Source organism: Anticarsia gemmatalis, chromosome 18 (assembly GCF_050436995.1).
Source record: "Anticarsia gemmatalis isolate Benzon Research Colony breed Stoneville strain chromosome 18, ilAntGemm2 primary, whole genome shotgun sequence".
NCBI classification, from domain to species: Eukaryota; Metazoa; Arthropoda; class Insecta; order Lepidoptera; family Erebidae; genus Anticarsia; species Anticarsia gemmatalis.
This window is the reverse complement of record NC_134762.1, coordinates 9182519-9289368: the sequence shown is the minus strand read 5'-3', so window position 1 is coordinate 9289368 and position 106850 is coordinate 9182519. Positions and strand designations below refer to the sequence as shown.

Here is a 106850-nt window from a genome sequence, read left to right as displayed (position 1 = left end):
TCATTTGTAGCACCTTGATTATTTCCGGCATCTTCTTCACACAATAAATTGTCCTGAGCCATTGTACTGTCATGGGTAACATCGGATGTATCTGTTATAGCGGTTGTACTATCGTCTGCTAGGCTTGGTGTAGCAATTGTCGCACTATCATGGGTGTCAGCTGGCGTCACAATTTTTTTTAAGAACAACAATTGACGATGATAGTCGTAGCCTCTAGGACATGTCGCCGACGATCCTGATTTTTTTTATTTCTTTTTCTCATTAACACTCCTCATCCAGCTGTCCCTAATATTAGTCCACTTCTTTACGATCCATTTAGCTGAAAAATATAATTAAATTTACTTAATAAATAATAAATTTACTTCCAGATATATGGTTTCTGGGTGTTCATACAAGGATTTACATTACGCCTACCGAGTCGGAGTGTCTACGATCAGTAACATTATTAAGGAAGTAACGAATGCTGTTTGGAACAACTTGCATGGAGAGTTTATGACATTACCCAACACTATATCTGACTGGGAATATATCGCCAATGGATTTAATACTAGAGCGAACTTTCCCCATTGCACTGGTGCAGTGGACGGTAAGCATATTAGAGTAAAAAAGCCAAACAACAGTGGTTCCATGTTTATGAATTACAAAGATTTCTTTTCCATCGTATTATTAGCAGTGGTTGATTCATATTATAAATTTACATTCATTTGTGCGCCTCCCCGCCCACCCCTCCCTCCCGCTTGTGCAACACGACGACGCCGACGGGGACGGTGTATTCGGTTTCAAGATCCGGCAAATAACCGAATCTACTCCTGCGTGTATCGTATGAACGCGTGTATTGAATGCGCTATATACCACTACACCGGATCTGATATTTTGCAGTATTGCCGGTTCGGTTTGTAGTCGCAAAATCGGATGTCAATTTCAGCAAGATTCGTTTTTTTTGTCGTGTCTTGGAACCGAATGCATGTGTGAACTCTTTCATTGAAATACTGTTACCACTAAACCGAATCCTGCAAAAAACGATGGTGAAAAATTATATAATGAAAGTCAAATTAGGACCAGAAATGTAATAGAAAGGACATTTGGAGCTTGGAAGAGGCGCTTTCCTGCATTATCTATGAAAATTAGGACAGATATAAAGCTAGTGCAGCCCATGATTGTAGCAATTGCTGTACTTCATAATATCTGCAAAAAAATGAATGATCCCATGCCACCAATGATGCTAAATATTACTGTCGAAAGTTACACATCTGATGCAGAGGAAGTTTTGTATACAGTGGCAGGGAATGATGATTGTAATAGGTCTCATTTGATAAATAATTATTTCAGCAGGCTTCACTAATAAACCTGTAATGCTAGCCATATTATGAACATTAAATAAAGAAACAGAATTAAATAAAAGAACAAAATTTCAAAAACTGTTTTTAACTATTTATTAATCTGTGGTTTTAGTTCGTTTTCACTAATTTTAGTTTAGTTTGTTCATCCGAGAATCGACGCCATTAACTACTATTTTTTACTCAAATTAAATATAGCCTATGTACAGCAGGGATAATTTAGGAGTCAAATGGTAAAATAATTTTTCAAATCGGTCCAGTAGTTTCGGAGCCCTTCAAACAAACAAACAAAAAATCAGATCTTTCCTCTTTATTGTTAGTGTCGACGAATAAAATCTATTACATTATTCCGCGCTTCTTTTTAAAATGGCTATTTCTAATTTTAGTTTTTCCAATTGTAACTGGTGCCGCTCCTCATTATGGCGCAGCATTTGGTCGTGGAGTTCTTGGGCATGACTGATCGACTCATTGATTTTTTTTAATTCCAGTTCCTGTAGGCTGTCAACAATAGCAATTTTTTTTTCACGCCACAACTGCTTGACTTGGTTGCTGTTGTCTGCAATTTTTTCTTTCTTAGCTCTACCTGTAAATAAGTTTTATGAGATTATCTCGCTGATTTTTATTTCAACAAATCACTACATTTCAGTAGTTACTAATTATGTATTACGTCTTAGTGGTGATGATACTGGTCTTTTGAGGGAACTAATTGGTGTGCTTGTATCAAATTCCCACTTCTCCTTTGCAGCTCTCTCATCAACCTCAATAATAGTTATTTCATCAACAGAAATCTGCAAATAAAAGTGAATGAATATAACATAAATTCAATCTTTGTAGAGCTTTGCCTCTGTCAATTTGGGTGCCTATTTAAGAATAAGTATCTTAGACCAATAAGCTTGAACTTCGGATTCATCCAGCAAGAACTAAAATGTTAACAACTGATTGGAGAAAATAATAAGACCATGATGCTGATTTAAATTTAAAAACTATGTAATATACATACTTTTTCAGAAAGGGGAGTCTCCTCGGTGATATATTCATCAACCACTTGTGCTATGGTTTCTTCGTTCAGCTTTTTTATAGGCTTTAAAATATAAAATGATAAAATTAAGCACCCAATGTTTTCTTATTTGAAAGGCATAAGGCATTAATTAATTAAGAGCTTACCAATACTGTTGTTTGGTTCAATGTGTCATCATCATAGACAGCATCATTCCCATCAATTGATGTTCGCACAATTGATCTCAACCAGTCTTTAGCGTCTTCTGATCCTGGCAGTGGTGGTGGCAGAGGTCCTCCTCCAGTGCGACGCATTTCTTGGCGCTCTTTACTGGCTCCCTGATGATTAAGAATATACATTGGGAGTTCTATCCAAAACTGTACTAAGCACATTAATTTCAATGGTAAAAAAAGCAATTTAATTAAGTAATTAATTATTTACCTTCTTTGCAATACGCTTCAAATTCTCAAATTTATATTTAAGTTGTTTTATGGTCCGAAAATTGTCTCCAAGAGCATTAAATTCTTGCTCAATTAAATTCCATGCACTTTCTTTTTGTTTTGTGCTGATTCCATCCGTCTTTTTGCAAAATAATATATGTTTATATTTGCTCAAAAGGCATTGCAATCTGTCCATTTCCTCTTTGGTGAAATTTGCACTTCTCTCCCTGAAAATAAATAAAGTATTGAATTATACTTACTTATATATTCAGTGTAATTATTAAGTTCAATAAATAACATATTAATGGATTATGTTAAACCATTCAATAAGTAAGTACTTCTCAAAAGATAATGTAAATATAAACACACGAGAATGATGTACAACAAACCCAACTTTTAAGCAGTGATAATGATAATTTATTAATTGCGAATGTAGCATTAGCTGGTTGTACGAATTAATATTCATAGTACCTAGTAAGTAACTACCATGGATTAGAGTTTTTCATAGGTCCTTGGCAACTATGAACATTTATTAGGAGCAAAACCAAATCCTAAAATAGCACGAGGAGTAATATTACCATAATCATGGGTTTACTTACTTTGTTTGTATGGTCGCAAGCAAGTTTTTATCCATACTATGTATTTTCTGCATTCTGCAGGAACAATTAATTAAAATTGAATAAATTTAAATGATTAATTCAATAACCAAAAATTCAGCGATTCACCACAATCCGCGCGAAAACAACTGTGACTGTCAAGTGACAATGACATTGACGGCTTTTTTTAAGTATTGCCATATTAAAAACCTTTCCCAGGCTCGGATCCGAGGACAATTGGACCTCATTCGACTTGCAGCCCCGTTAACTTTAACTACGCGCCGTTTAATGCTGATGCAACGCAGCATCCAGTTACTGCTAAAATTAATGTTATTGTAAATGTTAAATTAGACAGTAATCTTAACTTTAAATGATTTGATGCAACCGAGCCTAAGTAACGCTGCATATTAGTGAGAGTGAGGCTGACAGCTGTGTGCGTAATCGTGTCTGTGTGGCGCGCGTAGGTACGTCGACCGTCGCGGCCGGCCGCCGCCGGCGCGGTGTCGTTGGCCGCGCGCGAACAGCTGATAGCGAATTTATACGAAACGAAATAATACTAAAAAAAAAACGCATAAAAAATCGGAAAAATCATGAAAAAAGCGATGAAAATTTTCAACGCCATAAGCACCAGAATCATGTTTAAAATCATTTTTTTTTTCGTTTTCGGTAGCCTGTCTGTTACACCCTGTATATCGAGTCATCTTGCGTCTTTTTTCATTGGCACATGATTTACATCTTAGGTATTTTCCCATGATTGTGGGCATATGGTCTTTTGAATTACCTGGTAATATACGCAAGGGATTTCTCGCGCTTTCCCTATTTCTAATGGGTCTCTCTAAAACATTGCTATTGTGATAACGTTCTATTATTTGTCGAGTTACGCACAACTGAAAGTCAGCAAATTTTAAATTTGGAGTACAGTTTATATTTTTATAACAATAATATGCATTTAAAAGGTGCATATCGAATATATGGAAAAATTGATTTTTGTACCATTTTATGGTTTTTCTTATGCACTGCAGGGATGATAGCAACATGTCGGCAGTGTCAACACTTACCATATTTTTTGAATAATCTAAAACGGCCTTAGGCTTCATTACTGGCAATCCCGTACTTCTACAGGTTCTTGCCGATGGTTTCATGTCATTATCATGTATAGTTGTTAGCATGTATATATATTTCTTGTCCTTCCATTTACAAGCCATAAGGGGACCAGAAAACTGAGTTTCCATTTCATGTAAATTTAGTTTTCTGCTTAAATTAGGCATACGTTTTCTATTTTTTTTACGGTACCGCAAGCATAAATTTGATTATCGTATAAATATTTAAATAATAAGGGGCTTGTGTACCAATTGTCCACATAAAAATGACGATTTGAGCCAAAAAAATATTTCAATAAAGTGGACAACAGCTCCCCCAGCGCCTAAATTCGCTGGATCATTTATGTCTGTACTTGCACCGCAATAAACTATAAAATCTGTAATCACTCCGGAATCAACATCACAAAAAACGAACAATTTAATTCCAAATCGATTTCTTTTTTTTGGCATATATTGTTTTATTGATAAGCGACCCTTGAATGGCACAATGCTTTCATCAATGCATGGGTTGTTCTTCGAAATAAATTATTTTTGTCAACTTTTCATTAAAGGATAACCTTGATGCAAGCCGTTTTTAATAGGCCTAATGCAATCTGATCAAACTAAAAAAGATTCTAATAGGAAAGGCACGTGTCAATTTCCATTATTTTACGCAATATTTGAAAATTCGTAATTAATCACGTTGATACTAATGACACCATATTCTGAGAATGACATTAACTCTGCTTCATAATGACGCAATGTTGCAGAGAATGATCTACAAAGGTTTATTTTTGTGTATTAAACAACAAACACATATTTAATCAGTTAAAAATCGTTTATTTATGACAATTATCTGCAAAAACAATAACATAATTCAAAGAAAATGAAAAGAATTCGTATGTTGCCGTTGAATTACACCATTTTGTGTTACACTGTTACTAAGGGCATAAACTGCGTTACGCGTGTGCACGCACGTGAGCACGTCGCGGGCCACGCTTCTGGTGCACGCACGTGAGCACGTCGCGGGCCACGCTTCTGGTGCACGCACGTGAGCACGTCGCGGGCCACGCTTCTGGTGCACGCACGTGAGCACGTCGCGGGCCACGCTTCTGGTGCACGCACGTGAGCACGTCGCGGGCCACGCTTCTGGTGCACGCACGTGAGCACGTCGCGGGCCACGCTTCTGGTGCACGCACGTGAGCACGTCGCAGGCCACGCTTCTGGTGCACGCACGTGAGCACGTCGCGGGCCACGCTTCTGGTGCACGCACGTGAGCACGTCGCGGGCCACGCTTCTGGTGCACGCACGTGAGCACGTTCGCGTGCTCATGCGCGGGCATCGGCGCGTCAGTTTTCTCAGTACAATTTTGACGTTGGAGGTGTACAGTCGAGTAATTATGGATAAATTAATGTTGTATTATTTATCAAGACGACGGCGACGACGAATTGCCAAAAAAAGACGCCAGCCAGTAAGCCCGTACGTTGAATCTAGGTTACTGTGCGGGGAATTCGTGGTGAAGTTTGGTATATTAAGAGAAAATGAAAGGTTTTTTTTCAAATATTTTAAAGTTTCATTACAAGTCTATGATGAATTATATTCAAAACTGGAGCCCTATTTGAAGACTAACAATCTACGATTGAAATCTACGTCAATCGTATCACCAATGGAACGATTTGCAATGACATTGCGGTAAGTAAAGACATTTCGATATTAATAATCATCTTTATTCATGTAAAAAAAACAGTCATTATTTAACAAAAGTTTAGAACACTCATATTTTTTTGCCAATTTATGTAAGTCACACTACTGTTTAGCCACATCAAGCCAGAAAGAAGAAGAAGTTCTTATTGTTTCGGCAGTGACACCTGAGTATGGCTTAAAATGTTTTCTTGATGTGGTGCACTCTGTTCTTAGGGCCGAAACACATAACCGCACACTTATTAATCATCATATTAATCACAGTTTCTTACATTTATTAACTATATTTTGTTATTTCTAAATTACACAGTTTTATCGTTTTCGTTTTTTTTATCTATACCTACTTATTTACTTATTTTTTTATATAATCACAACAGTCATCACAGTGTCTTGCATAAACGTTACGTTACAATTAGTTTTTGATTATTCATTTGAAATACACTAATAAAATCACAGGTTCAAGTTTAAAATAAAAAAACACAATAACAGTTAAAACAGTACAATAAGTCTAAATGTCTTAATTATAATAATATACCTACCTTACAAAGTATTAATTATAATGACGCATATTGATTGCAAGTTTTTACATACGAATATTTCCCTTATTAATTATTCCCTTCTATTACTAGATCGGGTACTAATATTATTTTAAATTCTTATTTATCATCACAATCATAATCGCAGTTTACTACATAAAAGATTAAATTTAAGAAGAGGATATATGAAGGAGCAATGTTATGAGTAGGTTCAAAAAAAAGGTCCATTAAGTAAAAAAAGGGGTCTATTGATACACTTTTTTATTTGACCCTAAATAGGGTTTAAGATAAAAGTGTCCGAATCGACCCCGTTTCTTTCCTTATGAACATTACACTCAAGGCTTGTAAACTTTTGGCGAATGCCCTTGTATATCATAATAATTGCACATGAAACCAGAAAAATATAAATATAAAATTGCGCTTTTTACTAACTTAAATAGTTCTTCATGCTCTTCTCTTTCTTTTGTTCTTAATAATTAAACAGTCTTAATCAAATCTTCAGTCTTTCTTGTTACCTATTTATTCATTGTTCGTGTCTGATCTTATATTTAAGGATTCTAAATCATTCGTTACCGTATTTTGCGTTAATGAAAGGTCATCAATGGTAATAATAATTTCTTTTTCTGTATCAATTAAAGCTTCTAATAATTTTGTACGAAATAATAATTTTTTAAAGCAACTCAATTTTTTCACAGTTGGTAATAATGACTTAAAAAAATTCAAGTCTTCGTCCATATTATCTGCAGTGTTATTCTTCACGCAATTTAACAACTCTAATTCGAAATCAGTTGGCGATTCGCACTTACGTTTCTTGGAAGATCGTGTTTCTTTGGTAACGCTGGAGCTGGTGCTAGGTACATTAATCAAATCTTCTTCAATAATCGTATTATTTTGTGAAGTTCTCGGTGACGCGTTTTGCTCTACTGACTGATTAAAATCGTCTGCCGATTCTTCTCCTTGAGTATTCGAGTTTGAATCTAAAAATGACAGCATGTCATAGTAAATGTATGTTTTATTTGCCCTGGAACCGGAACCTGATTTAAGTTTTTTTTAGTAGACCTCACTCTTATATAAGTGTCTCTTGCAGTTTTCCACCTTTGCTGCAGCTTTTTCACTGAAACAATAACACAGGTATTTTATTTTATTACAGATATTTAGTTAGTGGACATACCTTCGTCGATATTCATCTGGCGTATCAGACAGGACTAACCACGGTCAGAAAAATAGTAACAGAAGTTTGTCAAATTATAATTGAAAGGTTAAAGGAAGAATGTATACCAAAATTTTCCCGTGCGCTATGGGTAGAGACTGAAAAAGGTTTTTTAACGCGAGCCCAGTTTCCTAACTGCATAGGTGCAATAGACGGAAAACATATACGCATTATAAGACCTCCACATAGTGGTTCCCTCTATTACAACTATAAGCATTACTATTCTATTGTACTGCTTGCAATGTGTAACGCCAACTATGAGTTTACCTATATAAATGCGGGAGTGCAGGGTAAAGAATCTGACTCCGCAATTTTCACACAAAGCCGATTGTACGAACAAATCAACAATGACTTAATAGATATTCCTCCTGCCAAAGCATTGCCCGTAATACACAATGATAAACCAACCAACACTGCTGCAACCGCAGCTTTGCCCTATATTATTGTAGGAGATGAAGTCATGCGGCCATATGCTCGAGCTCTCGATATAAACTACAAAAAAAAAATATTCAATTATAGGTTAACGAGGGCGCGACGTTATATTGAGTGTACATTTGGTATCATGGCTAATAAATTTCGCATACTCCATCGTCCATTGAACGTTGGAAAAGACAAAGCAATTTGTTTTCTTAAAACAATTTGTATTTTGCATAATTTTATAAGATCAAGAAGTCAAATTAATGACTTTCATGATATTGTCATTATACCAGACCATATACGTTCAGTTCGGGGGTTAATTGGAAATACCCACAGAGATTCGTATACATTACGCGATAACTTCGCAGATTATTTCGTTGCAGACGGACAGTCATGGCAAGATCGCAGTATTTATTGAAGATAGTTGGCTTTTTTATAATTTATGTACATTCAATAATTGATTTTTCACGGTTTGTTACCACACATTTTTTATTAACATAGCAGGCATATTTTAATAATATACCTAATGATTTTATTTGTTAAATTCATCGGATGTAACCAAATAACTTAGATTGTTGTAAACTAAAGTTGAGAGATGTCAAAGAAAAACCTACAAAACTACAAAACGCACGCTTATTTTACAAAGTTACTAGCCCAATTCTAAAACCAATATAATAAATATTTTAGTTGATTATTGTTTTATTTATTTACCTACCGATCCACTGTTTCTGCCCTAAAATGATTTTGAACCCTAAATACACCGATAGTGTGAAGTAGTGTGAAGCTCGCAGTCGTGAACATAGGTACTGGTTGTCTCGTGACGCGCAAAATGGCGGCGACCGCGTGGCCGAAAGAAAGAACTTTGGAATTTATCGAGCAATATAAAACCATACCAATATTATGGGACATTGTTCACACGAATTTCACAATGTTCAGAAATACGCAGTATCTCTGCACTAGTTTTGAATATAAGCATGATTTTATATTTACATAGGTAAATTATTGTAAATATTCCGAGTTTTAATTTTATAGTTGGATTAATTGTTGAAAACATTTAATTGACACAAATACAATTGAAATAACTAATTATATATAACTAATTGCATAGATTATTAAAAATAAAAATTTGGCGCAAAGAATAGTTTACCTAACCTACGTTATTATAAAATAAATAAAGAGTGTAGGTACTTACCTTGTATGTTTTTTTCTGCTGCACTCCAGTCATCAAAATTTTGAAACAGTACTGTACAAATGTCTAGCCATGCTTTTGATTTAGCGTCCCGGTCTTTAAATATTTCGCTAGATTGGTCCCATATGGCAGGACGACACTGAACTTCAACAATTACCCTTTCTGTATCAAAATTTGTCATTTTTTGTTATGGGCCGGGCACGCGCGTGCGGTCGGTTCGAGATAGCGCTGTCAACTGAACAAGCACGCGCGTGCACCCGCTAGCGGGCTTCGCGCGTGGACCCGTCCAACGTGATGCGTGATCACGTCGCGTGCATGCGTGCCCCGTTGCACGGAAGTATCACGCGACGGGCTCACGAGCGTGTGCACGCGCATGGGCACGCGCGGGTCGGTTTTGTGTGGACACCCGAGAGGCACGCTTAACGCAGTTTATGCCCTTACTGGGAAATAAATTACCGATTAATAACACTGTGACTTAATGCCACGGCTTTTTAGTTTACCCAAAGTGTTACTTAACAGGAACACAGCGGTCAGTTGAGTTACAGTGTCACTCAAAGGTAAAAACACCGTGGCATTGAGCCCCAGTGTTACTAAGCGATATTTTTTTCCCGGTGGGTAACAGTGTAACACAAAAAGGTGTAACTCAACGGGAACAAACGAAAGATTTATAGAGATTTAACGATAGTTATAGGTAACATACCTATTATTACCTATAACTATCGTTAAACCTCTCTGTCCTTGTATATTACTTAATTATTTTCTGTCAGAATAAAATAACTTAATCAGCTATACTCAGTTTCATAATTATATAATTCTTTGGTAATCATTTAAAAAATCACAGATAAACATTAAAATCTACTATGGATGTGATAATTATTATGCCACTTTCCGATATAGTTAGCTGATTGGTAATCTATGAGTATCCTTTAAAATTATTGACAAATCTGCATCCGCATCCATAATAATAAAAAATATCACGTACATAATACAGTCATCTTAATTCTGATCAAAATTATAGACCGGGAATTATTAAAATTAGCAAAATATTATTTAAGTTGAGTCTTATTAGTAACATCAATTAGAACATTAGAAATAATCTGAATTTTCTTTTGATTTTTTGTTTTTGCCAGGGTCACTACGGGGGAATCAAAATCATCGGACCTATTTGTGACAGGAAAATTATTTATAAAACCTAGATGCTTACCATGGTAGCAAATTTCATCAGCGTCACATAGGAAGCAACTCATATTTCTCATAGTTATTTTAGGTTTGAACATGTCCCAAAGAACTTGGTGCACGGAAAGGGTGCCTCTGAACGGCTTCAACTGCTGAGGAATCAACCTCTCCCTCTGAATTATGTCTTCCTCTGAAACTCGTTTTATTATAATATTTTCTAATCTTGATTCCATGATTTCGAAAAACTGATCAAAATTTCCGACCAAAATTCACCATTTGATCTGCTACTATTTTTATTGTACCACCTACGCCGTCAGGAGCACCCTTTCCGTGGCCAGCTTCAGAATAATTCCAGGTTATTCTGGTTATATTAGGATGCTGGTCCGACAATTGACTGATAATATAAAACATATATTTATTACGATATTGTGATGATGGAGAGTCAGATAAAAAATGAATAGTATTCACGAACGGATTAAGTTCTACGACTTTGTCAAGAACGGGTAGTAAATGTGCCCAAATTGATGCAGCGTCATGTCGTAGGCAGGAACTAAGAGTACACATAGATGTCGGACCCACTTGGCCAGTTATAAAACTGTGAGTGTAAATCACAACTGTATGAAGTGACACTTGTTGCCGACTCCCTCCGAAGTGGAAAGATTGAACTTCTTCAGCAAAGGAGACGGATACGCTTTCATACAATTTTAGGCCTAGATGTAATAAGATGAAATTGGTGTCAATTGATAGCTACTATATTAACAAACAATCACTGAAAATTTTACAGATTTTGGAAATCTGAGAGCTGAGATAAAAGAGAATTAGCAAAAGTGAGGTTACGTAAGACGAAGGTTACACGTTCAATCTGTCATCAATGTGATCCATGATTGAGATCCAGATTGACGGGTAATTGAACGTGTAATAACGCGTAGATTGATGATCCACAATCTATACAATCCTGTAAATCCATTACTTTGTGCGTGATCAAGGTCATGGATCAGATTGATGCCAGATTGAACGTGTAACCACAGTCTTACAATCTATACTTAACATCCGATTTTTTAAGTTCGATTGTAATTTTTTACCCGACTGCCGAATTAGGTTTGTTTGGGCGCCATAGGATTGTGGGGGACCCATATTTTTTCTCTTCTAAACTGATCGTGTGGGGTATCAAAATAAAGAGTTTATGAGGTGATTTCAAAAATAAGGGAACAAAATATGACCAGATGTATCCTTCGACTGCACAGCATAATTTTCTTCTTGTTTACGTCTTTTTAGTTCGCTTAGCAGTCAGGATTTTGATATTTTGAATCATTTTGTTTTATAATTTAGATAGGATGTTTATATTTTGTAGAGTGGGAAGGAGATGATGTTTTAAAATGAAAATACTTTTTTATTACTTAATATTTTTTTATTCATCTTCAATTATAACAAGAACGTCATCTAAGAACTGTGCAGGTGGTACTATATTTTCTTGGTACCTAGCCCAACTTAGGTACCATATTATAGACATAACATGGGCGCAGCAGCCTACAGTTCGTTTGCCTACGATACAGTTACAATAATATTTTAATATTGCTTCCCTACGTCTGCGAGAACTGTCAACTAAAACATAAACAAAATACGTTTTGCGACTTATATGCCTTGACTGAATGCGTCCTCTTAGTAGCCATGAAGTACTTATTTGAAGCCGACAGCTCTCGCAGTAGTTCCCTGTTGACCTCCCTGCACACTTCAATTACATAGCCATCATTGCCCCTTACATGTTCACCGAAATAAGAACGTGCCTGCTTTATTTGATATGTGCCTAGTGATATCAGTATGAGCTCATTATCAGTAAGCTGGGGAAAATCATTAAGATTATCATTGTGTACAGTAATTGTATGAAAATTAGCCCTTCGCCTATTATAATTATTTCTTAAAATAAATTCGGCTAATTCATTTTCTGTATTCATATGAATATTTATTTGTTCTAATATTTCCCCAGCATCTACACGATCAACAACAGGAGGGTGAAAATTGTTTAAGAGAGCAGCAGCCACTTCAAAATCTTTTACAAAACTTTTATAATAATAATATAATTTAAAATCTCTTTTAAATCTGCCGTTTACTACCTCCACAACCCAACGGCATATGGTGACTGCTCTCGATTTATTTGCTTCACTAGTAAAAAGCTGTGTTTCACCCTCCTCTAATGAAGCAGGCACATAAGTCCTATATCCATATTCGTGCAATAAGGGCAATGAATCACGAAAGCCCCTATCCAGTATAAAAGCATCACCTTGACGGAAGTATTCCCGTAATGGCCTTTCGCTTGAAAATTCTTTTTTCATTATATCAGCGTCTGAAGTGGTGGCTGGATAGGGGCCCAGCACATCAATTATATGTCCATCGGTACATACCATTAAAAACGGTTTCATGAGGTTGCGATATTTGTGCATGCTATATGTTCTTTTTTGGTATAAATAATTTGAACTCTTTTCAATGTAGCAATATGTTCCATCAAATATTACAATGGGCCTATCAACTCTCTCAAAGTTACCAAACAATGTTTTTGGTATAGAGAGATTTCTTTCCACAATTTGCTGCCTATTAATATGATGTAAACCTAGGTGTCTAGGTACAAAATACTCATATAGTATATCTCTTACTTGGTGCAACCACTTTTCAAGAGTTCGCCTAGAGACTTTTAATAATGTAGACAACCTCTCATCAGAATCCCCAGTTCTAAGTTTAATTAAATATGCTGCTAAAGCTAGTGACGCTCTGGGTATTTCTAATAACTGAGGGACCTCATTGAACATTTGATGGAACTGTGCTTTATTTAACCCTATCCATGTGTGAACAACATGGTCTTCCATTTCATCTATACTCTCAAAATGAAGTACTCCCGAATATACAACTTCTTTTAAGGACATCATGTCCTGAATGTGTTTAGCTGTAAAAGACTGTACATAATTATTTCTCAAACTGTTGAGAAAATCCCATGCTTCTACAACTAAATGACGGTCGCAAAGACGATTGTTCTGAGGGACATAATATTTATACTGATTGAGCAACATTTTCCTAGTAGAAAGCGGAACTCTGTACCTCTCTGTTCTCCGGCATCCTTCAATAAAGCACCTACTTTCTGTTTCTATAGCTCTCATGTAATCTGGTAATACAATAGTAGGTTCCGGCTGATTTCTTCTAACTTCTTCAAGTGGAGGGTCAGCAGCAATAACTTGTGCCGGTGGCTGTATTTCATATGAAGGGTCAGCAGCAAAAACTTGTGCGGGTGGCTGTATTTCCTCTACTGGAGGGTCAGCAGTAAGAACTTGCACTGGTGGCTGTGTTTCTTCAATTCGGCTTGCTTGCGAAGAAGATGATGGGCGAGAGACCATATGGACAGCAGCTCTGTCTGCAGCCACCCAACAAGTATGGCATATGCGACTAGTTTCTACTATCTGCAACAAATGAACGATACAATGATCATTTAAGAATTTCAAGGATTAATTCGAATTACAACAATAGTAGTTTATGCAACAGCCATATAAAAGAGGTTATTAATATATGAGCGGAGGTTTGTGATAATAGTATCACACAAGTGTTTTAATACCTAATTATATGCTGTTTATCTTCACTCATACATTTGAAATAAAATTAAAGTGTAAAGTTCACAATCTCAAAGGTTGGACTGCAAGAGGTCACTCAATAACTATACTACATTAAAAAGTTATTTTATGATACAGATTTTTTTAAATCAAAGGAGAAGCTTGAATTATAATGGTTATTTTTTTTAATGAAAAAGTATTTATTTATTTATTTATTTTATAGTTTATGTACACACAGATAAATAATAATAAGAAAATACATTATAAATATGAGTACAAAGGTACAGCTAAGTAAGTAAGGTAAGCATGTGTTTATAGATTATGTTTTGAATTCAAAATTGGAACATTACATTGTGAGTGTAGATAAAAGCATTTATAGAACACATTGTAAACTCAGCATCTGATTTAACTTACAGCTTTAGGCATAATCCACTCTTGAATAACATTATAAATTCTCAATTCACGAGGTGAGCCAGTGTGAAGTAAATGGCTGGCTTTAGATGCAAGAGAACGTCAACAGCGAAGACAAACACTACGGTGGCCAAGAAGTCTAGGTCCACCAAGAGGTGATCTTTGAGCCCGTTCCCAGCAAGCTTGTGCCCAATAGTTACTTATGTGGCTTTTAAATGTATACCTATCTATACTTTATTATTCAGCGTGGGAGACAGTGGTGAGCTAATAAACGGAGTGAGTAAGTATTAACAGATTCTGGTGCACGCCAATGTCGAATCACTGCTAATATCATTTCGTCATCCAAAGCTCGACGACCTAGTGTAGAACAGCGACTACTTAGTCGCGATGCCACAATTTGCACAACGATCCATGATGTCAATCAATATCCAATCGGCAGGCCGTTCGTAGAATCCAAAATAACAAGTCCAAGTTCAACGTTTAAGCGGGGTTCTTCGAGTCCGGTATGGCAGCAAGGCAAGGGTCGTACAAGAAGGAAGATAGAAGTCCGTAGGAATGCAGAGGTCCAGGAAAATATCAATAAAAATATGGGAGGAAACGCACTCAGAACGCACACGCACTAGACGATACGAAACGAACGAGTGTATCTCCGTATCTAGCAATTGCTCTGTATCTCCGTATCTAGCAATTATGTAAACCCATCCATTAATTATCTCGTTTTCGGGCAATAATGGAAGAATCGCACTAAGTTCAATTATTCGCACCTCCTTCAAATCTTGTGACGTTCGTGAGGTCATATTCAGGCTTTTTCCTTTTTTAAAAATGGCTTTGTTGTAATGATAATAACAACCTTTTATTATGACTGTTGGAAAGACTTTGATAATGGCATTCATTGCAGCCTTTTCATAATCAAGTTAAAATTTTGTTGGATTCCAATCCGGCAACTGCGACTTAATCATTTGAAACAGAATTAAGTAGCTCTGCATTGTTTTGTTGGTCATTAAAGCATATATCACAGGGGTTATATTTGTGTGGTTTATTTTACTACCAGTATCTACATGAATTGTATACAATTGCACGAATGGAGAAGGGCAGCTTCTGAATGTGCCATCGCCATAAAATTCTTTTGATTCACATGTAATTTGCCTTGCTTCCACCGAGGAAAATACTATTATTCGTGTATTATTAGTTTTATTTGAGTAGTCTGTAGGGATGTGACTTTGAGTCAAAAAAATCGATTATCTAATAATCGATTTTTTTTGTTCAAGATAAATCGATTTGTAAAAAAATCGAATTTCGAGGAAATAATCGATTTTTTATAGATATTTTTAACTTCCCGCTAAGAAAATCGAAGATTTTCAAAAATCGGGAAGTTATTGGTTTTACCCCGTTTTGCAAAAATCGAGTTTTCATCAGATCTCGACGTTTTGAAGTCACAGGAAGCTTCCCTGACAACCCCCGCGATGTTGTCACTATGTCTGTATGTATGTATGTGTGTGTGTGTGTGTGTGTGTGTGTGTGTGTGTGTAAGTATGTGACCCGCTTATAACTTTTGAACGACTCAACCTATCGGAACCTACCCAACGGCGTTCTAAAGAGTTCCCTCAAACTTAGATTTCCTGTGAATTTGAACCGATTTGGACCGATAGATTTTGAGAAATCTCAAAAAAACTACGAAAAAATTTTTTTTAAAACGTGGTTTTTTTGGAATAACTTTTAAACGGCTTCATCGATCGACTCCAAAATCTAATCAGCTCTTAAACTTGAAAAACCACGTCGATCGTCGCATATCCGGTCCAAATAAGTTGATTTGTTCGAGAGATATCGTGAACGAAAGAAAACCGAAAAAAGTGTTTTTTTTACATAACTTCGCCATTTCTAATCGGATCATTTTTGACGATATAGGATAAATATTAGAGCTCGAAAAACCGCGTCGATTGCCGCAAACCGGGTCAAAATCGGTTTATTCGTTCGTGAGTTATCGTTGACGAAAGAAAACCGAAAAAAGTGTTTTTTCGGGATAACTTCGAAATTTCTAGTTCGATCAATTCAAACTTAAAGATTCTTGATAGAGCTTAGAAAACTGCGTCGAATGCCGCCAAGCGCGTGAAAATCGGTTCATCCGTTCAAAAGTTATTGCAGTTAGAAATTTCAAAAAATAGTGTTTTATCACACTTCTATCAGACTTTTGAGCTCGAAGAGCTCAAAAGAATAGAACAGCTATTTTTTTGAGCTCGGAGAGCTCAAAATGACAAGAAAATTATATTTTTGAGCTCAAAGAGCTCAAAAACGTAATAAGGATAATTTTGAGCGCTTGAGTATGGAATTAGCGGGAAGTTGCAGGGATGGCCTTTAGGGTGAACCGTTTTCCAGATTTTTTTTTTATGCGAGAAATACTTATTCAATATATTAGTGAAACGTATGAGCAATTGATTAAAAAAAAAATCATTTTGGATAATATAAGTATAATAAAATAACCAAAAGATTATAAATACAAATTTGAATTGTTTATATACAAATTTTCAGTACTGTTAAATATTTTATTGCAGTAAGTATAATACTGTACAGTAACAGTAAGAAATATAACGACAATTGTTTGGTCACAAAATGAATAAAATACAAAACAAAGTACTCTCTATAATTTAAGTTTAGACAATAAAAAAAAATAATTTGAATGATCATTCATCAGTATCGCTCAAAATTTCACCGAAAAAGATAAAATAACCTGAAGAAGATAAATAATGAATAAAATGACAAACGTTTCAAAATTAAAATACAAAACAAATTGTCCTTTAAACTTTATGTTTAAATAATAGAATAAATTATTATTATAACAAATGTTCAGAATATTATAAAACTAAAAAGACAATAATATTTTTTCTTAAACTTTGAGTTTAAATAGTAAATAAAAAACTAAAATAAGTAATTGCTACAAATATTTAGTATCACTTAACATGTGACTAGAATCAACTAGAATAGAAGTAAAATAAACCGATTAGTTTAAGTAGTAAATATAGTGACAATTGTTGAATATTAACTTAGAAAAGAAAAGAAAACTTTCTTTAAACTTTGAGTTTTAATAATAAAAAAACTAAAATTAGTAATTGCTACAAATGTTTTCTATCACTAAACATTTGACTAGAATCAAAGTGAAATAAACCGATTAGTTTAAGTAGTAAATAAAACGATAATTATCATGGATGAATATTGAAAAAGAAAAGAAAGCTTTCTCCACACTGTAAATTAAAATATATCAAACTTAACTTAAACAAATTATTGCCATAAGTCTTCAGTCAAAGAGTTTAAAAATAATAATTTTGGTAATCGCTTCCCTAAAATACGGTTTCGAGTTTTCCTGACAATATTTCCTGCTTTCGAAAATAACCTTTCAGCTGGTGCAGAAGTGGCCATAACTGAGAGGTGTTTCCGAGCCAAGTCAGTTAACTTGGGGAAAGTTCCCTCAGAACTTCTCCACACATCGAGAGGGTCTGCTTTAAGATTTGATAATGGTGCTGCAATGTATAAGTCTAGTTCAGTATTTTTGCTCATTGACGTATTAGCGGCCATTATTTTTTCATGGTGTACCTGCCATATATCTTGTCCGTCGTTGGTCACTTCTGATGAAGCAGATGATTCAGAATGGGTCACTGCTAGAGTATCACCATTATTGGTACTTATACTTAAACATCGGTTAGTATAATTAATTGTTTTTGACAAAGAAAATGGCTCATCTAAATGAATTTTTTTGAATCTTGGATCCAAAAATGTCGCGACCGAGAAAAGGTGAACTTTTTGGATATTTTCAAATCTTTTATTTAATTCAGTTTGTAGTGAATATTTTAATTGGTCGGCTAAATCGCTGGTTATCGGTATTGCGTCTAACACTGTTCTTAAACACTTGATGATGGGTATGGCTTTGCTAGCTGTCACATATTTTTCAGCGCTCATTTCTTCAGTAACATTGTGAAAAGGCTTTAAAACCTTTCCAATTTCTTTCAGCACAACAATTTCGTTTGCTTGAAGCATTTGGGGTGCATTCGGATGGTTGATTAAAATAGATCCTATTGTGCTGCTCATCAACACAAAACGCTCAATCATGAATAATTGTGAGTTCCACCTTGTAGACACGTCTCCAACCAAATGCTTCAATTTTCCTTCGGCAACACTTTGCTGCATTTGCATTTGTCGCAGTTCTTCAGCACCTACACCACTTTGATGGAACCAAGTTACGATTTTTCGGACTTTATCCAAAAAAAGTTTAACATCAGTGGAATTCACAGAATTTTCAACTACTAGATTCAATGTATGTGCCAAACATCGAATGTGTTTTGCTCGTCCAAAAGTAATTTCAACAGCTTTGACGATGTTACTGCCATTATCTGTAGTAACACTGACAATTTTTTCATGAGACAAACCCCAATCTTCACAAACTTTAAGAATCATCTCCGATAAATATTCTCCTGTATGACTGTCATGCAGCGGTTCACACGCAATATTTATTGATTTCATTTCAAAGTTTTCTATACAGTGTACTGTCACGCCTAAGAAACTTCTTAGCTGCATATCCTTCCATTCATCTATCGTAAGACAGACGTTTTTAACAGACCGTAATTTTTGTTTGATAAGGGCTTTTTTTTCTTCATACTTAGTATCAATAAGATCTGTTATAGTTTTACGACATGGAACCTTGTACAAAGGAGCCACAGTCTTCATTAATTTTTTAAATCCTGTTCCTTCTACCATACTGTAAGGAAGACTGTCCCGGCATATCATTTCTGCGATGCTTTGAGTTATTTGCTTATTTTTATCGCCATCTGTAGCATATGCCGAAATTTTTGAAAAAGCCGCTCCGATACCTGATCTAGCTCGTTTTGGTGTTGAAGATAAAGCCTCACTTTCTGTTGCTGAAGATTGCACTAATGAATTACTATGCCCCAACTGAGTAGCATCATGAATATCAACTTCATGCGAGTTCTGCAGCGTTAAAATAAAAAAAAAAGAAATTATAAATATTTTCATCATTTTATCAAAATTACTATTTACAATAGTTTTGTTTTCTAATAAGTGATATCTGGGAAATTTTTATAACATGAAAATATTATTAACTTAAAAAACAATAATGTATACTAGATTGAGCAATGGAACGTATATTTTTCACGTCAGTCAGTTGGCTTAAGTGTTTGCAATTAAAGCAGACAAAATGTTATTCATTATAAAAATGTAATAACAATTCTGTCATTGGGATAATTAATAATACATATTGCATCAAATGTTAAGTGTTACCTCGTCAGCTTGTAAAACATCAGAATGTTTCCTTTCCATGTGCTGTTTCAAATTTGTAGTATTACTACATGTTTTCAACTCTTTTGGACAGTATTTACATTTCGCTGTAGCATTATCTTTCTTTATTATAAAATACTTTCGCCAGGAGCTTCTGGGTGTTTTTCCAGTGGAAGACATTTTTAAGGTTAATGACAACTATCTTCACTTCACACTTCAAAACTTCAAAGAATTAATAAAAGACTAAAAGACTCAAAAGATCACAACTTATTACATATTTGTACGTAAAGATGGCGCTGATTTCTTATCGACTCGTTAGCGTTCAGTAAGCTTACCCATTATTTCATTTATCGCATAGATGGCATTCTTTGCAAAAATCGATTTAAAATGCTTAATTTGTATAATCGATTTATTAAAAATCGATTTTTACAATTAATAAAATCGATTACAAAAAATCGATTTAAAAAAAAAAAAATCGATTAAAACAAAAATCGATTATTTATTCTCTTCCCTAGTAGTCTGCTAACAAAAAGTTATTATATCTTGGTGGCACTTCGACTTCAAGAGCGTTTTTAAATAACATCTTTGAAACTCCAGCTTCTTTGTTCCGTTGTCTATACAGTGTACTTTTAACGCTAGTAAATATTGGTATGTTGGATACAATATTTATACCGGCATCTTTAAGGTTGCCTATCATGGAATTGAATTTTTGTGGAATGTTAGGAAAGTCCGGTTTGTACAATTCAGTCTTTAATTTATGGATTGATTCATCAATTTCGTTCTTCGCAAAGTCTGGAGCATGGCTATGAGCAGTCTCGTCTAGTATTCGTTGATCCTATAAATAGAAAATAGCAACAATAATAACAGGAGTCAAAGCTGTCGTATTAGTAATATTCGTCATATTGTTTAACCCTGCGTATGATTAAAACAAGTTGTTTTAAAACACGTGTTTATAACAGTTCCAAATAAATCGATTAAGTGTTTATGCCGCGTTTGTGTATGACGCATCTACTACTTACTACTTAGCATACATGTTGAACGTCACTTGTCGCGCGCCTAATGTTGTCTTATAGTGTAAACTCGGCTTTATTAATAATACATTTTGAAACAAGTTTTAAGCAATTTTAAAAGCCTTAAGAAAAATTGTTTTAAGCCGCTTTTAATAATAGCGTATGCTTGGAAGAAATGAAAACGAATAAGTATTTAGGACTTTAAGTAGCTTGAAATAAAACAAATCAATAGTTTTATGAAAATAATGCAAAGCATTCATTCACAAATAAACGTATTGATTAACAAACAAACCATAGGTTTATCAGTAAACTTTATTATATAGGTACTTACTTTTATTCTCAAGATTCCTTTGCAAATGTTTCGTTTTGTGCACGCCCACACTATTAATCCGCTACTATGCTTTCGTCTAGCATAAAATTGATGTCCACTTCGTAGCAAATTGTCCCACCATTCCTTTTAATTAAATTTAATGGCACTTGACCGGACGAACTAGATGCGGTGGGCTCTGACATTGTCGACAACGTGCACTTTGCTTCGTTGCACTGCTCTGACTAATTCATTTTGCGTCCCTCTCCCGACACGTGGCCGCCGCCGCCGGGGCCGCGGGAAGAGGGATGCAAAAGTATTTTAACATTAAATGTGCATGGAAAATAACCGCCATTACACACTCGCGATAACTGATGTTGCCGGCTTATCATAACTTTATTTTGCTATACATAATTTTAATTGTCACAACATACTTATGGTTAATTATATGTATTTGGAAAATTGTTTAAAGTTCAAATTAACAACAACATTAGAACTGATAATTGTTGTAAAATGTGATGATTTACTCTGATATATTATATAAAGCTGATTGTATTTAGGTACCTCCCCCCCCTTATTACGTGGGACTTAAATATAGATGGCGAGATGTGGGTGTAATATTACACCTCTGCCTACCCCTTCGGGGATAGATACAGGCGTGAGTCTATGTATGTATGTATGTATTTAGGTATTGTAATTTTATTCAATTATTTAAGAATAAAACGTTCAAAGGAGAATCACCAGCAATATGACGAATAAATGTTTTTAAAGTAAAAACCGATTTATTTCTTCTTTTCATTAACTACTGTAATATTGTGACTGGTTGGGAAATTACTAATAAGAAGTTCCCATCGAGTAACAGTGTGACTGGTTGGGAAATTAGAAATAAAAAGTTCCCATCGAGTAACAGTGTGACTGGTTGGGATTTTTTTCTTAAAAACATTCCCATCGAGTAACAGTGTGGCATTTGAGGGTGTTACTCGTTGGGAACAAATGCATTTGTCTTCATCTAGGTGTTTCCATGTATAATATTAGCATATATACTTTTACAAAATAAAACAATATTAATAATATTCCATCAAAGCTGGTTAGATTAGTAAGCGGACCCCGGATACAACTAGGAAAACGCTAGGACGATGATGATACTTTTACAAAAAAGTATATATGTATTTCTAGTATGTGATTGTGTAGTACCTATAGTACAAGCTCTGCTTATTGTTGCGGAATATTATATCATAAGATTAAATAAAGACCTAAAGAAACAAATACCTAATTGATTTCAGTCTACTGGATATCTGTAACTCAAAACAACTGTCTTCTTCACATACATATACCTAACATAATAATATGTCTTATTAATATCACATACCTGCTGGTGTTCCAACAAGAGAGCAATATGTTCTTGATTCTGCTGTTCGTCAGCAGGTATCATAGATGACAGGCTATTTCCACACACAGCACACATTAAACCAAAATCATGACCATCATGTTCAGGTGAATTTGGAATTTGAAGGTCTGGTTGTGGGGGTGAACCAGGAAGTCTTGTCCTTCTAGCCCGAAGCCAACATGGAACACAAACTTCATCTTCAGAAGTAAGTTAAAACAAAATTGAGCTATTTAAAAATATATTTCTTTTATTAAACATGTAGGGGGAAGGTGGGCATGAAAGAGCCAGTTTTGGAAACTAACTCGTTTTAATATCTGAAACTCATTAAAACTGCATGGTTTATATTTAAATTAAAAAGGAGATACGCAACAACCCCATACAACAAAGGCTATGTTATGGACAAAAAAACCAAGCTTGGTTTTATGAAGAGACAATAGTCTGCTATCCTCTAGTGTAATTTTTATTCTGCTAACTAGCAGGGTTTGAAAACTATAGGGAATAAAAATTATCAACATTTCTACAACGTTACAATTGCTAAGTGCCATTTTTTTGTATTTACAATATTGGATAGCAGGCTGCTGTTGACCTCTCTGCACACTTCTATCGAAAAGGATCCATTAGCCCTTACATGCTCACCATAATAGGAACGTGCCTGTTTTATTTGGTATGTTCCTAAACAGATAAGTATAAGCTCTGAATAGGTCAGCTGGGGAAAATCATTTACATTATTATTTTCTACATTTATTTGCACAAAACCAGTTCGCCGCCTATTTAAATTACGTCTAATTACAATATCTGCTAATGTGTTTTCAATATGCATTTTATCATTTATTATTTCTAAGATTTCCCCAGCATCATTCCTATCTCTAAGAAGAGGATGAAATGCATTTATTAGGGCAGCAGCAATTGAAAAATCTTAAATAATATTTGTGGATGCAGCGTTATAATATTCTTGCCTGAATATTTTGTAATCTCGTTTAAATCTGCCATTTACCACTTCAACAACCCAACGACAAATTGTTACTGCCCTCGATTGGTTAGCATTTAATGTGCTCAATTGTGTTTCACCCTCTTGTACAGATAATGGCATGTAAGGACGATATCCACCATTTCTTAATAATGGTAATACATCCCTGAAACCCCTATCCAGAATAAAAGCATTTTCTTGAAAATATGATTGTAATTATTGATTTCTAAATTCATTTCTTAACCTTTTCACCGCCACGGACGTTAAGAGACGTAAAATTGAAAATCGCTCACGACGCCATCGACGTGATAGCACGTCAAAAATATCACTTTTTTATAGTTCAAAATAAACATACAACAATACGTTTCAAGTGTTTTCTTTCTCCTGTTATTATTACCTAAACATATTTATTACATTATTACACAAAGACATATAATAATTAGACAGTTGTACCTGAAAAAAAAACAAAGTAAATCATCATGCAAAATGTATAAATTTAGCCCGCAAATCCACGCCACAGACGTGAAGACGCGTCAACTAGTGATGTGCAAGGAAAAGGACTACAATCTAAACACTTTATGCAATATTTCGAAAACAAATTGAAATACTTCACTCCTTTCTGAAAAAAAAATTTTTTGTCTGATATGTTTTAAATTAGATTCAATACAAACCTAAATATGTAATAAAACTACCATATCTAGTGATAAACTCATGACTAAATAAGTGCAAATCGATCATTTTGTGGCAACTCTCGCGCATCTCTATTAGCGGAATCCCTTACAGTGCTTCGTACGCCACTGACGGAATCAGACGGCGCGCTCTGACGTCACCCGCGCTGCTGGACACTCGTAGTGTTGTTGCAATACGTTATTAATAATAGGTACATAAATTCTTGTGTATAATAAATTTTTCGTACACCATCTGCGCCACAAAAATGTCTTCAAGTCAAATGACGACAGAAGAGCTGTTGAGAGTGTTAGAAGGTGTAGAAGATGATGTTATATATATACAGAGCACAAAACATATTTATTTTACCGAGTCATAGAGTTCTTTCAAACTGTGTTTCCATGTTACTCTACATCAAAATAAATTTTATAGACTAGAAAAATATTACGAAAATTTTATTTCTACATTTATTAAAATCGTAAGATACGAGTACGAAACAATTGTGCAAAATTGAGTATTGATTATAATTTAACGTATTCAGATGAATGATTAAACGTAACGATATATTATACTTCACTCCGACTTGCCACACTGGTACATCTCTAATATAAGGCGGCAAAATTTGAAATCGCAGCGCTGACCACGCCAGTGGCGTTTCTTAACGTCAAAAGGTGTCGTCACAACTGGGATTAGTGCTGTGACTTTTTGAATAAAATATTTGAATTAAGTACTTTTTTTATGCAAATTGTTCGTGTATATCATTGTTATTTTTGGGTAATGAGTACTGAGTAGTGTAAAGTTGACACATGGGAGAAATTCAATAAAATTTTGTGGTACTTTTATGCAATTTTTACTCATAATATAAGAACACGTAAAATTAATCGAAGTTTTATCGATATACACTTTTCCCGTGACTATTATTTTGTAGGTATAAACGAAGGAATTTATTGCTTGGCGTGGGGAACACCGATTTTCAATATTACTCTGGCGGTGAAAAGGTTAATATATCAGCATCAGATGTTGTTGCTGGATAGGGGCCAAACACCTCAATAATATACCCATCAGTACTTACAACCAAAAACATTTTCACAAGATTGCGGTATTTATGTAGCGAGTAAGTGCTTTTTTGAAATAAATAATTAGAACTTTTTTGGACATATATATAAGTTCCATCCATGATGGCTATAGCACTTCCACCATTACCAAATAGTCCGTTGGGTATTAAAAGATTATGTTGAGCCACTTGTTCCCTGGTTATATGATTTAAACCCAAGTGCAATGGGACATAATGATCAATCAACATCTCTCTTGCTTGTTTAACGAAGTTTAATTTGGTTCTACTGGATAATTTCATTAAAGTGGCAATACGATCATAGGAATCACCTGTTCTCAGCTTAATTAAATATGCTGCCAGAGACTTAGCTCCGCTGGCTGTGTCACGGAGCCTGGGAACCTCAGTCAAAATTCTATTAAATTCTTCCTTGCTGCGACCCAACCAGTAAAAAAATAAATGATTTGGTATAGAATTTATGTTGCTAAAATCTAATACTTCAGGTATTGACTGTAAAATCTTCATCATATCCTCTATAAAAGATGCAGTAAATGTATTAATTCTTCTGTGTAGATTATTTAAAAAAGACCAGTCGTTATTAATCAAATGCAAAGAGCATATCCTATTATTCAAAGGAATATAGTATTTATATTCCTTTAATAATAGCTGTCTTAAAGCTAGAGGAATGTTTAGTCGTTCTGGGTTCTCACATCTTGCTACAAAGCATTGGCTTTGTGATACACCAGCTCTTGAATACCCCGGCAGAGTTATCATTACAGTCTCTTGTTCAACAGCAACTGGTTCATGTGGCACAGGTGGATCATGTGCTACAGGTGGTTCAGGTGGCTCCAAGGCAACATCTGGTTCCACACTGATTGACCGCCTTTGCACTGGCGGTTGAGCTCTGTTTGCTCTCTGCCAGCATGGATGACAAATAGAGCTTGTTGGGCTTACCTAATTAATAAATGAAATTGATGCATTTATTATATATAATATACTATCTATATCATTGATGGTAACCTAATTCAACTATCTATACACTTACTTGTCGAGGTAAAATCCATGAGGATATGACATCATGAATATGTCTTTCACGGTTGGAACCGTAAGTAAGCGTATGAGATCTGATGCGCAACAAGGATCTTCCACAATTAATACAGACATATCTATGGCCAACGTGGGGGACAATATCTTGACCAGGTCCTGCTAATGGCTGTCTAGCCAATAACCAGCAGGAGTGGCAGATAACGTCTGATTCCGTAACCTGAAATAAATAACATAAAACTTATTACTTAAACATGTAAATAAATAGATAAAATCTTCATTATTAACTGTGCTAACAAAATAAATTAAAACCTACCGGTCGCGGTGCAATCCATTCTCTTATAACAGATAGAATTTCGTTCGAATCCAACGGATGTCTTCTTTCACGGTTCTGTCCTCGACTTAGGGCTATGCCACAGTTTATACACCGTTCATAATCCATTATACACGAGCCAAATTCGTTAATCCGCACTACGTAGCCAAGTTATAATGTAAAGCGTAGATCCAAAGTCCAAGAAAGCCGAAGTCAGGTGGTTAAGCAGTAACAGAAATCCAGAAAAACAGGCACAAATCGTCTACAAGCAAAAAAACAACAACACGAAAGTCGGGAATGATAAATTCTGTTGACAATCGATATCGCGACAGAGGGCAAGTGTTGCAATTTCTTTAAAAAAAAGCTATTTATAGATTCGTGAAATAATTCAAAATATTGATTAAGAGTTATTTTAGTATTTATTTATTATTTATATATTATTTTTGTACTTGAATAACTATTTCAATTACATTTTCTTGCAGATATAGGGTAATTGTACAATTATTTATATACTAACAATACGAAACTGTATGTCTTAACTGACAACACTAAGCTTCTACCGGTTAGCCTTCCGGAATCTATATATAATTTCAGGTGGCTCAAAAACTTTGACAAGTCCTTCAGCCACCTGTCTCCAAAAATCTCGCGCACTACATTGATGGCGAGTGCAAAATATTATATGGGCGTTCATTAGCGTGATATTTAGAAGGCGGCGGAAGACCTTCTTATACCATACAATATTTCGCACTCGCTCTATTGGAAATGCCGATAGGAGTTGATCCTTCCTATCGACACCCCCCATCGCGCGATTGTAATCAAGTACAACGTTAGGCTTGTACTTGAACCGGCCATATTTTTCGGCTCCCCCAACAACACCATCGTGATGTATCGATAGTAACGACACTATGTTTGAATCTCGCCACATCACCATACTTAAGTCTTCGGTGTAACTATGGACGATCTCGCCTTCCCTTAGCTCGTGCTTCTTAATCTTTTTCATCGCTTCAGGGACAAACTCTCTGTTGAGTCGAATAGTCCCGAAGCAGTCTGTCCTCTGTGACTTCAAATAACGAGCTAGCAAAGGCGAGTTATAAAAATTGTCCATGACTAAGGTGTGCCCTAGATTATATGTATAAGGGCTTCACCAGATCATGGACAATTTTGGAGGTGGCGTTGGTGGGTAGTGGTGGCATGTCTATCAGTGCGTCTCTTGGTCCATCAGTCAAGTCTATCTGTCCATCTTTTTATTCTTCAGTCAAATCTATCTGTTCATCTTTTGATTCTTCAGTCAAGTCTATCTGTCCAAGTGTTGGTCCTTCAGTCAAGTCTGTCGGTCTGTCTGTGCGGTCATTCGTCTGTCTGTCCGTCTTTCCAGTATAGATGGAAAATCTCCACAAATAGCCGGTGTCTGATTCGCACAGCTCATACGATTTTACGCCTACTTTGGCAGCTTTGGTGGCAATTTTTTGTGCGAATGACAGGCGACCTTGCCATTTGAGGAGAGATTCATCTATAGCGATCTCCTGTCGCGGAAGATACAGCGAGCGAAATTTTTTTTGCAAGTGATCTATCACTGGCTGTATTTTTCGCAGCTTTTTTTCGTCATTTGTCAAAGTGTGGTTGTCAGTCGGATTACTAAAATGCAAAAGTCGTTTAATTAAAATAAATCTATTGTATCCTCCTGAGTCCGAGAGTATGCTATTTTGGTTTATTGATTTGATTTTTACAACATGATATCTTACCATTATATAGATACAAGAAAAAATAAAATAAAAATTATAGCATGTGGAAAACTAATTTTTCGCGATGTTCTATATTAAAAACACCAGTTTTATACAACTATGATCATGAATTTTTGATGTGCTTAATTTAGGATAGTCGTTTCTAATATGAAATGAAACACCTCATACTTAAACATATATTTATTTGAAATAATCACTCTCTGCTCCGTAATTGAAATATATTTTAAATGTAAACCACTATTGTTTTGGTTGTTAATCACAAAAACGCTAATCTTTACCAAAATCTTTGAATGAAAAACAAAAAATAATCAAAAACTAAATAATAACTTTCTTCATGAACTACCTAATTATATTGTTTTACTTAACTTTAATCAGTCTCACAATTTTACATAATGGAGATCTTAAATTAATAATTAATCTGAATCAGAATTAGCGGTACACCCATGGAATTGAGCAAAACAATTCCTAGAACTACATAAACATAAGTAGACACGACAAAAACGGCACTTAGCTGTTGTTTTCTTATTGCAGCCTTCCTTGCGACATCTCTGCTGCTTCTTTGTAAATTGTGGCATATGTCGTGCATTCGATGTTCTTTTTTGGACAGTTGGCAAGGGATTTATTGCAGTTCGCCTATTTTTTTGCTGGCTTGGTAGATCTAAATGTTCATCACATGATTCCTCTTCAGCTAAGGATGCCGAGTTTTCCTCTATCAATTTAAAGCCCAATTTTAACTTGTACTCACGCAGCTGAGGTATTTTGTGCAAGGGGTCATTCTGAAGCTTACGTTGCTCACGATAAATAATCCAAGAATTCGACACAGCAATGTCAATCATATGAAAAATAAACCTGATAGTCCACTTACGAGTTCGCGCCCGTATCGGGCAAACTGCTATCATTCTGTCTGCCAAATCGACGCCACCCATATTCGCGTTGTACATTTTGATGACTTCTGGGCGTGGAACTTGGATATATCTTTTAGTTATTTTATTCCAACGCTTACATGTATCAACATTTTCGTCAGTGAAACAAGTTGACATTAGTAAAACGGGCTTGTTGTCTAACCATTTTGTTACAGCTATTTTTCCATCTTGCGAAGCAAGAACCTCAGTAGTTCCACGGCTCTGTTTTGAGAACTCATTGTCAGGTGTCATGACGCAGTCGCGAGGTACACGATTCTTCATGATAGTCCCAGAAGCATTAAAACCACGATGGGTTAATTCTTGCATCAACTTCATAGATGTGAAGTAGCGATCAAAGTACAAATAGTGTCCCGGAACTAATGACGTTGTCAGGTACAAAACAGCTGACTCTCCCAAACTGAAACCATCATAATCTGAAAACGTCGTTGCTCCCTCGTATACCTTCACAAATACATCCGTTAGGGTTGGCCAAAACAAATACTTTTAATCCGACGGGATTGGGCTTATTAGGGCAGTACTGCCTAATACCACATTGACCTGAGAATGGTATAATCATTTCGTCTATTGAGAGATGCTCGGACTTTTGTTGAACATGACATCCTTCGCAGATACGGTCAAATAGAGGTGTTACTTTCCAGATTTTGTCGATTGCGCGCTGACTGTCTGGGATATCATTATCGAAAACTACCTTAAACCGGGTTCTTAACAAGAAAAATCTGTCACGGGTCATATTATCTGCCACTATTGGAAGTCGCCAAGCTTTTTCCCAGTACATTTTGATTTTAGGATAGCCAATAGTGGCCATGACCATAGATATACCAAAGAATGTCTTCAATTCTCTCAATGTGAGTCCAAGACTCTTTTGATTCTTCAGCATTTCTGTTTGGTTGGTTGCTGTTACCATTTTCTCTAAAATTGTATCGTCTATATAGTCTTCAAAATATTTAAACATTTCGAAATCATTAAAAACTCTTTGAACATAATTAGGTGAATGTAAGTTGTGTTTAGTTGGGCTAAACACTCCTGTCCAAGTATTACTGGTTTCATTGTTAACTTGTACAATCCTACCTCTTCCCCGTGCTCGCATGAAACGTCTTCCACCTCTGCGTGAAGATTGTCTTACTCTGGATCCTCGAATCAATGAAGATGATGAAAGCGCTGGCGATGAAGGAGGTGGTGTCGATAACTCTAGATCTTCTTCTGAATCAGAGCTATTATTTATTTATTTATTTTATTTATTCAAACTTTATATACAGGGCTGTATAAAGGCGGACTTAATGCCAGGGGCATTTTCTGCCAGTCTACCTTGGGGTGATGCAGAGATTTTTATGAAGGTGTTAAAAAGAGGAAGGAGAGTGAGTTGAGAAAGGGTGTACAAATAAATAATAATAGGTGTAGACAATATGAGGTGTAAATAAATAATAATATAAAGTATATACACACAAAATAAAAAACACAATTATACATACATACATATTAGCTACATATATATAAAAAACATACAGTATATATGTATATATACATATATATATATAATAGGTACATATAAGAATATATATATATATATAAACTAAGATAATTGTGACGATTCTGCAACTTTGTTCAATAAAAGATCTCGTACTTTGCTCTTGAACGTAAGACGGTTAGTGGACATCCTGATTTCAAGAGGGAGCGCATTCCATAACAAGACTGCTTGGACAGGGAACGAAGAATTGACGAACCCAGAAGTGTGGGATGGACAGAGAAGAATAAGATTGCTTGAAGAGCGGAGATTACGATTGTGGTTATCACACAAGTATTGAAAGTAGGGAGTTAGGTAGGCTGGGGGAGTAGGGGAAGTAAGAAAAGAGAAGAGTGTGGTGAGCGCTCGTAAATTACGGCGCTCACGAATAGGTAGCCACCTAAGTTGGGAGCGATAGGTAGATACATGATCATACTTGCGAAGATTGAATATAAATCGAATGCAGTTGTTAAGAAGACGGTCGAGTTTGTTGAGGAGATCTGCATTCAGGTCGAAGTAACACACATCACCATAGTCGATCAGAGGGAATATTAAAGTCTGCACAAGCATGGCTTTGGTCCTAGATGTCAGAAAGTTCTTGAGGCGATATAAAGCCCGCAGTGTGCTAGTCACTCTGCGACAAACATTGGCTATTTGGACTTTCCAGCTCAAAGTAGAATCAATGTTAAGACCTAAATCTCTCACTGAAGACGTCATTTCAATAGTTGAGCCATTAAAGACTATGGGTGGTACATGAAGATGACCTAATCGGCTAATATTGCGGTGGCTGCCTACCACTATAGCCTGACATTTAGCAGGGTTAACGGCCAAGCCAAACTTCTCAGACCAGCACTTGACGTGTTCAAGATCACCATTCACGACGTCTACCGCTGTCGATATAGAGTCCACGGTCTCTTGCGAATAAAGTTGCAAGTCATCAGCGTACAGATGATACGTTCCTCGAAGATTTTGGGTTACCAGATTGATGAAGATTGAAAACAGTAAAGGAGAAAGAATGCCGCCTTGTGGGACGCCAGAATCCAGTTCCCGCCAGCTCGATGAAGATTCACCGAAGCGAACCGATTGCTGGCGCCCTTGAAGATAAGAGGAAAACCAATTCAGCGCACCGGAAGATATGTTAAGATGGGAAAGGATAGAGAGAAGGATATCATGGCTGACGGTATTGAAGGCGTTCGAGAAGTCTACCAAAGCCATAATAGTGACCTTAGTATCCTCCATCCCCGCCCTAATATCGCCAGTCACCTTAAGGAGTGCCGACGTAGTGCTGTGACCTGGCCTGAACCCGGATTGTAGTGGGCTAAGTAAGTTGTTGCTTAACACAAACTGTGTTAATTGTTTGTGCACACAGGCCTCCAGCACTTTGGAGAGAAAAGGTAGAATGGAAATAGGTCGGAAGTGAGCTGGAAGCGACGGATTTGGGATTTTAGGCAACGGTATAATGTGAGCTTTGCGCCACAAAGAAGGATAGGAACCAGAGGTAAGGGAGAAATTTATGATATGGGATATGGCGGGGAGCAGGTGATCCAACACAGTGACAATCATGCGTCGACTGACGTCATCAGCGCCTACTGCATTCGATTTAATGGACAGGATTATCTTTTTAATTTCTTCCGGTGTTACTGGAGAAAAGGAGAAGGATTCAATATTTAGTCTGGGTAATTCCAATATGGATTGGACAGTATCGAACTTGGTTTGGTGATCAAAAGATGTAGTGGACGTAAAGTGACGATTTATATCATCCAAACCAACCGTGCACTGTAAGTTACTGCTGTGACGTTTGCCAATACCGAGGGTCCCGAGAAACCTCCAGATATCGGCAGGGGAAGAAGAGGAAAGATTATTTAGAAAATGCCGGCGTTTAGCGTTACGTACCATCTGATTGCATCGGTTCCTTGCAACTTTAAACTGGTGCCAATTCTCGTCACACCGATCTCTGCGAAACTTGGCAAAGGCCCTATCTCTTCGCCTCATGGCCATTCGAACGCCTTCTGACATCCAGGGCGCAGGAGGACGTTTAAGCCTAACCTTCCTAACTGGCGCGTGGACATCAAACAGCCCAACAACAGCTCTATTGAAAATAGCAATTTTGTCATCAATGCTCGAAGCTGTTGTTAGCTGCTCCCAGTCAAGGTTAGCAGCGTCCATACCTAAATACTCAACATTCATACGCCCGAAACAACGCTTGTACAGAACCTTAGGACGGGTTTTAGGAGGCTTTAGGGAGTAGGACATTAAGATCAGGTCGTGGTGAGAGAAACCGGGAGCTGGGTATTGGCCAGAGGATGAGACAAGGGAGGGAGCAGACGTGAGGATTAAGTCCAGCCAGGTATCTTCACCTTCAGTGTTGTGGTGAGTGGCATGTAGGGGTAGAACGTGAAGGCTGGTGGACTCGACGATCTCAAGCAGTTTACAGGAGCGAGGTGAGCGGAGGGAAAGGAGATCAGTATTGAAATCGCCCATGATGATATGATGTGAGTAACTGGACCCCGTAGATTCCAGCACCGACTCGATGCTGGAGAAATAGTCAACGGAAGGGGGACAATATACGACGCCAAGAAGGACTTTGGCTTCTTTGACACAAACCTCGAGAAAAATAAATTCAGCTGATGCAGAGTAATAAGGACAAGAAGAGTTTAGAATGCGGTAGGTGAAGTCACTTCTAAGATAGATAGCGACGCCACCACCTCTCCTATCTATGCGGTCATTGCGGATTAGAGTGAAACCAGAAAGAGAGTAGGAAGAAGAAGGTAAGTGAGGTTTGAGCCAGGTCTCCGAAATCAGGATGGCATGAACGTCAGCATCAGCGAATGCCTCTTGTAGATCACTATAGTGGCTCGGTATACTTTGCGCATTTAGGTGACATACGTTAAACACATTTTTATTTGTACATAGAAAATTTTGGCGAACAAAATCACCGAGCGTGCCCCTTGTGGAGCTGAAACTATCGTTCAAGGAAGAGCTAAAATCGTCAGCAGATGCAAAAGAAGCTTCATCTTCGCTAGACATAATATTGAAGAAAAAATAAAATTAATAAATATATATTATAATAAAGGAATACCACTAAATAATTAAAAAAAACAAAAAGAGAAAGGAATAAAACGGTGCAAATTGCATCTCTGCACCACCCGCCAGCTAACACACACTAACACAAAATTTATAAGTTAAAAAAAAAATACAGAAACAAAATGAAAAAAAGGGGAAGTTGAACGAAATTAAATGTTAAACATAACGCAACACTAAACATTTCCGAACGAAACTGAAGAAGTCACAGAGTCAGATGTCATCTGTCAGTTTGACAGCTGACAACTCTGCGATCCTGTCAGTGCGCAAGTTAAAATTTAACGAAATGAGTTTAAAAATAATACGGTGTAATGTGAAGGTGAACGTTAAATTGAAATAAATAGTTGACATATAAGAGGGTCGCGTTAACACTATACCGTGCACTGTTACTAGAATCGATGACGTCACAATATAAACAAGAAAACTACTAGATCTTACGCGGTTTCGAACTAGCCGCAGATGATACAGTGTTCGCTGCTGCATGCTTCGGCCGGGAGGAGTTAACAGTGCCCACCTTTGGATGCAGGGTAGTAAGCTTGTTCAGGTCGTCCATGGTGATGACCTTATGACGGCTTCCATCCGATGTTTTGACGACAATTGCACCGTCCTGGGTCCAGCAGTCCTTAATGCCGAAATGCTGCCGAGCGTTAGCAAATATAGTTTGGCGGGTCCTTGTCAGAAACTCTCTAACCGAGATCAACGTCCCCCGCAGCTTCGCCTTCGCTCGCCAAACAGAAGACCGGACCTCCGCATCCGAGAAGCGCACAAGTACAGGACGATGGTGTTTACCTCCAGGGGTGCCAATCCTGTGGCAGACCCCAATAGACGATGCTGTGACAGCGGTCAAGCCCATCTTGCCCTGGAGAATGATGGAGGCCATACCTTCACTGTCAATGTTCTCCGTCTCCGGGATCCCGAGGAAGAGAAGGTCCTTCCTGCGATGTCTGGTCTCGATGGAGTCCACCATCCGTGCACATTCTGCTACTTGTTGCCGGAGCAAGCTGAGGACACCAAACATAAGCTCACGGAAGGTCTGGAACTCCTCAGCCACCTTTGCCACTGTGTCCTTCGCCGCACCCGTCTGCAGTTGAGCCTCCAGTTCAGCCATCCTTTTGTTGAAGGTTTCTTCTAGCTTCGCCTGGGTCAGTTGAATTTCACTAAGCTGAGACATTGTGTAGCAACTTGTGAAAGTGACTTGCAACTTTTCTGTGATTTGTGTTCAGCTGGCAGGTGGTGTTTAGTGAAGCAATATCACTACATATATTATATTATAATAATAATTGTGAGTACTATAACTAAGATATTGAGTCAATAAAATTAAAAATAAACTGATAAATTAATTAAATAAAAATAAAATTAGGAGGAGTGATTTTTTGTGTCCACTTATTTTGACACCTACCCACAAAAAAAAAAATCTATTACACCTATCAGAATCAGAATTTGGTTGAACTTCAGGTGGCTGGTACAGGTCATCATCATCAGAAGCACTAAAATCACCCTCACTTCGGTCTAACTCGTCGAGAATTTGATCTTGATGTAAAACTGAAAGAAAAGAAAGAACCACCTTTAAAAACGAACGTTCTAAAATAAGTACACCCAAAATGACAACAGTACTGTATAGAAACCACATGTACTAAATTAAGGACATTGATCGAATTCTAGTCATGGAGTAGGGTTATTTGAGTAAATCGGTGAAATAATTGTGATTAATTACTGTACAAAAATTAGTAAGCATGTACAAACTCCGAAAAACTAGCATTTTGCAAAAAAATATACGATTCAAATGGATTAACTTACCCCGTTGTCTTGGCGCACGCGTCCCTCGTTGTTGCGACGCCATGTTCGGTTTGACAGAAAGGACTGAGTGGGGAGAAACTTTTTTTTCTTTTAACTAAAAACTACAACGTTTCGTTTCACGAAAAAAACTTGATGCTAAATTGGTGCACTTCGGTAAAATATTTTATTTTTTTGGTTGTCCTAAATTTAGAACTTCAGTACTCAGGAGGGTATGTCATAATGTCAGCAAAGTATTTTAATGTTAGATAGCCATTTTCCCCCCAGTAATTTTTCTCGACAGGATTCGGGAACAAACCCTGCAAGATAAGAATTGCGAGGAACTTGGCTATCTCATCTCTGTCCACATTTTTAAAGTAGTTAAGTCTTGAGTGAGGTGTCAAATGTTTGTCAATCTGTCGCGTCGCGTGTTTGTTTGTCTGTCTTATTATGAGGTCAAAAAGATCGTCGTCGAAAAAATTTGAAAAATATGTCTAGTGGTGTCATATTATCGGTCACTGGGAAGGTCGGTCCTGCATTTCCAGTAAATGGTTCACGTTTTCCCCGGAAAGAGTTATGATCTTGAACCCAATCGAAAGACAAATGGTCAGTCGGAATTAACTCTGTAAGGAGTCGATCTGAATTTTTGTCGTCATTGATCAGCCAGGTATGCAAGTCGTCGTAATCTCGTCAAAGTTATAAGCAGTCGTCATTTGATGTGGTAATATGTGTGTCGGTCCGTCACTTGGTATGTTTGCGACATCCACAATGTCCTCATCTTCGTCCGACTCCATGCTCTCAAGCCACTTTTGTAGGTCAGATTCTGTCTTTTCCGAATAGGAACCTGAAACAAACACCTTGTAAGGTCTCTTTCACGGTTTCAATTATGAAAAATTATTTTTATATGCCTATAATGTAACACCTATTAGTTGTTGAAGCGAGACTACAATATTTATTTACCATCGATATATTCCTCACGCACATATACATACCCATGTTTATATTCATGGCCTTTGCCAGCGGTGCTTTTGCCGGTGGTGCCTTGTCCACTTTCACTGCCGGGGTGATTAACGTTGGATCTAAAATAAATTTGCATTATTAAAATCTGTTTAAATTGTTAAAATCTTTTTACATAAAAGCTTATATTATAGAACTCACCAGTAGGTTTTTGTAACGACGTTTTAGAAATAGGCAAGCAAAGCCAATTTCTCTCATCACTTTCTGAAAAGTAAAGTAAGGTTATGATTTGTTCAATAGATTATTGAAAATTAATAATATTACATTTACTTACTTAATAATCCACTTGTGAAGTCTACCGTGAGTTCACCTACGACCGAGCTTTCGGCAGTGCTTATAGTGCTGACAAATGTAACAGTCATATAATCACAGTACTGATAGAGGTCAAGTAAATCCTTAAGTTACGATATACCTAATCGGAGTAGCACACGAATCTTGCCTCGACAGTACGTGGTCATCAGACTCTAGTTTTGACGCTTTTGCGGCGTCAACTTGCTGCTTGCTGAAAAAAAAAACAAAATTAAGTTTTCGATTATACATAAGTATATTATTTAAATATTATACCGTACCGTACATACCGTAATTCCCAAGGCTGTAGCTTGGGCGCTGGCGGCGTAGTAGGAGTACCAGGAGTCAGTCGGCAATCGACTCGTTCAGGAGATGTTTTTCTAAAATTCGAATGATTTTATAACACGCCATAAATAATATTTGTATGTTGTATATGATTTTGTTGGTATGTTCGGAGTAATCTTCAAAAGTACTGAACCGATTTTAGCAATTCTTTGATTTATATGTAGCTGCATTATCCGCGACTACTAGAAACTGTATAACATCACACTACAGCCAATAGAAGCGGAGCAGCAATGAAAAATGTTGCAAAAACGGTATAATGCCACATAAGGCGTGGACCTGGCTGAAGCCGGGCTTATCATATATTTACTAACTTTTGTCTCTTTCGCGGCGGTGCATCCGGTAGAAGCGATCGCGAAAGTTGTTTCAGTCGCTTCCGTGCGTCGAGCTCTTTTTGTACATCCGGTTCAAGCTTAGACAATATTTTTTTAGTATTTGCTTTTGATTTCCGCATCAATTCAATCTTTTTCATAACTTCTGAAATTAAGAAAACAAAAATGAATAAAAATAAACCTGCGATATTTCAAATATTTTTGTGAAATCATACAATAGGTACCTTGCACTTGGCCCAGGAACTGGTTCTAATTCTAATTCGCTGCTGTAGCTACCCCCCCTTCTATTTTCACCTCCTCTACCTCTTCCTCTCACCACCCTTCCACTTTGAATACTTCCTCTCCCGCCCCTACCTCTTTGGCCACTTCCTCTGCCCCCCCTTTCACCACTTCCCCCACTTGCCAAACCATATGCTTGTTGTCCATTACTACAAATTAAAAATATTATTAATAATAAATAAATAAAATTATAAAATATATAATACATGCTTAAATAAATAAATTAACGGTTAAGTACAGCCAAAGCATTATGAAGTGAGTAATACATGATTAAGACGGAAAAAAATATCGAGTAAGTTAATTTGCCTTTTACCAAATTTTAAAAAGCACAAACACCTAAAAACGGCAAAAAAACATTAAAACCAATCAACTAACACCTATAGTCATAATAAAACGAACAATGCAAACATGAGAAAAAGCGCGTGCTAGGTGCCAGCCCTGAGAGTAAAACTTACTTTGCTCCTTGGAAACGTTTGTTTCCAAAACAATCGTCTGTAAATATATACTCACGGGACGCCAATATTCGTGAAATCCAGAATATCTATTAAATATTTGCACTGTTGCTGGCATTGCTGCAAAATCTTGTGCACTGTTGCTGGCATATTATACCATGGGTATAAATTTAAATACATATTTTTGGTCTCCGAACAGTAAACATGAAATTTAGACGGATCGAGTTCATAGCCTGAAGCTATGGCTGCAAGAATCGTACTGAATCTACGTATGAGTTCTTCGTTCAGCCCAGTAATCTTCGCTGTGGTGGCATAATTATAAAAAAATGCTCGGGCGGTGTTCCCGTCATTGCTTGTGCCAAAACCTGGCTTTACTTTGTCGATGAGAAGACCTATTTCCTTAAACCATTTTTTAATGTCTTCTTTAGTGACTTTGACAACATGTTTGTTGTCAAAGTCTAACTCCTCTAATAGTCTCCTCTAACTTGCCATTGACAATTTTTTAATCTGTAGCTAATGTTAAAAAGACATTCCATTGAGCGAATATACGCGTGCAAACTGGAGATTCCAAATTGGTACATATTTTCGATAGGCTCTCGAACCATTGATACTGAATTCATCTCTTTTGATGTTGCTTTGCAAATGTAGCATGTCTGAGTAGATTTATTTTCAGTTAAAATACTACAAACTTTGCCGTCAATCATTGACAATATCATTTTATGTGTAATCGAAATGGTTACAACTCTAATTTCTACAAAAGTTGGTATCAATTCCTGTATTTGTTTTTCAATTCTTTGACATTCTTCTTTAATCAATGCTTCGCTCTCCTTTTTGTATAAAAATTTAATGATTCTGCAGAATCTTGGTGATGATGGCCGAGGATTTTCCCAGATAATTTTCTGTTCATTAGTTACAAGTCTTATTGGAACTAAAGAAATAATAAACATATATTCGTCTGTGCTATTGGCATTTTCAAACGTTTGCTTATACAAAGTGTGCGTCCACACTGAATGCGCGGTGACTCTTGTAGCGGTTCGACGTATTATCAGGTGTTACAAACTATGGACGAGGATTTGCTATTTTTACTAGACAGTCCGATCCTGAGATGGGAAGTGTTGAACATTAGAGATGGCGTGCACGAAATAAATAAAAACAGAGCAATAACCGGCGAATTCTTTAATTTATATGAAGAATTGAGATTATACCCCACAAAATTCTTTGAGTATACTCGAATGCCCGTGTCAACTTTTGACTAAGTACATACTAAGTAAAATATCACCTAAAATCACCAAAGGAGATACTAACTTTCGCAAAAGTATTAGACCTGAGGAGAAATTATTCATAACTCTGAGGTAAGAATAATACAAGATTTTACTAAATTTGTATTTTTATGTAGATAAGTAGGTAGTAATCAAACAAATAGTTAAGTAAAAAGTTGCAATAATCAAATTAATAATTAGGGTAGTTGCCAGTAGAATAACCTCCATAATTCTCCTCTCTGTCTCGTCTATTATAATTTGGGAAATTTTATTTCGAATGCGTAACTTTTGTAATTCACCAAATTTTTTTCATTTGTGGCACGAGACTCATAAAAAAATGATAATCATCACATTTCTCCGACTGGTCACTACTTGACGCCATTTTCTGTTCAATTAGCAAAATTTTTTTTCTTCCACATTCAATAAGTTCATCTCTATAATCTGACGCCGATTTGTTGCGCTTTGACGCGCTAGTGCGAATGCTGCAAGTTGATGTACCTGGACTCAGCACGTCAGTGATGTTAGATTGCTCAGTTTGACAAGACTCGGTGAGGGATTCCGAATCACTGTCATGTAGATTTCCCGTCATGACTTCAGGTGTTATGTCATCATTTACGAAATGCATAAGTTGAAAGTAAGGCCACGTGCTCTCTATTTCATCGCCACCGTCACCAGAGCGCGGCGTAGGGAATTTCTTTTTTTCTTTTCGAAACTGATCGCACAGGTTCTTCCATTTCTTACGAAGTTGTTTTTCTGTAACAATAACATAATATTTTATTCTATTTTTTTATTTCAGGTTTTTGTCAACAGGAACTGGATTTAGAGCACTGGCTTACAGTTTTCGTATGGGGAAAAGCACCATTGCGTCAGTAGTGCACGAAACATGCCGTGTTTTATGGACTGAGTTAGTTCCTATTCACATGCCGATACCAACAGAACATCGTCTGAAAGCTATTGCAGAAGACTTTGAAGCTACTTGGAATTTCCCACGCTGCATCGGAGCAATTGATGGGAAACATTGCGAAATAAAAAAACCACCTGAATCAGGTTCGGCACATTGGTGCTATAAAAAAAGAAATAGCATTGTCATGCAAGCTGTGCCTTATTAAAAAAATCTTGTCGAAATAATTTAAAGTCCCTTTTTAAGCGACCATTGACTACCTCAACCACCCACCTCCACATTGTAACACATCTTGATTTATTTGCTTGCAGTGTTGTAAGTTGATGTTCACCCTCAGACAAATTCCCAGGCATATGGACTTGATAGCCATATTCTAGAAGTTGTGGTGCCACATCCCTAAACCCTCTATCTAGAATAAACACATCTCCCTCCCAGAAATAGCTCCTCATAGCACCACTACTATCTTGAAATTCTCTGCTCATAATAGTAGCATCATTTACTGTGGCTTTGTAGGGACCAAAACAATCTAGAATATGGCCATCACAACAAACTATCATAAAAGGTTTAACCAAGTTTTGGTGTTTATGTAGGCTGTAAGTGTCTTTTTGAAATAAATAGTTACTACTACTTTGCACTTATACATATGTACCATCACATATAACGATTGCCGGTTTATTGACAGCATCAGCGTTCCCAAAAAGACCCTCTGGAATTAATCTATTTCTAGAGGCAACATCTGCTATAGTCATATGGTTTAAACCTAAATGTAATGGCGTCATGTGTTGGCTCATGCAATCTCGGGCCTTTGACATGTTTTTTTCTAATGTTCTACGTGACATTCCAAATAAACTGCTTAATCGCTGATTGCTATCACCAGTCCTCAATTTCACTAAATAAATACTTAATGCCACACTTGCAGAAGGTACTTCAGTTTCCAGACTTCCCATTTCAGCTAGAAGTTCTTGGAACTGAGTAGCTGTCAGGCCTAGCTAATAATGGCACAGATGTGGTGACATCATATTGATATTGTTGAAGTCCAGTGGTCTCAAACTAACTCTCTCCATCATGTTGAGCATTTGATCCATTTGCACTGCAGTAAAATCTCTGAGATTTGAGTCCAGTTGATCCCAGCTATTGGTTTCCAAATGGTATCTGCAAATCCGTGCTGCAGGTGGGATATAGAACCTATAGCGGCTCAGTAACATTTCTTTGATTGCAAGCGGAATCAATAAACATTCTATATTTTGGCACTCAGAAAATATACAATGTCTAGAGGTCGACAAAGCATGTCTATGTGTTTGTGAAATTATCCAGGTAGGTTCTTGTACTAGAGGCTGTGCAATAACAGCTTGTGGCAGCGGAGGAGGCACTGGCACATGAGGTGCATTCGGCTCATCAATTTCCACATGTCGATTAAAATCTTTTTCAATTTGCCTTTGAACATTTCTCCTTGCAGCAGTCCAACATGCTATGCACACTGAAGTCAGACGAGGGACCTGGAATAAAATATAATATTTGTACTATTTATTTCCAATTTCTACACATAACCTCACCCCTACACTACTCTGGGATGCATTATGTTACATCATAAATGTCAATAACATGGTTACCATTAATTAATGGTAACGAAATATGGTTACAGACTGGATTGGTAGTTCCTGAGATTAATAATTGTGTTCAAAGCAACACAATATATGAAATACTCTTTAACTTCACAATATTATTGTAAATATATCTGAACAGCTTACTAGTACTAAGTTCATTTTACATAAACTAGGTAACATAAATATTTCAAACTATTTGTTTTGTTATTGAATTTGGTTAGTAAGTAGGTACACTAGTACAATATAATATGGTATATTTTTAATAGTATAGTGTATTTCTACGTTTTAGTTTTAGATCATATGCTTTAAATGAGCAAAAACTGGAAAGTACTAAAGACACATAAATTGCTACATAAGTACTTACCGGTGTTGGTGATATCCAGGCACGTAAAACATTCACCATTTGCTCAGTTGCATCTTGCAACGTACGCCGGCGTTGGTAAGACAGCCTCATAGAACAATTAACACACCGTGATCGAATATCATTCATATTGGTTTCGGTTTTGTTCACAAACAAAATACACGGAAAGTCTCTATCTTGAATATTATCGATTTCTTTAGTTACGGAAGAACTCGAAGATCGTTCGACGTAAGTAAGAAACGATAAATATCACAGAAATCACAACGAACGAACTCAAGCGCACGATAACGTAAACGCAGGAAACGTTAGTAAACAAATTATTGTTTTTGATTAGTGTTGTCAATCTCGGTGTTGCCAGTTATTTTTTGTTATAAATCGATAATCGTTTACATAATTATTTTTGACTAAAGGTAGCTAAATGCAAATTGATATCATTTTATTTAATCGATTTAATTGAAAAAATAATATAAATAATAGCTTGAGTAGGTAATCCATCTTGAATAATGTAACTACGGAATCAAATAACTAGACCTACTTATTTAAAATAAGATGTATCCGACCGCCAGTATACTATTGCTGCCGAATAGAATTTTAACAAATCAATAGCCAAACAAGTTGTATTATTTGGACCATAAATGTGTTTGATAGGTGGACCGATGACTTAAAAAAGGTCGCTGGGACTAACTGGGCTCGGAAGGCGGAGGACCGTGTACTGTCGCGCGTATTGGGAGAGGCCCATGTCCAGCTGGACTGCGATAGACTGATTGATTGATTGATGTGTTTGATTAGATTTTAATAATAATAAATATAACGTTCTACGCGGCTGTGCCTGTGCACAATTGCTTTCATAGCTAAACTCACAGTCACCATTAAGTTTGCATCGACCTATATCAATGATAAAGGGCCTTACTTAATATATTAGCAACACTAGAGATTTTTTACCAGTTGTGTTAATATATTATTTTGTGTGTATATTGTAAAATAACCTCAATCAAATGAATCAAGAATCTTAGTAATCTATAATCGATTTGTAATTTCCAAAATAAATCGTTATTTGAAAATGGTAATCGATTTTCTGTAACCGTTTTTTTATTTTTATTTTGGCAACTATGCTAGACTCTGACAGAAGTAAATCTAATTGAAAAATAATTTGAAAACTTATTAATGTAGCTTTCTATACCCGGCGAAGTTATAATTGACTATTAATTGGAAAAATCATTAAAATCAAAATATATTTTTTGATATCAGTTTGATTTCAACGCAAGTTCGTGGTTTCACCATGAACGCCCATACTCCTTTATAAATGTTAACGAATGTCATATTCGTCATTCCAAGAACTTCTTTTAATTGTAAAATCGGACTTAACTCATCAAAATACAGTAATGAGATCATGTATATCGGCAGAAGAACGTTTACTCATCACATTGAGGTAAGAAAACAACCAGTATTATTTATTTAGTATGTATTTATTATTTATTGACCTGTTACAGTTCTAAAAAAATCAAAATAAGTAATAAGTGCACTTAGATTATGAATTAGAGAATAAGGTTTATTTATTAAATATCATCATACATGTCAGATATTATATCGGAGTCATTTGTAACCGATTCATTGCTATCCATATTTAGGAGTGAACTGCCAATTTCGTTTCTTGGCGCTGGAGTACTTGGATATTGAGGCTGAAATTCAGACTAATATCCAGACTGGTATCCATACTGATGTTCATATTGGAATGCACCACTATTTTCATGTAATGCTCTCGATGATTGTCCCATTTTTTTATATTTGCGAATTAAATTTATCACATATCAGCTTTGGCCTCTAACTTGAATTCTTCTGGGATGGCAGAAAAATCTTTGGCTAACGAAACTAAAAACAGCATGTCGGGATTTTCGGATAAAATTGTATTATTATCTTTAGACTGTTTCAGATTTGCTGTCAATGCTTCATACAATTTATCTTGATAGTCTTCATGTTTTGGAGTCTTCTTAGATTTCTTCGGTGAACGTGGCTTTTGAAAATCACAGTGTTGGTTCTGCTCTTGTGCTGCATCATCATTTTGATTTGAGCTCTTTGGACATTGACTTGGAGGTCTTATTTCGCCAAGCGGGTCTAAAAAAGTTAGCAAATTAGAATATATGTAGGGTCTTCTAGGCTTAGCTCCAGATCCACTGAAACATTTATTGTTTGTCGCTTTATTTCTATTATAAGCGTCCTTAATACTCTTCCATTTCTTTTGCAGTTCAATGACTGAAAACAATAATAATGTTAATATTAGGATTTTTTATTATTCATTTCATCAGGTTCATTTTAATTTATTTTAAATAAGTAGTCGTAGGTTAATTTTAATTTAAAATGAAAAGGGCCATGCCCACTTCCCATAGTAACATTGGCCAAGGGTGCCCATGTCCAAAACCATATTTAAATGATGTTATGGCATGTCAACTAATGATTTATCCAGGAATTCAATTTTTTTTTTATTTGTACAACAATGTACAGAAATTTATTACAATAAAACTTAACTATAAGTAACTTTTAAAAACTAAACTAAACTAGAAATAATTTAAAAAAACAAAATAAAAACAAAATATTTACATACTTACAATTATATAAAATGAATGGAATATATATATATATATATATATATATATGTCGACGCATCGTGTTGACTAATTATTCGCAAAGAATAACTAATTAAATAATTCGTATTTATCAAATCAAACTGAACATCAATATAAGCTTTTGGTGTCTTGCCTAAATATTATTATTCATTTATTTGATTTTGTAACTTTAAAATGAAAGTATTTGATGGTTGGATTGTACCCATCAAATACAAACAAATTGTTATTTGTTTTAAGTGCAAAGATTTATTACCTAAACAATATTGTTAATTAATATTAGGATTTATTAGCATCAATCGATGTGTTTTTATCAACCTTTAATGATATCTAGCTAAAACAACATTGAAACGGATTTTATTACCATTGAGGTCTTTATTCAATTGACGCCCTTATTCAATTGACGCCCTTATTAATATTTGATAAAAACACATCCGATTTGGATAATAATTAATAAATTAAATGCAAAAAATTAATGTAAAGGCTTTAAAATTACTAATTAATTAGATTAGAATTTTTGATGTAAAAAGTTTATGGTTTTAACACGTTGTTGTATTTTAAAACATTTTTAATTATACGTGTTCCGCTTATGAAGCACGCCATGTTGCAATTCATTCTTAGCGGTAACGAGGACATGTGAGGACCTGTGCTGTCTGTGCTGTCTGAGAATTCTGAGACTGTAAGTTTTTGCTTGTATAATTACTAAAAGTGTCGATTAGGAGAATAGTTATAATTAAGTAATGTCTGCAAATAAAAGTGGGATGGGTGACGCCAGCGATGCTGACGTCACTCATTCTAATACTGTAAATGGGTTTTCTTCGTCGTTATCAGAAGTGGGATATCCACCCGCTTCTGCCGGACATTCTGTTCAAAGTAATGAAAATGTTTCTGCTTCTGTTAGCGGCGTACCCACGGAATTTTTCTCGCAGATGTTACAGGTTATGAAAGGCATGTCGGATCGTTTTTCTAAACAATCGGATAAAGTTAAAATTAGTGACGTATTTTTGCCATCTTACGATCCGGACGCCAATATAGGAATACGTGAATGGTGCCAACACGTGAGTACAGCCATGGAAAACTACAGCCTGGCTGATTACGACGTTAGGATGAAAGTTGGAAGTTTGCTCAAGGGTCGTGCTAGGCTGTGGGTAGACAATTGGTTAGTCTCGACATCCACGTGGGAAGAATTGTGCAATTTGTTAATAACTACTTTCGAGCCGGAAAATAGGTATTCTAGAGACATTTTTAGATTCCGTGAACACACTTATGACAGTAGTAAAGATATCGCGCAATTTATTTCTCAAGCTTGGGTACTTTGGCGTCGTATCACGAAAGATAAATTAAGTGATGAGGACGCGGTTGAGGCAGTTATTGGATGCATTGGGGATGATCGACTGAGAATCGAGTTATTAAATGCACGTGCGTCATCGGTTCCGGAACTTATTTCGGTAGCATCGTCTATACGCCACATTAAAAGACCAAACCCGAGTCAATCTAATACTCAGTTAGTTATCAACAAACGTCCACGGTTTTCGGAAAAACAATCGTCTTGCCAAGTATGTAAAAGATCGGGGCATGAAACACGTGACTGTCGTTTCTATAAGAAATCTGAGGGCACTCAGCCACGTTCTCTAGAAAACAAACCAGTGACTCCTCAGTCTTTTGGTTCCGAGACAGATAAGCCAATGTGTACATTTTGCTCAAAAGTGGGTCATACATTTGATAAATGTTTTAAACGTGAACGCGCCGTATTATCTAACATAGAATCTATCTAACATAGAACAAATATTAATTTCCTTACAAAGGACTGGTTTCTCAATTAATATTGAGAAAACTGTTTTTTTTTAAAAGATCTGTTGAATATTTAGGCAATATAATCTCTGATGGACAGGTGGGTCCAAGTCCAAAGAAAGTAGAGGCTTTAGTTAAGGCACCAGTGCCAACTACAACTAGACAAGTCAGGCAATTTAATGGCCTGGCCAGTTATTTCCGTCGTTTCATTCCCAACTTTTCCCAAATTATGCTACCACTTTGAGTTAACTAAGAAAGACACTAAGTGGGAATGGAATAATAGACATGACGAGGCCCGCAACAAAATCATCCAATACTTGTGTACTGCCCCTACCCTATCTCTATTTCAGGAAGAAGCACCAATTGAGCTTTACACTGATGCCAGCAGCCTTGGCTATGGAGCTGTACTGGTTCAAGTAATTGAGGGACGCCACCATCCTGTTGCTTATATGAGTCTACGTACTACTGACACAGAAAGCCACTATCACTCATATGAACTGGAAACACTGGCAGTGGTGCGAGCAATCAAACATTTCAAACAGTATTTGTATGGCCGAAAGTTCAAGGTAATCACGGACTGTAATGCTCTCAAAGCATCAAGGCACAAGAAAGACCTTCTACCCAGAGTTCATCGTTGGTGGGCCTTTCTACAAAATTATGATTTTGAGGTAGAATATAGAAAGGGTGAAAGGCTTCAACATGCAGATTTCTTCAGTAGAAATCCCTCCGGTGAGTTCTCCATGAAAATATTAACAACTGATATGAAATGGTGAAGAAGATGTACTAAAAAAGTCCTTCACAGATAATGTACATGGTACATATAAGGTTACAGTAGTCCCGAAAGCATTCCAGTGGAGTCTAATTAATTCATATCACACATCATTACAACATCCAGGATGGGAAAAAACTCTACAGAAAATTAAGCAATCTTACTGGTTTGATAAGATGAGCACAGTGGTAAGGAACTTTGTTGATAATTTTGTCATATGCAGAACCTCTAAAAGCGCATCTGGTGCAGTACAGGCACAACTTCATCCCATCCAAAAGCCCACTGCACCATTTCAAGTGATTCATATGGACATCACAGGCAAACTAGGCAGCAAGGACTCTGAAGGACGTGATGAGTATGTAATTGTAATGAATTTAAAGTATATTGTGACGGTATTGGTATTGATATCCACTCAATAGTGCCAGGAGTTAGCCGAGCAAATGGTCAGGTGAAGCAAGTGATGGGTACATTTAAAAATGCTCTGACCATGATCAAAAATTATGACACAGATAAATGGCAAGTTGCATTAGAAGCACTACAACTTGCATTCAATTGCACTGCTCATCGTGTGACCCGCGCTGCACCCCTCACTCTTCTAACACGACGTGAACATTGTGTTCCACCAGAGCTCCTGAGATTAGTGAATATTGAAAACGAGTCAATGGATTTTGATTTGTTGGAACAACATGTACAGGAGAAGATGGCTACAGCAGCACAATATGAAAAACAACGTTTTGACAAGAATAAAGCCAAGCTCAAACCGTTTCAGAGGGGAGACTATGTTTTAATCAAGAACAACCCACGTAACCAAACTTCTCTTGATTTAAAATACAGTGAACCTTTTGAGATTTACAGAATCCTAGACAATGATCGCTACATGGTCAAACGAGTAACAGGAAGAGGACGACCACGCAAGGTGGCTCATGATCAACTCCGTAGAGCCCCTCAGCCAGGTGATCAGGCAGCCGTGTCGACGGACTCTGACAAGGATGATCTGCAACAACTGGAAACATCTGGTCGGCTTACACCAACACCTGAGCCTCATTTGTTGCAGTCACACATACCTACAGATGGCATACTGGAAGATGCCTAAGTCCCGGTGAGTTCTATCTGTTATTGTGAATGGCTAGTTGATGACTATGTCTATCACCTACAAATAGGAAATAAAATCAGATTAATATTAAACATATTAATCTATTTAACATAACTAACATATTCATAGAATAAATATTTAGCATAGACATTTTATTCATGTCTAATTTATGATAATTATTTACCATGTCTTTCAAATGTAATGTATGAGATGTGGCAGAAACTTAAAAAGTATTACTATTGTTATAACAACTCTTACTTTTATAAAAGTTCATAAAGTAAACTTTAAAAGTGATTGTTACACTTTAAAGTACCATACATGTTTCATGTTTCTTTGAAATCCCGTGTGGACCACGATCATACTAAATGATCTAGACCACACCATCGACCTAGACCTATTTCCTTTAGAGCCTCTGTGGACCACGGTGCACAAGACCACCCAGACCACAGCATCATCACATTGCTCCTGTGTGGACCACGATCATACTAAATGATCTAGACCACACCATCGACCTAGACCTATTTCCTTTAGAGCCTCTGTGGACCACGGTGCACAAGACCACCCAGACCACAGCATCATCACATTGCTCCTGTGTGGACCACGATCATACTAAATGATCTAGACCACACCATCGACCTAGACCTACTTCCTTTAGAGCCTCTGTGGACCACGGTGCACAAGACCACCCAGACCACAGCATCACTCTTATATACTAAAACATAAAGGATGCAGATTTACGTGGAGTAACTGTATTCAAAATAAAATCATAAGCAGTGACATGATGCACTGAGCATATTAACAATAAAACATAAAGGATGCAGATTTACGTGGAGTAACTGTATTCGAATAAATCATAAGCAGTGACATGATGCACTGAGCATATTGACAATTCATTTTGTTATAATTTACTAACATGTTTATGTACCTACATTGAATTATTCATAGCTGATGACTTGGTGAAGTTGATTAGCTAAATATTTGGCAGCATTAAATGTACCAAACCAAATCATTAGTTAGCGTTCCTGTGTATAGGCGCTAGACTAAAATTAATAAACTTAATATTTCAGAATAATTGCCTTGGACTGGTGCAGAGCGCGCACCACCTCGCAGAATGGCCGTGTCGACGCATCGTGTTGACTAATTATTCGCAAAGAATAACTAATTAAATAATTCGTATTTATCAAATCAAACTGAACATCAATATAAGCTTTTGGTGTCTTGCCTAAATATTATTATTCATTTATTTGATTTTGTAACTTTAAAATGAAAGTATTTGATGGTTGGATTGTACCCATCAAATACAAACAAATTGTTATTTGTTTTAAGTGCAAAGATTTATTACCTAAACAATATTGTTAATTAATATTAGGATTTATTAGCATCAATCGATGTGTTTTTATCAACCTTTAATGATATCTAGCTAAAACAACATTGAAACGGATTTTATTACCATTGAGGTCTTTATTCAATTGACGCCCTTATTCAATTGACGCCCTTATTAATATTTGATAAAAACACATCCGATTTGGATAATAATTAATAAATTAAATGCAAAAAATTAATGTAAAGGCTTTAAAATTACTAATTAATTAGATTAGAATTTTTGATGTAAAAAGTTTATGGTTTTAACACGTTGTTGTATTTTAAAACATTTTTAATTATACGTGTTCCGCTTATGAAGCACGCCATGTTGCAATTCATTCTTAGCGGTAACGAGGACATGTGAGGACCTGTGCTGTCTGTGCTGTCTGAGAATTCTGAGACTGTAAGTTTTTGCTTGTATAATTACTAAAAGTGTCGATTAGGAGAATAGTTATAATTAAGTAATGTCTGCAAATAAAAGTGGGATGGGTGACGCCAGCGATGCTGACGTCACTCATTCTAATACTGTAAATGGGTTTTCTTCGTCGTTATATATATATATATATATATATGTATATATATATATATATATATATATATATATATTTATATTATGGAATTCAATTAAATAAAAGATGGGGTTCCTGAGATAAATATTTTTTATTTTTAGCGATGATAATATTTTTATACAGTGTTTTTTACATAATATTATTATGCTGTCACTCCACATCATCATTAGCTTGGTAAACAATTAAAATATCGTCTAAAAACTGAGCAGGAGGAGAAATATTGCTCTGATGCCGTGCCCAGCCCAGATACCATATAACAGTCATGACATGGGCACAGCATCCCACAGTGTGACGGCCAACAACACAATGGCAACAATACTTTTTAATTGCACAAGGACCAGAATCATTGCAATCCAATAATATATACACAAAGTATATCTTTCGACTTATATGCCGGCTTAATATTCTTGCCCTCAGTAAATAGCAGTTCGGACTAAAGTTCCTTCCTTCAGTCAAACTGCTCCTGTGGTCACTGCAGACTTCTATCCGATAACAACCATTGAAGCGGATGTGCTCACCATAATAAGAGCGAGCTTGCTTTAGTTGATAAGTCCCACAGGCAATTAAAATGAGATCATTATAGCGTGATGTGGGAATTCTCTCAGATTTTCACTGTCAACATTAATATTTTGGAAACTTGACCGAATTCTATTTAAATTGTGTTGCATAACATAATCTGAAAGATCATTGTGAGTTTCCATATTGAGGTTTACTCTTTCGAGGATTTGAACTGCATCATCCCTGTCAGATATTTTTGTGTGGAATTTATTTATTAAGGCTGCTGCTATAGCAAAGTCAATCATTAAGTGTCCAGATTAGTGTTGTGAGAAATGAGCTCCGAGTCGAAACTCGAGCTCCGAGTCGAAGGCTACTGAGTCTTCAAAGCTCGAGCTCTAAGGGCTCTTAAGCCTTAAAGGTTCGAACCCTAAAGGCCCGAGTCTTGAAGGCTCAAGAGCCTTAAACGAAGGACTCGAGTCGAAGCTCGAGCTTTATTGATATGCCTGTTAAACTAAAATATTTTTGTTTTAATTTGGTAAGTACGTATAAAAAAAATGAAATAAAAAAATTGAAAAAAAGAAAGCTTTATTATATATCAATGAATGATTACTCGATTTTTAACCATGACGATAAACACATTGATGCCTGAATATTTTTGTTGCTCAGCCTGTTTCTCTTTTTGTTATTAGATTACCCGACTTTGAAAAGGCTTGCTCACTAGGAACGCTTGTCGCTGGTATGGACAAAACTTCAAATGCTATTTGAGCTAAGGTGGACAGAGACAATTCTTTTTGTTTTTTCCACCACATTAAAACATTCGTGTTTTCAGGTTCAATAGGCATATTTATGTATCTATCTACTTCATCTGCGATATTCATAGTCTCCGGTTGCTTATACATAGATGCAAATAAACTTTTTTTTACTGGGTAAACTTCACTAGAGCTACTTTGTTCATTATTATGTGTTGACAAATTGTCTCTTCGCAATTCTTCTATATTTAATTATTTTTATCTTTGAGCTTGTCATAAAGGGTTTTTAAGTTGTTTAATGGTTGAGTGTTGTTCTTTGCTATGAAATAATTATTATTCAGTCGCGGGTCTAATAGAATGGCAAGTTGTGCCAAATCATTGTTTAAAATTTTATGAGTACTCATTCAATTTTCCAATCATGGCTGTTGCACATTTTTTCATTGGTCCATCTTCTTGTATGTTTAGAAGATGCTCTGTTAAAACATCAAGTATAGGCACCACACAGTACAAACTTGGATAATTGTGTTTTGAAAGCATAACAGTGGCTTCATAAAATGGTTGAAGAAAATCTACTAATGCTTCTACCATCTCCCAATTCTCAATAGTATATGGAGAAAACTCTGCGTAATCCAAACACATATAATTAAGCAAGCTTTTCATTTTCAAAGCTCTTTCCAACATCATAAAAGTAGAATTCCACCTGGTGGGCATATCTTTTATCAAGTTCAGATGAGAAATGCTTAAGGACGTACAACTTTCTTCATATAGTTGTTTTTTTTTTGGAGAAAATGTTATAAATTTTACTAATTTTTGAACCGGTACGATGGTTTCTTTGGCTTCTTCCACACCTTTCTTTACTACTAAATTTAATACATGAGCCATACATCTTAAATGGATAATATCCTTGAATTCTTCATTAAACATAGTTAGCAGTTGAAGCGTTTTAATATTTGTTGCATCATTATCTGTTTTAATGGAGATTAATTTACCTTGCAAGCCAAATTCCTGAACAATGCTCTTTACTTTTAAAACAGTTTGCTCGCTTTTGTGAGGAAACGGTATGAGATCAAATTCCAAAGTCATCTCCCCATTATGTTGCGTCTCTTTAAGTTTATTTGTTATGGGAGACCCTTTTTGGTACAAAACATTAAAGTAATTGTCTTCTTTTTGTAAAATTGACAAAAATTGTGCAATATTTCTGGGTTTAGATGGCATTTTTTTATTAATAGTAGAATGCCAACTTTCTAGCATATTGGTCGTACGATGTTGCACATTATAACAACTCCATTTGTCGAAAAAGAATGAATTTTCATTTAACCATGTTTCAACGAAATAATCGTTAAATGTCACTATACTTGGATTTCTTGGACATTGTGACATGATAGACAACCAACCACTTTCTATATTTTGCTTAGGTAAGTGCGCTAAAACACTACAACGTTTTATGTGCTTTCTGGCCAATTTCGATTTGGTTAGGCCTAATTCTTCAGCTTTTTGCCACAAACTTTTCGAAAAGTGAAAGTGACAACCACTTATTTGTGTTTCAGGAAATATGTTTTTAATAGCGGACATTGCTGCCTGTTCAAAATCTAATATAAATAATTTTGGGTAAAATTGCGGGATTTGGCTTTTTATTAGGTTAAATAAGGTCTTGTAAATATTCTTTGTTTTGTTTGGCAACAACGCATATACCGCTGGTATAATGTTGTTATGTATCTCATTGCTTCCTAAATCGACATGCAAGGTGTACAGTTGCCGGAAAGGCCTTAGAGCACATTTAAATGTGCCATCGCATAAAATGGTCAAATTAGGATATGTTAATATTTTTCTACAGTCTTTTTTAGCAAAAACTAAAATTCTGTTTGATTTATAATTATAATCAGCTAATAAAAAATCTTTAAATATTTCAGGAACAACAATTTCACTTGTTGAATTAAAACATACTTTAGTTACATTTAATGCTTTATTTCTTTGTCTATAGAGCATATTTTTAATATTCATAAAATCAGGTATATTTCTAATCAAATTAATTCCACTGTCTTTAAGCTCTGCCACGGTGTCTCTATACGCACTTGGCACAGAAATAGTATAATCCGATTTAATTTTATTAATACACTTTTCAAATTGTATTTCTAATTCGTTACATGTAAAATCAGGCTCACAGTTGTGTTGATCCTCTCTTTTAATGGAGTTATCACTGGAAATAATTAACGTCGCCTTACATGAGGACCTTTTTACACAAATCCAAACGATGGTACCATCTCTATGTTTTCTTTTTTCATTGTATTTGTGCCCCGCGCGAAAAAGCAATCGCTTACCCCTTTGCGATGTTAATATTTGTAATTGAGCCTGATTTTGTGAGCCAGAAGGTCCTGGATGTGATTCGTTTCCTGTAATAAGAAGTCATTTTAATGTAGCAAAATAAAGGTATGTTCGATTTAATAAAAATGACGAGTAATTAAATGTGAATTAAGCATGAAGCCAATACGGGTGTTAACGCAAATGTGGTGTTGCTACTGAACAAATACAACACCATTTTTATATTTTAACTATAATTAGGCGAATAAATAACAAAAAAGGTGTTTATCAATAGATGCTACGTGGAATAGTTAAAAGTTTAATTTTATATTGTTCTTACCTGAATTCATTACGTTTGCTATTTGCTACCCAATTAACAGAATATCAGAAGACTTGCTGCATTATCTGTAAGCAAATATTTCGTAGATTACATTATAGGCATTTTATTTTAGTTAAGATATGCTATCAATTATAGGATATACGTATATTATATAATTATTATTATTGTAATGTTGTTGTAAACACGTTGTTGGTTAGCTTTTTATAAATAAATACATTAAAAACTACCTACAACATATAATATAATGTAAAACATACTGATTTTAAGTTGATACACTGCAGATGCTATTTTAAAATTTACCTATTTCGAATTACATTTTAAGGGAGATGATAGAAAACCATGTTTGATTAGAACCACAAATATTCAATACTCGTATTAAACATTTAAGTATTGTATCACAAATATTTCATTTACACCTGAGTGTATTTTATTTGCTTTATATAATAGATTGTTGGTCTTTAATTTACCGAAATTAAGCACAGTATTGCAGTCCAAAAGAAATAAATTTGAACAGACGCCGTTATATGCAATGGTTACTTCGACAACAAAATGGCGGCAGTCAGTTCAAAATTAATATTGTTTTATGTCAAAAAATATGAGCATGATCAACATTACTATAAAACAGAATAGATACTTAGCTTTAAGGCAATAATGATATAAGTATATAATATTATACATTAAAACAGATCGACTTACCATTATAAAATTCACAAATTTCACTTTACACAGCACGAGCACTCGAGCACTGTGGCAGCTAAATGACACGACTGGCGTGGTATGATCGACGCTAGCGCAGTAAGAACATACATATTTACATGCGAAAATGACCTGAATCTCAATGCACGAGGGCTCCATTTCCGTTATTCACCCCAGTATTGTGTGTTGTCGCAGGGTTGCAAGCACTCAAAATTAAATGCTTGTCTTTTAAAAATAAAATACTAAAAATTTTAATATATATTATAAATAAACAAATAAATAAAGTTTATTTTTTATTATTTTATATTACAATTTTGTGTATATTTTTATCAAATGATAATCTATATATATGTATATAAAATATTAGACAGATGCTTTTCTTATGAGGTATAGGTACTTTGTTAATAACTTAAAATTTTAATTAAGGACAGATAAAAAGATTTTTTTTTTCGAAACAATAGCGTACTCTATAAGATTATATAAGCCAAAATAATTGAAGTTTAGATATAAACTATAATCTGGCATAGCTCAGTTGATTATTACTTCATTTCTTTCCTCCAAAAAAAATTCAAAGTTGCGAAAGAAAGACAAAACTATTTTGCGAGACAGAGAAAACTATTTTAACTAATCAGGATAAAAATGCTACATTTTACAAAACTAAACGGTGATTGTAATGAAACATCTACGATCGTTATGTTAGCACAGCACGCATTTTAATTTGCCTAACAAAATAAATCTTTCCATGATATGCCTTAAACATTTTCTACCCGAATGTACATTTTGTACTCGGTCGAGATGACGAATAAAAAAAATCACAAAAATTTGCCGGGTCGACTCGACCGCATAGTGAATGTTCCTACGGTCGAGATGCACAATGAAATTATAGGTAGATTTAAATCTTCCCAACTCGACCGCGCGGACGAGTTTATTGCGGCCGAGTTGACGAATAAGTCGTTTGTGCACTCCCATACTGTAAGACCACTTTTATGTTTTCGTTTTGTATGATATTCATGTCCTCCATGGAGTAGTATGGTACCATGTCTTCTTTTTATGAATACTAATGAAGGTGACCCGGAAGAACATGACGCAGTTGCACTTTGTTCCGTCATAGCACTTTTCTAGAGTTGCACTGATAAGGTAATAACGACTGAGAATAAACAGCTAGATCAAAGAACGGCGCAAGAGCCAATGTTGCCAACTGACAAAATAAAAAATCACCAATCAAGCTCCGATCTCTTAAAGAAAACTTCTTGCTAGAAGTACTAGTAAATAATAGAACTATTAAGTACCTCTTTGAGATAAATAAGGAACGACTAATAAAAAAAGATATTTATTAGCTCAAAATGTATTACATCGGCTGAAACAGCAGCCCGATTCCTTTTAATATTCTGCGATACCCTTTGTGTTATTTTGTCACTGTGTCTCTTTAGAAAACTTCGGGCAAATTCTAATCCAGGCATGTTATCTTTAAACCTTTTTTCTGTAACACCTAAATTGTCTAAATAGTTTTTTACTAATAACCTCAAGTCATATAGTTCAAGAGGATAGCCCCACTCAGCACATATGTTTATATATTTTATGAATTCCAATTCCGTCTCTTTAGATAGGACTGTCTGGCCACCTTGTGATTTCATATTTTTAATGCTATGTCTGTGAAGGACAGATTTGTCCATATCAAATTTTTTCGCGATGCAACTCAAGGAATCGTTACTTTCCTTGTACTCCCGGACAGCCTGCTCTATTAGTTCTTTGGGGTACCTTCTATACTCCCTGCCACGAGGATCTGGCTTGTAAATTCTCGGCATGGTGGGCGCACCGCAATGTAGCCCTCGCGTACCTATTCAAAATAATTATCAAATATTTAAAAACAATAAATATAAATAATTAACATAACATAATATCACGCCTGTACTCCCAAAACGAGGGTGGTAGATGGAGGTGTTATAAACATCCACATTTCGCCAACTGTGTTTTTATGTCCCAACGTAATAGGGGTCGAGCATATTATCAGACTCCGCGGTGCTACCGGGAATTGCCTGATGGATGAACCCAATAACACTGCCCGACCCGGGGATTGAACCCGAGACCGCGCGTCCGATCCTAACTCAAGCGCAAGCTTATGCCACGACACTAACGAATAAATACCAATATAAATCTAAATAATAATTAACTTCAGCTATTACGGCAAAATATAATCATCATCATCATCATCATCATCGGTAAAATATCCCATTCTATTTTAAAATATAAAAATATTTAATGGCTCTGTAGCCATGCACCTAATAATTTTAAGTTCAACACCTGTGTGTTGCACTTAAAATTATTAGGTAGTAGGTACCTATACAAATATGTACGTGCTTTGACAAACCATGCCACGATTGACAACCCTAAAAATCATGTTTCTATTGACCTCCCACCCGTATCTATTGACCTCTCATCTGTATCTATTCACCTCCAATGGCGTATCTATTGACCCTAAAGGCGTATCTATTAACCCCCTTCCCGTATCTATTCACCTCGAATAAGATCAAAAAAGCTAACATTTTGAATTTGCTAGAAATGAGAATATTAAATAATCAAATACGAACTTACCTTTGTTTTTCTTAAAGATAAGTAATGTATGTATCCAATTACACACACTTACAGGGTATATTAACCGAGAATTTGCTATTTAGCCAAAAGTTCTACACAGCAAATATTGCTTGATTGCACACCTTAACTTTAACCGCTTTTTTTTCTATGACATTTCAACTTGACATAAATTTGTGTGTGCCAAGCATAAAGAAAAAATGTTGCTGTGTAATAAATCATAGAGAAAAATATTCTATATATAAAGCTAGTAACAAATTAGAGTAAGCAATATCAAAGTGCCGGACATTTCTCTATTCACCCCACGATATCTAATCACCCCATTTTACGGTACACTATTTTCACTGGTGGCAACACTAGTTGCTAGATTGATAGAATACACAGGAATATTTTTCCGTTTCGATACTTATTTTTATTAAAAAGATTTTGCCGTCTTCTTTCGGTGAACTAATAATACGAAAACATGTTAAAAAATATAATATAGTTTGTTATAATAATTGTAATGTTGGCCGGTACGTACTTCTCAAAGCCTATAATGGGCAACCCTTTATTTCAAACATAGGTACTTAAAATAATATTTTTTTCGGATCATTCCAATATTCTTTAGACATAGCCTCGGTCATATTTAAATTAATTTCGAAGTCATAACAATTAGCACTATTTAAAAGTCGTTTTGCGTGTAAAAGACCACTAACCGACTGAGTAGACAGCCTATTTCGCTGTTTAGTTTTCATGAGATTAATATGGGAAAAGATGCGTTCAACGTTGGCAGACGAATGAGGCAGTGATAAAATTTGGAAAATGAAAGTAGACAAGAAAGAAAACATTTGAGTGTCATCAGCACGCTTCAGTAAACTTATTTCATCCCAAAACTGTTCTATATCATCAGGAAATGTTTTAATTTTCTGCGTCGGTAGAATTTCCATGTTTACTCTACTACTAGAAATCGTGGAAAAATCAATGCATTTCGGTGGGACAGACCCAAAATCAGTAGAAATACCGAAAAATCGGTAGGTTCGAGACAACTGCTTCGGGGTCAGCCTCCGACCCCCGCTTACTCTGCGCTTTCTTCTTCTTCCGCGCCCCATCTGACTCCTCGGACTCGGGGCGCGGACGTCTCTTCCGCCATAGGCGGCCGCCGCCACTCTCGGATGGGATTATCATTTACAACTTCTAAAATCTAAAATCAACAACTTGCGCGCACTCTTGAACTATTCGCAGTCGAGTCACAGATTACTTAATAGTTACTACGTAACAGATAAATCACTCCAAGGAAAAATGACAATACTAGACTAGACTAGCTAGACGTTGCAAGCCAAAATGAACCAAAGCTTACGAACATAAAGTTGACTTTGCTCTGTAGGTGCGCGCCGCCACGTGCTCAGCGTAGATTGTCAGGGCTGCCTCTTTCGATATATATGTCAGTAGGTATTTGCAGTAAACTTTATAATTGAAAGAAAAAGAATTTCTTCTGTTTAAACATGTTTTATTTTTTAATTATCAAGAAATTATCGATAACTTACAAATGTTTTATTTTGATGTAATGTTTAATAAATTTTTTGCCTTGGCGAAATTCTCGGTTATTAAACTTAATTGTGGAAAATATTCTTAATCGTATAAATAATTTAAGTAGGTATTCTTGTGGGAAACAAGGGCAAGGGGAGTTAAAAGGAATATTTTTTAAAAGATCAAGGAGCTTGCGACCGGGTTTTTGTCTCATGTTAATTTCAAATTTTTTAACAAATGTGATTTCTAGATTTTTTACATAATCGTAAAAGGAATCTGAAGGTACTTTAAAACTGCCATAAAAAGACGATGTTTTGTTGAAAGCTTTAAAATGAATGAACATTCTGGATTCATCTACATTAGGAATATTATTTAATTCTGAGGTGAACATTGGGCAGGTATGCTTCTTACTGCATTTATAAAGTAAGTATCCGGATATGTATACTAAAGCATTTTCAGTAGGCAAGTCGAAACAATAGTCTGTTTCACCATTTAAAGCGACTGCTGAAGGTGCAGTACGACGGCGGGTAGGTTCTGTGGGTGTAGACCTATCAAAAAAATCATTTTGTTTTTGAAGTAGTTCGCAAACGTCTTCTTCACAGTTTGTGTTTGGGGAGTTCTTCAACATATTTGACAGAAACAGTTTTGAAAAAGCTCTCTGAAACTGAATTGCCGTAGGATCGCGGCAGTTTCCCCCCTGCTGTCTCACGGTGCCAAAAAAATTTTCAAGACTATCCTGATTAAGACGTCTTGTAAAAACGTAATTAAATCCTTCTTCTTTCATATCATTGCATAGCATTTTTATGGATTGGATAGTTATTTGTAAATTTTTAAATGTTTTTATCCTGTTTGTATTATCAGCACCTTTTTTTGAATTGATGGCTCTTAAATGTGTGAATGTTGTTATAGCGTCTTCTAACACATCGAGTTGGTATTTTTTTAACGAAAAAGCTCTTTGAAATTTACATGTGGCATTGACTGAACTTGAATTTAAAACATCGAACAAATTGTTCATTTTCTCTACAAATTCTGCCGTTGGTCTTGCTTCTTCAGGTAGACTTTTGAGACGTATAAGGGCGTTCAATGCGGAATAAACGGAGTGACTGAATACCTGTGCGGCATATTTGACCCTCATCTTTTGAAAATTGTTTGGTTTAATGTGAGCTTCAGTGATTCTTGGAATGAGCTTTAAATTTTTTTCTTGCTGTTGTGAAAATAGTTCTTCAATATGTTTCCAAGATATTTTCTTATCATCGTATACAAAATCGTTTGTCAACAGATTGTTTCGAATACATTTTAACAAATGCGGGGCGTCAAAAATGTAGTAAATTTTTTTACCATTTAAGAAAAAGTAAGGCTTTTCCTTCGTTATATTTTTGACCTGTTTGGCATACTTGTCAAAGTTTGATCCTTGATCGGACACAATCGCCTTAACGTCAATCCCTATATTTGAAAGTTTCAAAATGATTTCATCCAGCCAGAGTTCCAATCTTTCGTAATGCTTTGGCGATCCTAGGAATGAATATGCTATAGGTTGCTTCCAGTTGACTATAATGCCTCGGATCATAACCACACAAGCATGAGAAGCTATTTCAGGCGTTACTTCACCATTAATGTTATGGAGACCCAGGGCTGTAGCTAGAGTCGAATTTGAGGTAGGGCAGCATTGGTTACAGGTAGGGCGGAAGTAAAAAAAAGAACAATCGAACAAGATGGTTGAACTTCCAGATTTGGATGTAGAGATCCACGTCTGAATTAGAGTGAGGTAATAATTAATTGTTGGGTGGGGTGATACGAGTAAATAGATACGACTAAAAATACCATTCAGATTATATTAGTTCTGCAAACTTATTATAATAATTAACATAATAATAAAAATACTTAAAACAGCTGAATTCTACGATTCGCCATGTTATTAAAAATGCGAAGAACTTCGTTCAGATCAACTGATTTTGTTCTTTTTTTTTCAAAGGCCAGAAATACCATACCAGCCATTCTCTCGTGACCCATTGACAGCCTTTGAGGCCTATTAATTGCAGTTAAAGTTGAAAACGTAGATTCGCACACTGAAGTGCTACATCCTATGGTCGCCACAGACGCAAAAAGTTCATATGTATCTTTGAACGCCTCTCGTTGCCGGTACAAAACTTGCAATGTATTTTCCATTTTATCCTCTTTACGACTCAAGTAAGCTTTAACCACACTAGCCTCTTCCCTTGACGGAATTTTCAGACCCAAAAAATTGTAAATCAGGTTAAAATTGTAAATTGAACATGACTAATTATTTTAAATATTATTTTTTTCCAAACTTACCCAAATTTTTTAGTGGAACCATTTTATCTACATCCAACTCGTCGAGACTTGCAATCGAATTGATTAGATCATCGTTGTCCGAAAACCTTCTTTGTTCAGCATTCAGCAATTAGTATGTCCAACGTTTCGAAATACTCAGACTTAAATGGCTCATCATTCTCTTCTATATTTTGTTTGGTAGAGGAACAGGAGGGACCATACGTGAAATAGTCATTCATCCGATTTGGTTTTTTTACTTGCCTCTTCGAGGTCTGTGTCTTACTTTCAGATTCGCCGCAGTCGTCGCTTGTTAAAGACTTAGCTTCTTCCAGAATTTGATTATACATCTGATTTGATCTTAATTTTATAATTTCATCTTCGACACACTTTATGATTGTTATGGCGTCTTTCAAACCTGCGCTTCGGGCTTGCAAAGCTGCGTCTGCAGGTTGTAGCATGGATAAGACTTTTTTGGCCACAACCATGGCCATTCGGAATTCCAGATCAAGCATAACTTTTTTAATACCGATACTCTTCGCGACGTCATCACCATTGAATCTGCCATTTTTAATTTCTTTTAAAGTCTGCAAAATCGATGAATAATTATCATATACAACTTTTGTAACTGCCAAATGTCCAGACCAGCGTTGTTCGAGGAGTCGGCCAATTCTTTTTCCACTATATAAGGCAGATATCTTGCCATGATGAAAGAATTCATGTAACATGATGCATTGGTCAAAAAATAAACGGATGAAAGTGATTTCGGAGATAGTTCTGATGACTATTAAGTGCAAGCGATGGTTATAGCAGTGGACGTAAGGAATTTTCCGGCCCAATTTATTTTCTATTCTAGTCGCAACTCCTGAAACTTTCCCACTCATTACACTTGCGCCATCATAGCATTGGCTAAGCATACAAGAGGGGTCAATGTTATTTTCCGTAAGAGTATTTAACGTTAATTCCGTGAAAGTGGCTGCATCAAGGTTTTCAGTAGTCTGCACCATCAGCAATGACTCATTGATGACACCATCCTTAACGTAACGTATTGCTAATGCAATATTTTCGCGGTTATTTTTATCTCTCGTCCCATCTTCCATTAGAGTAAACCATTTCACGTCAGATTCATTAATATCTTTGACAATGGAACTTTGTACTGCTTGAACATTTGCTTGAATTATTTGATTTTGAATTTCAGGTGAACGATATGTTGCGTTTTGTGGTATATGAGTGAGAACCTCGTTCAAATTTGGATCTTTCATACATGTGTATTCAAATAAATTCTGAAACAATCCTTTTTCTTTTTCTTCTTCTAAAATATAATTTCCACGCAAAGCTAACTCATTGACAATTAGAAATTGTATTACTTCAATTATAGATATTACGTAATACCTATATTTTTCTAATAATTTTTGATTTATTAATGTTTGAACACTGCTAGATGTAGATATTCTTTGTAATTTCTCCTGCCACATCGCCATAGCTTGAATATGAGAAATAGATTTTTCATGTTTTGGAAAACCAGTTATAGTATCAGTGGCATTTTTCCAGTTTGTAAATCCTGTGGAAGTGTACGAAGTCTGTTTGCTTCCATGAGGTAAAAATTGCTGGCATGGATAGCAAAAAGCAGCATCTTTCTCGACGGAATACTGCAACCATTTATAACGCTTGAACCAATCGGAAACAAAGGCCCTGTTATGTTGTTTTGGATATGTGTCTAAAACAACTTGTTTTATTGGTTCTCCGATTTGTGCAATATCAGAAGGAATACCATAGCTAACATTACCAACATGTGTTGACCAACCTGTTGCCATGGAACTAGGAGTAGCGATTGAATTTTGTGCTTCCACCTGTTTAGAGAAGTGAGGTTCTTCGTGGTCAATTTTCTCTTCAACTTTTCGTTTTTTTCCAAAGAAATCCCGTATATCCATCGCGAAATCAATGAATTCTCAATTTATAGCAATAAAAATGACAATTGTATCGATTTTTGACTAAAACACTCTTTACCGTACACTTCACATAACCAAACTACAAACAATCAATGTCATCGTGAATAGAGTAATTTAAAAGGGGATTCCCCGTACTATAGATCGCGATATAGCCCATATTGCAATCTATGGTACGGGGAATCCCCTCTCCATCATAGATATTATAATTAAATAGACCCATCGCTTTATGTGATGGCGCTTCAAATGCCATCTATACCTACTCAAAGCAAAGAATTATTATAATATGAAATAAATGTTACAAACTGTGGTATGTTTGGAAAAAAATATAATACATACCGCTACATTTTTTTATCGCAAACTTTGAACAAACAATTTAATTATAATAATTTGTCTTAGTTTTTGGTATTTTTAAGGTAGGGCATTGTGATTTCAAGGTAGGGCATTGCCCCACAATGCCCCCCCATAGCTACGGCCCTGTGGAGACCAATCATTTCGTCTCTTCTAGTGTCATAATGTAAATGTCGTTTGATGACCATTTCATCTATACACAGAGTGCAATATCTGGCTTTTTTGGGCAAAGATTTCATCTTCGCAGACAAAAATTCAAAGGTACGGTCCTCAATCACAGGTGGAATAACCATTTGAAATCTGTGAAGCGTACTTTCACTAGGCAGCGATAAAAAAGACTTTAAACTTTTGTATGTCTGCGGACTGGAAAAATGAAAATTCAGTGCAAATAACTTAAACTCTGGGGTGTAACGGTTCCCTTTGCATCTACTTTTTAAACTGCTTTGCCACTTTACTAGCTTGCAAAATCGTTTTGTTACTTCATCCTCAGTTTGGAAAGAAAACCGCTCAAATTGCTCGCTTTCCCGCTCGAGTCCTTGGATTGAGCTTCATTTTTGATTTTATCCAATTCATTATGAAGTCTTCTTTTTTTGAGGTTGGACTCTTTTAATTCTTTAATTAATTTTCTTTTTCTCGGCGTGTTGGATGACAGAGCTTCGGTGGTCTGTACTGATTCAGATTTGGTATCAGTATTTTTAACGGTGACAGCGGATATGATGTTGACAGTTGAATACTTGGTTTGTGTAGTGGTTTCCTTTGTTTTAGGTTCATTGCTGTAGTTAGATGTTGTAGGCTGAGACGACGACGGGAGGGATAATGTAGGTAATGCCTTAGGTAATAATTTAGGTGTATATTTAATTACAGATGGGTCAAAATGCAGCGAACATACGAAATGCGATCTTATTTTCGTTTCCGGTCTTGCTAGATCTGGTCTCCTTATCAGTTCTGTCCAAGTTTTGCGCCTGAAATAAAATATTTTTTTACATTTAAAATACCTTCATCCCAAACAAATAGCCAATAAAAAAAATATATGTAGGTAGATATAAATTTGACAAAAAGAGTACCACACGATTATTCAAATAATGGCAAAAATATCACGTTTGTTGTATGGAAAACCCCTTTAATATTTATTAAATTTGGTTTTTTTTATTGTAGCAGCGACATAAATACCTACAAAATTTAAAAAGTTCAATTGTTTGAGGTGACAGACGGACGTAAAGACAGACGGCGAAGTCTGATTAACAGGGTTCGATTTTGACCGTTTGGGTACGGAATCCTATACAGGGAGGGGGCGGAGCTCAAACAAGCGAATGTATTCATCAAGCATAATTTACTAGAGACGATTTATGTAGGTACATACTTTGTTAATACCTTCACTGTCCCTGAATAAGAAATATAATAAGTAGGTAGGTATTTGTTTTGATTAAGGGACATACCAACCCATGCATGTTCTGTTTGTGTCGTTACATGGCGCATTGTATCGCCAAAATTGACGTCATAAGTACGCTTTACAATAAGTAACATTACTTCAACTATTTTACTTAAGAAATATTTTCAACTATTTTACACGACGCAACACCTGTGCGAGGCGCGGGCGCGCGGCGCGCATCATACGGCCGGCTTTCCTTTGATCCCTTTGTCGGCATGCGCCGCCGCACGGGAGATGCCGCAACCGCCGCCGCCGCCGCGCGCCCGCCGTTCAGCCAGACTGCGATATGACGACAAGTCGTGATATGACAGCAGCGATTCAAATCGCTCTGGTAAATGCATAAATTTTGTTAGATCGACCAGCCTTACCTGAACCCGCGAACGGCCCGCTCAACGACCGACCCACCACTCACCCGATATTGACTAACCAAAAAATTCAGAATAATCGGGAATTCAATTTTGATTAGGTACTCGAGAATTGAGTAGATTGTCATGCCTTTGAAATTAGCAAAAATACAAGTACATAGGTAGGTACTGAGGTACGAAATTATACGACAAGAAAAATAAAATTCTTTGTAGGTACGAAAATGTATTACCTAAATATCTAAACCTCCTGCACTACGTACTCGTATTTTCATACGCTGGAACAAATAATGAATTAAAAAGGTAGGTAGGTACTCACGTTTCTTCATCAGCAGGTAAATGGAAAAAAGATAAGTTTTTATCTCTTCTCCTGCTGGATTTACATCCTTCAACTGCACATAGTGTACCACTATTTTTATTATTAGTTTCCATGTTAAATTAGTAACTACCAAAAAAAACAACGAACGTCGGGCTGCAAGTCCGGTAACACAAAATATTTCCTCGCGTACGAACGCTCCGCGCGGCTGTCGGCAACCCACTGAGAAATGAGCAGTCGACTGCCCGGCGGCCGGTAGGTACTTATCGCGCACAAGTACATGGAGTGAAATAGGCCTGGTCGAGTGACAAAATGGCGGACGCGACACTACAACTCCAAGTGTCGACATAGGTGGTTTTGAATATGTTTCGGTCATATCCGCGAACAGAATCATATTCATCATGGTATCAATTTTGTCTGAAAGCATATTCAGGTTTTCATAAACTTGTAAAATTACTTCTCCAGTAGATAATTGAACCGCTGCGTCCGATCCATCTGTCAGGATAATGACAAATAATCTCTTACTGCCCGAGCTTAGTGCGCGGGCCAACCATCTTGTTGAAACCACATTTCTCTGTAGATACTTAGCATTTCGTCTTCTAACAAATTTGGCAAATCGTTTTGAAGTAAATGAAAATAAGCGGCGCCATCTAAATTTTGAGTTGACTCACTTGGTCCAATTTATTCGTCCGTTTAAAATTCCAGTCCACATTTTTATTTTCAATTGGTATTGGGATCGGTCTTTACGCATTTGATGCGAATTTTGTAAGTACCCGTCTCCTTTAAATGTTGATTCGTCGGTCCATAAAATTTTATTAAGGAATTCCGGATCTTCACGAATTTTCGCTAACATTGTCTTGTTGAAATCAACTCTAGGTGCGTAATCTCGTGGTAACAAACTCTGGACGCGTTGGACATGATAAGGACGAAATTAGTATCGTTTTAAAATTCGATGAGTGTTACTTTTTGGTACTCCCGTTTCTATTTCAATCGCACTAACTGACTTCAGTGCGAGTGAGCTGGGGTCATTCTGAAAGGTTAACCTTTTTAGTTCAGTTTTCAGAGCAGGTTACCATATTTTTATTGCATTGTTGACACACACGGCGAGTTTTACTTGAAGATGCTTTATTTTTTTCAATTGATGGTTGGAATATCCGAAAAAAGGAAATAAAAGTTCAACTTTGTTGATGTTTTGCGGAACTTCAGTCAACAATATTGGCAACAATCCACATATGATTCAATTTTTATTTTGACCTACGCATTCATCTGCAACAATTCTCACTGTTGCTAGTCACGTTTTTGTAACGTCTAAAACCATTTTGCTCCTTACAAACAATTTCACAACTTTGAAAGTAGTTAGTTAATTGGCTACAAAAGTATTTGGCAAATATCTTTGAAGATATAGATATTAAGGTCTGTATGAGTGAGATAGATGCTGTTTTATATTCGGAGTCATTACCATTGTGTTTGAGCCCGTTTTTCAGCAAATTGTTACGCTAACATGCGTATGGACTTTTTGTTAGGGGGAAATCCAGCATCACCAAGCTTGAGAATGTGCTTTACTAGCCTTTTCTCATTGTCGAAATCCATAATAGGATGTTGACCTAAAAAAAACTTACATTATAAAATCTTTAGAGATCCTCAATTACATTGATTTATGATCTAATTAATAGAGATGAGTTAGACTAGGTAAATTTGGGATCTAGTACACCTTTTCTTAGTCTTCATAAATACGTGATCTAAATACCTGCTCTACCTAGTCTCAGTCTTACGTGTTCATCGAGAGTTCGAGACTACGACTTGTATTGAGTATTGACAAAGTATTCGAGAATATAGATCGCATTCGATACGAATTGAAATCTCCCCTTCATACTTTACAGGCTTAGGACTGTCAACTTACGAATTCGTAGAAATAGTTTCGTAAGCTGGCGTATTTAAGAGATTTTGCAATTCATTTTATTTACATATTTTACTTTTAGTATTTACAGTTATTTACGTATATTTAAGCATTTTTTATATTATTTAAAAAAATTTTTTTTTTTTCTTTTTTATTATTTTTTAACGTTTTATTTAACAGAAGTTCTTTTATTGTTTTAATTTTTTGTGTTCTTTTTTCTTTGCATTTTTATACATATTATTATACATATTAAATTTTAATGTTTCTGCATCTGTTGGACTGTCCTCCATAATATATAGCCATCCATCATCTAACATTTCTGGCGGAATCAAACTTAAAGCTTTGCATAAGTCCACATGCCGTCTTGAATATCTTCTTTTTAAAAGGTTCAACTCTTTGGCCTTCTTTTTGAGGGCTTGTGCAAAATGGAAATAACATCCCTTTATATTAGCATTTGGATAAACCGCAGCTATCGAGTTAATAATTGCTGTCTCAAAATCAAGACGAAATTGATCTGGACACCAATTAGGCAGGCGACATTTTAGCATTTCAAACAATCTTAAATAAGTTTTTTCTTTTTTGTTTGGCAATAAAGCATAAACAAGTGGTAAAATATTGTTACTTGATGCAGTGCTACCCAAGTCACCGTGTATTGTAAATAATTGAATAAATGGTTTCACAACAAATTTAAACGTGCCATCAATGTACACAGTTTTGCATTGTGTAAGTTGCAGTATGCATTCTTCTGTTGCAAATACAATTATGCGTTCGTTTCCATCATTATAATCACACAACAAGAGGTTCTCAAATTTCTTTGGTATTTCTAATTGGGTTATATTCTGATTGTGTATTTTATTTATCCCAAAAGCCTTTTTCCTGTAATTTGCCAGGCTACACTTAACATTTTTATATTCAGGACATTTCTGAACAAGATCGTATCCTTTTTCTTTATATGTCAATATTTCACTTTCAAAGATTTCTTGAATTGAGGTGCTTGCATCTTCTGCTATCTTATTTTTACAAGTATTTATAATACTTTTGATTTCAGTTTGTTCAAAATTTGGGATACATGAATGTCTTGTTTCTTTTAAAATTGTTTCACCAGTAATGGTAAGTGTACCTTTACAAGTAGGCCTGTTAATACAATGCCAGTTAGAAGCACCGCTCTTGTAATTTCTTTTTTTATGGTAACTGTGTCTAGCTCTCAGCAAAACAGTGCCTCCTCTTTGTGACTTAATAAAAGTGATATTTGAACCTTGACTACAGCTCGTACTACTAACTTCTGCTGACATTGTTCTATAACAAAAGAAAATAAATTCCTTATAGTCATAGTAACTATGTCAGTCTTGATGAATAAATTACGGATTTTTACTATCTAAAAAGCTAATACTAAGCTACAAGTTAAATTTATCAAAAATGCGCTAATTATGACAAAATAAAGCAAAATTCAGTACTAATAGGGAGATAATGAAAGTGCAGTAGGTAAGACAAATAAACAAAATGGCGCATGCAAGTAAACAAAATGGCGTCGACTTAAGTCAATTATTTTCTATGAATCTTTTCAAAGGTATCGTCGTAATTCAAATGATTAAAGCGAAGCTACTCATGATTCTAGAGTCAGTATGATTTAATTCTTCTGACTCTAGAATTTATTGTACCCAATAATTCAAAGAGTATGATGTGTGAATAAAGCGTACAAGGCAGAGTAGCAAAATTGTTGATGAAACCGATACCAAACAGAATTATTAGCCAAACACAAATAATAGGATATAAGGCGTTCGCTTTATATTTAATTAACAAATTCAATTTAACAGAATTCAATTTACCTTAACTTCCAATCAGGAATTTCACTCACAATACACAAGAATATTTCACCCACTTAGTTACACTTTACACTTGGCGATAAGTACTAAACTAATTAGCAAATATTGCAAAACGCATCCTTCTACATAATAACACGAACTTAGAAAGAGACAGCATTATATATATGACTCTCTCTAGGGGTAACATATTTTAACAAATCTTTTGTTTATAGGCCCCATAAAAGGTCCCTTTTGTTACAGTAGGTAAGCCAGGTAATAAAACTATCACAAGTGGTTAAATTACTTACCAGTTTTGTTTACTGTACATTTTTCTGAATATACCTTTTTTAGTTAAATTTCAAAGGGAATGCCGCAAGGGGCGAGTCGATGCATCAAAATAATTATTTAATTGTTAAATTTTTCACTCGCCCCGTAAGGGTTTTCGTAAGGGGCGAACCTAGGGTTCCCAACTATACTGTTAAAAACAGTATTATACTGTTTTTCACTAAATTATACTTTTTACTGTTGAACAATAATAAAGTATACAAAATACTGTTTTCAAAATGCTTAACACTACACAGTGTTAAATGTTAGACGCTCACACATATTTTTTTTTAATTTAGTCAGGGGGCGCTCAGTGCAGCGCAGCCGCAAATCACAATAATGGAGTTTCAGAACGAATCTGTCAATGTCAAATATTCAAGTTTAATTAAAGTGATTACGTGATTTTGTTGTGTAGTATTGTTTTTAGTGCACAAAAGATGGAAAGTGAGAACGAATCACCTTCTCCTCCTACAACGCCAAGAAAGAAAGCCAAACTGTGTAAGGTACGACAAAAATATAAGCACGAATGGGAATGCCAATATGATTGGTTAGCGTGTGATCCTCTATGCGAATTTAATGCTAAATGTAAAATATGTGCTTTAACATTTACTATTTCTCACGCAGGTGTTGGGCAGGTTGGTGACTTGGTGTGATTTTTTCTGATATGCATAAATTATAGATAATTAAGTAACTATTTTGCTTAAAATATATGTTTTGTTTCCATGTTTTTAGGTTAAACAGCACATGGTTAGCAAAAAACACAAATCAAAAACGGAAATGAGAAAATCTAGTGGATTGTTACAAAAGTTTTTTCCTAAAACTTCTGCTTCTACATTGGGCTTGCCTTCCACTTCTAATGATGACACTAAATTAACAGCGGCCGAGTTAGCGACGACATACCATACTGTCAAACATAATTTATCGTACAGTAGCCAGGACTGTAATATCAAATTAAATAAGATTATCTATGTTGATTCCAAAACAGCCACTAACATACGATTGGCTAGGACAAAAATGGAGGCATTAGTGACCGAAGTTCTTGGCCCGCACTCCTTGCAGTCTGTTATTGACCAGTTAAATAAAGACAATGTATTTTATTGTCTACAAACTGATGCCTCCAATAAAAAAAACATTAAATTGTTTCCTTTGGTAGTTCAATATTTCACCCCTGAGGATGGAATTCAACAAAAGTTACTTGATTTTTATGAAAATGCAAACGAATCAGCCAATGGGATGTTTTCAGCTATCAAAAACTCTTTAGAGACTTATCAACTTTCTTTCAGTCAATTGTCTGGTCTAAGTGCTGACAATACAAATGCAAATTTTGGACATAATCATTCATTATACACAAACATATTAGAAGTTGTGCCAAACTTAATAAAAGGACATTGTCATGCCCATATTGTACACAATTCAGTAAAACATGCTATGAATTGTTTACATTATGACATTGAGAACATAATATTAAAAATCTATAGCCATTTTTCTGTTTCTGCATGCAGAAGAGAAGAATTAAAAAGATTCGTAGCGCTTGCTGAAGGAGAGTTTCATGAAATAAAAAGACACATAGGAACTCGTTGGCTATCTCTTTTACCAGCAACAGATACAATTTTACTTAATTGGACACCAATTTGTAACTACTTTGTTAGTTTGGATGTTGATTGTCCAATGGTTATACAAAATTTATTAATGTTGGATAGAGAAATGGAAAATAGTGTAGTTCATTGTTATCTTCTTTATGCTAGTCATATATTAAATGTTTTCAATAAAACAATAAAAAAATTAGAAGGAAATAATGTTACTATCTTAGATGTTTATAACATTATGACTGGTTTAAAGACTGAGCTCATCCAAAGAAAAAATGATAAGTATTTTGGCCATGAAACAAAAAAAGTATTAAAAACTATTTCAGAGTCCTCCCAAGAAATTTTTAAAATAACTATTAATAACTTCATACTTTTTATTGATAAGGCAAATTTATATTTAGAGAAATGGTTTGATTTCAATCAGACTAATTGGCTTTCTTTGATTAGCTGTTTGTCATTAAAGTCTTTGATCACATTTGATCATTTTGAGAAAATTATAGATAATCTAAATTTGTATAAACTGAATATTGCTATGGATGATTTATATTCAGAATTAACAAAGTTCAAAGTAATTTGTGAAAAATTATTAGAAGACAAAGATTTTCTCGAAATGAGTACTGGCCAAAAGTGGAGTCATTTATTAGTAAACACTTCAGAAGAATTTAAAAATATTACTAAAATTGTCTCATATCTACTTTCTGTTCCCGCTACCTCAGCATTTACAGAAAGAGTTTTTTCTGTAATGAATGCAAAGTGGCGGGAAGACAGAAATAGATCATCATTAAATTTAATTAAAAATGAGCTCCTCATTTATTTTAATTTTAGTTTTGATTGTCGTGAGGCCTACGAAGCTTTTAAAAATGATTCTAAATTGATAAGTTGTGCGAGAAGCACTAAAAAGTATGTCTTTAAAACAATAAAAAAATAAAATACTGTTAATTTTTCTAAAATACTGTTTACTTTCCTTCTCAGACCTAAATATACTTTATTTCTTGTAAAAAAAGTTGGCAACCCTAGGCGAACCACAACTCCAAATTAATAAAAACGGGGCGAGTGGAACATTTTAATCGGAAGGGGCAAGATCCAGGGGGCGAGCTGATACTACACCCCTTTTTTCGTTCACGCCTATATGCTGCTCTTAGGTGTTAAATTTTTTTCTTAACGTCCTCTATTGTGGCATGTGGGTAACCCGTTTTCCACTTTTCTAATATAATTTCTAATGCTTGATTGCGGGCGTCTTTGTTACAATAGAGTTCGTGGGAAGAATCCTATAAACATGGAAAATCCTTATAAATTTGAATGATTTCTAAAATCAACTGTTTCTCCGTAATATTTACGGCTTCTTGCTCCGACGCCGCCGCCATTGCAACTTCGTTAACGTGTGTCTCGCTCGGAGGCAGAATTGCGACTAAAGCGCTAAACGGTGCGGTGCGTGGGCCACACGCGCGAACAACGCGCGAACGGCACCGAATCCTTTGGCAGAACCATCGGATGATCGGACCGAGCGGACCGTCAATAATAATAATAATGTGCGGCGGACCGATGTACACACTATCGAATATTGTCCGGAGCACACCAAGGTCACGGTGCGGTGCGATCGTCTGTTAATGCTTTAAGGGTGCGCAACGCGACGGAAACGCGACGCAATGTTTTAAATCCGTGACAGGTACCTACTTTATATTTATTTTATCCGACCGTGACAACCCTACCAAAATAGGCATACATTTTGACAGCTCCCTCGAAGCTTGGTCTCTGTACGGTTCTACTAATGTGGTAAAGTCTATTAATTTTTTTTTCTTTAGACGTCATACATGTCCAAACAGGAGCGGAATAAACATTACAGCACACTTCATCCCACATTCTTCTTTTTAAATGTCTATCAGATATTCTGCCTTAGAAGTATCATAAATTGCTGGTCTGTTTCGTATTTCTTGAATTAATATCGTTACATCGACCTCTGGCGCCATGATCGCATGCGTTACGTCCACCCCTAGCAAATGCAGATTGCCTACTAAAGTGTGCGCCGTCTGCGTTAGCGCGCGTTGAAGCAAACGTTCAATTTTTTTCACACACTTTTTGTGCGGAGCGGCGCGGCGCGGCGCGGTGCGGTCTGCCCGAATTAAGGTCTCAGCACACATATGGGATCGGAAAGGGATCGTAACCGTAACGCCTTTCGCCTCGCTGTCAACCAGGCGTCAACCTACCGTATGCACGTAACGAAAGCGTATCAGCAGCGCCTGTACGTCAACTCGGCTACGGCTAGGCGACACCGCGCTTACGCCTCGCCGCCCCCTGGCTGACCTGGTTGGCACCAGATCAGTTTGAATCCAAACGTTAAGTGTAGCGCACGGTTATGTCTTGGTTTACAATACGTGAGTTGGCTATCATAGCCATAGCACTTGATGAAGATGAAAAAGAAAATAGCAAGAAAAAAAGAAAATGATATTGGGTACACAGTATGAATAAAGCAAGGAGTACTGAAGGGGAATTTCAGACTATAAAAAAACATTTGATGGATGATGAAGAGAAATTTTATATTTATTTTCATATGCCGAAATATCTCTTTTGAAACATATTGCAGTCTATAGATGAATGTATAAGGAAGAAGAATACAACATTCAGAGAAACAATATCGCCCGAAGAAAAACTAGAACTAAACTAACTAAAAGATTTGGAACGCAACCCTCATTTGCGATCAGGTGTGCACAGGGGATGTACGTTTTATGTCTGGTGTATGTGTGTATATATTTTGTGTGATTGCGTAAGGTATTTTAGTAAATGCAACTTTTTTGTAGTTTAGGTAAAAAAAAATACCCATAAATCACATATTTTTTTATTATACAAAACTATATTATTAAATCCAAAAATTATGGCAATTAAACAAAAATAGCGCCACAACAAAAATACAATCATTGTATAAATTAAAGATTGTTTGAAGTATCAAGATCATCAGCATTTGACGCGCCATTTTCTTCTAAGTTTGAAATATTAAAATCATGAATGTTTGAAGCGCCAGATGTTGATTGTGTCTCGTGGCTAATGTTATTTAGAGTGGTATAACCTCGAGGCATGTCATCTTCTCTATGGGGAATGTAGGTAAGGGTTGCGATAACTATAAAAGCTTTGTTTCTCTGCGATTTCTTTTAACTCCATTTCCGAAACTGCGTTATATATTTTACTTTTCATAACAGCTTGGTTATATTCTGAAAATTTTTTAACCGTTGCCGCAATGCTCTTAAAAAATGTATCTATCTCATCTTCTTTTTTGGTTTCGTTGTGATTTAATAAATATTTCATTAAAGTTTGTGACGCTGAATTTTTTTCAATATTAAGTTTTTTTTTTGAAATTTTGGATGCAACTGAAGATGCAGAAGACTCAGGACGCGGCGAAAGTGGAGTAGTTTCCGCTTGTAAGTTTTCTGGAGACTGAATTATGTTTATTGAGTTCTGTGAATCATCATTACCCAAGAAACTGCTAACATCTGAACCGTCATCATCATCAACCGAAGAGATTGTATTTCTTTCTTTGTAATGAGGTACTAAAAAACTCATTTCATCTTCAAAGGTCCACTTTTTCGTCGTCGGGGCTGCCTGACCACTTTTAGTTTTACGCTTCTTCATAGCTGGTCAGTGAGACTCTCTAAGATTTAACCAAGTTTTCTTACACTCAGATTCTGAAATAAAATAAATCATGGTTAACTATATCAAGCGCATGTAGTTACACATGTATGTGTGAAAGGGAGTACGTACACACACATTCACATAAACATATACACGTATTATAAAACGTATATTAAATATACATTTATTGTTGCAGGTACTTCATAACTGGATCTACATTTACTAATTTATCATCTACATTTGGAAAGGCACTTGAAAGAAACACATTCAATATTCCATGTGACAAACTATTACCAGGAACTAATCATGCAATGCCACATGTATTTGTGGGAGACGAGGCATTTCCATTGAAGACATATTTATTAAGACCATATCCTCGCTCAGATACACGGAGACTATCAGATCCTGAACGGCAATATAATTACCGCTTATCACGAGCTAGAAGGGTTGTTGAAAACGCTTTTGGAATTTTATATCAAAAATTTGCGATTTACAACAAAAATAATAAATTGCATCCAAAGTTTGTAGATAAAGTGGTATTAACAACTTGCATTTTACACAATACTAGCGGACCCGACAGACGTTGTCCTGTCTAATAAATTAAAAATAAATTTAAAAATCATTGTCCAGCGGACAAAATTGTGAATCTAAACCATTCTCAGATCCTCTTGAACACACACAAAAAATTTCATCAAAATCAGTCCAGTTGTTACAGGTTCCCTGTCCCATGAATCATATGTGAATCACATATGATTCATGGGACATATTTTGTAACAAGGATTGTACGTTCATGAATCACATATGATCAAATTTAGAGCCAACAAAGAGGACGTAGCAGGTTAATGCACATTTTTAGTATTGGGACGTATGGAGTACATCCTCTTGATTAGCAAATCAAATAAAACCACAGTGATTTATCAAAAAAAAAATATATTTAGAAAAAATAAAGTAAACAAAAAATGAATGAAATCTTGTTTATTTATTAGAAAACGTGTAATACAAAACAATCAAAATTAGGCGAAATAATGAAATTATAATCCAAAAATTACTTTTTGTTTTTATGTGCCTCATTGTAGCACGACAAACAAAAGCTTTTTTTGCACTCTAGGCACTCTGTGCTTACTTGTTTTGCTTGAAGTGGATGTCCCTCCTCCTTTTTCTTAGCGTAACAAGAAACGCACCGCCTTCTCGACAACTTACCATCTCGTCGAGGTATCTGCGTGAGTGATGTTTTTTTTCTGTAGAAACAGAAGCAGATGTGCTTGGTCTTGCTGGTTTTTGTTTTTGGACTTCTTTGCCAATCCAATGCCGAATCATGGTCTCTTGAATATCTAAAATAGTGGTGTTAAAACCTGTCGCCTCATTGTAAATTACCCTTGTGTTGACGACCGCGGTTTGAAATAATAAATCAAATGCAATGTTTTTGTACCACGTTAGGCTCTTTCTTAGTGGCGAGTAGTAGCTACTAAGCTGGTCGGCTACGTCTATGCCCTTTTTAGCCTCACTATAATCTATAATCGAATTAGGTTTTGAGGTCACTCCTCGCCAGGAAGATATATTTGTTCTATCATGGCAAGTTGATATCATCAACACATCACGTTTATCATGCCACTTGATCACAGTTATGCTGTTGTCCATTTGCCGCGCAATGAGTCACACCAATGATTTTTGTTATGAGCATATTTAAAAACTAGGTACTTCAAGGACAAAAAATCTGTTTTTATCTTTTTCGTATCTTTAAAAATGACCGAGATATTAAACGTCAAAGTATGGCCTTCGCGCCAAACTCCGGCGAAGCGGCCGCACGGACGTGTGACGTCATCTCGCGACACTGCTATTTCGTCAGTACTTGCCGATACCTACATAGGCTCGTTGCGCTCTCGCGGTTTCGCTTTAAATAATTTGTTTTGCTTATAGTGGACAAACCAAATGGTTAGAAAATATTGTATTGTTCCTATGTACTAACTCCAGTGAAAAAACACCCCAAAAATTGTTTTTTTCTGTACCATTAGATAAAAATGTGACAGTGAGGTCGGTTGATCTTACGACCCATACGAAATGACCTAAAATAACATAATAAAGAAGATAACGCAATGCTTTAAAAACACATGTTTTATATAAATACCTATTTCCGAAACTAAAACGTCACTCAGTTTATTTGCTATAAAGGATAAAATTAACTTTTTGTCTATAATCCATACAAAAAAAATCAATACATAACTACCTACTATTTTAAAGGAAATGTTTGACACCACTGCTTGTTAAATACTTATAAAATAATCTAAACTGCCTTTATTCTTATAAGTAACTAGCTGACCCGCGCAACTTCGCTTGCGTCACATAAGGGAGAATGGGTCAAAATTTTCCCCGTTTTTGTAACATTTTTTATTGGTACTCTGCTCCTATTGGTCGTAGCGTGATGATATATAGCCTATAACCTTCCTCAATAAATGGGCTATCTAACACTGAAAGAATTTCAAATCGGATTAGTAGTTCCTGAGATTGGCGCGTTCAAACAAACAAACTCCTCAGCTTTATAATATTAGTATAGATTTTAGAAGTTTATGTTGAACTTTGAAAACTTGAAAACTGTTTATGATCCCTGCCGCCGCCGCCATTAGAAACTCGACAAAAAACAAACGGTCAACTTGATTGAAATATCTACCTAGAAATATAAATGAGTAGCCAGTTAGACATTAAGTATAGGTACACTTACCTATTTAGTTTTATTCCTCGCATTTCAGCTGCTACATAATCACCATTTTCGGACAAATATTGTGCAACCATAAAAATATCGACTTTTGGTAGGTTATCCGACTGTCCTTTTACAAAACCTTCTTCCATCGCGCTTTATTAATACAATTAGAATAATGTCCTAATCAATTTATAACACATACACATACAGAGACTCTTTAAATATTAAATGCAAATCACTTTTCAAATCAAAACTCCGCATCACCCGCAGTCGAACAAGCGTGTCTGTCGCGACGTGACGTCAGCGCATAGCGCGCGAAGCAACGCAAATTTAAAAAAGCAGTGAAACTTTATAACGCTGTAACTTCGGTAATTTTGACCCGATTTTGATAAAACAAAAACTATTATTATCAGCATAAGTACACAAATTAAATGCAGTATGCTTAATAGTCATATTTTGATGTGCTGGTGTGACTCATTACTTCTCCTCTACGAAGTTTTTTCTGAACGACTTCTTTGGGAATATTTATTTGTTTTTTTTCAAAGTCCCACACAAATCCGTGTTTCTATCTTTTAGATACTTTGCTAGCGCTATGCCCGTGTTATTACACGGGCATAGCGCTATTCATACGCGATTCATTGTAGCTGACAACTATTGTTGTCAGCTACAATGAATCTTCCTTCGTTCAAAAGCGGCAGACATAGCTTTACCACAACTGAGCCAGGCTTGTCAAGACCATCGACGGTAGTTCCAGATCCGGCATGTATAGAGTAAGACCATGTATAACTGTTGATCGAACACATTTTATAAATTTTTATCCCGTACTTGTGACTTTTTGATGGGTTATAGGTCTTGATTTTTAGGCGACCTTGATGGTTTATGGGTCATACTCAGAAAAAGTGTACATTTTACATTTGTAACTAAACTGATAAGTAACGAAACTGAAAATTTGCGTTACGAAACTGATGTTATAAGGCATAGTACTCACACACCAAGGTTCAACTAACTACAAATTATAGAAATAAAACACTATAATTATTTTTGGTATAATCAGATTTATTTGGCTTCGTAGACAAATATAATTAATAATTAATGAAATAAATCGTAACATTTATTGGGTACAATTATTAAAAGATTTCAAAATTTGAGTCGCTGTCACTTGCACTATTTGTATTTAACGATATATCATGAGTTGGATCAATCTTATGCAATAACGTAGGCCCTGGTGCAGCTAATTTAAAGTATCTTTGATTATCTGGATGCAAGCGAATATTCGACAAAATAGTAACTTTATTGTTAGTTTTTATTTTCAAGTCTGATGATACAGAGTTACATTCTTCATTATCATAGGGACTATCATAACTTTCAGCATATACTACATCTTCATCAGTATCAGAAGAACAAGAATCGAATAGAATAGTCTTATATTGTCTCTTTGGTGGTTTATTTTCTTTATCTTTAATGATTTTCTTATATTTTTGTGGATTAATGCTCACTTTTCCTTGAGATACAATCGATTTATTAATTTTATTTGTCATTTTTACACCAGAAGTCCCAGGCCTAGATATTGCCGACACGTCGTCTGCTTTCTTTTCTTGTATTTTAATAAATTCTTTTCTGTCATGCTGTATTTTCTTACTGGCTCTAGTCTTAATATCGGCCACAACACCTTCACCTTCCTTGTAGAGTCTATGAATTTTGACTTCGAAGCAAGCACAGTTACCTCTAACATCGCCACAAAAACAGCTCACCTGCCTATGTTTAATGTCGCCAGGTTCATCGGTGGTTATAATTTGATGTACGGCCATAGTGCCAACTAAGGGACACAAATTATATAAAGGACATGTTTCCTTTATAGCTTTGATGTCAGTTTCTGACACATAATAAAGTGTTACATTTGTTTCTTTCTTTAATAATTTGAAAGCTTCAAGAGCATTTGGAACATCTTTACCATATCCCACATGAAAATCCAGTGTCCTCTTAAGTACTCCACCAATACCATCTGCCGTATTTTTCCCGTGTGATGCCTCAAAATAAGACCATGTGGAATGTTTAAGGCCCAAGTTATTAGTAAACTTGTCGAAGAGTGCGAAGTTTTTCTTTTGCCGATATTGTGTTGTTGGACCATCAGAATATATATGTAAAGTATCTATCTCGGGATTTTGATATTTAATTGTTTGTAAGACTGGTAAGAGATGAGCCCAAATGGTGAAAGGGCTATGTTCGTTATTTGGCGAAATTGAACAAACTGGACTTTCATTTTTTATATATGCTACACCAGTATGCAAAGTAATTTGATTGCGAGAAGATGAAAAATGCATACTCTGTATCTCCGAGCTATATTTACATTGGTAATTTTCTGAAAAATCAACAATCACAACGGCTTCATTTTCCTTAATATTGTCAATACATTCTCGAAATGATTTGTGTTGATGAATCATATTGTAATAATGTTTTTTTTAAATTTTAGCCTCTTCCCTAAATTTTTGCACCAACACACTAAGATTATCAGTGAGCGCTTCTCTGGTGAATTTTTTACTTAATGCCTGAATCTTTACGCCATCTTCATTTTCTTTTTGTAAGGTACACTTTTTACGCACCACTGCAACTTAATCACTTAATTCTTTCTCCACTTTTTTTGAGAATGTAGTGTCATATCTTCCTAAGCTATTTACTGAAGTGGATCTATTCAATCGTACTCGTAGTGTAGATTCCGCCATGCCAAGAGATTTTGCCACCTATCTATTACTCTCGCCATCTGCGACACGTTTGTAGCGGCTCGCTACATACAGCGACATCTACTGGGACCAGCGCGCAACCAACCACCACGCGCAGTGTGACTGACGTCACAAGTCCTAGATCGCGCTATCGAAGTTTGCACTGCATCTGACTATGTATACAAGTTCCCGACTACAACAGTCGGGCAGCCTAGGCCCACCAGGCACGATCACCTCGCCTGGTCGGAGGATCCTCCCTTTGTGATGGAGGAACATGATCACCTCGTTCCTCCACACGTTTACGTGCTTCTTCTATCACTTCTTCGAGACAAATCTTCAGATTTTACGTGCTTTCCCTTCTAGATGTTGACATTCTATAGCAAAAGTAACATAAAATCGTATTATTTTGAAAGTTTGAAACTAAATAAAAATTTGGCTGTGTACTCTGCTCACTCCAGTTTTATATAGAGAGAACTGATTATAATCGTCACTCGTCATGGATTGCGACATCCTCGGTTTTCCATTTTCCGTAAATTTACTTGATGACAGAATGGACTTAGGGTTTTAAAAAACAAAAAACTTGGACTTAGGGACTTCTTTGAACAAAGGGATTTTTTGAACTCAAGTTACTGGACATAGCCATAATGAAGTATAAAAGAAAACACACTTAGGAACTTCTTACAAATGACTTAAATACAGAAAACCTCTTACGCTACCAGCAGTGTTGCTAGTGCATAAAATCCCTAAGTGGACTTAGGGACTTCTTGAACTTGGCCATTCAATTCCTATCTGACATTATCTCCCTCAGTCTTTTTTCTTTTTGGAACATAGGACACGTCTTCGAAAGAGCCATATGACCTCCTGAACAGTTGGAACATCTAAAATTCCTTGTCCCGCAGATAGTATGGTGTCCGCCACATTTTGGGCATATTATTTTGGACGACGGACAAGTTTTGGAACCGTGGCTTAACCTCCAGCATCGTGAACATTGCGTCACCGGAAAAATGTACGGTTCAACCCTGAGTCTTAAGGCATCCACGTATCAAAATCTGGCAGAGAGTTTCCCTAAAACAAACTCGCTTCGCTTGGTGTCCAGCCCTCGCTTTGCTTACGGTTAAGACGTTTCACCGATACCAATTCGTACGTATCTGGACAAGTGATGCTCTGGAATATTTTACTCTCGTCCAGATCCATGTCCACGTCTCTTATAACTCCGTACGAAAAGTTCACTTCATAGTCGTTAGTAAATCTCCACCCCATCGAAATAAGGGCCTCACATTTGCAAAACTTTCTCCATATTATCTGCATCTTCGAATTCTAAACGTACACGATATGGATGGAAATATTTAACTCGAAGGATATTGACAATGTTTTGATTTTGTAATATGTTCGCAAATGCGAATGATTTCGGCAACTTTTCTTTTGATGAAACAGTTATTTCATATTTAATAACGTTCCTGTTTTCATCCTTACGCCTGGATTTTTTACCTCCCACTACTGTCCATTCCTCATCCGACTCCCTCATTTCCCTTCTTCTCTTTCTATTCGTTTGGTCCTCTCCGCGATCTTCCTCCTGTAGTAATATATAATATTTCTCCCCTATTGCCGGTGATTTAACTACGTCGTCTGTATTGTTTTCATTGTCATTCATCATAAACGCAATTACTTATAATACAATGTAACTTGTAAACAAGTCGGTCGGCCGCACACCTGGCGCAGGTAGCCGACCCGACCGCCCGCGAGAACAATGCACCAAGAAGCGATATTCAATAACAACTTATCAGATAAACTTAATAAACAACCTTTCCGTACGCGTACCGATACGAGACTGAATCTTTGCTCTTGAAAATATGATCTCATAAATGAGTGCAATGTTTTGTCACTAAGAGAACTTCTAACTTTGGAACAAAGATAACCGGCTGAAGAAAAGGTTTGTTCAGCTTCAACACTTGTAGGCATTATAGAAAGTAAATAGTTATAAGCTGCTGTTAGGAAAACTTCACGACCACCGCTATCATAAATACACATTTCAGCGCTTATGATTCGTTTGAGATCTGCGTTTATTTCAGATTTCTGTTCTATAGTCATAGTTTTCTGTATTTCTTTATCTAGTTACTCATCGCCGCCACCATCACCGATATCTATGTCATCTGCTTCGGCATCCAAATTCATTTGTGTACTTGCGGGCGGGCATTGTATTTTTTTGTATTTCTATTAAAGTTGTAACGTATGCGACGAATGAATGAGAGAAGTATTTTGATGCGATGGCGAGTTTGTTGGCATGTTTGCAGATGAACTTGCTCGATACGACGAATGAATGGGAGAAGTAATTGAAGAAGATGGCATTTCATATGATTGTGTAAAATAATTTGATGAAGAGATAAAGTGTCGGCGATTAGCAGAACCGGTATTTATAACTTTATAATTCAGACTCAAATTACCCCACTCAGCATCAAATACGAGATCGTTTATTAGTTTTTCGGCGAGCATTCTTTGTTGTCTTGGCAAGTCCCGTAATTTACTCGCAACAGACTTGCAAAAAATATCGTGACGATCTTCCCTAACTTAATCCCTGGGACACTTAAAATAGTTATCTACAGATTGAAGAACACTATTGACGAGACTGTCATCTTCTTCTTTTTGGTTTTGGCCTATCTACTTTGTTCAAAAACATTGTCAGGACCCGGCGATTATGCGCTCAAAGAGCTTGCCCACCTCGTCCAACAACACTATGGGCCGGTACGCGGTCGGAGAGTCCGCAGGGCGCCCCTCCTTCTTCAATAGGACGAGCTTCCCGGTCTTCCAAGGTGCCTAGAAGTCGTCCCTCTCCAAGCACGCGTTAAAGAGCCCTAGTAGTGGGGACTCGAGGGCCTCTCGAGCTAGGTCCCACACTCGGCCGAAAGGACAAAGGTGCCTGGAACCCCCTTCTCTGACAACCGACGAGGCTGGCGCAATACTGGGCGTGCGACGACCCTCCACAACTGCGCAGTCAATACTGCCGGGCTTTTTGCCCCCTGTCTCCTCAAGATTGGGCTTTTCGCCCCTCCCACTGACGTCATTTGTGTTTTTGATATTTGAACATTCCATTTGAATCCCACGTGTATGGGGGAAATAAACCGTCCACCCAGGCAGAGCCCCCTTCCTGGGTAACCCTATTACACCGTGAGGTCAGTCAGGTTTCACGGGAACTTATATTTTTTTTGCTGAGGTTAAGTCCTCTTGGCCGGGCCAATTAAGGCAAGGCCCTCGGTCCCAGCAGTGGCCGCGAGACGTGACCACGATACCTCCGCTGGGATAACGAGTTTGAGGACGGTAACAGAAGTCTGCCCACCCGGAAACGATACCGAAACCAGGAGAGCCCGCCCTCCCACCGACGGATCACCCGTCCCACACCTGTGTTCTCGGCAAGCAGAGTGCTTTTTTATAGAGGTTTTCTTCCTCACGATCGCTGTCTCCCCGGCCTCCGACTAGCGACCCCCGATCCTGACCCAAGAGTTGAGCCAGGCTTGCGGTTTGAGTTGGTTTTTTATAGAGGTTTTCTTTCCTCTCTCACACGGTGTGAAGGGACCTGGTTCTGAGCCTTATGGCCCTAGAACGAGACGGTCCCTTCGGGTCTGTCTTGGCTTCGCGAGCTATCGTATGTGCGGCACGCGAACATGCACAGAACCCCTAATATCTTGGTGACGACGGTTGGCTACATGACCGCACCAGCGACTTCGGCACTGTCCCAACTTCTGCAGCTGCGACAGCCACGCGCCAGCGCTCGCGCAGGGACTGTACGTCAGGCGCTGCGAGCTGTCGTATGTGCGGCACGCGCACATGCACAGAGCCCCTAATATCTTGGTGGCGACGGTCGGCTACATGACGGCACCAGCGACTTCGACACTGTCCCAACTTCTGCAGCTGCGACAGCCACGCGCCAGCGCTCGCGCAGGGACTGTACGTCAGTCGTCACGACTGTAAAAACGCTCCTTTGATTTTCCCGAACCTAACTATTTGGATCCAATCCTAGTAGACAAGTTGGATTTTTTCAGTAATATTTTGGCTGCTTTCAGTAATTTCGTTGAACTTCTTACCCACACCCTTCCCTTTGGATATGGGTCTAGTTTTCGCTTTCTCTTTCACGTTTCCTTCGGAAGGTCGTTTTTTGGAGGGCCTCTCCTCTACGGCCGCGCGCAGCATGTTCGCTATGGATTTGCTGCACTCGCCGCCGCAGTAATTGTCGTCCAAAAGTCGTCTGATTAAGACCATCCTTAGAAATAGTATGACCTAAGTATAAAACTCCTTTTCTAAGAAATTCGCATTTATCTAACTTTTAGGTTAGTTTCGCGTAATCTATTGAATATTCTTCTAAGCTTGTCCATATGTTCTTGTTAGCTATTTGAGTAAACTATTATGTCATCTAAGTATACTAGACAATGTAGATCTTGTAGACTTCAAACATTGTCCATAGCCTTTTGGAAAGTTGCAGGTGCGGTTTTAAGTCCAAATGGCATTCATCTCGATTCGTAATTGCCCGTTTGCGCAGAAAAAGTGATTTTTTTGCTGGTCCTGCTTATCCACTTCTATCTGATAATAGAGCTAGCTAAGTCTAGCGTAGAAAAGTATCATGCTTCACCTAATTTGTCAAATAAATCGGTAAAGTTAGGAAGTGGGTATTTATCGTCTATAAGGTACTTTTGCACTCCGAGGGGAATGTGATTCTCTTATACTGGAGATCCTACTATTATTTTTCTCGAATTATTTTAGACTTAAAATAAAACAATTTATTTACAAAATTGTTTTTCTAATTCATTGTATGTTCATTTCTGAACATGCATAGAGCCCCTAATATATTGGTGGTGACGGTCGGCTTCATGATCGCACCAGCGACCTCGGCACTGCCCCAACTTCTGCAGCTGCAACAGCCACGCGCCAACGCACGCGCAGGGGCTGTACATCAGGCGCTGCGAGCTGTCGTATATGCGGCACGCAATACTCGGGCGGCAGCAGCCCCCACCTGGTGAGCCTTTTGCTCCACCATCGGGTCCATGGCGTAGGGCTACTCTGCCCCGGCATCGCGATGCAGCAGGGGCTACCGCTGAGTCGGCCTCTGAGCAGCCGTAAACCGCCGCACATAGGAGTATTTCACATAAAAAACCGGACAAAATTATTTTATACTTTATTTTACTATTTTATGAAATAAAAGTCAATAATTCATCATAATTATCATTTTATTATAATTTATATTTAAAAAATTTTACATAATAATATCTAAGAGACTATTTACTCTTAAAACAGGATTTATTTTCAAGAAGATGATAATGAGGAGACTGAATCAATCAGAATCACTGCCTTCATAGGTGATTTGGTTCTCATCATCTACGTCTTCAGAACTGTCACAATTTGGTTCTTTCGTGAAAAGCATATTAATAGCTTCCTGGGAAAACGACTTGGTTTTCTTTTTTCGTATTATTCTGTTGCAGCTGATGAAGGAATCAGATGTAAGCAACAACCTATTTAAAATATCTCTGTTGCAGTCTACTCTTGAAAATTTTCTTGCAAAGTCTACGTGATATTTACGAAAATGTTTGTTCCGGGCTTCAGCAGCCTCCTCTGATAGCTGTCCGATTGATACAATGTGACTTGATATTACTTGAGGTGATTTCTTCCTTCGTGATATCCTTTGTTTCGTGAATGAACTGAGCCCGGATAGGACGACAGAATCTTACTGAAGAAGGCACTGGATTTTGCCATACTATTTTCCTTATCTCTCCATTAACAGAAACAACCATTCTCACAGGTTCAAGAGAACTTAAAAATATATTAGCATCATCGTCGCCAGCATTAGTAAATGTCTGTTTAAACTGTGTCTGGTTAGATCCATCACAGCCCCATTTTGATATTAACGTAAGATGTTGTTTCTCAAACACTGATAGAGTTTCAATCACTTCTTTTAAATACTGAAGTAGTTGCAAAGCCGTATGGTCCAGCAAAGCTTGAAGTTCCACTTTAAAGCTAGTTTCTGTAACTTTTATGCTATTTTCGTCGGGATAACACTCCTTTTTCGCTTTTTGTAAAAGCGAATAGCAAGGATAAATTGCTTTTCGGCCACCTTGTATTAATTCCCATTGCCCTCTTGTAAAATTACCTTCTACAAATACAATAATGCTTCTTGTGGTGTGTATTTTCTCGCGATTGGTTCTTTTTTAGCTGACGATATAGCTTTTCGGAACTTTTTGGCTCTAGTAGGTGTTGTCGTTATTTCTTTCATGATCTTAGACGCATCAACATTTCCCGAAGTACCTTGACTCACGCTTGCAGCGTACGTCAATTCCTCAACAGGTACCCGGTCCCGTAAATCTTTTGTTCTTCGACGCTTGCTTCTATCACACAATTCCCCGAATTCTTTTGATGGTCGACCTGCTTTATGGGTCCAGGTAGGTAGTTCCAGTGATACATTAAGCCATTCCATATTGTTTTCTACGAATCTCTTATCAGTATTACGGGCTGCCAACCACCTTTCTTTGAAACTAGTCTTGAAATATTTCAAAGAACGGGTAAGAACACTTTTCTCTTCGGGTGGACATAAAGTGAGTTGCGCTAGTCTTTCTTCCAACAACGACATTTTTTCTTAAATTTTCTTTCCTTTGAACTCTTTGATAATATTATATAACTTCATTCTGGTGATATTTTTCACTCTTTCCGAAGGATCTATGACAAATGAAAACAAAAGATAAGCTTAGTCAATTTAATTATAATATTCCCTATATAGTTTGAAGTACTATACAAAAATATGGGGTACATTGGGGGGACTTTTTATTCATGTTTCTACTTCCTTAGAGTCTACTCTTTATGCCCACATAAAAATTTTGGGGCGACAAGTCGCGACACATAAACAAATATACCAGTGTATTTCAAATTTCTTTAACTCTTCAATTCCCATGACCAAATAAGTGAAAATATAATCATTGTTTTTGTATAACATAACCTATTTTGTGTTTATATAAGCCTAAAAAAATAAAAAATAAATGTAGACTACCCCCTTATATTTTTTTCGGTGGGGTCACCTACAGGTGATACTGTGTGTAATTAAAATTTTTGCTTACAGTAGAAATAAAACATCTGGTTTTATAACAAAATGTATTAATAAAATGAAAAATAAACTTATTTATTGTGAAAGCTATACCAACACTTTAGATGTAAACCAATATTGCACTTGGCACACATTTTTCTAGTGCGTTGGTGACAATAACCACATCTTCGTTGAGAGCAGTCAACTTTCGAGTGATCGTCCGCACCTCCTGCACTCCTCACTTCGGCAGGCACTCTCATCTGCATAGGAACACCACAAGCTGAATTACGGCTCGGAGATATGCCATATTTTTGCAGATATATAGTTGCCACATTTCGCCGAAAATCGCAGTAGGTCCAGTTATTTTCTGATCGTCTTTTTATCAGCCATGCATTTTGACAAGCTGCATCTAATCCAAAAGCAAAGAGAGGGAACCACCACTTTTTACCACGAAGAGATACTCTCATGGAGTCAACGTTTTCGTCAAAACGGTCTACCCCACCCATATACTTATTGTACATCTTGATGATGGCTGGGCAGTCGACTTGAATTTTTGCACGTTTTTTGTCCACAAATCCAATCCGATCCACTTTTGTTATAGGATCTAATCCGTGACAGTTGGATGCAATGGTGACGATACTATTGTCATGCCATTTAGCAGCAATTATTTCATCAGAGATCTTATGGCTTAGCTTACCTCTGGGTTCTTTTTTCATTTCCTTCGAGTTTGGCAAAATGCAATTCTGCAGACGGTTTTCTCTTACAGTACCAGTGCCCCCAACATTCTGCTCTCGCAAATATTTTAGCAAAGGTAACCCAGTAAAAAAATTGTCAAAGTACAAATTGTATGGCCCTAGCTCCTGTGGTAATCTGGCATGGAGCTCCAAAATTACAGCAGCACCTAGACCCAATTCAGACTGCATTTTGAGGACAGGTCCAGACGCACCTTGTTAAAGCTCACAACTCACTAGATATCCATGGCGAGTAGCTGCTGACCAGAGCTTGTAGCCGAACCTTATAGGTTTTCCATGTATATGTTGCTTTGTGCCGTATCTCCCAAAGTATGGCACTATAGTTTGAATATGTGAGGAACCAGCTCTTTTGAAATTTGCAACGAAATTTCCGTTTAGTTTCGTGAAATATTCCCGAACTTAAGCAAATTTATCGTTGGGGGGTAAGGATGTACTATCTGAAAGATGAAGATATTGCTGAATTTCGAAAAATCTATTTCGCCTTATGCTAGACACTACTAGGTCATTGTGCGTGTCACCTTTTACTTCCCAGAACATTCGCATGTACTTTGGCGTCAAATAACCTGTAAGTAGCAGTATTGCAATGTAAACTCTAATTTCGTCACAAGTCACATTAAGAGTGTGATTTCTCTGTAAAGCATATAAATTGCTCATATCAGCTATAAACTTTATTATCTCGTCCCCAGAGCAACTCGAAACACTCCACGGGAGTTATCTCTTTTTAGAAAATTGTCTACAGACATGAACGTGTGTCCTGGTTCAAAATATTTAATTATAATTTTGTTTGCGCCGATTACCTGGCTATTTACAATCTGTACCAGAAATGTAAAAAATGCCCAATTTTTATTTTGACTTGTACAATTGTCTGTCCAAACAATGATTTCCTTACAATCACGTTCACTTTCAAAAAAAGCTCGGTATGTACTAATTATGTCCTCCTGTTTTCTACCTGATATTGCTTCATGCCAAACCGCTGCGAAAGGTTTTTCTTTACTCGAGTCCAGAGGAAAACTTTCATTAAATGCTATGATTCTAGGACAGAACATAACCACTTTAAACATGTCTAGCCTTGGTAACATAATTACCTTTTGCTAATCAGCTGAGTAGTAGCATTTTGTAGATACTGATTCATTCACAGATTGCTCTACATCAATTTGGTAATAAATTCGTGCTTTTTTTGTATTTTGTCTTGATAGTTGCGATATGAAAAGCAATCGGTACAATTTTCTGTATGTTTGCATGAAATTTGATGCAGTTTATAACTTTCACATTGCTCACATTCTTCGTTACCCAACTGGGCAAAAGATATATTCATATCTTTTTTTAAGAATTTTCTGTAGAGATCATAGGATACTTTAAAATCTGGATTCTTTTCCTTAAAATCAGTATGCATCATAGTTCCATTTAAGTCGCTAGATATCTTCTGTTTGGAGCATGTGCTCGTCTGTAGTGTGCGATGGCTGGTCTAAAACTCTCGATATGCTCTTTGAGCTTTTCTCTGTCCAATTGTTTGGCGTTGTCATGCTTCCCGCGTCGATCCCCTTGAGCTTCTGGAAGCTTTTTCATAATATCGAGAACACGTCTATCATTGTTTTTATGAAACCCCAGAGTCGTGAGAAAGAATGTCTTACAAACTTCCTTCTTCTTGTTATCGATTTCCAAATAATAGACATAGGTATGCTTCCTCATCTGCTGGCTATCTTTAATACGCCTTAGAACTTACTTTTCAGTAACCAGTGACTTAACATACAAATCTTGAGCTTCATAATTAAAATTCCAAAATATTTCATTTATACGTTTGCGTTCTAATTCCGTGAAATATGACATGCATTTTTTAGTACAAGCTTCGTTACATCCAGGTTTCACGGCCATTTTCTCCAACTTCATTTTTTTCTTCTCTTCCAGTCTTGTTTCTAAAGCCCCGTATTCATGGTAAACATTTGTTTAGGAACAGTTGATCAACATTGTTGGTGAGCGGCGAGAATGTTGCCAGCAACTTTGTTTAAATCAATACAGGTTGTCCACACGCCAGTCTGAGTTAAAATGTTGCCCGAGGAGGTAGTGTTGTTGTGTTCTCTGTATCAGCTGATGTATAAGATTTCAAATAAAAAAAAGAGAAAAAGATGGTGGATTCGAAACTATCTTTTGCAAAGAGGAAATTTGACGAGTGACCTCAGAATGGGAGATGGATCATTTAGTAACTTTACGAGAATGTCGAAAAGCGATTTCGAACATCTTCTGGAAATGATTGGCCCATCAATAGCCAAAATGGAAACAAATATTCGTCAGCCAGTTTCACCTTAAACGAGGCGGGCTATTACATTATGCTGGGGCCACACTACCGGGAAATGCCATTAATTATCGCGTTAAAGGACGTTAACCGTAGATGTAGCCACGACTTAACGCAATAATTTGACAACGGGATTTACATTGGCGTTTGACATTAGGCGATAACTCAAGTGGCGGTACATCAAAGAGAATAACGCGAGAATTAATGGGATAAAGCGGTCACACTACGCCAGTCAGTGTGCGTCGAGAGCTCGACGGGATCGCACGTGTTTTGTATTTGCAATACATACTATGGAGTGGAGTAACGAGAAAGTAATTGCGTTTCTGGAGCTTCTGCAAACAGAACCATGTTTGTGGGATCCAAAACTGAAAAGTTACAAGAATCGAGGATCGCAAAGTGATGCTTGGCGTCGACTGATGGAATTAGTACCTTTTGAAACAACTATTGAAAAAATTAAAAAAAAGAAGGAAAGCTTGATGGGTTACTATAGAACCCATTTAAACAAAATTAAAAAATCTTTGAAAGTAAATTTTACGCCGTTTTATCGCCAAACGTCAAATCACGTTGGCCGTGTCAGGCCTATTTCACTCCATGTACTTGCGCGCGATAAGTACCTACCGGCCGCCGGGCAGTCGACTGCTCATTTCTCAGTGGGTTGCCGACAGCCGCGCGGAGCGTTCGTACGCGAGGAAATATTTTGTGTTACCGGACTTGTAGCCCGACGTTCGTAGGTTAAATTGGTAGTTACTAATTTAACATGGAAACTAATAATAAAAATAGTGGTACACTATGTGCAGTTGAAGGATGTAAATCCAGCAGGAGAAGAGATAAAAACTTATCTTTTTTCCATTTACCTGCTGATGAAGAAACGTGAGTACCTACCTACCTTTTTAATTCATTATTTGTTCCAGCGTATGAAAATACGAGTACGTAGTGCAGGAGGTTTAGATATTTAGGTAATACATTTTCGTACCTACAAAGAATTTTATTTTTCTTGTCGTATAATTTCGTACCTCAGTACCTACCTATGTACTTGTATTTTTGCTAATTTCAAAGGCATGACAATCTACTCAATTCTCGAGTACCTAATCAAAATTGAATTCCCGATTATTCTGAATTTTTTGGTTAGTCAATATCGGGTGGGTGGTGGGTCGGTCGTTGAGCGGGCCATTCGCGGGTTCAGGTAAGGCTGGTCGATCTAACAAAATTTATGCATTTACCAGAGCGATTTGAATCGCTGCTGTCATATCACGACTTGTCGTCATATCGCAGTCTGGCTGAACGGCGGGCGCGCGGCGGCGGCGGCGGTTGCGGCATCTCCCGTGCGGCGGCGCATGCCGACAAAGGGATCAAAGGAAAGCCGGCCGTATGATGCGCGCCGCGCGCCCGCGCCTCGCACAGGTGTTGCGTCGTGTAAAATAGTTGAAAATATTTCTTAAGTAAAATAGTTGAAGTAATGTTACTTATTGTAAAGCGTACTTATTGACTAATTAAATCAAGTAAGCGCTTAGGCCTACTTGACTTGCGACTAATGACGTCAATTTTGGCGATACAATGCGCCATGTAACGACACAAACAAAACATGCATGGGTTGGTATGTCCCTTAATCAAAACAAATACCTACCTACTTATTATATTTCTTATTCAGGGACAGTGAAGGTATTAACAAAGTATGTACCTACATAAATCGTCTCTAGTAAATTATGCTTGATGAATACATTCGCTTGTTTGAGCTCCGCCCCCTCCCTGTATAGGATTCCGTACCCAAACAGTCAAAATCGAACCCTGTTAATCAGACTTCGCCGTCTGTCTTTACGTCCGTCTGTCACCTCAAACAATTGAACTTTTTAAATTTCGTAGGTATTTATGTCGCTGCTACAATAAAAAAAAACAAATTTAATAAATATTAAAGGGGTTTTCCATACAACAAACGTGATATTTTTGCCATTATTTGAATAATCGTGTGGTACTCTTTTTGTCAAATTTATATCTACCTACATATAATTTTTTTTATTGGCTATTTGTTTGGGATGAAGGTATTTTAAATGTAAAAAAATATTTTATTTCAGGCGCAAAACTTGGACAGAACTGATAAGGAGACCAGATCTAGCAAGACCGGAAACGAAAATAAGATCGCATTTCGTATGTTCGCTGCATTTTGACCCATCTGTAATTAAATATACACCTAAATTATTACCTAAGGCATTACCTACATTATCCCTCCCGTCGTCGTCTCAGCCTACAACATCTAACTACAGCAATGAACCTAAAACAAAGGAAACCACTACACAAACCAAGTATTCAACTGTCAACATCATATCCGCTGTCACCGTTAAAAATACTGATACCAAATCTGAATCAGTACAGACCACCGAAGCTCTGTCATCCAACACGCCGAGAAAAAGAAAATTAATTAAAGAATTAAAAGAGTCCAACCTCAAAAAAAGAAGACTTCATAATGAATTGGATAAAATCAAAAATGAAGCTCAATCCAAGGACTCAGAAAAATTTGAGCGGTTTTCTTTCCAAACTGAGGATGAAGTAACAAAACGATTTTGCAAGCTAGTAAAGTGGCAAAGCAGTTTAAAAAGTAGATGCAAAGGGAACCGTTACACCCCAGAGTTTAAGTTATTTGCACTGAATTTTCATTTTTCCAGTCCGCAGACATACAGAAGTTTAAAGTCTTTTTTATCGCTGCCTAGTGAAAGTACGCTTCACAGATTTCAAATGGTTATTCCACCTGTGATTGAGGACCGTACCTTGGAATTTTTGTCTGCGAAGATGAAATCTTTGCCCAAAAAAGCCAGATATTGCACTCTGTGTATAGATGAAATGGTCATCAAACGACATTTACATTATGACACTAGAAGAGACGAAATGATTGGTCTCCATAACATTAATGGTGAAGTAACGCCTGAAATAGCTTCTCATGCTTGTGTGGTTATGATCCGAGGCATTATAGTCAACTGGAAGCAACCTATAGCATATTCATTCCTAGGATCGCCAAAGCATTACGAAAGATTGGAACTCTGGCTGGATGAAATCATTTTGAAACTTTCAAATATAGGGATTGACGTTAAGGCGATTGTGTCCGATCAAGGATCAAACTTTGACAAGTATGCCAAACAGGTCAAAAATATAACGAAGGAAAAGCCTTACTTTTTCTTAAATGGTAAAAAAATTTACTACATTTTTGACGCCCCGCATTTGTTAAAATGTATTCGAAACAATCTGTTGACAAACGATTTTGTATACGATGATAAGAAAATATCTTGGAAACATATTGAAGAACTATTTTCACAACAGCAAGAAAAAAATTTAAAGCTCATTCCAAGAATCACTGAAGCTCACATTAAACCAAACAACTTTCAAGTATAGTATCAGGTATTCAGTCACTCCGTTTATTCCGCATTGAACGCCCTTATACGTCTCAAAAGTCTATCTGAAGAAGCAAGACCAACGGCAGAATTTGTAGAGAAAATGAACAATTTGTTCGATGTTTTAAATTCAAGTTCAGTCAATGCCACATGTAAATTTCAAAGAGCTTTTTCGTTCAAAAAATACCAACTCGATGTGTTAGAAGACGCTATAACAACATTCACACATTTAAGAGCCATCAATTCAAAAAAAGGTGCTGATAATACAAACAGGATAAAAACATTTAAAAATTTACAAATAACTATCCAATCCATAAAAATGCTATGCAATGATATGAAAGAAGAAGGATTTAATTACGTTTTTACAAGACGTCTTAATCAGGATAGTCTTGAAAATTTTTTTGGCACCGTGAGACAGCAGGGGGGAAACTGCCGCGATCCTACGGCAATTCAGTTTCAGAGAGCTTTTTCAAAACTGTTTCTGTCAAATATGTTGAAGAACTCCCCAAACACAAACTGTGAAGAAGACGTTTGCGAACTACTTCAAAAACAAAATGATTTTTTTGATAGGTCTACACCCACAGAACCTACCCGCCGTCGTACAGCACCTTCAGCAGTCGCTTTAAATGGTGAAACAGACTATTGTTTCGACTTGCCTACTGAAATTGCTTTAGTATACATATCCGGATACTTACTTTATAAATGCAGTAAGAAGCATACCTGCCCAGAGTTCACCTCAGAATTAAATAATATTCCTAATGTCGATGAATCCAGAATGTTCATTCATTTTAAAGCTTTCAACAAAACATCGTCTTTTTATGGCAGTTTAAAAGTACCTTCAGATTCCTTTTACGATTATGTAAAAAATCTAGAAATCACATTTGTTAAAAATTTTGAAATTAACATGAGACAAAAACCCGGTCGCAAGCTCCTTGATCTTTTAAAAAATATTCCTTTTAACTCCCCTTGCCCTTGTTTCCCACAAGAATACCTACTTAAATTATTTATACGATTAAGAATATTTTCCACAATTAAGTTTAATAACCGAGAATTTCGCCAAGGCAAAAAATTTATTAAACATTACATCAAAATAAAACATTTGTAAGTTATTGATAATTTCTTGCTAATTAAAAAATAAAACATGTTTAAACAGAAGAAATTCTTTTTCTTTCAATTATAAAGTTTACTGCAAATACCTACTGACATATATATCGAAAGAGGCAGCCCTGACAATCTACGCTGAGCACGTGGCGGCGCGCACCTACAGAGCAAAGTCAACTTTATGTTCGTAAGCTTTGGTTCATTTTGGCTTGCAACGTCTAGCTACTAAAGGGAGTAGGTTATTATAGCAGTAGGTATTGTCATTTTTCCTTGGAGTGATTTATCTATTACGTAGTAACTATTAAGTAATCTGTGGCCGTGTTAAGTGTATCCACCTACTTTAACGCGTTAAAAATTATCGCGACAATTACCGCGATAATGGGCATTGGACGTTGGCCGCTAATGTGGCCCCAGCATTACGGTATCTTGCAACTGGAGATTCATACAGTTCTCTTTCATACACATTCAGAGTATCAAAACAATTGATTAGCAAAATAATACCAGATGTATGTCAAGAACTTATTACCTCACTATCAGGATATGTCAAGGTACAAGAACACTATTTGTGTTATTAAGTATTTTAATAATAAAAAAAACACAAACTACAGTATATACTATTGTGTTGATTCATCACTGAGATAGTTAACTAAGTTTAGTATAGCCGACTTTTGATTTTGAAGACTCTGAAGGTAATCTATTAAAAGGTCCATGGCGAAGGGAACTAGGCTCGTTTCCTATGATTGATTTGCAAAGACGGGGCAGGCCTGTATCACAATCAGCTTTTTGTATATTTACATTTTTCTATTGCGCCGCTGCCTGTAGTTTTTTTTGCCGACAACTTTTTTTTCTCTCTAGTAAATTGAGTACGCAGTACATGTATTTTAGTTTCCACATCTTTTTTGGGTATATTTAGGGCTTGAGAAATTTCTTTGAATGCATCGTCCTTTTTGTTTCTATCTTTGTATTATTTTATAGAAGAATCCCATAATAATGGTTTTGAATGAAATAAGTCTATTAGTTGCATTATTTTATCATTACTCCACACTACTGCCATGTTTATAAACTGTTGCAAACACGTTCACACACGTCAACAATTGTCGCTAAACTGATGTTTACGCTTGCTGGGCGAGAGCTTGTCAACATGACGCTATCAACTCTGCAACACGCAGTGTTGCCAGCAACATCTTGACAGCAACTCCGCAACACGTTGATTCAACTTTGTTGTTAAACAAATGTTTACCATGAATACGGGGCTTGAAGCTCCCAATGTTGCTGAAGCTCCCAATGTTGGTGAAGCCCCCAATGTTGCTGGAGCTCCCAATGTTGCTGAAGCCCCCAATGTTGCTGAAGCCCCCAATGTTGCTGAAGCCCCCAATGTTGCTGAAGCTCCCAATTTTGCTGAAGCCCCCAATGTTGCTGAAGCTCCCAATGTTGCTGAAGCCCCCAATGTTGCTGAAGCTCCCAATGTTGCTGAAGCCCCCAATGTTGCTGAAGCTCCCAATGTTGCTGAAGCCCCCAATGTTGCTGAAGCCCCCAATGTTGCTGAAGCCCCCAATGTTGCTGAAGCTCCCAATGTTGCTGAAGCCCCAATGATCCTCAGGACAATCCAGAGGATGATGCTCGTTTCTATGTTCGCGATTACGTATGTGCACCGAACACTTCACGGCTCTGTATGTATAGGCAATGTAGACATGAAAATCTGCGACGAGTTCCTGTGTCTATCAAGCTACATTTGGTATGTCATTATCGATTATATATTCCACCGAGTTCGCGAATATGTGAAGAACATTTAAATAACTATGATTTTGAAGAGTTACTGGATAATGTAAATGTTACACATTATTTTAATGCTTCATTTTTTAGTAACATGACAAACATGTTAATTGAAGCAATCAACAATAGGACAAGATTCGATTTTGAAACATTATCTTCACTGAATAATAGTGAACTTATGTTTTGGACTGGATTCACTTTAGAGCAGTTCAACGTCATTTTGGAAGAAACGCCATCGCTCGCAGAAAAATGCAGACATCCCCGATCAGTTCTCGGAGCTTATTTAACGAAAATACGAACTGGAGAACCTAACGAGCGACTAGCTACGCTTTACGGCGTAACACGTCAAGTGTTTGAATATCGCCTAAAAATAGCGCGACAATGCTTGACAGGTCAATATGTACCAAGACATCTTAGTATAGGTCATATTTCTAGAGATGAGCTTCTAGAGAGAAATCAATTTTTGCCCAAACATATTTTTGGAAATGAAAACAACATCAAGTTAATTATTATCGCAGATGGCACATATGTATATATTGAAAAAAGCATTAATTATTTATTTCAAAGAAAAACTTATAGCCTCCACAAGTTTCGCAATTTATTGAAACCATTTTTGTATTTTGAGATGATATAATCCTTAAATAATTGTGACCGGATATTTGCCTCAAATACCCCTTAGTGCGACGTTTAATATTGAAGATACACAAAATGTCCATGTTATCGACTCTATAATCGATATAGTTGATTTGGCACCAAAACCAACTCAAACTAAAAAGACAAGGACCAAAACTCTAGACATCGATTCAGCAATCGATAGGTTAGACGCTATAGATAAAAGATCTAGACAAAATGAAGATGATTTGCGCAAGCTTAATGAGAAAAATGTAATATTTGCTCAAGATGAAATCCAGACAATTCTCTCAAAATATAAATTGAGAAATTTGAAAGACACAACTCCGATGCCGATTCTCCATTTTCGAGAACTGATAACGGCACACAGTGGTGGAATTCAAGCACGCAAGATGACTTTCCAACTGATTCAACGAATACACCACAATGATATTTTTTTTCCAATTATCTCTATATTAAGTTGATTTATTATAAGCTAATCAATTGCCATTTATTTGTTTTGTAATCTACCTTATTAAAGCAAGACTGATTTTGAATAAATACTTAGATGATCTTTTGATAGTTAAGTGATTTTGAAATGAATCGTGTTTTATTCATACCTTAATGAAATCCTCCAATGCTGTGTAAATAGCTTGCAGAACTTCTACCAAAAAGTAGCTTATGGTACACCTAGGTTCTCTAAATATTTCTGATAATGTATGAAATGGTTTAGTAGATAAAGGACTTATTCGCAAAACGCCTTACCCCTAAAAATAGGACCTAATCGTCCAATGGCTTATTCTTATAAAGGCTAATTCGCAAAATGACCTATTCTTAAAAAGACCTATTCGCAAAATGGCTTATTCTTATAAAGACTAATTCGCAAAATGACCTATTCTTAAAAAGACCTATTCGCGAAATGACCTCTTTTTACCAGTTGCCTATTTTTAATTTTTTTAAATTATGTTATTCTTAAAATAAGTCGAGTCGAAGCATTTTGATGTGATTATTAACAAGAGTTTATTTCAAAGTTTAAGAAAAAATAGAAGAAATAGAGATATGCTGTTCGACAAGAAATATAAAAAAATCTTGACTGCATTACAGATACGGCAAATAACAACGGAACAATTTTTAAAAAAGATTATTTATTTACAAATTTTAATGTAAAATAAACCATGAGCAACTTTCATTTAATGCCTATTTTTACTGGTATAATTTTAATATGTGTATATCAATAATGTAGATAGAGAAGATAAATATATACATATGTATTGTATACATATATTTGTTAATATAGCGGGTAATAAGTTCTAGTTAAAAGGATTTGAAGTTTATCAATACAAATAAAAGATCATATACATAAGTATATTATAGTGTAATAGCCCCGTAGAAACAAAATTTATATACCTACCTAACATCAATTATTAGTAATAAAAATAATAATTGTGATTTTATTTAATTATTGTTAAAATAGAGGAAAAGCAGTAGGTTTTTGATTATCATTCATATTTTGACATTTTTGACCTTTTTAATAAATAATAAATATGATTATGTATTCCATTTCTTTAAATATTTACTCTTTATACATACTTAGACTATGGATTATGCCTACATCCTGAAATTATGTTTCATGTTCGGGAATAGGGAATTTTACGAATAGGATATTTCACGAATAGGGTATTTCACGAATAGGATATTTCACGAATAGGGTATTTTACGAATAGAGTATTTTACGAACATGGTATTTCACGAAAAGGGTGTTTTACGAATAGGGTATCTCACGAATAGGCCCAAAAACGACTGCAAGTCATTTTGCGAATAAGTCCTTTATCTACTAAACCTTTGAAATGAATCTCCTGTAGCCAAATATTTTAAAGTTATTTCCAATTTAGTACGAGCGGGTATAGCTTGACTCATATTTGTATCACTTTTTTGTATAGATGGTCCAATTTCTTGAAGTAAATATATGAATTGAGTTTTCGTAACCCGAAACATATTTTTGAGTGTCTCTTCTTCTTCCAATTGTAATTCAAGGCACAACGTGTTAGATGCTCCCAAATCATTTCTTCAAGCTATCCATTTTTTAACCCAACACCTTTTTTTTAATCAATTCTTGCCTTAGAAGAGCAGATATAATTAAAACACCCTCGCGCACTGCACTCATTGTAGCAAGTGGCATAAATCTCGAAATACGATTATTGCTTTGAAATTGTGTTTACACGGACATAACAATATTCCATTGCAAGGCAATTCTCGCCCAAAGCAACGAGCGAGGAGAGCGAATGGTTAGACGTTAAAAAATGTTTTATATTCTTTCGATAATCGTATCTTCGAGACGAGAAACTCTCTTCGTTCTTAAAATATTTATGTTTATTTGCCGCTATATTTTCATTTTTATAGAAAGCCATAATTGTTTGTTCACCACAGAAAGTACCCTATTACCAGCTGTGCCTTCGCACTACTGCCGTCAAGACTCAAGCAAAGTTTACCTAACCTAAGAATACAAAAATGTTACCAACCTGTATAAACTCTACAAGCAGCATTATGTGGAACAGGGTGTGGACGTAGTAACTGACAGAATTTTCCGTAAAATATTTCAAGAAAATTTTAACATTGGGTTCCATGTACCTAAAAAAGATAAGTGCCTTAAGTGTCTTCAATTTGAAAATAACAATGACCCCGATAAGCAAAACGAAAAGAAAGAACATGAAGTAGAAAAAGAAGAAAGTTATACTCGTTTTAAAGTTCATAAAAATATTCATAAGGATGATCCTTCAACTCTCTAAATAAATAATGTTTACAAAAATCATCAATACCAAATTGTAACAAACATATTGACATTTTTAAAGAGCAAACCGTGAGTTTCTTGCCGTTTCTTCTCACGAGCAACCAGCTGACAAAAGAAATACAATATATGACTATTTCAAATACTTTGTACGAAGTTTACGAAATAAAGGATATTTTGAATTTAAATTTGCAACTTTTTAGTAGGTATAGATTGAGATTTACCAAATAGGAAGAAGCCATAATTGGTCTGCCGTCAGTGAAGTTTGTATAAGAAACAAATGAATAGAAAGTATGGACTTATGTCACAATTAAGACCGGCAGAAAAACCTTATTATACTATAGGGGGATTTGGTGGTAACAGGTCATCATCGAGAGGATCGAGATGGAATAACGTCGTTAAAATGGAAAGACAAGCGCGATGCCCTCGTTTTGTCCACAAAACACTCCGTGCGCTTCGTCGAGATCACTAAACGCGGCAACTCTGTGAGGAAGCCGAAAATCGTCTTTTATTATTTATAACACGGTTAAAGGAGGTGAGGATTTAGCAGACCAGATTGCTTTTTATTCACCCCACTGCGCAAATCAATTCGATGGTATAGGTTTTTTCGGATCGGTTTTATAAAGATATATATTAAAGAATATTAAGTGACGAACTAAAATTTTTACCGTTTTACAAGCTGAGCCAGGACCACATTCACGCCAGGGGTTAAAGTTAGCTGCATAGTGGGCACACCGTAGGATGTACTACCGTTTTAAACACCAGACTAAGCATTCGATAGCTGAAAGGGTCAAGGAACATATCGCCGCTGTTAAGAACCGTCAAATCAGCAAGTCAGCCATTGCGGAACAACTACTCGAAGCATGAACTAATCACTGGATTGAGTACTATCACCCATGCAACGGGCTTAGACCATATTTTAGCGCTTCCGAATTAACTGGCCTCTCCGAAATCTTATCCAGTTTATTTAATTCTGTACATGTGGCATCGCAACACGCGCATCGTAATTGAGATTTAGTATCTGTAATCGCGTAAAATACTTTGCCGTCAATTAAGGTCAAATATAATTTGGGATCTCCAATGACATTAATCCCGGCGCTAGTTTCGGCATAAATAGATGTGAGATCTTTCATTTCCTCCTCAACCCGGTTTTTTTCTTGCAAAGTCAATTCTTTAGATTCAGATCGATACTGAATCTTGATTGGGCGACAAAACCTGTAAGATTGAGGATTTGGGTTTGACCACAGTACGAAACCGTCGTTAGTTTTTATTCTTAAAGGTATATAAGTTGTTGTAAATATACTATGTTCGTCATTTTAGCTATCTGAAAAACTTTGCTTATACGCCGATTGTCCCGTACTGCCGTCAAACCCCCAAGAACCCTGAAAAATGCAATAAATTGTATCGATTTGTTTTTGGTTGCAGTACTCGTTAATACTTTCATCTAATGATTCAACGAGTCGACGAAACGAGTGCATAATCAGGCTAAAGAGAGACACTGTTGCTTCTCTTTCTGTTACTAGAAGTTCGCTGTCGGGATAACATTTTTTTTTCGTTGATTGCACTTTATAATAAGCTGGGTAAATATTGTGTCCTCGTGATTTTGCACCATTATAGAGGGTTATATAGTCCTCAACAGTATGTTTTCTGTCTATAATTAAACAAAGAGCTTCATCAGGGCTATACTGTTGATTGTTCAATTGTTGTACTGTTGTTGATGTGCACTTTCTCGATTTGATTTTATCATTTTTGCGATTGTTGTTGCTGCAGTAGGGGCTTTTAGGCATTTTTTAATGACAAACTCGAAATCAACGGCAGATTTGCTACTAAGTTTATTTCCGTCTTCGTCTTTTTACTTTTAATATTTTGGCTGCAGGCTGATCTTTTAATTTTTCTGCAAGACGTTTCGATACGCGGCGCTGCTGACGATTGCTCAGACTTTCGTATTGCTTAGAAGTGAAAGGATCCAATGAAACAGGAGTAGGGTTTGGTGGTTCTGTGATGCATTCCATCTCTCTGGACGTAGAAGGAGCATCTACTTGTCCAATGTTAGTTTCTTCCACTTCGGCGATGATTTGTGTGGATTCGGAAATTGTTTCTCGTTGTTCTACGTCTATATCTTACGGCGATATCTTATCATCAGAGCTAACGACAGATTCTTTTAAAAATACTCCGAGATTAAAGTTAGTCGATAGCCAAATATTGTTTTTCTTTATAAAAACTGACTGCTTTCTGTGACAATCCTTGTATTTCTTTACACATTTGCTTATGAATTTTGTCAGTGTATTTTGAACATTTTTTAAGCTATTCTTGATATTAGCAGGAATGCCTTTCGGGTAAATTGCGTTCATGACTATTTCAGTTCGCTGAGTAACATCCAAATCTATTGGTCGCATTCTCGGGCCTTGCGACCGAGCATTTGATTCCAATATTTTTAAGACCTCAAGACGAGTCAACGTCAATGGTATATTCGTCGTATATGTGGGACGCATTTCTGCGCTAGTATTTTCATTCTCGGTAGAATGATAACCTGCCACTCGCTGACCAACATGAGGGTTGGCGCCCTCATGCCCCCCTAGCATTAAGTCCCCCGGTCGAGGCCCGGAAGGACATCCCCCCGCAGAATGGGTCAGGTCCTGCGGAGGCAATGTGTCGCCATGGGTCTTTACCGGCTCCATGACGCCTCACCCCCGTTTCTCCAGACATCATGTAAAGACATTGGGTTTTAGCAATGTGCTTGACGAGGGCGGACCCCTTCCCAATATCACATGATGTCCTTCATCGAAAAAGTACACAAAATATGATTAAAACATCGATGATAGTGTGTAACATTAATATTTAAAAAAATTGTCGAAAAATAGATTTTATTCTTATATTTTATTATACTTTCATTTAATTATACTTTCGAAAGGTATCGATACTTTCCAATTTTAATGAAGTAAGTAGAAGAAAGAAACAATAACAATATTATAATGACTGTTGGTTACCTCGCGCGCGTGCAAAATGGCCAGTAGCTACATTGTTAACGTGCCGAAGCTAAAAGGCAGAGAAAACTATGACGAGTGGGCGTTTGCTGCTGAAAACTCTATGATGTTAGACAGAGTGGATATTCTAAAAGAAGAACCGACCGATGGAAGTTCTGTCGATGAAAAGAAGGCGAAGGCAAAACTTATTATGACAATAGACTCCTCCATCTATGTTCACATCAAAAACGAGCAAACAGTTCAAGGTGTTTAGAATCGCTTGAAGTCTCTCTACGATGACTCAGGCTTTACGCGTCGCATCAGTGTACTTTAGTGATTAGTAAGCTGATTAGAAGCGTGTTCTATTTTGTTGCGAGTGAAGTGCGAGTACCCACGTCCCGCGCGCCCTCCCTTCCCCCTCACTCACAGCGCGCCTGCCCGAAACACGTCTGGACAGGCAGTGTTAAGTGATTAGTATTTAGTGAAAAGCGTCAGACGCCCGTTATTTTGTTTAAAACAATTCCTCGTTCCCTCGTTTACAATTATCTCCTCACTGATTTAAAATGGCAAGGTGGACTGAAGATTTAACGTATAAATTTGTGCTGGAGTATTTAAAACATGAATGCCTTTACAACAGTAAAGCCCCTATCTACAAAAATAAGGGAGTCCGAGATGCGGCACTTTTACGTATAAGTGAAGCTATGAACATACCGGGGTTCGGAAGCAAAGACCTCCGATCGTCTGATTTAGATGAGCTGGCGTATGCAACGCAAATGAAATTGCGAAAGACCGGTGAAATCGAAGCATCAAAAATAGTAAAAGTCCTCACAAAAAGCCCGCAAAGGGCAAAAAAGTACGCAGCAGCGTTGAATAAAAGGACTACTGAAGAAGAAAAAGAAATTTCAACCAACTTGGCTCACACGCGTGCTTTGTTTATGTATACTGAAGCAGGACTTACCCAGGCACAATACGAAGTGATACGAGAATCAAATCCAGGCTTTTACCCTTGTTATTTAATTCTAAAAAAATTGAAGAAAGAGTGCTACCCTGAAATCCACAGAGTTACTGAAACTTGCGCTGAAGTAAGGGTACAAAGTTTGATGGATCATACAATCAAACGACTCTTATTACATCTTGGTGAAGATGTGGTGGAACAATTAGCTGAAACAGAAAAACAGTCGTTCGTTCTTATTGCGATGGATCTCAACAGATGCAAATAGTCACGATTCACAACGAGATTCACAATCAAATCAAAATGATTTACCACAGATGTCGCCAGAAAATACAACTTGGCAACGAAATAAACGTTCTAACATCAACCCTAATAAAGAGTTGATATCCGAAGCATTGAATATTATGAAGAATGTCTCCCAACGACCAAATGAGACGAAAGATGAGGATGATTTATTTGGACATTATATTGCGGGTCAGTTAAGACAAATGGGTCGACAAATGAAAGCTATTGTGAGACATCGGATCAACAATATAATATTTGAAGCCGAAACTGGATATATGTAGATCCGATACATTTACGGATTTTGCAAGACCAAGTAGTATTTCTAGTTCACACAGCCATCCAGAATACTATACAGCATCTTCACTTCTACAGACGGTTGTAAGGCCTTCTACAAATAACTTAACTTCGTCTGAATATTCACAATGAATTCAACCTTCTTCACTAGAAACATTTGCTGAAGAATACCTAGCTCTAAATCCTTCTGATAGTGTTATAAAGTAATCTTCAAAATATGTTATAAATATTTAATTTTCTTTTTGGTATAATAAAGGTAAGCTATATGTTACAAAAACACATTTCTTATTTTGAACTCTAGTGAGTGTGCCGGCTTCAACCGTGCCATGTCCGGGTCAACGACCGATATGGACGTGGCCGGAAGTGCTGAGGAGGGAGCTGCCCTCCTAATCCAACCGAGGCCGTCTGACCGGGAACTCTAGGAGCTCCCGACGACGGACATAGCCGCAATTATGTCGCGGCACATGGACGCCGTCCGCCAGGTCGCGGACCGTTCGGGAAACCTGAAGGGCACCTTTGTTAGGGCCCTCAAGGATGCGGATGTCCGGCGGGCGGTGTCAAAACTCAGCCACAGGTACTCCTCGTCGGAAAATCTCACCCTAAAGGCGGTGAACCACCGTCTTAATTTAAAGGTGGAGAATACGCTGTCCACTCCAAATAAAAAAGGGAAAAAAGTCGTCCTGTAACTGGGGTAGATGGTTTTGACGCCGCTGCGATCAGGAACCATGTGTACGCATACTACACACGTAATGAGCTGCCTACCTTATCAAAATTAGCATTTACATTTGCGAATTATTTAACGGAAGCATACCAGCCTTATCCACTGTACTGAAACGGATTGGATTTTCCTATAAGAAGTGTGATAAGGGAAAAGTCGTGATGGAACGCACAGATATTGCTCTGTCACGAACCGACTTTTTACGTAAAGTAAAAAACATTGACTGGGATAAATAAGGTGGTATTCCTGGACGAAACTTGGCTGAATGCAAACCACACAGTATCAAAAACTTGGACTGATTATACTAGAGAGTCTTGTACTAAGGTGCCCGAAGGCAAGGGTGAAAGACTAATCATTTGCCATGCCGGTACCTCCTCTGGTTTTGTGCCAAATTGCCTGCTGGCATTTAAATCTATCAAGACAACAGAATACCATGAGGAGATGAATTTTGAAAAATTTAAAGAATGGTTTGTAGAACTTTTAAGCAATTTAAATGAACCACATGACATTATAATGGCGCATCCACACTGCATGCATTTGCCGCATCTCAGCCGCTGCACGCGCGGCTTTTGGTTGCCGGCGGCAGTTTGCTTGCGGCTTCGATACGGAGTGGTAGTGTTGTCGTATATTTTCATAGAAGTAAATAACGAAATGACAGAATTTAACTGGCATGATAGTGCAGTACTTTTATTAATAGAAAAGTATCAAGAAAATGAACCATTGTGGAACCCAAGGCATATGGAATCGCAACTAAAGAAATGATGCTATTAGGGATATTGCTTTGCTTCTGTGTTCAACATAGCATCATCAGAAATTGAGAGAAAACTGAATAATTTATCCAGCCATTATTTTCGAGAAAAACGCAAATATGAAGAATCTAAAAGGAGTGGATCTGCACCTTTAGACAAATGGCACAAACACTATTGAAATGGAATAGAATAGAATTCTAGATGTATGGGATTGACATAAGCATACGATAAGTAATTTGATCCGACGAATAGAGTTTTTAATAGGTAGCCAAACGTTAATGTAGTCTAAACGATTTTACGAAACGTCAGAATAGTTCATTTTATCGTTATGCGTAGCCAAGTGGCCGGTTTGACAAACGAATTCTACTAGAAGCGA

General features: G+C 36.5%; 5 protein-coding genes, 1 long non-coding RNA gene and 1 pseudogene across 8 annotated transcripts; 1 reads left to right on the top strand and 6 right to left on the bottom strand.

Annotated features, from left to right (window-relative positions):
* Positions 1-1301: 1301 nt before the first annotated feature.
* Positions 1302-4404, bottom strand: LOC142980577 (uncharacterized). The gene is made up of 5 exons (XM_076126040.1): positions 3374-4404; positions 2776-3001; positions 2502-2672; positions 2005-2125; positions 1302-1920 (listed from the first exon to the last, which is right to left on the bottom strand). Exons 1-5 carry the CDS (start codon positions 3424-3426, stop codon positions 1682-1684), a joined length of 810 nt encoding a protein of 269 aa, XP_075982155.1. The 5' UTR covers positions 3427-4404; the 3' UTR covers positions 1302-1681.
* A 6144-nt stretch (positions 4405-10548) lies between these two features.
* LOC142980372 (uncharacterized) lies at positions 10549-11669 on the bottom strand (annotated as a pseudogene).
* A 123-nt stretch (positions 11670-11792) lies between these two features.
* Positions 11793-26087, bottom strand: LOC142980452 (uncharacterized). 2 transcript variants are annotated; one of them, XM_076125843.1, is made up of 3 exons: positions 26058-26087; positions 22646-22826; positions 11793-14121 (listed from the first exon to the last, which is right to left on the bottom strand). In XM_076125843.1, exons 1-3 carry the CDS (start codon positions 26072-26074, stop codon positions 12277-12279), a joined length of 2043 nt encoding a protein of 680 aa, XP_075981958.1. In that variant the 5' UTR covers positions 26075-26087; the 3' UTR covers positions 11793-12276. The 2 variants fall into 2 exon arrangements, with proteins under 2 accessions (XP_075981958.1, XP_075981959.1); XM_076125844.1 differs by lacking the exon at positions 26058-26087 and adding an exon at positions 25369-25534.
* A 9097-nt stretch (positions 26088-35184) lies between these two features.
* On the bottom strand, positions 35185-38065 carry LOC142980453 (uncharacterized). The gene is made up of 9 exons (XM_076125846.1): positions 37928-38065; positions 37686-37848; positions 37320-37409; positions 37154-37243; positions 37016-37083; positions 36883-36945; positions 36717-36803; positions 35749-36568; positions 35185-35493 (listed from the first exon to the last, which is right to left on the bottom strand). The coding sequence occupies exons 2-8, from the start codon at positions 37841-37843 to the stop codon at positions 36384-36386; spliced, it is 741 nt and encodes a 246-aa protein (XP_075981961.1). The 5' UTR covers positions 37844-37848; positions 37928-38065; the 3' UTR covers positions 35185-35493; positions 35749-36383.
* Positions 38066-39778: 1713 nt separating this feature from the next.
* Positions 39779-40991, bottom strand: LOC142980541 (uncharacterized). The gene is made up of 2 exons (XM_076125978.1): positions 40868-40991; positions 39779-40446 (listed from the first exon to the last, which is right to left on the bottom strand). The coding sequence occupies exons 1-2, from the start codon at positions 40962-40964 to the stop codon at positions 39989-39991; spliced, it is 555 nt and encodes a 184-aa protein (XP_075982093.1). The 5' UTR covers positions 40965-40991; the 3' UTR covers positions 39779-39988.
* Positions 40992-45192: 4201 nt separating this feature from the next.
* On the top strand, positions 45193-50724 carry LOC142980460 (uncharacterized). 2 transcript variants are annotated; one of them, XR_012959887.1, is made up of 2 exons: positions 45193-48836; positions 49898-50724. XR_012959887.1 is itself a non-coding variant. In XM_076125856.1 (2 exons), the coding sequence occupies exon 1, from the start codon at positions 48198-48200 to the stop codon at positions 48828-48830; it is 633 nt and encodes a 210-aa protein (XP_075981971.1). In that variant the 5' UTR covers positions 45201-48197; the 3' UTR covers positions 48831-48836; positions 49898-50724. The 2 variants fall into 2 exon arrangements, 1 of the variants encoding a protein (XP_075981971.1); XM_076125856.1 differs by having other exon boundaries at positions 45201-48836.
* Positions 50725-50943: 219 nt separating this feature from the next.
* Positions 50944-55576, bottom strand: LOC142980681 (uncharacterized). Its single transcript, XR_012959892.1, has 3 exons — positions 55343-55576; positions 54647-54711; positions 50944-54398 (listed from the first exon to the last, which is right to left on the bottom strand). It is a non-coding gene; the product is annotated as an uncharacterized LOC142980681 (long non-coding RNA).
* Between the last annotated feature and the right edge of the window lie 51274 nt (positions 55577-106850).

What these genes read in the sequence shown, in the direction of transcription:
- LOC142980577 (XM_076126040.1), bottom strand. Translation starts at nt 3,426, where the DNA reads ATGCAGAAAATACATAGTATGGATAAAAACTTGCTTGCGACCATACAA. An exon ending in TGAAGCGTATTGCAAAGAAG is followed by an intron (nt 2,673 to 2,775) that starts GTAAATAATTAA and finishes CTTAATCATCAG; the next exon opens with GGAGCCAGTAAAGAGCGCCA. An exon ending in TGAACCAAACAACAGTATTG is followed by an intron (nt 2,126 to 2,501) that starts GTAAGCTCTTAA and finishes TTTTATTTGCAG; the next exon opens with ATTTCTGTTGATGAAATAAC.
- LOC142980452 (XM_076125843.1), bottom strand. An exon ending in TCTTGTTGGAACACCAGCAG is followed by an intron (nt 14,122 to 22,645) that starts GTATGTGATATT and finishes CATTTGTTGCAG; the next exon opens with ATAGTAGAAACTAGTCGCAT.
- LOC142980541 (XM_076125978.1), bottom strand. Translation starts at nt 40,964, where the DNA reads ATGGCTATCAAGTCCATATGCCTGGGAATTTGTCTGAGGGTGAACATC. An exon ending in AGATGTGTTACAATGTGGAG is followed by an intron (nt 40,447 to 40,867) that starts GTGGGTGGTTGA and finishes TTATTGTTACAG; the next exon opens with AAAAACAACTTCGTAAGAAA.
- LOC142980460 (XM_076125856.1), top strand. Translation starts at nt 48,198, where the DNA reads ATGGGTACATTTAAAAATGCTCTGACCATGATCAAAAATTATGACACA.
- LOC142980453 (XM_076125846.1), bottom strand. Translation starts at nt 37,843, where the DNA reads ATGAAAAAGATTGAATTGATGCGGAAATCAAAAGCAAATACTAAAAAA. An exon ending in CTACAGCCTTGGGAATTACG is followed by an intron (nt 37,244 to 37,319) that starts GTATGTACGGTA and finishes TTTTTTTTTCAG; the next exon opens with CAAGCAGCAAGTTGACGCCG. An exon ending in TCGTGTGCTACTCCGATTAG is followed by an intron (nt 37,084 to 37,153) that starts GTATATCGTAAC and finishes TACATTTGTCAG; the next exon opens with CACTATAAGCACTGCCGAAA.